Below are 144,179 nucleotides of genomic sequence, written 5' to 3' on the forward strand. Positions count from 1 at the left end.
TAAAAGAAAACAATTTTCTTAACAATTTACATTATTTTGAAAAGAATTATTAAATATAATGAAAAGAATAGGTGAAAGTAAACAAACAGATCTGTTAACCTTCTTAACAGTTATTTACCCAATTTAAATTAAACCATTTAAATCACGTGAATAAAAAAAAAAAAAATTTTTGGATCCATTTTTTTTTTTTTTATGAGCGCTCATCATATATGATATATGGACATATGTACATTCAAACACAAAACACAAATGTGCACACATAATATAATACATACAACACATAACATAATGGTAAAGGCCTTATAACTTTTTACAGGTGAAATCTCCATTGCAATGTTTAAAAACTCTATAGTAAAAAAAAAAATATATAGAACTGATCAGCAAAACATTAACCTAGGTCTATATGAGCTCAAAAAACAAAATAGAATAAAATAGATATTGAAAAAAGCATCCTGGTTCTGTTGCAGATGTAAGGATAGCCAAATTGGAGTTTTGGATATCAGCTGTTATGGATTTGAGCCAAATCATCTTCTTTTTGGTCTGTAGAAATTGCTTTAGTTAATCTCTCTGGAATCCAAATCGGCTGCTGTTCTCCCTGTGGAAACACAAAAACAGGCCCCCGACTCCAGACAATTACTGGGTCAGGACCTTTCCACTGTCCTGTTAGAATATCTTTCCAAAGTACCTTGGGCTTATGTACATTTTTTGGACACATATGCCTTTCTGCAGCACTAAGTCCTGATGAATCCAAATTTAAAAAGTTTAGAGTAAAAAGGGTTATTTTAAGTTTATCTTTGGGGAATATATACCCCTTCCCAATTCCGTCTTTTTGCTTTAATAAGTACATTTTAATAGTTTGATGAGCTCTTTCAACTATGCCTTGTCCCTGTGGATTGTATGGGATTCCTGTTATATGAGTAATGCCAAATGATGAGCAAAATTGTTTAAAAGAAGTAGACGTATAACCAGGGGCATTATCTGTTTTTAACTGTTTTGGAATGCCCACAGTAGCAAAATTTTGTAAGCAATGAGCTATAACATCTTTAGTTTTTTCTCCGGCATGAAGGGAGCCCATCAAAAATCCAGAAGAAGTATCAACTGTAACATGCAAATATTTTAATTTTCCAAATTCTGGCAAGTGTGTGACGTCCATCTGCCAAATATGGTTAGGTATCAATCCTCTAGGATTGACTCCAAGATTAACTTGTGGTAAAAAGGTCACACAATTTTGACATTGTTTTATTATTTGTCTAGCTTGCTCCTTAGTTATTTTAAAACGCTTTTGTAAAGTATTAGCATTGACATGGAACCTTTTATGAAAATTTATAGCTTCTTCTAGTATAGAGAAAATATGTACGTCATGTGTAGTTTTATCTGCTAAATCATTGCCCAAACTAAGGGCTCCAGGCAATCCTGTATGTGCCCTGATATGTCCTATAAAGAATGGATCTTTTCTGTCCCAGATTAAACTTTGTATAGTGGAAAACAAAGAGAAAACAGTAGAAGAAGGCGAAATCCTACCAGCATCTTCAAGGGATACTATAGCATTAACTATATACTGACTATCAGAAAATAAATTAAATACAGAATCTTTAAACATCACAAAAGTTTGTAATACTGCATTAAGCTCTACCTTTTGAGCTGATTGTTTGGGTACTAAAAATGTAAAAGTTCGATCAGGTGTAACTATTGCTGCTGTACCATTATTTGACCCATCAGTGAATATATTTGGAGCATTCATGATAGGTGTTTTTCTTGTCATTTTTGGAAAAATTACAGGATGCAATGACCAAAAAGACAATAAAGGATTAGATGGTAAGTGGTTATCAAATGAAACATTAGATTTGCACATGATTATTGCCCAAGTATTTTACTCATTAGCTAATTCATCAATTTGATTCATAGTATATGGAGTAATAATTTTATTAGGAGAAATTCCAAACACTGCCTTTGCTGTTTTTATTCCTTTGAGTATTAATTGTCCTACAGCCTCAGGATACCTAGTAAGAATAGTGTTAGGAGAATAAGATAAATGTATCCATAATAATGGACCTTCTTGCCAAAATACTCCTGTAGGAATATTTTTTGTTGATAGTACAATAAATAATAAAGGCAAACTTATATCAATTCTATCCAAATGCATATTTTCCATATATGTTTCAATGATTTTTAATGCCTTTCTTGCTTCAGGCGTCAACATTCGGGGTGAATTTGGATCTGATGGACCTTTTAGGATATCAAATAAAGGTCCCAATTCTCCTGTTGGAATACCTAGATAAGGCCTTATCCAATTTATGTCTCCTAATAACTTTTGAAAGTCATTAAGTGATTTGAGTTGATCTACTCGTATTTGAATTTTTGGTGGACGGACCATGGTTGAGGATAATAGAACTCCCAAATAATTAATTGGAAAATTTAATTGTACTTTATCTATTGCTATCTCTAGATTATAATTTTTTAATAAGTTTGTAAGTGTGGCATAACATTCTAGCAATGTGTTTTTAGCTTTGTGTGCTAATAATATGTCATCCATATAGTGAAATATTTGTAGCTCAGGATTTTGATTTCTAAGTGGCTGGATTACTTTGTTAACATAAATTTGACACATAGTTGGGCTGTTAGCCATCCCTTGAGGGAGTACTTTCCATTCATATCTCTGATCAGGACATTCATGATTTAGTGCAGGGATAGTAAATGCAAAACGTGGACTATCCTCAGGATGAATTGGAATTGAAAAAAAACAATCTTTAATATCTATAACTAAAACATACCAAGTTTTTGGCAAAGCAGACAACTGAGGAATCCCCGATTGAGCAGGTCCCATAATGACCATTTCATTATTAATGGCTCTTAAATCTTGCAATAATCTCCATTTACCAGATTTCTTTTTGATGACAAAAATGGGAGTATTATGGGGAGATACAGAAGGTTGTATATGTCCTTCCACTAATTGTTGTTTGACCAGATCATGGGCTACTTGTATCTTTTCTTTAGTCAAGGGCCACTGAGGAACCCATACTGGTCTTTCTGATTTCCAGGTAATTTTTATTGTCTCAGTGGCCCTTTGTGAAAATCCAACCCATGTCTGTCTGTTCCTTGATTTATTTGTATTGGTGCTGCTATACCTTGTTCTTGTTTTTCTAATCTTTTTCCTTTCCTAAAACCTTGTCTAGCCATAATAGTGGGTGCATTTTGATTGATATTATTTGTTAAAGTCAAACCTAATTGATCTAAGACATCTCGTCCCCATAAATTTACAGGAAGATGATCCAATACATATGGTTGTATAGTTCCTTCACATCCTTCAGGATCCTTCCAATCTAATACCATTGCACTTTTATCGGGATTATTCGCCACTCCTAGGCCTCGAAGCGTTTGAGTGGCTTGTTGTAATGGCCAATGTTTTGGCCATTCTTGACGAGAGATAATGCTAAGGTCTGCACCTGTATCCAGTAGCCCATTAAATTCATGTCCTTGAATATTTAGTTTTAGCATGGGGCGAGAATCTAAATTTAAAGAAAGCATAGCCCAATCTACACCTGTGGAGCCTAATCCCTTGGAACCTCTTTCTACAACATGACTGGAAAATTTATCATGTAGGCTTGGTATTATTAGTAATTGTGCTATTCTATCTCCTGGTGAAATTACTGATATACCCTTTGGAGAACTGGCTATAATTTTTATTTCACCTTCATAATCGGGATCAATTACCCCAGGACTTATCAAAAGTCCTTTTAGAGTAGAAGAGCTGCGTCCCAATAATAAGCCTACTGTTCCTTTGGGAAGAGGTCCTTTCACCCCTGTGGGAATGATTTGAACTCCCATCTCTGGAGTTAGTACTGCTCTGGCAGAGGCGCAGATGTCCAACCCTGCGCTCCCTCTGGTTTGTCTGATGAGGGATCTGATGCCCTGGGCACTACCCTGATGGGGTTGCTGGGGTTGCTGGGTTCCTCCAGAGCTCCGTATATTTGTGGTTTGGGGCCCCGGAGCATTGGGGCCCCCTGTCCGTTTTTTGGCAACGGAGCCCGATGCCTTTGTCCACGATATTGTGGATAAAAACCTTGTCCTTGTTCGTTTTTTGATAATGGAGTACCCTCTATGGTGGTTTGAGAACGGCATTCATTAGCCCAATGTCTCCCTCTACGGCATCGTGGGCAAATACCCGGTATTCTATTCCTTTGATACCTAGTATTGTTAAACCCTCCTCCTATGGGGCAATTCCTTTTAAAATGTCCTGCTTGTTGACAATTGTAGCATGTTCTTAGCCCGGCATCTAAAGCCTGTTTTACTGCAGCTGCCACAATTTGCCCTTGTTCATTAATGTCTCTGGCATCTAAAGCCTGTTTTACTGCAGCTGCCACAATTTGCCCTTGTTCATTAATGTCTCTGGCATCTAAAGCCTGTTTTACTGCAGCTGCCATGACTTGCTCTTGTTCATTAATGTCTCTACACAATTTAATATATTTGTTTAAATCTTCCTGTTTCCATGGTCTAATGATATCTCTGCACCAACGATTCGCTTGGTCATAAGCCAGTTGTTTTATTAATGGCATTGCTTGTTCTGTATTCCCAAAAACTCTGGTAGCTGTTTGAATAAGCCTATCTACAAATTCAGCATAAGGTTCATTAGCTCCTTGTATTATCTTAGATAATTGACCTTGTAAACCTCCATGTCCTTGTAAAGTCTTCCATGCCTTAAGTGCATCTATAGCAATTTGTGCGTATACACCAGGATCATATGCAAGTTGTTGCTGCCGATCCTCATAAGGTCCCTTTCCTAACAACATATCTAGATTTCTCTGAGGATAACCAGCTGCTGCATTTCCCATAGCTGTCTCCTTGCAAAATTCCTCATTAGCAACCTTCCATAACAGGTATTGTCCTCCAGTTAGCACAGCTTTACACATATTAGCCCAATCTGCTGGCATCATGTTTAAGTTGGTAATGGATTCGATCAAGCTTACAGTGAAGGGTGCTTGAGGACCATAGGTTGTTACAGCCTCTTTTAGCTCCTTCACTGTTTTGTAAAATAAACCCTGGTGAATTCGCTGCCCTCCTACCTCAAATACAGGGCATACTTGAGATCCTGTCTCAGGATCCCAACTATCAACTGCGGGGGTTGGGAGTCTCTTAGCATATGGAGGTGGTGCTGTTGATTGGACCCTTATGCCCTCTGGTGATAGAATGCTGTTAGTAGCAGTCTCCTGTAGAGGTGGTGCTGTTGGTTGGAGACTTTCGCTCTCTGATAGAAAGGTGTTATTAGCAGTCTCCTGTTGTAACTTTTCCCCTGATGGCTTTTTCTGCTCTAAACTTCCTTCCTCTGTCTCACTAGCTTGAAAGACCTTCTCTTGTACTTGAATCTTTTCCTCATTCTGACTAACTTGAGAGACCTCTTTTACTTGAATCAATATGTCTTCTCCTTCCTCTACCTTTGTCTGATCTGAAGGCTTTGGACTAAGCAAACCAGATACGTTCGCCCACAATGTCAATGTGCCAACTGGCAGAGTCCCTGGGTTGTTGTTTTCTATTCTTTTTAAATCTTCACCATGATGGTTCCATTGTGATATATCTAACAACTCCTCCTTAAAAAGCCATGGGCTGTATTTTTGTATTGTATCAACGTATGCCCTGACTGCTCTTGATTTTACTGGGATGCCTCCTTCGTCTAACAATTTACTTAACACACTTTCGGTTTGTTTTTTACTAATTGCTGATCCCGTATTTCTACTATAATACAACCCAGCAAGATAACACCAAACCAAACCTAGACAGAATCCAATAAAAATGGAACAACAAAATTTCATTATAGCCTTTCTATCCTCCTGACATGTGCATCCGTCCTTTCTCCCTATCTGTTCCTCAGACGTAAATAGTTTTTCCTCAGATGTGAGCGGTTTTTCTTCCGTCTCACTCATCTCCAGGGACTGAAATGTCCATCCTTCCTTTCTCCCTATCTGGTCCTCAAACGCAAATAATTTTTCCTCAAATGTGAGCGGTTTTTCTTCCGTCTCACTCATCTCCAGGGACAGGCAACTTAAAACAAAAATGAAGCAAAACAAAAGAGTAAACTTAGAATGGCTACCCATCCTCTCGCCCTGCCCTCAGGGGCGAGCAGTTTACTTACCCTCAGTCGCTCCCCGTACGGGCCACCAAATGCCGCAGTCTGACTGGGCACAATTCAGGAGCCACTTATCAAAAGAAACAAACTTTATTTTTAAAACTACAAACGCCAAACAAAACAGCTCCTCAGGAAAAACCCTCAGAGCCCAACTGCCACCACCGGCTTCCAGAAGCCTCTCTCCCCACACACCACACCACCTCCCACCATCCTCCTGCTCTTGAGGCCGATTGGCTGGGTCGCGTGGGCGGAGCCAAAGAAGTCCCCCAATGAGCAGTTCCGTAGTCTGAAGGGCAGGGAAACAGCCCAATGAATATCACCGCAGAGGAGCCAATCAGCTAGATGTTGCTGGGGCCGCTGTGAGCCAATCATCAGCTGGCAGTCTGAAGGGCAGGGAAACAGCCCAATGAACATCACCACAGAGGAGCCAATCAGCTAGATGTTGCTGGGGCCACTGTGAGCCAATCATCAGCCGGCAGCTGGGAGTTTGCTGGCAGCTGGAAGTTTTCTGGGGCCCCTTTGGCTGTGGCTCTCAACAAGGCACAGGGGCGACCACTTGTAATTCCAGTGACTCCAGAGGCCGAGTAGGAGGATTGCAAGTTTGAAGTTCGTCTTAGCAATGTAGCAAGAACCTGTCTCAAATTAGAAAATAAAAACAAAAAGGACTGGGGATATGGCTTAGTGTTTAAGGGCCCTTTGGTTCAATACCCAGTACCAAAACAAAACACACAAATAAGTAAAAGTCAAAATCCTTAGGATAGCTGGGCATGGTGGCTTAGGTCTTTTTTTTTTTTTTTTTTTTTTTGGTGGTGGTGCTGGGGATTGAATCCAGGGCCATGTGGTGCATGTGAGGCAAACACTCAACAAACTTAACTATATCCCTACACCTCTGATGGCATAGGTCTTAATCCAACTCCTCCCTGAGGGAGGACAATTATTAGTTTGAGGATACCCTAGACAACTGTGTGAGATCTAGTCTCAGGAAAAAAAATTCTTAAAATGATCTACCAGACTTTATTTGCTTTAGCTAGCTGTTATCTCTCTGACTTCATCTCATTATACTCTTTGCTCACTCCATTCCAGTTTACTCACTGTTCCTACATCATAAGAGGTGATCTTCTACCTCAGGGCCTTTTATACTTGCTGTTCCCTTGCCCTGGTATTCTAGATATTTGCATGGTTCATTTCTTTACTTCTTCCAGGGTTCGTTCGTTCTTTTCTTTCTTTCTTTTCTTTCTTTCCTTTTCTTTCTCTCTTCTCTCTCTCTCTCTCTTTCTTTCTTTCGTACTGGAGACATTTTTTTTTTGAGATAATTTTAATATTTATTTTTTTTTTAGTATTTGGCGGATACAACATCTTTGTCTATATGTGGTGCTGAGGATCAAACCCGGGCCGCACGCATGCCAGGCGAGCGCGCTACCGCTTGAGCCACATCCCCAGCCCTTTTTTTTTTTTTTTTTAAACCCAGGGACATTTAACCACCGTGCCACATCCCCAGCCATTTCTTATTTCTTATTTTGGGATAGGGTCTCACTAAGTTGCTTAGAGCCTTGCTAAGTTGCTGAGACTGGCTTTAATTTTGCAATCCTTCTCTCTCAGCCTCCTGGCCGCTGGGATTATAGGCATGTGACACAGCATCTGGCATCTTTCAGATCTTTATTTAGATGCTACCTTTCCAGTGAGGCCTTGTCACCATTTCTAAATTTCAACCATGAATATTTTCTCTCATTTCCCTTGTTTTTTTTTCCTAGCATTCATCATTTTTTTAAAGAGAGAATTTTTTAATATTTATTTTTCAGTTTTCGGTGGACACAACATCTTTATTTTATTTTATGTGGTGCTGAGGATCGAACCCAGCGTCCTGCGCATGCCAGGCGAGCGCGTTACCGCTTGAGCCTCATTTTTATCTATTAGCTATCTTCCTCTAGAAGAAGAGTTCCTATAATAATATGGATTTTTTTTTTGAGAGAGAGAGAGAGAGAGATATTGAGATTTTAATATTTATATTTTAGTTTTCGGCGGACACAACATCTTTGTTTGTATGTGGTGCTGAGGAGTGAACCTGGGCCGCATGCATGCCAGGTGAGCGTGTTACCGCTTGAGCCACATCCCCAGCCCAGAACATGGATATTTTTAATTTGCTTTATTATGTTGTCATACCCCCAGTGCTGAGAACAGTGACTGGTATAGTAAAGATACTCAATGAGTATTTATTGAATGAATGAGTAAAGTCTATTTGTTCAAAGAGTACCAGTATAGTACACATCTATTCCTTACCTTTATCCTGATTTCCAGGCTCATATTCCCTCTTTTACATCCCTCCAGAAAGTTCTGCCATTATCTTAATCTCAGTGTGAACTCATTATTTCCCTTACCTAAGCAAGGCTCTACTTCAGTTCCAGGTGATTCTTGTTTCTGTTAATAAAGGACCCTCAAAACATCACCTTTTCCCCTTATATTGCACATTTAAAAAAATTTTTTTTCATTGTCAATGGATCTTTATTTTATTTTTCACTTATATGTGGTGCTGAGAACCGAACCCAGTGCCTCATACATACTAGGCAAGTGTTCTGCCACTGAGCTACAACACCAGCCCCTATATTGTATATTTCTAAATCTAGTTGAGTCTATCTCCCAGATTTCCCTCCAGTTTATCAACTAGTCTCCATCACCCACTGCTTCTGATTTAGTTCAGGTGTGAATATTTTACTCAATATAAGTCTACCAATAATCTACTTTATTCCCTGGTATCATTTTAATTCTAATGATGAAAGCAGATAATTCAGAATTGTTGTCCTGTGCTCACTTTGACCCTCCTTTCTGGAATGCTGCATCCAGAGTTAAAGTTGCTCATTCTTACAAATATTATATTCTCTGCTATTTAAGTTCTGGAGAAAAAAATACACTGGAGAAGTAGACATGGGAGTGAACATATGCCTTCTGCACCTGGAGTAGTGATGTAAATCTTTCCCAATTCCTTAGGCAGAAGTAAATTTTTCAAAGCAAAAATGGGGGCTGGGATGAAATTCAGTGGTAAAGAGCTTGTCTAGCATGCACAGGGCCCTGGGTTTGATCCCAGCACCTGTGACACTTTTACTGGATTTAACTATTTATGTTTCTATTTCTCCCTTTGATTAGAAAATTTTGAGAACAAAGATTCATCTTATTCAGATATGAATCCTCCTTGCACCTAATTCTAGCAGACATGCAAAAAAATACAGAAGGCAGTGAAGGCTTGGGATTGGATTATCTGGTTTAAACTCATTGAAAGTCAAAACTAAAGATAGATTTATTCTTTTGTATTTGTGGTACTGGGGATTGAACCCAGGGCTTTGCGCATGTTAAGCAAGTTACTATATCACTGACCTACAGTCTCAGCCCTTGGAGAGAGATTTAGTGGTCATTTTCTAGTTTATTCATTTATAGAGAAAAATGAGGCCCAGAGAGAGTATGACTTGCTGACCCAGAAGAGAAGTTAGACGTTTTGATTTTCAAGTAGGACTCACTGCTACGTCTTTGTGCACCTTTAGCAAGTCAATGTTCTTGGGCTCTCCGCTTTAATAAGTCTTACCCTCTTAGTGACCCCTCTATTTTTCCTTTTCCTTGGGGTCAGCACAGCTCATCCATTCCAATTTCAAAGCTCTAGGTTGCAGGAGTAGCTCAGCTCTAGAAAAAGGGATTAGTTACGTCACCGACGGCTCCTCCCATTGGTCCCGGCGGGTGGAGCGCGGCGACATGACGTCGGACGCCCAAAGGGGAGGAGCGGTGAAGGGGAGGAGGAGGGAAGTAGGACTTCAACATGGCGGCCGAGGTACAGGCGGTGGCTACGGCCTGGCCCGGGGCGGGCAGAGTTGGAAGTGGTGTCTTTCGCTTTCCCTAGGGGCGTCGGAAACTTAGGGGGGACTGAGCCTGGGAGGTCGGCTGGCGCCAGAACCTTTCGGCTTTTGGGACGGCGGCGGCAGCAGCGTTCAGGTGAGGGGGCCTCTCTGGGGGAGGAGGAAAGAGGGGCGGAGTTGGGGGGAGGGGGCCGGTACTGAGCGACCTACCGAAGAGGAAACCTGGGGAAAGACTGGAGGCTCTGCGGGGTGAAAGGAACTGGAGTTAAAGGGTGGGAGGGAGAAGGGGTTAGACCGAGATCCGAGACTTAGGAGGATTCTGGGAGAAGGGTCGGAGTGACGGGACGAGAGTTAAAGGGGAGGAGGGCAGAAGAGATGTGGGAAAATGAGTTCGGATTACGAGCACTAATACTCTACTAGAAAGATGGGCGTATTGGACACGTATCGGGTTAAAGGGAGAACTCGGTGGGAACTAGAAAATGTTGGGGAGAGGGACCCAGGTTTTAGTAAAGAAGCTGAGCGCTGGGGAGTTGCGGGTGAGCTGGAAATGTGTAGATTTAGATATCTGTGAGGCAGTGAGATTAGGGAGAAATGGAGACCAGACCAGGGTTGAGTGTTTTTTGGGTATATCTTTGGCATCGTCTGGTCTTCTCCAGGTATTACCTTTTTTGTTTGTTTCGCTGGTGGAGATTTATCTGAACAGCCCCAAATCTTTCTTGTGACACCAAGTTATAATTCGCTTATTTGATTTATATCTGTGATCTCTGACCTTTGTGTTCTTGCCACATGTAATTGTTTACAGACTAACGTTTTAAAAGTTATGGCTGGGCGTAAAAATAGACTTTCTGTTAAACTGGGTTAACATTTTGAGAGTCTTTAGACACCAAGGAGTGCAGCAAAACCAGATTTGGTAATTTACTTATTAAACATCTTCTGTGCTAACCTTACATTGTAATGCTTTATCTCTTTCCTCAGTTCTCATTATTAGTATCTGAGAATTTGAATAGATGTTATGGATATTTCTCTGCTTAATTTTATTAGATTTGATGGTGGGGGGGGGAAGAAACTTAGTTCTCAGGGACAGATAGCTTTTTCTAGTTAACGTCCCAACCTAGTTAAACTGAAAATTTTTATTTTATCCTATAGGAAAGAATGTGAAATGTCCAAAGTCTAAAACAATTACAGTGTTTTCATCAAAGTAGAATTTTATATTAAAACAAGAATTTTATAAATTAAATTTTGCTTCGGTCTATTTTATTCAGTTTCTTATTTATTGAATGCCTACTGTGTGCTTCATTAATGAGTCATTGTAATTATGGAAGTGGGAAGTTAGAAAATTAATGTTTCTCTAGTGAGCATCTCTTACAGCACAGCAGATAACTTATTAACCACGCTGTGGCTTCTTTGGAGTGGGGGGAGTGTTAGAAATGAAAGCAAAGGAGGAAAATTAAGTATATGTATATACAAATGTCTTGAATGTCTTTTGCTTAGTATTTAAGATTCATTACTACATTATAACATGTTTTATGTTTGTAACACATTATCATTATTTTTGCAGTACCAGGGATTGAACCCAGGAGCATTCTAACTTTTATCTACATCCTCCACCCTTGTTTTTTTAAAATTTTGAAATAGGGTCTTGCTTAATTGACCATACTTTCCTCTTAATTTGTGACCTTCTGCCTCTTGGGTTACTGGGATTACTGGCATGTACCACCATGCCTGGTCTGATATTTCTTTTTACTTTGAAAAAGGTAGTAACAGTACTCTGATAAGATAATACTAGGTCTGTAGACAAGTCTCATCAATGGTTGTTAGTGCACTTTTTTGACTGGCAACTTCACTTTATCTTGTGTGTCTTTTCTTTTGTCCTCTTTACTAAGGTATTTAAAAGGAGAGTCCTGTAAGTTTAATTTAGTGACTAAAATTCTTTTCAAATTTGAATTAGCATAACTCCCCGAGTGTACATACCAGTAATCTTGTTTTTCTTGTTGTAGTGTTGAATGCATTATGACTGTTCAAATGTAGATATTTCAACATAAACTAATATTTTCCCCCATAAACTGATCAGAAAAAAGGATACCATTCATTGGTCATTAGTCAGGTGGTTTTCTTTTTTTTTTTTTTTCTTAAGAGAGAGAGAGAGAGAGAGAGAGAGAGAGAGAGAGAATTTTCAATATTTATTTTTTAGTTCTCGGCGGACACAACAGTATGTGGTGCTGAGGATCGAACCCGGGCTGCACGCATGCCAGGGGAGCGCCCTACCGCTTGAGCCACATCCCCAGCCCCAGGTGGTTTTCTTTAAATAGTCTTTCTCAAGAAATGTATTTCTCATTAGAGACCATTATATTAAGTGAAATAAGTCAAACTCAGAAGATCAAGGGTCATATGTTTTCTTTCTTGTGGAAGCTAGAGAGGACAAAGGAAAAGAAAGGTGTGTGTGTAGGTGTCTCATGAAATTCAAAGGGAGATCAGTAGAGGAAAGGGTTAGGGGATGGGAGATGAGGAGGGAAAGGAGAAAGACTAGGGAGTAATATGGGCCAAATTATATTGTGCATGTATGAATATATAGTAGTAAATCCCATCATGATATATAACTATAATGCACCAATAAAAAAAGAAATGCATTTCTCTAAGAAATGATTGTTTACAACATTAAGTTTTTCTTAGAATCATAGAGTGAAAAGAAAATTAGAAATCACTTTGGTTTTGTTTCCCACACAGCATGGAAATTAAAGATCCATCTTTTTTTTTAAGATATTTTGTAGAAAATGATGGTGGGACGCAGGTGTACTTTACCAGTGAAATACATTGCCAGCCCTTTAAAAAAATTTTTTTTTGAGAGAGTGGCTTTGAACTTGTGGTCCTCCTGCCTCAGCCTTTGGGATTATTGGCCAGTACCACAACTCTAGGCTCTTTTTTTTTTTTTTTTTTTTTTTTTTTTTAATGAGTAGCAGAATAAGAGATTTATTATAAAGGGACAGTACACTAATGGGGAGCAGGCAGTCACACTGAGACAGTGAGTCACTGAGAATTTCTTATAGGAAAAGTACTTTCAGTTAGAAAAAGAACAAAATGTTTTGCTTTTCCAACAGTAGTGTGTAGTGTACAGTTTCCTGTAATAATGGAAATAACTTGAATATAATAATATTTTTGATCTGGACATAGTGGTGTATGCCTGTAATTCTGGTGCCATGGGAAACTGAGGTAGAAGAATCCCAAATTTGAGGCCAGCCTAGGCAATTTAGTGAGACTGCCCCTCAAAAAGGGCTAAGGGTGTAGCTGAGTGGTAGAGTGTCCCTTAGTGAATCCCCAGTACAACCCAAGGTGGGGGAAAGTATTTTTCTTCAGGGAGTAAGGCCTGTGGGATGTAGCTCAATGGAAGAGTGCTTGCTTAGCATGCTTGAGACCTTGGGTTTGATTCCCAGGTGAGGGACAAGAGGGAAGGTGCTAATCCTGGGTATATATTAATTAGCCAGTAACACTGCATAATCTCACTTAATCCTTAACAGTTTGAGGGGAAAGTAGGTTGATTATTATATATATATATATAATTTGAGGAATCTGAGGATCAGAGAAGTGGAGTAACTAAGTTTTTTTTTTTTTTTTGAGAGAGAGAGAGAGAATTTTAATATTTATTTTTTTAGTTTTCGGCAGACACAACATCTTTGTTTGTGTGTGGTGCTGAGGATCGAACCCAGGACGCATGCATGCCGGGCGAGCGTGCTACCTCTTGAACCACATTCCCAGCCCAAGTAACTAAGTTTATAGCTGTAAAATGATAGAATTTGAATTTAGATCTGTCTGATTTGAGTGCTCATGCTGCACATGAGCTATGGAATGGTCACAGGGCCATAAAGTATAAGTAGTGGTTACAAAGTAATGCCTTTTAAAACTACTTGTTTTCACTGAAATACTGTAACTGGAATGAAAATGGCTCATTGAAATTTTAGTACTTCATAATGTCATTAATATTCTGGGAGGAAATAAATACCTGAATATTTTATTCTTCACAAAATAAATTGGGTAAGTTTTTTTTTTTTTTAATGAGCTATGTACAGTGTCATTCTATTACTTTATTTATTTTTCTTTTTGTGGTGCTAAGGATTGAACCCAGAGCTTCATGCATGCTAGATAAGAGCTCTCTATCTACTACTGAGCTACATCTATAAACTCCCCCACCCCCACTTTTTCTCTAAAGGGCTGGGGATGTAGCTTAGTGCTTGAGTGCTTGCCTAGCATGCACATGAACCTGGGTTCATTAATCAAATTGGATTTTACTTTTGTATTGGTGAGTCAGATTGGACTTAGTTCATTAAGGGTCAAAATATGTATTTGGCAGTAATTTCCATGTGTTCTCAAAATGCTAGATTGGTCATTATTAGTTGCTTAATGCTTACCAAACACTTCTAGTGTTTGAGTCACTGAATTGGCTCATGGCAATTGTCCATCTTGTGGTTACTGAGTCAAGCAAGAGCAAGGTGTGTGTGTGGGGTTTTTTTTTTTTTAAGGTTTTACTTCCTCCCCAACATTTGAAATTATGGACTTTTACATATTTTCTTTCTTTTTTTTTTTTTTGTTACCAGGGATGGAACTCAAAAGAACTTTACCACTGAGCTACACCCCGAGCCCTTTTCATTTTTTATTTTCAGACAATGTCTTACTAAATTCCTGAGACTTGCTGTCTTTCTACCTCAGCCTCCCAAGTTGTTGGAATTATGGGTGTGCTTCACTGTGTGTAATGACTTTTACATATTTCTGTCTGGTGGGTTTAAAATGTTGTGGGGTACATGGGTCCATTCCTGTAATGCCAATAACTTGGGAGCCTGAGGCAGGAGGATTGCAAGTTTGAGGTCAGCTTGGGCAACTTAGCAGATCCTGTCTCAAAAAATAAAACAAAAAGGATTGGGATGTAGTTCACTGTTAAAGCATTTGCCTTGCATGTGTGAGGCTATGGTTTCAATCCCTAGTATTAAAAAAAAAAAAAATCTGATGTGTTTTTTGTATTTCCTGAAGCTGAACATAGGTTTTCATAGGTTCATTGGTCATTTGTGCTATTGTGAAGTGTGTATTAAAGTCATTGTCTTTTTTTAATATTTATTTTTTGAGTTGTAGTTGGACATAATACCTTTTTTTCACTTATTTTTATGTGGTGCTGAGGATTTTGATTATGGTGCTATTGAATCTGTAGATTCTTTTGCAGAATGTTAACATATAGTGTTCCAATCTATAAACATGATATGTCGATTTATTTAGGTATTTAACTTCTCTTAGCATTTTTTATAGTTTTCATTTTATACAAAGGTTTTGTATATTATTTTTATGCAGTAAATCCCTAAGCGTTTAATAATTTTTGGTGCTATTATATTATTAAAGAAATGTTAACATTTGATTGTTTATTGTTTTTGTGTGATAAACACACACACACACACACACACATATAGACACATAGGTGTGTATGCAAGTCTGAGAGGAAGCACAGAGTCAGTGTACTTTGTGGTCAGTATACAGTATTTTTGTGGTGCTGGGGCTTGAACCCCAGGCCTTGCTTGTGCTAGGAAAGTACTTTACCACTGAGCTACATCCTTACCCCTTTCATTGCTAATATGTTAAAAAACATTTTTTAAAATAACTTTTATTTATTTATTTAGTTATTTATGCAGTGCTGAGGATCGAACCCAGGGTCTTGCACATGCGAGGCGAGTGCTCTACTGCTGAGCCATAACCCCAACCCCTAAAAAACATTTTTTTAAGAATCTATGTATTGTATATCCTGCAATCTTGTTGAACTCATTTATTAGTTCTAGTATTTTTTTTTTTTTTGTAGATTACACTAGGTTTTCTACAGGCCATGTCATCTGTGAATAAATATAATTTGTTTTGTAATCTGAATATGTTTTGTCTTTTTTTTTTAATCACTGGCTAGCTCCTCCAGTATAATGTTGAAAATAAGTGATGAGAATAAACATCCTTGCCTTATTTGTTTTTTTTTTTTTTTTTTTGAGAATTTTTAATATTTATTTTTTAGTATTTGGTGGACACAACATCTTTGTTGGTATGTGGTGCTGAGGATTGAACCCAGGCCGCACGCATGCCAGGCGAGCGCGCTACCGCTTGAGCCACATCCCCAGCCCCTAAAAGAAATATTAAAAAATAAATAAAAAAATAAATCGTCAGTGGACCTTTATTTTATTAATTAACTTATTTATATGTGGTGCTGAGAATCAAACCCAGTGCCTTATACATACAAGACAAGTGCTTTACCCCTGAACTAGAACCCCAGCTCCACTTTTTAAAATTTTGAAGCAGGCTTTCACTAAGTTGCCCAGGCTGGCCTTGAACTTGGCAGTCCTCCTGACAGCTTCCCAAATAGCTGGAATTACAGGCACGTGCCATTATATGTCTCTCTTTTTTTTCCCCCCAGTGATACTAGGGATTGAACTCAAGGTTTCCTGAATGCTAGGCAAGTGGTCTACCACTGAGCTATATTGCCAGCCCATTTTTGTCTTTTGTATTCTTCATTTCTTGCCCCCCCTTTTCCATCGTTTCTCTGTAATTATGTCAGATGTTTGTTTGAATCAGAATTTGGTACTTACATTAGAATTGTTTTTTGCGTGTATGTTGCTGGAGGTTCTACCACTGTGCTACATTCCAGTTTCTTATAATAAATATTGAATGATCAAGTAGAAGGTACTTATAGTTTATAATTGAAGTAATTTATGTTTTCACAGTTTGGCCAGTTCAGTCAACTTAAGGTAGCTGAGGTGCATTCATTTATCTTAATCAGCTTTTGTTTTAATTTCCTGAATAAGCTGTTATTATGTGGAAAAATTAGGAAAAAATTATCTTTATTTTACCACCCAGAAATGTTCACAATGAACTTCTTTTTGTGTGTGTGGGAGTGGTGATGAACTAGGACTTTCACATGCTAGGCAAGCACTCTACCACTGAACTCTATCCCTAGCCCTGAGAATGAAACAAATGATTCTTCTCCTTATGAGGTAAGATAGGTAGAAAGGAGACTAACAAGGCTGGGGATGTGGCTCAAGTGGTAGCACGCTCGCCTGGCATGTGTGCGGCCCGGGTTCGATCCTCAGCACCACATACAAACAAAGATGTTGTGTCCGCTGAAAACTGAAAAATAAATATTGAAATTCTCTCTCTCTCTCTCTCTCAAAAAAAAAAAAAAACTTATAAAAAAAAAGAAAGGAGACTAACAAGGAAGGGAAAAGAAAATGTAATTTTAAATTTGGGAAGCATTATGAGCATCCTCATCTTTATTCCCCAAGCCTTTTCCTCTGGAGGTAAATTCTTAAAAATCCCTTGAATCTTAGAATACTGTGAGTTTAGTTAATTTATTTATATATCTATTGCCAGCTTACACAATGTATTTTCTTTATACCTAAATAAAACCAAGTGAAAATATTGCTAGAGACTTATCATATGGGTATATTCCAAACATTATCTGTTGACTGGATGACATTAGCTTAGTGATCCTGAAAGAACCAAACCACCATGACCTGCTCTGTGTATTTAAAGAATTGTGTTCACCAGGCTGACATCACCCTTTATGCACTTCTCATATTCTCTATGTGTTAAGTTTCTTTTAAAATGAAGAACCCACATTTCAAAAGTGCATCTTAACTCGGAGAGTACTAATTCTTTCTTCCTTTGGGTGTGTATACTGCTCTGTTATTTGCTTTCCAGAATAAAATTGCTTTTCTAAATAAATGTTTGTGCTGGGTGCAATGATACTCCCTGTAATCATAGCTAATTGGGAAATATAGGCAGGAGGATGACAAGTCTGAGGCCAGCCCTGGGGCATTTAAGAAGATTCTGTTTCAAATTAAAAAGGCTTGGGGATGTAATTCAGTAGAGCACTCCTGGGTTCAATCCCTAATACTGTAAAAGAGGGAAAAACAAAACTCCCCAAACCTTTGTGCTTAGGGCCTTGATAAGTTGCTGAGGCTGGTTTTGAACTTGTGATCCTCAGCCTCCTGAGCTGTTAGCATTACAGGTGCACCCGGCTCTTTTTTGTAAGATTGTAAAAACTATTGAAAGCCATAGTTAGAAAAAAATGAATCTGAACCTTAATTCTGAAAAGGAGGCCAGATTAAAATTTACTCCAGGCTAGCCTACAACCTCTGAGCTCAAGTGATCCTTTTGCCTCAGCGTCCTGTGAACCAAGTAGCTAGGCTTACCAACATGTATCGCACATCTGGCTCCTTGGAAAAAAATTTTCCCTTTCAGAGTTTTAAAAAATATTTTTAGTTGAGATGAACACAATACCTTTATTTTGTTTATTTTTATGTGGTGCTGAGACTTGAACCCAGTGCTTCATATATGCTAATCAAGTGCTCTACAACAGAGTTATGACCCTAGCACATCTTTCAGAGGTTTTAACTGCTTCTAAATCATCCCATATTGATGGAAACCAGGACTAGAACAAAAGTCTCTCTCTTTTTTTTTTTTGAGAGAGAGAGAGAGAAAAAGAGAGAATTTCTTTTAATATTTATTTTTTAGTTTTCGGCATAACATCTTTGTATGTGGTGCTGAGGATCGAACCCTGGCCGCACGCATGCTGGGTGAGTGCGCTATCTCTTGAACCACATCCCAAGCCCAAGAACAAAAGTCTATAACTGTGTAGGATGTCTTGGTTTTTCTTGCTTTTTGGCATAAGTTATGTGATTTTTTGAAAGATTTTGGAAGGAGATGTTATTTTTGAATTAACTTCTTGAATTTTTTTTTTTTTTGGACACAGGTTCTAAGTTGCCCACACTGGCTTCAATATGTGATCCTCCTGTGTTAGCCTCCTGAGTAGCTGGGGTTACAGGCATCGGCCACTATGCCCAGCTGAACAACATTGTCCCCCCACAGTGTTTATTCTGTTAGAAAAGTTAAACTGATAGGATTGTGGTTAGATTTCCACCTGGAATATTGTGCTCTTACTCTCTAAACTCTAAGTCTCATTGAAGAAAGCATGTTAAACTTTGAATTATAATAAATTGGTTAAAATTCTGACTTGAAATTTTGAATTGGCCAATGATTCTATGTCATGACTCCCATTCTCTCTCTCTCTCTCTCTTTTTTTTTGGACTGGGGATTAAACCCAGGGGAGCTTTACCATTGAGCTATGTCCCAGTCATTTTTTGTTGTTGTTGGTAGTTGTAAATGGACAGAATGCCCTTTATTTTATTTGTGTATTTTCATGTGGTGCTGAGGATGAACTCAGTGCCTCACACCTGCTAGGCAAGGGCTCTGCCACTGAGCTACAGCCCCAGCCCAGTCATTTTTAATTTTTATTTTGAGATGGAGTCTCAGTAAATTGCTAAGGGCCTTGCTAATTTGCTGAGTCTGGCCTCCAACTTGTGATCCTTTTGTTTCAGCCTCTTCAGTCACTGGGATTGCAGGTGTGTGCCACTGTGCCCAGCTCCCGTTCTTCTAATTAGCACTTTCCTGTTCATCTGTTCATTAGTCTCACAGGCTTTATAATTTTAGACTGTTTTTTTTTTTTGATAACTACAACGGACTCTTATTATTTTCATTTTAAGGGGATTAGTTGTATTTCTGAATTATTTATTAGCCAGAATTAGTTATTCTAATAGTAGAATTAACAATATGTAATTTCTAAATTATTTTAACTTAGAATTATTAGTTTTAGGATTATTGATTTAAATTTTCAGAAAATTTGAGGAGAGAAATTATTAGGATATGAAAAGCCAGTCCTGCTAAAAAGATTAGACACTGTACTAGGTAAGTGAAGGATTAAGAGGAGTTTCCCAGAGTTAAGGAAAATCTGAGGGATTAGCTAGAATTTTTTTTTTTTCTTTTAAGTTGTTGATGGACAGCATGCCTTTATTTTATTTTCTTATTTTTGTATGCGGTGCTAAGGATTGCCACTGAGTCCCAGCCCCAACCCCAGCCCCAGCCCCAGCCCCAGCTAGAATTCTTCACTGTAGTTTTGTTTTTTTTAGTTGTAGATGGACACAATACCTTTATTTATTTTTTTAAATTTATCTTTATGGTGCTGAGAATTGAACTCAGGGCCTCACACATGCAAGACGAGCATTCTACCACTGAGCCACCACCTCAGCCCCACTGTAGTTTTTAACAAACCTAGATGGGTCAATAATTTACCTTATCTTTGTATGTACGGTTTGTCACTTCTTAAATTTTAGTGAGATGCAATTCAGCTTTAATCAGTTTTTAATGAACTATATGAAATGGTCTTTTTGAGTCACTAGTTGGATTTCTTGGTTTTGGTTGTGCCATGTGTTGTTATCCATTCCTACCTCCCCAGTAGTGAGCATTGAACTCAGTCTGGAGCATACAAAGCAAGCACTCTGCCACTGAATTACATCACCAGCCCTTTTTTAGAATTTTGTTTTGGGACAAGGTCTCACTAAAATTGCCTAGGCTATCCCTGAACTTTCAATCCTCCTGTCTCAGCTTCCCAAGTAGCTGGGATTACATGCATGTGCCATTGTGCCCAGCACTTCTCTTGGTCTCGAGTGTGTCTTATAATTAATAACTTAGGGTATTACAGCATCTTGACTTTTAAAAATAACCTTCATTTTCTGAGTTTTCTATAAGGCATAAGTCTCAGAGAGTTATTTTAGCTTATTAGTTTTCATGTAGTATGAAATAGGATCTGTACATTTGGTTAGTTGCATAATGTTACTAAACTTTAGATCCATCTGGAATTTATTTTGGTATGGAGTGTAAGGTGAGTATCCGATTATACTTTTTCCTAGGTACTTTTTCCTTGTCATCTTTCCTTTTTTGTTACTTGTTTTCTATATAGAGCACCCATCTATACATCTATTAACAGATCAGGACACACAAACATTTTGTTCTATCACTTTAAGATTTTAAATAGCAGCTTTAATTTATGTCAGATTTTCATATTTTAATAATTTCTGAGCTCTTCAACTAAGCTCTAATTTTTACTGGTTTAGAAACCACTGATTTTTTTCTTTGTTCTTTTTTTTTTCCTCTTAATTTCCTTTCTTTTACTGTGGATAGAATTTAGGGGCACTGAACCACTGAGCCACATCCCAGCCCTATTTTGTATTTTATTTAGAGAAAGGGTCTCACTGAGTTGCTTAGAGCTTCGCACTTGCTGAGGCTGCTTTAAATTTGTGATCCTTCTGCCTCAGTCAGAATTCTGAGTCTCTCTGATTATAGGGGTGTACCACCACACCTGCATTGTTTTTTAGTCCTTTTATAGGTACTTGTTTTGTTTAGTTTCTTTGCCCTATTTTACTATTTTTCACTGTCATTACAAACTATGTTTGTGTGTCCTGATCAGTTGATAGATATATAGATGGGTGCTCTATATAGAAAACAAGTAGCAAAAAAGGAAAGATGAGGGGCTGGGGATATGGCTCAAGTGGTACCGTGCTCGCCTGGTATGCGTGCGGCCTGGGTTCGATCCTCAGCACCACATACAAACAAAGATGATGTGTCCGCCGAAAACTACAAAATAAATATTAAAAGAAATTTCTCTCTCTCTGTCTCTAATCTCTCTCTCTCCTTAAAAAAAAAGGAAAGATGACAAGCTCAACTTATAATCCCATCAATATGTTTACATGGGTTGTTTCCATATTCTTATAAACATATTCCCCACTTTTCCAAAATGTCAGGATCTGATCTTGTTTCTGCAGGTTAATGACTCAAATTTTCTTTTGTAGTTCTCCATAAAACAGTGGTACTCAGAAAAGATCTGAATATGCAGTATTCTGCCTGAATTGAAAGAAGAAATTAATGCATAAAAAGACTTTCCTGAGCCAAATGGGTTGGCGTACAGCTGTAAGTTTTAAAGAGTGAGGCAGGAGGATCATAAATGCAAGGTCAACCTGGGCAATTTAGCAAGAACCTTCCACAGGATACATTAAAAAGGGCTGTTGGGCATAGTGGTGCATGCCTTTAATTCTAGGAGTTTGGGAGGCTGAGACAAGAGGATCACAAGTTTGGGGCCAGCCTCAGCAGCTCAGCAAGACCTTGTCTCAAAACAAAAATAAAAAGGGCTGGGGATATAAGCAGGAGTAAAGTATCTCTGGGTTCAATCCCTAATACCAGAAAACAAACAAACAAAAAATACTGGGTGTGTAGCTCAGTGGTATAGTTCTTTCCTAGCATTGTGAGGCCCTGGGTTCAATCCCCAGTATTGGGGGGGGGGGAAAGAAAATGCTTATTGGGGTCATTGAGTATTTCTCAGTATCTCAGTATGAATCAGGACTTTATTTTAATGGCCTTCTACCTTTAGCCAAATATGCAGATGTGCATGGGGCATCCAGTAATAGGGGGCTTACTTTGGCAAAACAGAGTTTGTAGTCTAGACAGTGGTAGATTATGAAATTAGTATCTGATTCTCAGATCAGTGTAAACTGAATGTAAGGTTTTACAAACTCAAGTTTTCACACCACAGTCTTTTAATTCACAGTTCTAATACACTATCAATGGTCAAATAAAAATTTAAGGTTTTTTTTTTTGTATAGGTATACTAGTGTAGTAGTAGCAGTAGTACTTGGTGAATGGTTTACTCTCTTTTAACTTATATTCAGTTCAACTTATGCTGAGCTCTTATTGCATGTCAGGCAGTATGAAAACAGATATTTTCCTTTTTGTTTTGTTTCTAATAATGAGACTTAACAGTTGAGATTATTATTTTACATGTGGTAGGAGAAAATGTTTCCAGGTTCTGGGTTTCAGGGATTAGTAACATTAAGGAAAAAAATGTAGGGATATAACCAATATGATTCTGCAACCTGTACACTCAGAAAAATGAGAAATTATACCCCATTTGATTCAAATGTATGATATATCAAGATCATTGTATTGTCATGTTCAACTAATAAAAAAATATAGGGAGATTAACATGGTTGCCAGTTTTTGCTTTGTCAATAAAGACATTTAAAGGGCTGGGGTGTGGTTCAGTGGTAGCTTGCATGAGGAGCTGGGTTTGATTCTTAGCACCACATTAAGTAAGTAAGTAAATAAAGATTAAAAAAAAAAGACATTTAAAAAATATAACTCTGAGGTGGGTGTGATGGTACATGCCAGTAATCCCAATCACTCCAGTGGCTGAGGCAGTAGTATCGTATCACAAGTTCGAGGCTAGCTTTAGCAATTTAGCGAGGTCTTGAGCAGCTTAGTGAGACCTTGTCTTAAAATAAAAAAAAAATAAAAGGGACTGGGGATGTGACTCAGTGGTTGAGTGCCGTTGAGTTCAATCCATAGAACCAAAAAAAAAAAAAAAAAAGTTACTCTGTGTATAGTAAATGGTTGATCATATCACTTACCTTGAATACTCAGCATTTAATTCGGAAACATGAATGTTTTTTCTTCATTATAGAGATCTCAGAAGGAACAAAAAAGTTCTTTTGCAATGAATGTAATATAGTCTAATATTTATTAATAGTGATTACACATGTAATTTTTGTCCTATGTGTGTTTTTTTTTTTAATTTAAATTGTAGAACTTTTATTTCATCTTTTATAACTTGGGATTGCCTGCTGAAATTTTCTTTTTTTTTTTTTTTTTAGTTTTTGGCGGACACAACATCTTTGCTTGTATGTGGTGCTGAGAATCGAACCCGGGCCGCACGCATGCCAGGCGAGCGCGCTACTGCTTGAGCCACAACCCCAGCCCTGTCCTATGTGTGTTGATTTGAGTTGTAGGGGTGTTATTTGTTTTCAGACTTGAAATGTGATGGTTCTCAAAGCATTTTTCTATAAATTAGAGAATTTCTTTGGCTAATTTGTATCTGGAGAAATTCTAGATTGCAACTATTATTGTAGAAGTGTGCATGATAGCTTACTGATATATTGAATCATCTGTATTGGGAAGTTGTTCATAGAGTGTAATTTCATATTGTAGTTATTTGATGATATGGGAATAGGAAGAAATAGAAAAATGAGAACATTAAGATGATTGCCCTTGGGCTTTCTTTTCTTATGGAAGGGCCTAGGCCTTGCCAAGGTGTTTGTTTTCATTTTCCTGACTCCTCCTTTAATTTTTATTCCCCTGCCCTCTTGACCTTTTCTTTTTTTTTTCTTTTTTCTTTTTGGTAATATGGATTGAACCTAGGAGTTCCTTACTACTAAGCTGCGTCCACAATTCTTTTTTATTTTTTTAAATTTTGAGACAGGGTTTCACCAAGTTGCTTAGGGACATGCTAAATTGCTGAGGCTGGCTCAAACTTGTAATGTGTGCCTTTCCTTTTTCCATTCCTTAACCTAGCTCCAGTTTTTTCACTGTTTCTCTTCCTCTCTCCCTCTTCTTGCATTTCTCTTCTTGTTGCCTATTCCCTAACTTTCTTATTTTTAGATGTCTGTTATCAAACTTCAAATTCAAACTTTAAATTATTACGTTTTGTTCCTGTATTATTTGAACTGAAGTGAGACTGAGCTGCAAAAGATAGAATTATAGGGCTGTGGCTGGGGCTCAGCAGTAGAGCGCTTGCTGTGCACACGTAAGGCACTGGATTCAATCCTCAGCACCACATAAAAATAAGTAAACAAAATACAGATATTGTGTCTATGTATAACTAAAAAATATTAAAAAAAGAGCTATAACTTAATTGCTATCAAGTATAAAAAGTCCCAGCGGCTCCTGAGGTTAAGGCAGGAGGATTATGAGTTCAAAACCAGCCTCAGCAATATATCGAGGCATTAAGCAACTCAGTGAGAACTGGTCTCTAAATGAAATGCAAAATAGGGCTGGAAATGTGGCTCAGTAGTTGAGTGCCCCTGAGTTCAATTCCTAGGACAAAAAAAAAAAAAAAAAAAGTGGGCTGGGGTTATGGCTCAGTGGCAGAGCACTTGCCTGGCACATGTGAGGCACTGGGTTCAATCTCCAGCATCACATAAAAATAAATAAACAAAATAAAGATATTGTGTCCAAAAATAAAAAGATACTTTAAAAAAAGAATATGTATTACTGTTAATTTTGGCTTTATGTTTTCCTTTTTTTAAAAAAAGGATTAGGGGTGTTAGCTTAGTGGTACAACACTTGTCTAGCATACATTAAGCCCTGGGTTAGATTTACTGTGCCACAAAATATGGCTCTAAATTGAGTAAACTGTACAAACTAAAGAATACTTAGGTGTAATAATAATATTGTGTAATTGGCAATTGAATCCAGGGCCTTACACATACTAGGGAAGCACACACAACCATCAAGTTATAATTCTAGACTTTAAAAAAAAATTTTTTTTTGAAACAGAGGCTTGCTAAATTGCTCAGGTTGGCCTGGAGCTTGTGATTCTCTTAACTTGGCCTTCTGAGTAGCTGGGATTATGAATTGCCCAGGTTGGTGTCAAATTTGCAGTCTTCCTATCTCAACATCACGAGTAATTAGGATTATAGTTGTACACTGCCATGCGTGGCTGAGACTTTTTTTTTTTAAAAAAACAGCTGTATTGATATAATTTATATACAGCTCATCATTTAAACGTTCAGTAATGTTTACTACATTCACAGATTTTTAGAACCATCACCACAATCAATTTTAGAATATTTTTATCACCCTAAAAAGAAATTCAGTGCTTGGCTAACTATAGAGGACTGCATTTTGAAAATTGTTTTAGGCTTTTTCTTTCTTTTTGTGGAACTGGGCATTGAATCTCTACCACTTAGCTATATCTCAACCCTTTTTAATTTTTTTGAAAATTTGAGACAGGGTCTCACTATGCTGGCTTGGAATTTCTAATCCTTTTACCTCAATCCCAAATTGCTGGGATTACAGGCATCTGCCACCAGGCCCAGCTAGGATTTATTTATGTCTGCTAAATTCAGCAGGTATTTTAATACTTCTATAGAGTATTAAAATAATGTTATTTCAAATCTGCATTTTTCAACGTGTGTGTGTGTGTGTGTGTGTGTGTGTGTGTGTGTGTGTATGTGTGTGTGTTTGTTTGTATCGGGATTGAACCACTGAGCTACATCCCCAGCCCTTTTTATTTTTTATTTTGAGACACGGTCTCACTGAGTTGCTTAGGGCCTCACCAGGTTGCTAAGGCTGCCCTGGAGTTTGCAGTCCTCTTATCTTAGCCTCCCAAGTTACTGGATTACAGGTATGTGCTACCACACCTGACGGTTTGTAAACTTTTGAGTCTTTTTTTTTTTTTCTTTTTCTGAGGTAATGGGGATTGAACTCAGGGTCTCACCTATGCTAGGCAAGCACTCTATCCTTAGCTACAGCCCTATCCCTCATCTGTCTTCATTTTACTTTCCTGATGTATTTGAGATTCTACACCTTGTGGTGGTGTATTTATCAGTGGTTCTGTGCTTTCTGTTACTAAGTAGTATTTCATCTTATCCATGTATTACTTCAGTTTATCTTTTCACTGGTTAGAAGGACATTTGGCTTATTTACAGTTTTTGGCAAGTACAAATAAATTTGTTGTTAGTATTTGTGTATAGGTTAATTTCACTTAAGTGACTTGAAGTTATAAGAATTTTGTCATTTTTTTAGGAAGTTTTATAGTTTAATTTTTTTTCCATTTAGGTCAGTGATTTCTTTTGGGTTAATTTAAAAAAAGATTGATATAATTAATATACCATAAAATTCATCTACTAAGTCTATTTTAGTGTATTTGCAGAGGTGCAGTCATCCTACACTCACTCTAAAACATTTTCATCATCATCACCAAAAGAAACTTCCACATAAACCATACTCCCTCCATTCCCTAGTTAACTTTTGTTGGTGCAAGATATTTACTCAGGTTTACTTAGTTTTTGCATACAATTTGTTGAAAAGACTATCCCTTTCTTTTATTTTTAATTTAATTTAATTAATTTATTTTTTAAAATATTTATTTCTTTAGGTGTAGATGGACACAACACAATGCCTTTATTTTTATGTGGTGCTGAGGATCCAACCCGGGTCCCGCCCGTGCTAGGCGAGCGCTTCACTGTTGAGCTACAATCTCATCCCCTATTTTTTATTTTTATGTGGTGCTGAGGATCGAATCCAGTGCCTTGCATGTGCTAGGCGAGCGCTCTGTCGCTGAGCCCCAGCCCCTATCCCTTCCTTTTTGAATTGCTATTTCATCTTTGTTGAAAATCAGTTGGCTGTGTCTATGTATATTTATATGGAACTATTTCTGACCTTTGTTCCATTGATTTATATGATATCCTTATGCTATTGCTACATTGTTTTAATTACTGTAGCTTAATAGTATTGAAATTAGTTGGTGAGTTTTCCAACTTTATTCTTTTTAAAAAAATTTTTTTAGTTGTTGATTGACCTTTATTTATTTACTTATATATGGTGCTGAGAATCGAACCCAGTGCCTCACACATGCTAGGTAAGCATTCTACCAACTGAGCCATAACACCAGCCCCCAACTTTTTTCTTTTCTTCTTTTTTTTTTTTTTTTAAAGAGAGAGGAGAGAGAGAGAGAGAGAATTTTAATATTTATTTTTTTAGTTTTCGGTGGACACAATATCTTTGTATGTGGTGCTGAGGAGTGAACCTGGGCCGCATGCATGCCAGTCGAGCGTGCTGCCACTTGAGTCACATCCCCAGCCCCAACTTTATTCTTATCTTAAAACTTTTCATTATTTTCTTTGCCTCTCTGTAAATTTTTTATTATTTTGTTTTCTTTCTTAATGTAAATTTTAGTCATCTTGTCAATTTCTGGAAAAGAAATCCTGTGTGGACTTTAATTTTTTTATTTTTGTGTATATGTGTGTTTTGTTGTTGCTGTTGCTGGGGATTCAATTCTGGTCCTGGAGAATGCTAAGCATACATTCTACCACTGAGTTACACTACCACACTCTTTAATTCTATTTTGAATGACTTTTCACAAGATGGTGCAATGTGCTTTTTGTTTTTTTACTTATAGTAGAAAATAACTTTTTCCGTATGATATCTTATAATGTACTGTGATGCAGGCTAATAGACACCATAACCATAAATTCATGTAATTGTTTAATATTTTTCTTGCTTATGTTTTAGATAAATTAAAGATATAAACATGGGCTGGGTGTCATAGTATGTACCTGTAATTTCGTCTACTCAGGAGGCTGAGACAAGAGGATCATAAGTTCTAGGCCAGCCTCAACAATTTAACGAGAGCCTGTCTTAAAATAAAAAAAGAACTTGGGATGTAGCTCAGTGGTAAAGTGCCCCTGGATTAATTCCCAGTACCATTCTCCCCAAATAAATGAAAGAAAGAAAAGAAAAAGATAGAAACATCATATAAAGGGAGATAAACATTTAGGTTGAAGAGCTCATACTAGTTTGTATGTGCAGGAAAGGACTTTGTGTCTTTTTTAGTTTGTTTGTTTTTGGTACTGGGGATTGAATCTAGGGGTGCTTTACTACTTTTCTACATCCTTAGCCCTTTTTTTAAACTTTGAGACAGGTTCTCTTTGTTTTTTAGGGTCTTGCTAAGTTGCTGAAGTGAGCCTGGAATTTGGAATTCTCCTGCCTTAGCCTCTTGAGTTTCTGGGATTATAGTTGTGTGTCACTGTGCCCAGCTGTGCTTTTTCTTTTTCTTTTTCTTTTTTTGGTACTGGGGATTGAACTCAGGGGCACTTGTCCACTGAGCCACATCCCCAGCCCTATTTTGAATTTTATTTAGAGACAGGCTCTCATTGAATTGCTTAACAAAATTGCTGAGGCTGGCTTTGAACTTGCCATCCTCCTGTCTCAGCCTCCCGAGCCACTAGGATTACAGGTGTGCACCCCTGCACCTGTTTTGTGCTTATTTTTGAAGAGACTGTAAGTACAAAAATAATATTGAACTAAATGTTTGATCTTATGGGGATTTCCCCTTCATTTTTTATTTTTGAATTTTATACAAAGTTGAAATGGTTCATAAGATTATTCCTCATTTTAAAAATTTGTCTAAGTTATAACTAATAATTAGTATTTGCTTAGCTGAATACAGTGAGATCTTTTTCTTAGTATTTACATATTAGTCATTTTTAGCAGGAAGATATGTACCCAGTAATTTTTTCATTTGGTAGTGAGCATATAAATGGTGTACTTTTCCCTAATTTTTTTTAGATGTAGATTTAAGAAATATTTAAGTTTTCTTTGAAAAACTCATTTATTTTTCTCCATTGTGTCCTTATGAGACTTTAGAGCCATTGTCTTTTTGTTTTATACTAGGCATTGAACCCAGGGGTGCTTAGCCACTGAAATCTACATATTTCCAGCCCTTTTTTTGAGACAGGATCTCTCTAAGTTGCTTTGGGCCTTGCTAAGTTGCTGACGCTGGCCTTGAACTTGTGATCCTCCTGCCCCAGCCTCTTGAGTTGCTGGCATTACAGGCATGTGCCATCACTTTGGCCCTTTTATGGGACTTTGGGAATGAGATGTGAGGACCATGTTGGTCCTGAAATTGGTCTTTTGGTTTCTTTTTTGTTGTCTTTATTTTTGTATTTGTTTATAGTCCCCTAAAGCATGTGCCTAAGAAATATTTCCTTATTTTTCAGGTTCTAAATGGCTTCTAAGAAGTTGGGTGCAGATTTTCATGGTAAGTGGACTATTAAATATGGTTTAGGTTATGATTTGATCAGAGAATTTGAAATCACTTAGCATAATTTTCAGTGCTGGCCCTCTTTTTGCCCCTTTAAATGAACAGATTGAGGAAAATAAAGTTGTATAGCATGAAAATATACATACCAGGGTCTTCAGATACCTTTAAAGTATTTCTTCAATTGGATATTTAGATTCTCTGTGGTTTTTGTAGTTGAAACTAATAGAAATGAATAATGGGCTTATTTTTGTTGTTCTTCAGTGTTTTGAGGGAGTTGTCATTCTGATTTCTGTCTCTTGGTCATAGCTCTTCTCATCATCTCCATCTGTGTGTATGAAAAATTTTAACCCTTTATTTAATGTTTGTTTTGGTTTCATTCTCCCATTGGCCACCCCTCTGCCAAAAGGAAATAATTAAGTTACTAGGAATCACTATTATTAGAGTGATATCAATGGTAGTAATTATAGTTTTGTACTTGAAACTAACAGTTTCTATATCATCTTTTCCTAAGATATGTCCTTCCAAATGTAATTCAATATTAATACTTTATTAACTGCATTTGGGATAAATTGAGGTGTCTTAAGAAGTTTAAGTTAGACCATCTTTTCATACAGTAGAATTATACACCAGAAAGATCCAGACAACACAAATTGTTTTAAAGCTGATCTTTCACTCTAAAAATGGTATCATAATATTATAGGAATGATTTACGAGACTATCTAGCAACCTGTATTGGTATGTTTTCTGAGCTAAAAGTGGTTGCTTAATAGTAATCACTCAACTAAGTTAGGGTGATGTAGCAGTCATTGTGTTTTTTTTTTTTTTTTTTTTTTTAATTGTACCAGGTATTGAACCCAGGGGATCTTAACCACTGAGTCACATCACCAGTCCTTTTTCTATTTTATTTATAGACAGGGACTTGCTAAGTTGCTTAGGGCATCACTAAGTTGCTGAGGCTGGCTTTGAACTTGCCATCCTTCTCCCTCAGCCTCCTAAATGGCTGGGATTACAGGTGTGTGTCACTGTGCCCAGCAGTCATTGTGTTTTTAACTTGTTTGTATATTTTATACAACAACTTTAAAAGTTTGAATTGCCATTATTTACATACCACTATACATAACTTACATATATTTTGTTAAATCTTTATGGAGTTAAGTTACTCAGCCTCTGGAATTAGCAGTCTGTAGCAAGTCAGGTACCAGATCTTCCTGGAAAACCATCTCCTGTTATTTAAGGTTCATTGTAAGGCTCTTTCACAGTATTCGAATGATAATAAAGAGGCATATCTGAAGTTGCCTGTGGATCACTTTTTCAAGGGAAAAAGAGGACAGAGCCAAGAACAGAGAAAAGGCCTAGAGAGAAAATTGCACAAATGAAAATTCTAAACTTAAAATCTTATTTCAGGGGGCTGGGGATGTGGCTCAAGTGGTAGCGCGCTCGCCTGGCATGCGTGCGGCCCGGGTTCGATCCTCAGCACCACATACAAACAAAGATGTTGTGTCTGCCAGAAACCAAAAAATAAATTAAAAAAAAAAATTAAAAAAAAAATCTTATTTCAAAAGTAAGCTTTCAGTCTTTGGAAACTCCAAATCAGTTGGATCCCAGGTTATGTGTCCCATCTAAACAATCCAGAGAAAAAATATTATAATTCTGAAGGTATCTGAATAACAACTTTTTTTCAAAAATCATTTTCTCTGTCTCCTTAAATTCCTAACCATAGTTTAAATGAAAACCTTAACTTGAGTAAGAAGAAAGATGATCTTTTGTTTCCTTTCAGGTTTCAATAGGGCTCTGCTTGCTGAGCTCTTGGTTTAATTTCAGTGGCTTTAGTTAGGTTTTTATTTTTCTTTTTTTGATACTGAACCCAGGAGCACTTTACCACTGAGCTACATCCCCAGCCCTTTTCATTTTTATTTTGAGACAGGGTCTCACTAAATTACTTAGGGCCTAGCTAAGTTTCTAAGGCTAGGCTTGAACTTGGGTCCTTCTGCCTCAGCCTCCTAAGTTGCTGCACTTACAGGCATGCGTGACCATTCCTGGCTAGTTGGGTTATTAGAGTAAAGAATTATATTCAAGTAGTTTAAGGAATAGAAATTAAAAGGAATAGATGAATGATTTTTTATAACAATTTTCTAGGCATATGAATACAGGAAAAATCAAGTTCAAAATAGTTTTACAAGACTGAAATTTGAGAGCCAGGAAGCTAAGACTACTTCTTCCTTCTCTTGGGAAACTGTTTAGCTTTTTCACACTGCTTTTCTCTGTGACTGTGCTACATTTTTATTCTTCTATTAATAGACTTGGATTTTTGCTCTACTTGTATAGAATGTACAGGGCAAAAAATGGCCACTGCAGTTAGGGTGCTGCATGTCATTTGATCTTTGTTTAAGTGGCCAATATCACAGAGCAAGAGTGTTTGTATCTTTTGGTCAAGGAAATCTGATGGCCTGGCCTAATTTATGAGTCTATGGCTTTGGTTTTCCTAAAGTTAGATATTATCTGGTTAATCCATTAGGGGTTCGGTTAACGGTTATATAGGTGTTATTTTCTAGGGCACTTGGGGTGTGGATGAGGAATAATGACCGCTTTTATGATTGGATATTAGAATGCCCTTTTTTTTGTTGGGTGTTGTGGTGCACACCTGTAACCCAGATGACTTTGGAGGCTGATGCAGAAAGATAGCAAGTTCAAAGCCAGCCTCAGCAATTTATCAAGGTCCTAAAGCAATTTAGCCTGTCTCAAAATAATGAATAAAAAGGGCTGGGGCTGGAGATGTGGCTCAGTGGTTAAGTACCTCTGGATTCAATCCCTGGTTAACCCTCTCTCCCCTCAAAAAAACCTTTTTAAATTTTCTGTTTAAATATTTGGTCTAGGTCTTGAGCTATGCTATCTATGATTGCCATTTGATTTACCTTCAAGTTTATTCTTTTAAACTAAATTTCTTTTACTATTTGTAACACATATCCCTAAGTGACAAAATAAAGACTACAAAAGTCTTAAAATTCTTTTCTGTTGGTGGTGTAGGGATTGAATCAGGGCCTCCTGTCGCACATTCTAGGCAAGTGCTCTACCACTGAGCCACATACACTCCCAGCCTCTATCAAATAGTTTTAGATACATTGTCCATATATAAATCACAAACTCTTGGCTCAGTTTAGATTAGGATTTTTTGGATGCTGGTGATTTAATTTTTAAATTAAAATAATTTTTTAAGGTGTTGATAGACATTTATTTAATGAATTTCTTTATATGTGGGGCTGAGAATCTAATGCAGTACCCCACTCATGCCATGCAAGTGTTCTGCCACTGAGCCACAACCCCAGGCCCCTAATTTTAAAATTTTTAATTCTTTTGTTCTCTATATAAAAAAAGTTGTCTTCAAAGTGTTTCTTTCTTTCTTTCTTTCTTTCTTTCTCTCTCTCTCTCTCTCTCTCTTTCTCTCTTTTTTCTTTCTTTCTCTCTTTCTCTCTTACTTCTGGGGATTGCACCCAGGGGTGCAATCTATACCCAACCATTTTTGTTTTTTGAAACAAGGTCTCATTCTCACTCAGATTGGCCTTCAACTTGGAATCCTCCTGTTTCAGCTTCCCAAATTGCTGGAATTACAGAGATGCATGCCTGGTGATTTTTAAAGAATTTTTTAAAAAGTTTCAAAAAAACAATTCTTTTTATATCTGAAAAAATATCTTCAGATTCTAATTCAAGAAAAAAATGGGTCTTTGCAATAGGACTTTAATTATAAACTCCCACTCTTTAATCCACTTTATTGGGATATATTGGCATAGGAAAATGTATACATACTTAAGTTTGGGGATAAGTATACATCGACAAAATTTCACTAACATCAAGACAAACATGTCCATCACTTCCTAGAATTTCCTTCCGGTTTATTATTATAGTCATCCCTCTTTACCTATCCATGACTCCTCCTTGATACCGAAATCCACAGATGATCAAGTCTTTTAATGGTGTAGTATTTGCTTGTAACATTTGCCATATTCCTTGAATCATCTGTAGATTCATAATACCTAATAAAATGTGAATGCTGTGTAAATTGCCATTACCAGGAGCACTCTACAACATTTTTTTTGATACTGTATATTGAACCCTGGTGCGTTTAACCAGTGGCTTATATCCATAGCCCACAGGGTCTCACTAAGTTGCTTAGGGCCACACTAAATTGTTGAGGCTGGCCTCAAACTTTTGATCTTCTTTTCTCAGCCTCCCAAGTTGCTGGGATTACAGGTATGTGCCATTGCACCTGACTTCTACCACTTTTAAAAATTAAAATAATTTTTGTTTTTTGAAACAGGACCTCACCAGACTACCCAGGCTAGCTTCAACTCACAATCCTCCTACTTCAGTCCCCTGACGTAGCTGGAATTATTAGGTGTTCACCACCATGCTCAGTTGTTGTAGATTGTTTAAAAAGTGAATCTATAATTGCTTTGTAGTTTAATGTGTAGAAGTTGGCCATCATTTTAATCATCATTCTATTTATGTATCATCCTTCTTACCCACTGTACCTGCTTTCAAGGTTTCCCCTTTATTTTTTGTTTTCAACATTTCCTTGGTTTGAATTTCTACATACTTATTCTGCTTGGGTTTGGCTAATTTCTTAGATCTGCATGGTTGATGTCTTTTTATTATGTTTGGAAAATTCTCAGAAATTATCTCTTCTCATATTTCTTATGCCCCATTTTCTCTTCTTTTGAGACTCACCTATACATTAGGTTATTTGGTATTGTTCCAGATGTGTCTTAGCACTCTGTTTTTTTTTTTCCCCCCCTAACTTTTATGCTCTTTGAGGTTCCCTTTGGTTGCCCTTTTTTGGGGTTGTGGTTATTGGGGATTGAACTCAGGGGCTCAGTCACTGAGCCACATCCCCAACCCCATTTAAAAAAAAAAAAATTTTTTTTAGTTGTAGGTGGACACAATACCTTTATTTATTTATTTTTCCTTGTGGTGCTGAGGATCAAACCCAGTGCCTCACGCATGCTAGGTGAGCACTCTTCCTCTGAGCCACAACCCCAGCTCCCCCCCAGCCCTATTTTGTACTTTATTTAGACACAGAGTCTCACTGAGTTGCTTAGCACCTTGCTTTGAACTCCTGTCTCAGTGGTTGTCCTGTGACCTAACTTCACATTCACTGAGTCTTTCTTCTGCTAGGTCTTGTCTTCTTAAATAGCCTAATTTATGAGCCCATTAACATTTTTCTTCTCTGATATTATATTTTTCACTTTTAGCATTTACATTTATCTCTTTACATTTCCATCTCTGCTGGCATTCTACATCTGCTCATACTTGATCATCTTTTCATTAGATTCTTTAACATACTTATTATAGTTAATTTAAAAGTACTTGTATGAAAATTACAGTACTTGGCTATCTTTGGATTTGGGAGTGATGCCTGTTTCTTCTCTTGATGATGGATCACATTTTCTTGCCTGTTTTTCTTAGAATTTTTAAATAAATGCTAGACAATATGTATTAAAAAGCTGATTTTGTGGGTCATTTGTCTTGTTTTGTATTAGGGTATAACATTTCCTTGTGACTTCACATCTTATAAATATATCTCTGTGTTTATAATTTTGCAAGTTTTACTGGACTTCTGGTTTTAAAATAGTGATGATTAGCCATGAAATTAGTTTTTCACTTAATTTTAGGTTTGATCTGTCCTAGTCTTCTTTCTCAAAAACCTTTATTTGTATCCTCTCATAGTAAAATCTGAATTTAAACATAATCCAGTTGCTCTCCGTAGTAGGATTTTTTCCCACCATTTTCCCACTCCCCCACCCCCCAAAAAAACACATAAGAGAGAGGATCATAACATACTTGTAAATTAGAAAGAAAACAGAACCAGTCTTCCCAGAATTTTTCCTGAGTCATTACACATTTATCCCAGTCTACTCCATCATAGCATAATGCAAAGTTATGTGCAAAAACCTGGCTTCAGGAAATTCCCACAGAAATCAGAGATGCACCTCCCCCCCCCCCTCAATAGAACTTGGGAAAATAGGTTCAGATATTTAAGGAAGAGTTTCAGAAATAGGAACTGAAACTAAAAGGTCTTTGGAGTGAGTCACAAAATTGTTAGCTATGTTGCTTAATTCTGTGAGCCGTGTAGCTATTGAGTTTTTATTGAATTTGTTTTAAAAAAATGTATTTAGAAACAAGAGAAGTTGATAACTTTAAGTATATATCCTCATGTGTTGGATAAAAATGGATAATTCCTAAGACAAAGTAGGTTACATTGGGGAAAAATATTTCTTTGATCCTCACAGCAACATCATTAATAGTATTTATGGTGATCTTCATTATTTAAAAGTTCTTTTTGTTTGTTCCCGTGTCTTTATTCATTCATTCATATATGTATATAAAATGTTGTAGTTGGACACAAATTTATTTCCTTCCTTCCTTCCTTCCTTCTTTCTTTCTTCTTTCCTTACTTAATGTGGTGCTGAGAATCGAATCCAGTGCCTCACACATGGTAGGCAAGTACTCTTATCACTGAGCCACAACCCCAGCCTTTATTCCCATGTCTTTACACAACTTTTTGCCTTTATCCCTACCATTCCCAGTAACCACACAGTTTGTTCATTACCTGTTAACCAAGTTTTTAAAGGACTAAATAAGACCTTGGGTAAGAAATATGCTAAATCACCTTGGCATTGGCTGTGTTAGTGAAAGGAAACTGCTTTTTATTTTTATTTTTTTTGGTACTAGGGATTGAACCCAGGGGTAGTCCACCACTGAACCACATCCCCAGCCACTGTACTACCTGCTTTCAAGATTTTGAAAGGCCTTAAGCAATTCAGTGAGACCCTGTTTCTAAATAAAATACAAAATAGGGATTTTAACAAATATTTTATTTTGAAACAGTGTTCACTAAGTTGCTGAGGCTGGCTTTGAACTTGTGATCTTCCTCTCTCAGCCTCCCTAGTCACTGTGCTGGGCAGAACTCCTTTTTAAAGCAGGTATTTGTAATTGGTGCTAATGAGTGGAAGCAGCAGTTGTTTAAAGGTATTCTATTTTAATCTTGTCTGTACCTAACCCTAGAACTAGTTCCATTTATAGAATATGGGTCTCTCAGTGTATTTCACAGTGTGTAATAGTTTCCTAACTGAAAGGTAGGTGAGGAAATGGAATACCTTTCTTGGAAGGATATTCACATTTGGTTCAGATAATCTTTAGCCCATTACCTTTTTGTAGTTGGCCCCCCCCCCCTTTCTCTAGTCAACTCTTTACACCAAACTGCAGAAGAACTATTTATTTAAGAAAATATAGTTAGTGTTAATGTGATAGTTTTCCTCCCTCCTTCCCTTATTTCACTTTGTGATATAATGGATTGAAGCAATGGGTGATCTACCACCGAGTTCATCCCCTGCTCTTTTTATTGTTTATTTTGAGACAGGGTCTTGCTGAGTTGCTGAGACTGGCCTTGACCTTGTGATTCTCCTTCCTCAGCCTCTTTTTTTTTTTTCTTGGTGGGAGGGAGCGGGGATTGAACTCCAGGGCACTTGACACTGAGCCACACCCCCAGCCCTGTTTTGTATTTTATTTAGATACAGGGTCTCTCTGAATTGCCTAGTGCATTTTTTCGCTGAGGCTGGCTTTGAACTCAAAATCCTCCTGTTGCAGCCTCCTGAGCCACTGGCATTACAGGCATGTGCCACTGTGCCCAGCCTGCCTCAGCCTGTTGACTCTCTGAGACCATAGGCATGCACCAACCCCCTGACTTAATAAACCTACTTTAAGTGAATCTTTTTATTCAGCAAAAGACTTAATATTTAAGGGCTGGGGTTGTAGCTCAGTGGTAGAATGCTTGCCTAGCATAAATAGCATGTGTGAGGCACTAGGTTCGATCCTCAGCATCACTTAAAAGTAAATAAAATAAAGGTGTTATGTCTATCTACAGCTAAAAAAAATTAAAAAGAAACTTAATATTTCAGTTGTTAACTTGGCTGTACATCTCTTCGGTGATTCTTTTTTTTTTTTAATATTTATTTATTTTAGTTCTTGGCAGACACAACATCTTTGTTTTGTATGTGGTGCTGAGGATCGAACCTGGGCCGCACGCATGCCAGGCGAGTGCGCTACCACTTGAGCCACATCCCCAGCCCTCTTCGGTGATTCTTAAGCAATGCTAAAAGTTCTAGCTTGGGTTTCATTTTATCAGGGTACCAACCATAGTAAAATGTGAACATCTATTTTTACAGAAAACTGATAAAAAAGTTTGAAAGTAAGATGAGTTTTGCTTTTCATCTTTTTCATACAAACCATTTTATAAGTGTCAGGGGGTTTACATGTTGTTATGAACAATTTTCTTGGCAGCTGTGAAGGCATCTGACTTTTTTTTTGTCTTTTTTTTTTTTTTTTTTTGATGGTGTTAGAACAAGCACCTGCTGTATTTTTGTCACTTTATCCAGAATGTTAGATATGTATCTAGTGTGAGTACTCTATTAAAAAACAAAAACAAAAACAAAACATTTTTATGACCAGCCTTATCGTTTTGGGTAAATTATTTTAATCAAATGTAAGTCGGGGTAGGGGTTAGAGTTGAATACAAAAGAAATATAAAACCATGTCTTCATTTGTTCTTCATTCTTTGAATAAATTTTATCTGGTAGGTTTTATGGTGAGTTTGGGAGATGCATGCGTGAAACATTTCTACACTGTTAGTTCATTTTCATGCTTAGAGTCTCTAGAAAAAGAATAAGGAAACAAATTTTTATTTCTATTTTTCCTGTGTTTTGGGAATCCAATCCAGTGTCTCATGCATATAGGCAAGCAGTCTACCACTGAGCTACACCCCTAGCTGTAGGAAACAAACTACTAAACGATGCATAGTGGCAAGTCCTGAAATGGTGGTATTAAAACTGTGTATTTTGTGAAAGAGAGTTGTTCTTGAGTTTATTCTTAAAAGCAATATAAATAATTCCCTAGGTAATTTAAAGTAACAATGGGGTAGACATTGCTAGTTTAAAAAAAATGAAACCTATAAAAGAATGGCTATACTTTGAAAATTTCCTAAAGGGTTAATGATTTTGATTATGCCATAGAAAAATTATTAAATGAACACAGTTGTGGATTTAATTTACTAGTTATGTGAAATACAGTTTTTGGCATTACTGGGATTGAATCCAGAGGTGCTCTGCCACTAGCCACACCCTCAGACCCCCAGTCCTTTTTTTGTGGGGGGAAATCGCTGAGTTCTGGAGACTGGCCATGAATTTACAGTTCTCCTGCCTCAGCCTCTTGAGCAGCTGGGATTATAGATGTGCACCACCATGCTTGGCATGTTCAAATGTTTTAATCTGGATTAGAAGTTAGATGGGAGGGGCTGGGGTTGTGGCTCAGTGGTAGAGTGCTTGCCTAGCGTGTGTGACATACTGGGTTTGATTCTCAGCACCACATACAAATAAATAAAAAAATTTGTCAACAACTAATAAAAATATTTAAAAAGAAGAAGAAGAAGAAGAAGAAGAAGAAGTTAGATGGGGGAGAGAGAATTTCCCAAGCAGGAGAACAGGGCTTTCTTCCTCGTAAAAGATATTGGGTATATAAGAAGAATATATACCTCAGGGAATGGGATGATGACATGATATCCAGTATATTCTGGCGTTGATAAATCTTAAGATTCATAGTTCTTAGAATGAATGATATCTTCATGGAAGAGGAGTAATTGTGTTACTCTGTGTTCATCAATACTCAAGAAAATACAGTAGTGTGAGGTCCCACAGATAAGCCTTTTTTAAAAAAAAAACAACTAGGTGCTAATACTGAAAAAGCAAAATTTATTTTATTAGTTATGTTTTATTGTTCATGTTGGTTCTGCCAGTGCATTGGCCTGTCAGAATTTGTTCAGAAAACAAATCATGGCTCAAGTCAGAGTGTATAGAAGCATTCCCTTTTCTTCTGACCCTGTAAATTTATGATCATGTCCTGAGCTTTCTATATTATTCAGCTGTGATAGGCACAGAACCATTAGGGGATTGAAGCAGTTTAGTTGTTTGTGGTATATGCCTCCAGATAATTCTGTTTAGATTCTCATGATCTTCTATGGTCATCTCTTCTTTTTCTTCTTCTTCTTTTTATTGGGGTGGTGGTGGTGGTACTGGGGATTGAAGTTATGTGTGCCTTTGAGCCCTTTTTCTTTTTTTGTTTTGAGACACGATCTTGCTAAGTTGCTGAGGCTGGCTTCAAACTTCAATCTTCCTGCCTTAGCCTCCCGAGTTGCTGGGATTATGGGAATGTGCTTCCATACCCGGCCTTCCTTTTCTTATACGTGCTGTGCTGCTGAAGTATTTCCCCACTGGGGGAGGTTTAGTGATAGATTTGTACTTAGCAAGTGTGAGACCCCTGGGTTTAATTTCCAGTACTACAAACAGACAAACAAAAACAAATGAAAATTAAAATCCACATTATTCTAAAATGTTATAGGTTTTTTTAATATCTAGAGTAACTTTTTGTGTTATTTAAAAAATTATGCTATTTACAGCTATAGTGCACCAATGAAAAATATGAAAAAGAATGTAAAGAACTCCAAATCAAAGAGGTTCTTTTGTGTAGTGTCTGTCATCAGTTCAGCAGTATTTGTTAAATGTGCTAGGCAGTGCTGTAAGTTCGAGGATATATTCTTGGATAAGATAGACTTAAATTAACTTGCCTGAAGGAGCTTACATTGCATTGGGCAAGACAGATGATAATAAAAAGTCAATTATATAATGTTAAAAAGTAATATAAGTGAGCTGGGCTTGTGGCTCAATAGTAAAGCACTTTTCTAGCATGTGTGAGGCACTGGGTTTGATCCTCAGCACCAAATAAAAGTAAAATAAAATAAAAATAAAAAGTCTTTGACAACTAAAAAAAAAAAAGAAGCAGGTTTGTCTTAAAAAGAAAAAAGTAATATAAGTGCTTCAGGGAAAAGTTAGATTGTAATATATGAATGCTGTAATAAAGGTGAGTTAGTAAATTTAAGTAGGGGTCAGGGCAAGCCTCACTGGGAAGATAACATTTGCACAGAGACTTAAAGAAGTGAAGGAGTGAGTCATGTAAATAACTGAGGGAAGAGCATTCCAGATAGAGGGAATATCCAGTATAGGATTTTTTAGCGTCACTGGGGACAGAGCTGGGGATATAGCTCAGTGATAGAGCACTTGCCTAGTATGCATAAGACCCTGGGTGCAATCCCTGGAACTGCAAAGGAAAAAAATCATTGAGAACAGAGAGCTCATGACTTAGTGTAGTGAACTGGAAGTTGACTGCTAGGGATATGAAGGCAGAACAGTTGTGGGCTGTGGGGAGACCTTTTAGGATGCTGTGAGTACTTTGGCTTTTATATTAAGTATAATGGAAAATAAACCTTAATAAGATTAAGTAGTCTGTGATGTTGGATTTTCTTCTCAGATCTAGGTTCAGGAGAAGGTAAGCAGTTGGAGAAGGAACTTTTATAACTTCTAGTCTTAAGATTATAGGAAAACAAATAATAAAGTTCTTTGCTGATATTTTCTACTTTATTTTTGATTATAGGGACTTTCAGTTACCTTGATGATGTCCCATTTAAGATAGGAGACAAATTCAAAACACCAGCTAAAGTTGGTCTACCTATTGGCTTCTCCTTGCCTGATTGTTTGCAGGTTGTCAGAGAAGTACAGGTAAGTGGTGATTTTTAGTTAAAGTTTAGTGTATTTAAAAGTTTAAAGGATAAGAAATTGATGTATAGTGAAATGGAAAAATCCCCTACTCTTAAATCTCTTATTTGTATTTCTCAGAGCATCTGATAATTTCCTGGCTCACATCGTTACACACACACTTCCATTTAGAGATTTTTTTAATTTAGTTAGAGATTTTTGTTAATTTCTTAGATTGTGTATTTTTGGGGCTCTATGCCTTGCACAAAACAAATCCTCATTTACCATTATTCACCTCTTTTTTTTCCTTTATCTCTTAATGTTCACATTATCATCTTAGTCACTGAGATTAGGTAATAATTTTCTTTTGTTGTGTCTTATACTCCATTTCATCCCTACCTTATTTTTCAGCTGTGCTATTGTAGTAGTCTCTTCAAGTGACCTCTCTGCTGGGAGCATTTTGCTTTTATTTTCATGTTGTTTCTAGAATAATATTCTTTTTTCCCCTACATTTTTATTGGTGCATTATAATTGTACATACTGATGGGATTTGTTGATACATTTTCATATATGCATACAATACACAATATGACAATATAATTTGGCGAGTATCACTCCCCAGCACTTCCTCACTCCCTCTCCATCCCCTACCCTAGAATAATATTAAGTTGTAAATTGTCATACCCTTCTTCAAAACTATTAATTTTTAAGTTTTAGTGATTTTAATAGTGTTTAGTGATTCACCAGTCATCATCATCATCATTATTTATTTAATTGTAGATGGATACAATATCTTTATTTATTCATTTTTATATGGTGCTGAGGATTGAACCCAGGGCCTCACACGTGCAAGGCAGGTGCTCTACCACTGAGCTACAGCCCCAGCCCCACCAATCATTATTGAATCAAGTATAGATGTAAAAAGCACTTTAGCTCAACTCTTCAGTGTTCCCTCCAAGCCAGGTTACCAGCAGTTTATTGAATGTGCATTGTATGTTACTCTGCTATTCTACATGAGCTCCTAAATCTATGCAAAATATTCTTCTCTTACTGTACTCAAAGCTATTAAAATCTATTCATTCTTTTACACTGTGCTTAAATGCCATCTCCCCAAAGGCTTCTTTCTCAACCCTCTCATCTTTAAAGCTTAGTTAATATAAAGGTACTGAATTACCTCTTGAAAGCAGCAAATAGCTGCTTGTAATTTCTTTTGTAAACATTTACTCAATGCCTGCTCTTGAGGTGTTATGCTAGTACTGAGGATAGAGATAAATGCCTTTATCACTGTCCTCAAGGTGCTTAGAGCTCAGAGTCATGTAGAAAACAACAGGATAGTATTCAAAACACTTCATACTGTGTTTTGAAAAACACATTTATAAAACACAACTTTTGGAAAAAGATGTTGGATTCCTGAGTCATCATGTTACTTTAGAACACATTCCATTTTCTCCTCCACAGTCTATATGCTATGAGTAGTTATAGTAGGAGAACTAGGACTTAGTTTCTCTTTTTGTACTACTGGGGATTGAACCCAGGGGCAGTGTACCACTCAATTATATCCTCACCTCTTTTTCTATTTTATTTTGAGACAGAGTTTATTAAGTTGCCTAGGCTGGCCTCTTAACTTCTGATTCTTCTGCCTCAGCCAGTATTTGTGATTATAGGTGTATACAACCATGCCTGGCTTTAGTTATTTTATTTTATTTTTATTCTGGGGATTGAACCCAGGGACACTTTACCACTCAGCTACATCCCCAGCCTGTTTTGTTTTTTATTTTGAGATAGTATCTTTCATTAATATGCTGAGGGCCTTGCTGAGTTGTTGAGGCTGTTCTTAACTTGCGATTCTTTTGCTTCAGCTTCTCCCCTGGGATTGTAAACTTGGGTGACACATCTGCTTCAGTTATTTTTTAAAAATAGCTTTGTTCAGACATAATTCACAGACCATGAAATTCACCCTTTTAAATTTTGTAGTTTAATGGGTTTTAGTATATTCAAAGTTGTGTAAGCATCATTGCTATCTAATTCCAGAACATTTTCATTTCACTAAAAAGAAACCCATGCTTGGTGAGGTGGTCTGTGCTTGTAATTTCAGTGACCCAGTAGGCTTATAATCCTCCTGCCTCAGTTTCATTTAACATAGTGTTTTCAGGGTTTATCCATTTGTATGAATGAAATAGTATTAGTTAATTCATTTTTATATGTCAAATCATATTCTCCTTCATTTGTCAGTTGGTGGACATATTGGTACTTTCTACTTTTTTACTATTATGAATAATGCTGTTATGAACATTTGTATACAGGTTATTGTATGGAATATGTTTTCAGTTCTTTGGGGTATATACCTAGGAGTGGTATTGCTGGGTCCTGTGGTAACTCCATGTTTAACATTTGAAGAATTGCCAGACTATTTTCCAAAGGTTTGCTGTGCCATTTAAATCCCCACCAACACTATAGAGGGTTCCAGTTTCTCCATATCCCTATCAACTTTTGTCACTAATTGTCTTTTTTTTTTTCAGTGTTGGGGATTAAACCTAGAACGTTGTATGCATGGTAGGCAAATGCTGTACCACTAAGCTATACCCCCAGCTGTTAAGATTTTTCCCCCCAGTCCTGGGGATAGAACCAGGGGTACTTGATATCACTGAGTAACATCCCCAGCCCTGTTTATTTTTTGGGACAGGTCTTGCTAAATTGCCAAGGCTGCCCTTGAATTTGTGATTCTCCTGCCTCTCAACCTCCTGATTATAGGCATATACTACCATGCTTGGGGTCTTTTTGATTATATACATCTTTGTAAATGTGATGTTATCTCTCATTGTGGTTTTGACTTGCATTTCCCTAAACACTGATGTTTAACCTCTTAATGTAATTTTGATTATGGAATTGATATTCCTTTGTGTATGAAGACTTCATTGGGCCAGAAGAGAGACATCTTATAAAATTTTCCTTGTTCATTTGCCTAATAATTTTTATTGGTAACAATAGAGTCATTAAGTACCTCTCTATGTGTACAATACTATTAGCAGTATGATCTTTAAATATCTCTAGGACTGGGGATGTAGCTCAGTGTTAGAATATGTGTTCTGCAAGCATGAGGCTCTAGTTTTGATCTCTGGTATCACAAGAAAAAAAGAGGGTGTGGGGAGGCAAAGAAAATAAAAGGGTTTTAAAAAAATTATACAACAGGGCTGGGGCAGTAGCTAAGTTGTAGAGCACTTGCCTTGCAGGTGTGAGACCCTGGGTTTGATTCCTCTGTGCCACATAAAAATAAATAAGTAAATAAAGATATTTTAAAAAATTATATAACATACCCAAAGATAAGATGCAGTGATACATGCCTTTAGTCCTGGCTAGTTGGGGTTTTAGGCAGGAGGATTGCTTGAGTCTTAGAATTTTTTTATGTGTGACAGGGTCCCTGGGTTCAATTACCAGTATAAAAATAAAATAAAAATAACTAAAGCCAGGGATTAGGGATTGAATGCAGGGGAACGCTACCATTAAGCTTCATCCCCAGCCCTTATCTATCTATCTAGCCATGCATTTATTTATTCACTCGCTTATTTATTTATTTAGTTTTTAGTTGTAGTTGGGCACAATACTTTTATTTTATTTATTTATTTTTATGTGGTGCTGAGGCTCGAACCCAGGGCCTTGCATGTGCTAGGCGAGTGCTCTACCTCTGAGCCACAAGCCCAGCCCTCCTCTGCCTTTTTAAAAATTTTATTTTGAGTCAGGGTCTTTCTAAGTTGCTAAGGCTAGCCATGAACACCTCTGTCTTGTTTCTCATATTAGTCACTGCTTAATTGATGAATTCAGAACACTTGTTTTGAGCTAGGCACAGTGGCAAATGCCTGTAATCCCAGCAACTAAGGATGCTGAGGCAGGAGGATTGAAAGTTCAAGGCCATCCTCAGCAACTTGGTAAGACCTGTCTCAAAATAAAAATGGACTGGGGATGTGGCTCAGTGGTTAAGTGCTCCTGGGTTCAGTCCCTGGTACCAAAAAACCTGCCAAAAAAACAAACTTGTTTTGAATCACAAATTGTTGCCATTTTAGGTTTTGTAGGGTATTTCTTATTTGAGTAGTGTGAGACACTGATAAATGCATGATATTATGCTCATAACATCCACTTTTAACCAGAGATTGAGGCTTTGGTCCCTATTCCTTGTGGGCAAGTTGAAATTTTTTTGTTTCCTGATTGTACAAAGCATCTTTTAAATTTTGATTGCATGGGATTCTCCTGGGAGATTTGGTTGTGGTACTGGTGTTGGTTCCCTCTCTACGTAGAGAATAGTGAGATCTGGAGCCCTAGCCACATGGCTTGAAGCTTCCTATGACTTTGTCATAGTTGCTCTTGCATTGGAACACAAACTCAAATTTTCAGTTAAATTTCCATTGAGATGAACCAGTAAAACATATTCTTGCATCTAGGATCCAGAAAGCTTCTATTGAATATGTAGTTGCTGCAATAGTAGTGTCAGGGTGGTTCTTTGTGTTACTTTTTTTTTTTTTTTTTTAAAGAGAGAGTGAGAGAGGAGAGAGAGAGAGAGAGAATTTTTAATATTTATTTTTTAGTTCTCGGCGGACACAACATCTTTGTTGGTATGTGGTGCTGAGGATCGAACCCGGGTCGCACGCATGCCAGGCGAGCGCGCTACCGCTTGAGCCACATCCCCAGCCCCAAGAATTAATCCATTTTAAAGTCCCAATCACCTCCTATTAGGTTCCACTTCTTAATTGTTTCAATACTTCAACAGTGACACACTAAGAATCAAGCGTTCAGCACATTAACCCCTGAGGGACAAACTACATTTATACTGTAGCATCCTCCTTAACCTAAGGAGGATATGTTCTAAATCCCCAGTAGATGTGTAAACCTAAGATAATACTAAACTCATATATAAGATACTCTAGTACCACAACAGTGGAGTTGATTACTAAGTGACTAATTGCTGGGTATCAGATACAGTGTGGATATGCTGGACAAAAGGACAATTCATATCCCAGGAGGACGGAGTAGGGTTATGTGCCAGATTTTACTGTGTTACCCAGAGCAGCTTACAATTTGAAATGTATGATTTATTTATTTCTGGAGTTTGCCATTTAATATTTTTGGACTGTGGTATATTAAAGGTAATGAAACTACAAAAAGGTAAACTACAGAAACTGTAATGCATTTATAATGCATTGTCTGTTTCCTAGTACTCCATAAACGCCATAAACGCTAGATGCTATTATTATTTATTATCATACTCTCAAACTATGTTCTTATTTTCTTTTACTTTTGCTTTTTTAAAATTTCCAATATGTTTTCCTCTGTTCCATATATTCTGCATTACTTTGGTAATTAAAAAACAAATTCTCAGGGAAGATTTGCTAGAAAAGGAAAGATATTTCTAGTTATTGCTTCAAGTTATAAGTGTTTATAAGTAGAGGTAAATTGGTTATAGCCACAGTTTTTATTAGAGGAAACTGACTGTAAAATTGGGTTTCCTCCAGATAGATGCAGCAGTCTTTGCCCAGTGCTCTTTTCTTATTGTTCCATAACTGGTAGAAATGAAGCACAGTGATTCCCCCACGTGTCTTTCTGAGGCATAGCAGCTGATTCAGGAATTTAAATTAACCTCTTGACATGTGCATTTCTAGGCTTCTCTTGTGTTATTTGAAGCTGAAAAGGTTGGGGATGGCCAGAGCTCGTCATTAGGTTTCTTCTACTCTAAAATGCTTGTCTTAGCATGCTTCCCTTTGTTCTCCTCCTATTATACTTTTAGTATGTCTCCAACCTTGAATGTACATACAGAGACATTGCTTAACTCTGGTGCTTTAGAGTGAGTGCCAAAGATTTTGTTTTCTTCTGCCCTGTGTGAATTTTGCTTTATATAATAATGTATTTCTTTTAAAATGTACAAATGAAATCTTTTTTTTTTTAGAGAGAGAGAGAATTTTAATATTTATTTTTTGGCGGACACAACATCTTTGTTTGTATGTGGTGCTGAGGATCGAACCCAGGCCACATGCATGCCAGGCGAGCGCACTATACCGCTTGAGCCACATCCCCAGCCCTCAAATGAAATTTTTTACTTTAAGGGCTTGTTAAGGAACCGTGAAGCATATTTCCTTTTCAGTTTGTTCTGTATAGTCTTAATCTGAGTATGTCTAGACCTGCTCCCGCCCTTTTCTTTCCTTTCTTCCTCTCTTCCCTTTTTTTCCCCCCTTAGAGCTTCCTAAATGTATGGTCTACCATTGAGTCTATCCCCCAGGCACTCATCTAGATTACTTATACTTTCTGTGTTTTTGTTTTCTCAGGTGCTAGGAACTGGCCTTGCTCTGCTAGGCAAGTGCTCTACCACTGAGCTATATACCCAGCCCTCTAGATTTCTTAAGAAAATTTCCTGGGCTGGGGATGTGGCTCAAGCGGTAGCGCGCTCGCCTGGCAAGCGTGCGGCCTGGGTTCGATCCTCAGCACCACATACCAACAAAGATGTTGTGTCTGCCGAGAACTAAAAAATAAATATTAAAAATTCTCTCTCTCTCTCCTCTCTCGCTCTCTCTTTAAAAGAAAAAAAGAAAATTTCCTACATTTGGAGTATAACCTGTTCATTCTGATAGATGGTGGTTTAAGAGAACAGAATTGTCACACTGCCTGGATTCCAGTCCATACTTCAATACTTACCAGCTTTATCACCTTAAGCATAGCCCCTTTAAAATAGGTATAACAATAATTAAAGAATTGAGAAAATCTAGAGTTGATACATAAAAAGTGCTTAGAATTATGCATGGCATTATGTTCTTAAATATTAGAAGATATTACTGATTATGGGATCTATTTAGGACATTGTACTAGATAATAGAGACCCAAAGAGGGTCTGTAGTTGGGTTGCTGCCCATAGGAGACTTGTGATATTGTTGGGGTAGTGCTAGGGATTACAGATTAAAGGTAAGTGTAGTCACATGTTCGCCATATCAGATGACTGATAGAGACAAATGCTATAAGATTTTAGAATAAAGATGAGTCACCAGGCAAAGTTTCACAGAGGATGTGACTGAATTCTGCTGGAGCCACAAAAATTTCTAGGGAAATAAATGTCCTGATGGATGAGAGGCAAAGAAAGTGGCAAAAGTCATTTTGCCTAGTATATATGATTAGAGGGTGTTAATTCTTTGTAGTTAATTTCTTGTAATAATTTGGGAGTATAGTTTGGTTAAGTTATATAAAGACATTGGAAATCTTCCTGAGCCGGGATCATTCCACATAAGTAAATACTGCTGGCCTACTTAGTCTTGTGTAGAGTGAAGAAGGAGTAAATTGGTGGGGGAAGGGAAGCCCATGGGTTTACACCTTCTTTCTCTGCTGTATCTTTGCAGTATGACTTCTCCTTGGAAAAGAAAACCATTGAGTGGGCTGAAGATATTAAGAAAATCCAAGAAGCCCAACAGGAAGCAGAACGCAAAGCCGAGGAAGCAGAAGCTAAAGTGAATTCTAAGAGTGGCCCAGAGGGTGATAGCAAAACGAGTTTCTCCAAGACTCACAGTACAGCCACAATGCCACCTCCAATTAACCCTATCCTTGCCAGCTTACAGCACAACAGCATCCTCACTCCAACTCGGGTCAGCAGTAGTGCCACGAAACAGAAAGTTCTCAGCCCACCCCACACAAAGGCAGATTTCAATCCTGCTGATTTCGAGTGTGAAGAAGACCCATTTGATAATCTGGAGTTGAAAACCATTGATGAGAAGGAAGAGCTGAGAAATATTCTGGTAGGGACCACTGGACCCATTATGGCTCAGTTACTGGACAATAACTTGCCCAGAGGAGGCTCTGGATCTGTATTACAGGATGAGGAGGTCTTGGCATCCTTGGAGCGGGCAACCCTAGATTTCAAGCCTCTTCATAAACCCAATGGCTTTATAACCTTACCACAGTTGGGCAACTGTGAAAAGATGTCGCTGTCTTCCAAAGTGTCCCTGCCCCCTATCCCTGCAGTAAGCAATATCAAATCTCTGTCCTTCCCAAAACTTGACTCTGATGACAGCAATCAGAAGACAGTCAAGCTGGCAAGCACTTTCCATAGCACATCCTGCCTCCGCAGTGGCATGTTCCGGAATTCCCTAAAGCCTTCCACCCAAAGCAGTGCCAGTGAGCTCAATGGGGACCATACTCTTGGGCTTTCAGCTTTGAACTTGGACAGTGGCACAGAGGTGCCAACCCTGACATCCTCTCAGATGCCTTCCCTGTCTGTCTTGTCTGTGTGCACAGAAGAATCATCACCTCCAAATACAGGTCCCACAGTAAGTCTTTTAAATATCACTTCACCCCCACTAGGTTACAGTTTCAAAGATTTCTAAATTCTACCTTGCAGTTGCCTTCCTCATATTATTTTCAAGGTTTATGGCAAGATTTGATATGGCATGTTGATTGCTTATATAATTTTATGTAAAATTCTGGTTATTCTTCTGAGGACCAGGATTATGAATTTTAAATCTAGGCTGGTTAAATTCTCCCCTGCCCTGATGCTGGGGCCTTGAGCATTCTAGTGGTTCAGTGCTCTGCTACCACTGAACTCCATTCCCAGCGTGAATTTGGTTAATGTTCACTGGTTCCTCCATGCATCTTTGGGTCTTTTCCTTTGCAAAGGTAGGGTGTGATGTGGATCTTGCAAATGGTATTTCCTGTCTGATCGCTTAGTTTTTGTCTGTGTTGTCATGTCTTGTAAATTTGTTTTTAATGGCTTGTTTTATACTTATTAACTTTTTGGTATTATCCTTTTCTTCCTCCTTCATCTTCCTCCTCTTTCTTGAATGGTTCTTTTTATCGTAGTTTGGCTAATTTGAGGTTACATTTTTTTCATACTGGGTTCCTTAGTAACCAGCAGATAATTTGTTTTGGAAGTTGAAGCACAAGGTGGAAATTTTTGAAAGGTCTTTAAAAAATATGAAGATTTTAATCATGTTATTCTTTTCTTCTATTGGGAATTGTGCAATTTTCTTCAAAGGAAGGGAGGAAGAAGCTTGGGATGGATTGATTAAAAAAATTGCAACTTGTATCATCTTGAAGAAAATCAAATCTGATTTTGCCACACTAAAACATTGTAGATGCAGTGAGGTCCCTTTATTGTCACAAAGTATAGGTTTAGCTCTTGGTATAGTTGTTTCAGCAGCACAGAACAATGCATTATTGCATTCTAGAATAGAAGTTAAAGAAGTTTGCTATATCATCAGCTCATAATTCTTTTTTTAAATGACAGCACCTCAAGAGATTATTTAGAGCCGGGAAGGAGCCTATAATTGTATTGGTGTGATGTCTGTCAAATATCATAACAATCTTGCTATTAGTAAAGAGAAGAAACTTTGGCCTGCTTTACAAGTGCAAGTTTCAAGCAATAGCATTCTTTGTATATAATCATCTGTTCGAGTGCCTTCACTGTCAAGAAATCTCCCTGCCGCTTATAAACTTCTGGACTCTGGCCCAGATGAACTAGATAGAGTGCAGAGCATCAATATTAATCTCTTGGAGTATGCTTCATCCTAATTCTCCCTAGTCATTGTTGGGCTTTGATTAGGACCATATCCCTTTTCATGATATACTGTACACTTTAGATAAATTATAAGCACCCTGGAAAAGATAAGGGATCCTCAGCCAATACTTCCCATTCCCATTTAAAGACAGATTAAACATTTAGAGATCAAAGCCAATGAAAACAACAAAGCTCTTTCTCAAACCAGAACACTTTTTTCATTCTTTGATTAACTTGATTTTTCTGGCCCATTTTTCTCTTGATGGAGGGGGATCTGCTTCCTGTTGACCTGAGAATTTGCTGCTTTGAATGTGCTGATATAAAAAGAGCTCGAGTTCTTTTAAGTCATGACCCTATCCCCAGGGAGCAAAGCTTGATTCTCATCCTGGCCCTCTATCTTAATGTTCGAGTTGGACCCACCAGTGAGAACATTTCCTAGTGACAGAAGGACTAGTGAGAGAATAGTGCCAATGGCAGGGGTGGTAGTGGTCATCTGGGCTGTGTACATTTTTCATATACTAATCCTAGAGAAGTGTTAGTGGAATTAACTGTTTATGATGTAATGTTTCAGTTTCATTTTTCAGATTTTGATTTCATATTTTACTTTTTACATACATTTATCTTAGAAGTTGAGAAACTCATAGGCTAATCTTGAGAAGAACAGGTGCCCCCAGCCCACCAGATACTGGGGATTGAACCCAGGGCTACACACATGCTAGGCAAATATTTTACCACAAATATATCCCCAGCCCCACAAGTATTTTCTTCCAGTTTATCTCTTTTCATTTTGTCTATTTTAAAGTTATTTGTTTTGAGATAGGATCTTGCCCAGCCTGGCTTTAAACTATGATCCTCCTCCTTAAATCTCCAAATGGCTGGGATTACAGGGTGTGTGCCACTGTGCCCAGCTAAGAGGAACAATCTTGAAATGTACTCTTCTAAGTCAAACCTAGAACTGACTGATTTTGATAGTGTCTCTTCCTACTGCCTCTCAGCCCTTCAGAGGCCTTGCTTTGCTTTGCTTTGCTTTGCTTTTTTTTTGGTACTGGGGATTGAACTCAGGGGCCCTCAACCACCAAGCTACATCCCCAGCCCTATTTTGTATTTTATTTAAAGATGGGTTCTCAACTGAATTGCTTAGTGCCTCACTGTTGTTGAGGCTGGCTTTGAACTTGAGATCCTCCTGCCTTAGCCTTCTGAGCCACTGGGATTTCAGGCTTGCACCACTGCACCTGGCTGCTCTGCTTTTGAGTTAGGCTAATTATGCTGTTGGGTTCTGTTTCTCTAGGTATGTATACTTATTGCTTATACTTTCACAGTGAATTCAGGAGAACATTTTGCCTTTCCTTTATATTTCTTAATTCTGAATTTACTAATTGTGGTCATTAAACAGTAGCATTAATTTGCCTTTAAATTTATGTTTAAAATTCTTTTTTGACATATAGAACCCCTTAGCTTTTTTGTTTTAATATATATATTTTTGTAGTTGTAGATGGATACAATACCTTTATTTTATTTATTTATCTTTATGTGATGCTGAGTACACAATCCAGGGCCTCACATGTGCTAGGCAAACACTCTACCACCAAGCTACCACCCCAGCCCCTAGAATCACTTAGCTTTTATGTATTCATATCCCATTCATCATTTGCAATTACTTTAATGTAGAATCCTTTTCTCTTTTAAAAAACATAAATTTATTTTTATTAATGTAATACAAACACAATTTGCAAGATGAAGTAGCTTTTAAAAGGCTCACATTGTTGAGTGTGGTGGCATGCATCTGTAATCTAAGTACTTGGGAATCCAAGACAGGAAGATCACTTCAGCCCATGAGTTCCAGACCAGCCTGGGCAACATTGCAAGACTTCACAATAAAACAAAAGCAAACAAAACCAAACCTAAACCAAAAAGGCTTTTATTGAAAAATAGTACATCTCTATCTCACCTCTCCCTGTTACCAGTTTTGTTTCCCACCGGTGCTTTGAACTCACTGAGGTTTTTCTTTCTCTCTTACCTCCCTCCATCCCTCCCTCTGTTCCTTCTGATGAGATTTCACTATATTGCCCAGGCTGGCCTCATATTCCTGAGTTCAAGTGATCTTCCTCCCTCCATCTCCAGAATAGCTGGAACTATCAGCACACACATACCATTGCATCTATATCTTTGCTGAAGTATTTCTGCTGAGATTTATCTTTGTATTTCTAAATAGAATGTTTATATTTCCATTTTCTAAAGATAGAAGGTCTTATTCTTCCTGTTATAGTAGTTAAGGTCTAGCTCTTATAACGGCCCCTCTCTCACTTCTTCCATTATCTTCCACCATATTTTTATAAGAAATTTGGGTAAATAAATGTTGTTCACATTGTATTTGGATAAATATGTATTACTGAGGGCATTGTGGTTCATGCTGGCAATCTCAGTGACTTGGTAGACTGAGGTGAGAGATTTGTAAGATCAAGACTGGCTTCAGCAACTTAGTAAGACCCTATCAGATAAAAAATAAAAAGGACTGGGGATATAGCTTAGTGGTAAAGTGCCCCAGGGTTCAATCCCCAGCACTAAAAACAAATAAACAATGTATTATTTTTTCCTTTTTGTTTATATGATTGTTTCTCAAACTCCTTATTGAAATTCAGTTTCTTGGGCTGGGATTGTGGCTTAGTGGTAGAGTGGGTTAGGGGCATGCTGCTGATTGTTATAAAGCTTCACTAGAGGTAGAAAGTTGACATTAAGGGGAATGTCCCAAAATGTCAACTTGTGATTCTTTGGAATTACAGTTTTTCCAGAGAATTCTTCCTGAGGGCTAAAGAAGGTGGAGATGGCTGATATAGACTTTTAGTTAATCCTTATTCTGCTCTATATTGTGCATGGAGTCCTTTCTATCTTTTTGTCTCAGGTTCATATTTTCTAAGAAATAAACTTTCTGCCTCCTGTAGAGTGAGGCAGATGGGATGGGGAAGGTTTTTACTGCTCTGATCAAGGACCCTTTGACTTATCCCAGTAGTCCTTGGTGTTGAGTCCTATTAAGAGCGCCTGAGTACTGAGGGACCCCTAGACTGACTCTGCTCTTTCCTACTTGGCTCACTTTATATTTCCTTGCTTCTTCATATTACCCTCTCTTCATGAACTTTCCACATTTTAAGATTTCATTGGAACTTATTGTCCATTGCTTTCCCTTTTTTATCTTTTATCTTAAAGGTAAATGCAATTTTAATACTCTTTTAGTGGGCTTTTGGGGAGAGATGGTAAAGACATTTGGTTGATTTGCTCTGTTACGAGTTCTCCTTTGAAAATCCTAATCAGCTTCCGTTTATTACATAACTGTTGATTAGAGGGCCAGTAAGTGCCAAGCCCAAAGCCAGGCCTTGGGAATTTGGATATGTATGAGACATGGTAACTAACCTCTAGGAATTCATGGTAATGTACTGTGTGCCAGCAATGGGACCAGAATGCTCTAGGAACACAGGCTGGAATGTACCTGCAGTCTGTGGGGTGAAAAGGAGGCATTTGGGAAGACTTGGCAGAAGAACCTTCTTGATTTGAAGGCTGCATAGTTATAAAAAGAACTGCTACCTCTGAAGCCTAGTAGTATGCCCAGACTCTTTAAGAAACATTTCTTTTTTTTTCTTGTTATCCTCTCCCCCTGGCCCCCTCCCATACAAAGGATTGGACCCAGTGGTGTTCAACCACTGATCCACATCCCAAGCCCATTTTATTTTGAGTCAGGGTCTTACTAAGTTGCTTTGGGGCCTTGATGAATTGCTGAGGCTGGCTCCTTTCTCTGCTTCCTGAACCTCTAGGATTATGAGTGTGTGCCACCACTCCTGGCCTTTGAGAAGCTTTGAAACACTAATACTCATATCCTCTTAATAACTTGCTTTCCCTCAAACACTGATGTTTGGAAAGGTATCTAAATTTCAAGTTTTTTTCAAGTTTCTACTTTTTCTTGTTTGTTGTGACATTTTAGTCAGTGAATATGAAAATACCATTTTATATTGGCATTAACCCCTGCCTCCTCCAAGAACTAACCTTTTTCCTAAAAAAAAAATACTTAATGACAAAAGTCTGCTATGAATATAATAATAGTATTTAATAAATCCTATATGGGACTCAGTGGTAGAGTGTGTTGTTTGTTTGGCATGTACAAGACCCTAGCTAGCTTTGATCCCCAGCGAGAGACACACACACACACACAGTTGTATCCATATTATAGGAGTATTATATAAATTTTAAAGTTGTACCCTGGATTAAATAGCTTTGGTGAATGACTCCATAGCCTAAATACTTACTGTGTTATGATTCTAATGAGGGATCCTTTTTTTTAAAAAAAATATTTTTTAGTTGTAGTTGGACACAACACTTTTATTTTATTTATTTATGTGGTGCTGAGGATCAAACCCATTGCCTCACACGTGCTAGGCGAGTGCTCTACTACTCATCCATAACCCCAGCCCCTGTAATGTGTAACTTTTTTAGAAGCCATGAGGCATTCAGGAGACTTTATGAAAAAAAGTTAAGCATTTGAAGAATAGTTCTGAATCCTGACTAGGCTCCTTTTGTGAGAGATGGCATTGTTCTTTGTTGTTTGAAACTGGAAATTAAACCCAAGGTGCTTTGCCACTAAGCTACATCCCCAGTCTTTTAAAAAAATTTTTATTTTGGGGGCTGAGTTGTAGCTCAGTGGTAGAACACTTTCCTAGCATGTGTGAAGCACTGGGTTCTATTCTCAGTGCCACATATAAACAAATGAACAAAATAAAGGTTCATCAACAATTAAAGACGTATTTTAAAAAAGATAAATTTACTTTTGAGACAGGGTTCCGCTAAGATGCTTAGAACCTGAGTTACTGAGGTTGACACTGAACTTGCAATCCTTCAGTGTCAGCCGCCCAATTACAGGCATGTCCCACTGTGTCTGGCTAGATATTGGTATTCTTGAGCCCAAGTAGAGCCTATCCCCAAGAGACAGACACAATTGTAGGGCCAGCAAATTGGCTAGATTGTCATGATACATTGTCTGTGCCCTGCCAATACTCCTGTAACCTATAGATTACCCTGTGATTAGGCTGCTAAGTGTTGTGGGTGAGATGGGTACGTGGAAACAGACTGAGCTCAAGACTGTAGTCTTCCTGGCTTTCCCCAGCAGAGTTTAAGAACATCTGGTTATAGCAATATAATTTTGGACTTACTTCTAGGACAGAGGACTCCCTTTCCTAAAAAAGAAAATAAAATTACAGAACATCTTCTTTCATTCTTGGGAACTGACCCAAACTGTAGAACAGCTTGTGACCTGTTCCCATAGTGGATGGGTTCTTTGACCTGGGAGTGAGCTTTGTGCCTTAGACTTCATTAACAGAGATGATAGGAGGAACTAAACTGAGGAGCTTGTACACCAGTCAGGTGAAGCTTATTAGTAAGGTCAATTAGTAAGGTCTGTCGCCAGCACAGTAGATTGGGACAGGATCTTGGAGTGCACATTCCTGTCCTTGGGGTCCAGACTGGTATGGCTAATACTCCCTCTGTCCTGCTCTGTAGGACAGAAGCTTTAGTGTGAAATGAAGCTCTGAGCTGGCCATGTGTGGGAACAGGACTTGCAGCCTGTGCCCGAACCAGTGAAAAAATAGAGAGGCTGAGGGACAGCGTCAACTCCAGAATGGGAATGTTTGGAGTGAGTGATCCTTCACGACACTGAGTTACAATAGCCCAGGAGAGCCCTGGAGAGAACTCATTGCAGCTAGCTTGGACACCAGTCCTGTGAGTAGTATTAGGGCTTCTTTATCCATCTCAAGCCCAGGTGATTGGGACATAGAAGGGCATATGGCTATTTATGAGCTTTCTCATTCTGTAAGATGGGATGAGAGCAGCCACAGTTGCAGGTGTCTTCCCAGCTTTTCTCTCCCTTGGCTGGTACACCACCCCGTCCCTTTTCATACCTTTTCAGGATGTCTGGTACTTTGTTTCAAGTTGACTGCTCAACCTGGGGCTTGATTACTATCAGAAATGGAAAGCTTCTGGATTAGGCTGCCTCATTGGTAAGTCTTCTGGGGCCCAGATTGTCCTTCTTGATCTTCTTGTTTCTCTATCACCAGGTTACCCCTCCAAATTTCTCAGTGTCACAAGTGCCCAACATGCCCAGCTGTCCCCAGGCCTATTCTGAACTGCAAACACTGTCTCCCAGTGAGCGGCAGTGTGTGGAGACAGTGGTTAACATGGGCTACTCCTATGAGCGTGTCCTGAGAGCCATGAAGAAGAAGGGAGAGAATATCGAGCAGGTGAGTGGCTGGTCTACAGCAGAGTGGGTGGTGAGCCAAGATCATTTGACCCCTAGAACTGGGATAGTACTTCTTATAGAGCCCCTTAGACTTATAGCATCAGCTTCTCTCCTGTGGATTTGTGGGGACTGACAGGGTACTATATGAGGGAAACCAGCAGTTTCAGCAGCAGTACTTCTTTTTTGGGGTCTGCTCTGAGACCTAGGCTGAGGAAAAATCTTGGGAGTAGTGAAGCTATTGGACTGTTATCCAGTTATCCCCTTTAAAGGGGCAAAACTGGATTGTTCTAAATAGGGTACTGGAGTCCTACACCTTTGGAATATTTTGTGACTTGGACTGTTAATAAGAGGACTCTCCTGCTCAGGCTATGGAGTTGACATTCTCGGAGAGGTGTCAGTTTTGGCAGCATCTCCTTTGGCAAATGGCTACTCATATTTAGAAGGGCATGTCTGTTCAGCAAGTAGTCGCTGAGGTGCTGTGTTGGACACAATTCAAGGCACAAATCAAGTTCTGTCCAGAATCTGATGGCTCAGGTGTGGCAAGGAACACACTTCACACTAGCTAGTAAGACTCTTGGGAAACACAGAGGAGCAGCAGTAGGTGCTCAACTCTTTGTTTCTTTCCTTAGATTCTCGACTATCTCTTTGCACATGGACAGCTTTGTGAGAAGGGCTTCGACCCTCTTTTAGTGGAAGAGGCTCTGGAAATGCACCAGTGTTCAGAAGAAAAGGTGGGAACCTTTATGCTTCATGGGAACCTTGAAGGAGGGACAGAATAGTCTGTCCTGGTTTTGTCCCGTGGCTCACAATCCCCTTTCCTTGACTATAGGCAGAAGTAGTGAGGGGCAGAATCTCCCAAGTGTCGAGACAGACTGAGGCCAGTGTTTGGCTTAGATGAAGCACTAGGTTGAAGACTATCTAGAATCCCAGGGAAGAGAAGATTGATTTGGGCTAAAAGCCAACTTTTAGACTTGGCCATTGTTAGTCTGACTTACTCCTTGGAGAGAGCAACTATGGATGGGGGTGGTGAGTGAGACCCAGAGAGAAGTCGGCAAAAATGAGTTGGGACTGGGCATGGCTCCTGAAAGAGTGGGCTATGGCATCAAAAACCTGTCTGCCCTGGCTTCGGCTCATGAAGCAATGGTTAAAGGAGGCAGATGCCTCCCCAACAAGTATTGCTATGTACACACTGAGCTGTTTTGCATGGCTGGACCTTTTTATTTAATTTGTATTTTCTTTTGTCTCTTAGATGATGGAGTTTCTTCAGTTAATGAGCAAATTTAAGGAAATGGGCTTTGAACTGAAAGACATTAAGGAAGTTTTGCTATTACACAACAATGACCAGGACAATGCTTTGGAAGACCTCATGGCTCGGGCTGGAGCCAGCTGAGACCAGGCCCTGCCCAGGCCCTGCCACGGAACCACCACCCCCCAGAGGCCCTGCAGAGCCCACATGTGGGGAAGAAGGGGCACACTTCTGGATTTTCTTTTGGGGATTAGAAGATCAGGTGTGGAGACTGTGCTTGCCAGTCTCTGTGAGCCTAGGCTCTGAGCTGGGGAGAAAATGAGGAAGATTTGGGCATGCCCCAGACTTTTTCTGGCTCCTTCCATATTAAATGTATTTGTATTTGAGAAGTGTCCTTCCCACTTTGACCCTCCAGAGAGACTACTTTGGTCTTTCTGGGGTCTCTACATCCTCAGAAGAAACCTGGTCTAGCTGCCAACAGGAGTGGGGAGAAAAGGGAGGGCTAGACTTAGTGCTGCTTTGGGGTTAGATGCTTCCCCCACTACCTGCACTGGTGGATTGAACTCTAATCCAAGTTGAGTACGAGAAGGTTCTTCCAGGGTTTTGTTCTTTCTCCCTTTTAATGAAGTCTTAGTGTTACACTGGTTCTGTAATGTCTCTGAGGTACAAGGAAAGCGCTTTTCCCCATGGGGCCCAGTTTGCCTCTTCTGCCAGGCAGTCACCATACTTCCCTGTCCAGCCTGTTTCTTTCAGCTTGGTTTGGACCACAATCCTCTGCTGCCCAAGGTCTCAGAGCCCTGCTCTAGGAAACCTGTTGTCAGTTTGAGTAATCATTGGCCCCTTCCCAGCACACTGAGTGGGTTGAGAAAACAGGCCACAACTTGGTGGCCTAGCACTAACCCTCCCCTGTTATCCTTGAACAGCCTCTTCCTCCAGCCCTGCTTTAGGATGACACATGAATAACACCTAGGTTTAGAAATCACTCTCTTTGGTTTCTTTTGTATTATGTTGTACATCATTATAGATCTAAATACAAAGGATATACAGCCTTGATGAATCTAAAATAATTTGCTAACTATTTTGATTCTTCAGAGAGAACTAATAATAAAAGTCTAAAAGGTATCCTGCTGTGTTAACTTCTTTATTGCCAGGAATTGTTTTACTGAAGAGGGTGGGCTGGTGGATGAGTAGTAAGGGGAATTCCTGGGGCTGGAAAAGTACGGAACACATGCTTTCCTGGTAGACTGGGCATTCAGGGAAGTCCCTTAGGAAATAAGTCCTTTTTCCTGTGAGCAACACCAGGCATTTATGTTTTGTGCCACAGGCAGGACTGCATTTTAAGTACTTCCCTAGCTCTCAATGGTGCTCTTGTATCTGATAGAATTCATCCCTAATGTTTCTTGTCTTTATTATTCCTATTAAGTCTCTGGGGATCTTGGCTGGGAGTTAGACTCTGGTTTTTAGTGATAATGTGAGGGGCTTCAGAGCCTTAAACTGGAAACAGGATGCCCTCTGGTGGTCCCATCTAGCCCCATCTGAGGCTGACAAAGGATGGCTACTACAATTTGGCTATTTAGCTTTCCTTTAGCTTTTTAAGTCCTCCTCTTATAACCTCAAAGTTATCCTTTACTTGAGATTGTTCATATGGTAATGGACTTTAAGGCCAAGGCTGTGACGTATGAATCTGTTTTATTCCGTGGGGCCTCTAGAAGTGATGGGCACCTGGAGGCTACTTTGTTTTCCTTGTCTTGAGCTTTTTCCTGATAAAAAGATAACGTAGGGAGCAGAACTCAGATGAAAGGGTGTGTGTGTGTCACTATAGCTCACAGCACTCAATGCCAAGATCTTAAATACAGACCGTTGAATACAAATGGTCAACAAATATGTGAAAAAATGTTCATCTCTAGCAATTAGAGAAATGTGAATTTCCATCTCATTTCAGTCAAAATGGCAATTATCAAGAATACAAATAACAATGTTGGTAAGGATGTGGGGAAAAAGGTAGTCATATGTTGCTGGTGGGTCTGCAAATGGGTGCATCTACTATAGAAGGCAATATGGAGATTCCTCAGAAAACTAGGAATGGAACCACCATTTTACCCAGTTATCCCACTCCTCAATATATACCCAAAGGACTTAAAATCAAACTCTGGTATATATACACAATGGAATATTACTCAGCCACGAAAAAGACTAACTTTTGCCAGTAAATGGATGGATCTGGAGACTATCATGATAAATGAAATAAGGCAATCCCCCAAAAAAAATCAAGGGTTGAATGTAGATCTGATTTGTAGATGCAAACACACAACATGGCAAGGGGGGGCAGGGAGGAGGGAAGAATTTCAGTGGATTAGAAAAAGGGGAATGAAACAAAGGGGGAAGGGATGGGAATCAAAAAGACAATAGAATGAATCATATAATTTTCCTATGTTCATATATAAATACATGACCAGTGAAACTCCATATCATTCATTTTAAGAATGGAATCCTAATTGGAATAAGTTATACTCTGTGTATATATATGTCAAAATAGACTGTACTGTCATGTGTATCTTAAAACAATTTTAAAACAACAACAATAAAAAATAGGCCCTTAAGAGTGGCAAGCCATGCTGTCCTGGAAGATAGTAAGCCTAGGAGATAGACTTGCCCGAGATCCTCTAGCTCTTCAGTTTTCCCAAGAGGAGCAGGAAATCAGTTAGGCAACCAGGAACTGCCATAGAAACAAAAGGACTAGCATAGGGAGGTGCTGATCACCTCAGCAAAAGGTTGAAATGGGGACAGAAAAGTACCCACCCTCTTCTTCTTCGGAACTGGATTGCTGGAAGGAAGGGTAACTATAAACACAAAGCCTGCCCCACATCTGCTATTAAAGACATCATCAAATCAAAGTTTATTCATTTTACATTTTCAAAAGTAAATCTACATTTCCAAATCAATCTCCAAGGGCCAATGGGGCAGAGCTCACCCTACTGCTGCCCTGCTAGCACCTATGTTTTAGGTTTTTTTGTTTTTTCCTTTGAAGACTGAAAGGCACAGAATTTAGCTAATAAACACCCTCCCTGGACTCAGCATATTGTCTTCCTTAGCTTGTGACCTCTGACCTCCAGGTTACCACTGATTACCCAACTCTCTGATACTCAAACTTAGGAACACCTATGTGTTCCCACAATTATGGGTCATTAAGCAAATGCTCTTGGTGCCCCAAAGGAAAGGGAGAAGCATTAAGTTCTTCAGCCCGACTCTGAGGGAACGGGGCCCCATCTAAGGCCATGTGTGGCTGGGTGAGGATAGGACAGGTGGGACCAGCGAGTAGCTTCTGGTATGTGCAGGGAGGACGTGGCAGAGGCCTCCACCAGCCCCTGAAAGCCCAATACTGACTCCTATACTACCTCTACTATCTGGTGTAAGATTTTTCTCTAAGACACTACTGTTCTCTCAGGGGCTACAGCTGGCCTGTGGTAGGTGAGGTACAGCTGCAGCTGGCTCCTCAGACTTTGGATGCACTTGGATTTCAGAGCCATGATTTCATCCAGCTGGGTCACAAAATCTTCGAAATCCTGAGAAAGGGAACATAGGACAAGTGGAGGTTTGTTGGTTCTCTGTAAGATCATCTTTTCTAGTCCCTCTTTCTTCAGGAAAACTCAGAACTCAGATCCTCCTCCAGTTGAAACACCTGCAGGACAGCTGCTATGGCACTGGATAGGGCTCACTTCTCTGCCTTTGAGACACTTTATAGGAAGAGAGGTATGTTGTAGAACAAAAGGATATTGAGGTAGAAGTACCTCGTCTGTATATTGTAGGCAGCAGGCTGGTCACTGTTCAGTCACAGGAGTCCCAAGGCCACTAGGGAGGCAGAATGACTAGGGACAGAGGCTGAAAACTTTTAGTCTTGTCAATGAGCAATGTGGCACCATCTCCCACCTGGGGCCAGACCCTCTTAAGCTATCTCAGAGAAATGACAAGAGGAGGCACAAGGCCTTGATAGTGGTTAGTGCGTGACAGCAGACCCTTACCCACAAGTACCACATCAAACCGGCCACAGGCTAACTTCCCAACAGCCCATGATTGTTTACCAAGGCTACTTACATTAGAAGACAGTTGGCTTATTAGGGTCTCTTCCCTGAAGCCCAGCTTTGCCATTTCATCCAGTTGTTCTTGGTGTGCATGGATGACCACCTGCCTGGAAACACCAGAGAGGAAACTAATACTCCTGGCCTCCCATTTTCTCAGGGCAGCTTTCTCACATTGGTCCTTACTTCCAAGCTGGGAACTGACTCCACCTAAAATTGCCAAGGCTTTGACTAGAACCGGCTCCCCACCCCTTCCATCTCCCCTGTTCTTTTCTCAGGACTAGTCAATATTAAGGAAACCAACAAAATACCAGGAAAGAGATGGGCTTCTTAAGCTGTCCCTGCCTCCCCAGCTATAGTGAAGGAGAGGGCTGGGTGCTGCTTCTCCAAGGAGCTGCCCATTTCCCATGGCTTCCCTGAGAAAGACTCTCAAGGTATGACCACTGCAGATGGCACACTCGGCATAGGGTCTGCTTTCATTTCTACTTCCTATGCAGGGTCCAAGACCAAAGCAGGAGGCTGGAGATAGAAGCTGAGGGATCTGAAGTGTTTTATTAGTTATTGATAGACCTTTATTTATTTATTTGTTTATATGTGGTGCTGAGAATTGAACCCAGTGCCTCACATATGTGAGGCAAGTGCTCTACCACTGAGCCACAACCCTAGCCCAGGATCTGCCTTTTGTCAGACTCTAATGATGGGTAGAGACCACAGAGCAGCAAGATTGTTAAAGCCTCCAGAAATAAACATGGAGAGGCAAGCTCCTCACTGTGCATCTCTGCATGACCTTAGCTTTTTCCATGACAAATTATTACCTGGAGCAGAAGTGGGGATGACAAAGGAGCTCATGTTTTAGGGAGAAAGTCCAACTTACTGTGCTTGTTCCAGGGTGGGCTGATTGAATGTCCCTGTGGTCTCAGGAGGGCAGTTAGGGACCAGAAGAGAATCTGGCGATGCTAAGCACCTTGAGATTGGCTTGTGTTTGAGCCACATAATGTCCTCTTTGTAGAAGGGCAACTTGATGGAGTCTGTAGACAAACCAACCTCCTGCCAACTGAGCCCTGTAGGATGTTTTCTCTCCTGGGTCCAGGGCTGATCAGCCACAGCACTGCTTCCTGTTCGTGTGGTAAGTACAAGTCCAGAATGGGGTACACTAGAATGTATGGTGGAGAAGGGCTTTCCTGGGAAACCCCAGGAACCATCCAGCTCTGTCTCCTCAGCATCAGTATCACACTGCTTGCCACACACATGTTCCTGGGAGAAAAGTGCAGTTTCTCTACTCTGGCAGGCCTCTCCCAGGTTTGCCTCCCTGTTGGGCAGCTTGTCAGATAGGTGCTGGCGGATAGGTGATGGGGACAGAGCTGGAAGACCACTACCAGGCTTATTGTCAGGGGGAGATGAGGACAGCCACAGGTGCCCAGTTGTTGAAGACACTGGCAAGGCTGCCTCTTGATCATTAGATGATACCGTGTGGCCCACAGCTGGTCCCCCTGTGCTCTCTGCCACTAGACTATGCACAGCCCCCTGGGCCAGTTGTTTCAAAGGAGAAGGGCTGTCATTATCTGGGGTCTCTAGGAGGGACACAGTGAGGGGAGCCATTAGTCTTGAAGGATATTCATAGCATGTGCCTAATTGCCCTCCAGAATCTTCTCCTCGTACAGGGATACTATTTTTTACTATTCTGGTCATCTGAGTGGGGTTGTCTTTACTGACTTCTCTCAGTGGGGTGACTGTATCTTTTTGTTCTGGGGATCCAGAAACTGTAATGTGGGATGGCGAGAAAGAGAAACCATCTTCCAGGGATGGCGAGCTGTCTTCAGCCTGCCCAGGAACCTTACTGCTGAAGGTATCCTGTCTTAAGTCAAAGGCTGGGCCTTCACCTTTTTTCCCACTATATACAAAATCTACCCGTGAGCAGGAAGGCTCCTCTGCTGGGTTGTCTCTAGAAGGCCCGATGGAGGTAGAGTTCTCTCTGCTCCAGTCCAAGTGTACCTTACTTGGGCTTTGGCTATGATTGAGTGCTTTTCTTCTGTGGCTTACTGGGTCCTTGGAGTACACCCAGCTTTCAGTTAGATCCTTTTCTTCACCATCTGACCTGGAACTAAAAAACAGGCTCTGCTGCCTTTCTGCTACCAGTTCCTCAGCACCTTGATCTCTCTTCTGATGAAGGAAGAATGAGCCTTCACTTTGCTCCAGGGTATTCCTCTGCTTTGTGGTTCTCTGATTGGAGACATGTGAAAAAGAATCTTCACTGAAATCACTGTCATCTAGGTCCTCAGCTTGGGCTCCATCCTGACTCTCAGAGAAAGAATGGGATGGAGGAGGGGTCTCATTCTGGAACTGACACTCTAGGGGCCTGTACTGGCATAAAAACTTTTCCAATGGTTGGTATTTTAACTTCTGTTGAAGAAGAGGTGGCTGCTGGAACTGCTGGTGATAAAAACGCAAATGTTCCTCCCTCTCTTTCTGATGTGGAGGGATGTTTGTCCAAGCTTCAGAAGTAGGCCTGGAGGGCATGCTCATCTTATTGTCCTGACTGCCCTCCTTGAAGAGGTGGCTATTGCTAAAGGAGAGTTCAACGTGAGACATGAGCTGTTTCTGTACTGGCTGCACTGGCTGTACTTTCTTGCATTTGGCGGGCAGCTTTCCATGCCCTGGGCCTTCTCCTAGGCCTGGTATCCTGCCTCTCCACTCAAGGATGGTCTTGTTGCCAACTTGATTTTTCTCAGAGCACAATGGAATTGACTCTTCTGCCCCCTTTTTGACCAAATGTTCAGACCGCAGGGTTCCTTTGACAGGGCTAGTCTGCATGACCCACTCCTGGGGAGGACTCCCTCTGGAGCCACCCCTTTTACCAGGGACTTTTGGTATAGAAGCAAAAGGGATGTTAGGGGTATGGCTGGCCAAAGGATGGGTCTTCCCCCTTGTGGAACCAGGTGCCACTGTAACTGACTGCTGAAGCCCCAGCTTGACTTTTTTTGGAGAACACTTGTCCCCTGGCAGGGCCATAGGGGAGTTCTGAATTCGTTTTGGAGAGGAGTTTTCAGATGTCTGATTTCGATTGGTAGCTGAAGTGCAACACTTAATGCCTTTCTTTAATTCTTTGACTCTGTGAATAATAACATATTTAATAGTAAATATATGTTCTATAATTCCTTTTCCATATTTTCAAGGAAAACACAAAATAAGAAGAGTATTATAAGGATTGGTAGGTTTTTTGTTTGTTTAAATCTGGGAGAGAATAAGAGGAAAAGGGAACATTCAGTTTTAGCATGAGATATCCCTCTATCCCTCTGAACTTTAATAAAAAAAAAGCAACATCTTCTCCGAGGATATAAGCATGCACCCAACATTCCATGATCAGAAGAGTTTTGGAAATTGACACAGCCCCATATAAAGGACAAGCCAAGGATGCAAGTCTCAGAACTACACTGTTCACACAGAGCCCATCCTGTGTGTCCTGAAGATGGGCCAGATCAGCAGTTCATGTCTACCACTCAGCTGCAGTTCCACAAACAGAGCTCTTTTTTCCTGAAAATTACCCCCTTGCAGGCTCCTCTAGGAAAATGAGTTCCCTCAAACCAACTAGGCATTTCAGAAGTCAAAACCTCAAAAAATAAGCAGGACTGTGCAAATTCCATTAAGGGAAAAATAACTCAAATGTTAGCAGTTGATATTTTGCACTAGGTAATTTTTTTATTTTTTGTATTGGGGATTGAACTCAGGAGTACTCGACCACTGAGCCACATCCCCAGCCCTATTTTGTATTTTATTTAGAGACAGGGTCTCACTGAGTTGCTTAGTCCCTTGCTGTTGCTGAGGCTGGCTTTGAACTCATGATTCTTCTGCCTCAGGCTCCGAAGCTGCTGAGTTTACCACTGTACTTGGCCCAGGTAATTCTTTTTTATAGGGTGCTGCCCTGTGTACTGTAAGATGTTTAGCAGCATCCTTGGTCTCTGGTTTCTACTCACTAGATGCCAGTAGCATTTCTTCCCAGTTATGACAATCAAAAATGTCTCATCCAGCTGTGTGCAGTGGTGCATGCCTATACTCTGGAGGCCGAGACAGGATTGCAGGTTAAACATCAGCCTCGGCAATTTGAGGCCCTATCTCAAAATAAAAAAATAAAAAAGGTTAGGGATGTAACTCAGTAGTAAACACCCCTGGGTTCAAACCTAGAACAAAACTAAAGAAAAAAAAAAAGTTCAACTCACTATAAGAGACGCATGTGACAACAGGCTAAAGAGAGGAGAGATACTAGCAGATACCTAAGTTATTTGAGAAAGAGTCCTGACTTGCCGGGTATGATGGAAAATGCCAGTGATTTAGGAGGCTGAGGCAAGAAAATACAAGTTTAAAAATTTTTTTTGTGTGTGTGAGGGACACTAAGAATTGAACCCAGAGGTGCTTTAACACTGAGCTACATCCTCAGCCTGCCCCCTCTATATTTTAAGACAGAGTCTCACTAAATTGTTTAAGGCCTTGCTAAATTGCTGAGGCTGGCCTCAAACTTGCAATCCTCCTGCCTCAACCTCCTGAGCCTATGGGATTACTGGGCCTGGCAAGAATTGCAAAGTTTGAGGTCAGCCTCTGCAACTTAGTGAGACCCTGTCTCAAAATAAAAATAAAAAGAGGCTGGTGATGTAGCTCAGTACGAGAGAGGTCCTGGGTTCAATCCCCAGCACTCAAAGAAGAAAAAAAAAAAAAAAAAAAAAAAAGAGAGGCCTGACCAGGCATTCAAGAGGTACTAGCTCTGCCACCAACTTCTGATAAACTCTTGGAAAATTCCTGCCCTTCTCTGGGCCTCAGTTTATATATGGGCAGGTTAGTCCATTCTAACAAAGCTCTAAGTGATTCTGCCTTCACAAGTAATGTCTATTTTTGTGTGTGCAAGTGGTACTGGAGATTGAACCCAGGAGTGCTTTACTACTGAGCTACATCCCCAGCCCTTTTAATTTTTTTATTTCAAGACAGGGTATCATTATGTTACCCAGACTGGTCTAAAACTTGTCATCCTCCTGCCTCAATTTCCTGAGTAGCCAGAATTACAGGCATGTGCCACCATGCCTGGAAGTAATATGTATTCTACCTCTTACAATTAGGGCTGAAGTCAGCAGGAAAAAAACTAATTGAAGCAGGAATAATGGCACACACCTGTAATCCTGGCAACTAGGGAGGCTGAGGCAGGAGGATCACAAGTCCAAAGCCAGCTTCAGCAGCATAGCAAGATTCTAAGCAACTTAAGTAAGAACCTGTCTCAAAATAAAAAAATTAAATAAAAGGGCTGGGGATTAAGCTCTATGGTAAAGTGCCCCTGGGTTAATCCCCAATACTAGAAAAAAAAAAATAACAACAACAACAACAAAACTGAGCTGACCAACTCAGATTAATATTTCACTTTCCAGTAGCCACTGAAAAGCCACTTATGGAGTCAACTCCCAAGTAAGGGGATATATCATCTTCCTCTTGTCATAAGTGCAAAAGCAGGGCCTACCAGGTCACATTCTTCAAATCACCAGTTTCTCCAAGAAGGTTGGAGAGCAAAGTGAGATCCCTTATTTGTGTGAGACATGTGCACAAATATCCCCCTCTTTCTCTCTCTGTCTCACACATGCACACACACACACACACACACACACACTCACTCTCTCTCTCTCTTACCTGTCAGCATAGCGTAAAGTATTTAAAGTGTGTTCAGTGGCCACATGGCTTGGTGAGATATTAGCAATCATACAAGTTTTGGCATTGCCGATGAAAGAGTCCTTCAGAACCTGTCCAAACCAGAAGGTGGGTTAGTGAATGAAGTCTACCAACAAAAGCATATTGACTACTTGTGTTCAGGACACTGGGGCAAAAAAGGCAACTCACAAAAGAAGAAATACAAATGATCAAATGCAATAAACAGAAAAAGTACTAATCTCACCCTTAAGAAATACAAAAGAGCCATTTAAAATATTATATACTTTTACCCATAAAATTAAAAAAGACCAATGAATATCCTGCCCTGGTGCAGATCCAGATAAATGGGTACTCTCCTATTCTGCCATATGCCATGTACCATGACCTGGCACAAGCTTTCCAGAGGGCAGTGCAGCAATATGAAATAAAAGGTAAAGAGCATGCACATCAAGGTTTTTATACTGAGGGACTTCTCAGTTGACAAAAAAAGTATACATGGGATATTCATTACAACATTACTTAATAACAATTCTAAAACAACCTGGGAGTTTGTAAGTAGGGAACAAACTAATTACAAATTGAATGCAACAATTACAAATGACTGTGTATATCTGTACTCAGGCACATGAAAAAATAATTAAAATATAAATCCCCTTTTGGGGGGGGTAGAAATCAAAACTATGGCCTCACACATGCTAGACAGGGCTTTTGTCACTGAATCACACACCCAGGTATCTTGAGGCAAAGTCTTGTTAAGTTACCCAGGCTGGCCTAGTTCTTGCAATCCTCCTGCCTCAGCCTCCTAAGTAGTTATAATTAAAGGCATATGCCATCCTAAACTTAAATCTTTGAATAACAAAACATATGATCCCATGCTTATGATTAGATAGACATGCGGAGTTAAGTGCATAGAAATGTTCACTAAAGCTAGGCATGATGGTGCACACCTACAATCCCATTGACTCAGGAGACTGAGGTAGAAGGATCACAAGTTCAAAGCCAGCTTCAACAAAATAGTGAGGCCCTAAGCAACTCGGTGAGACCCTGTCTTGAAATAAAAAATAAAAAGAGCTAGGGATGTGGCTCAGTGGTTAAGCACCCCTGGGTTCAATCCCTGGTATGAATAAAAGGGGGGAAATGTTTTAAATGTCACAGTGTGGGAATCAAATTCAGAGAACACCAATTCTGACTAGCATGGAGTTATATTAAAATAGGTTCTGTCCCACGTCCTATGGTATTACCAAGATCCTCTCCTACTTGTCTGTCCTCTAATGTGCACCATACATAGTGCTGAAAGGAATCAGGGAAGACATAACTATCTTCACAAATGTTTGTACCTAGGCAGATCTGTCCTCATGTAGCTCTTCTGCAGTTATTATGGATGCTGATTTAATATCCAAACATTTCCATGATAGGAAAAAAAACCAAGAAAAAATAATTACCAATATTTCCACCACTTAGAATAAGAATAATCACAATTAATGCTTGTGTTGTTTTGTTTTTATTTTTTCATTGTTTTAAGAATGTACCATTTATTTCATGACACATTGCCTTTGTTTTTACACAATTCTTAGTATTATGCTATAATTTTAATAAAGAACAAATAAATCTCAATCCAATTTTAAAATAAAGATATACATTAAATGTATTTATTAATTTGTTTAATACATTATGTTGTCTTTGAACAATGAACTTAATTTTGGTACACAGCACATTTGTGTTTTGTTATTGAAATGAAGAAAGACATACTGCACCTGAAAATCTGCCCTAAGTGATTAAAACCATGACAGTGACAGATTTCAATCAATTAGCAAAATCAAAATGTTCTAGAGTTTTTCTGATTATTTATAAAAGTGAAACAAGATTAATACTCAACAGGAGAGAATGTTTCTGTTTTTTCAGACAGGGTTTTGCTATGTTGTTATGTTATTCCTGTACTCAACAAATCCTACTGCCTTAGTCTCTTGAGTAGCTGGGATGATAAGCAAATGCTGCCATGCCCAGCTGTCATTTTTTCCTTATTGCCTTTTTTTTTAAAAGTATTTATTTTTTAGTGTAGTTGGACACAAATACCTTTATTTCACTTATTTATTTTTATGAGGTGCTGAGGATGGAACTCAGGGTCTCAGTGTGAGGCAAGTGCTCTACCGCTGAGCCACAACCCCAGCCCCGCCTATTTCTTAAACTATAAAAACAGCAAGCGGTCAAATCATACATACTCTCATAACATGTAAAGTTACAGTTCCATCTTTACCCCCATTGTTATTCTTGAGATAATCCAATGCTGTTTCTTCTGCATTTTTAAAAATATTTTTCCCTGTGTGATTACACATATAGTAGAAAAATGCTTTAAGATGACACAGGCAATCAGATTATTACACTGTTCTACAGCCTGCTTTTTAACATCATAATAGATCTTGGTTATCTTTCTTATCAGTACATGTAGAAAGTCTCAATTTTAAAAACTGTAGCCATTATTTATTTATTTATTTTTATACTAAAAACACTGGCCTAAATCTTATAGCCAAGAAATTACCAACTACAGCTTACACCACTGTCTTTAAGGGCTCAGAGGCTCCATAAATGATGAAGTTTTGGACTGGGGTTGTGGCTCAGTGGTAGAGCACTTGTCTGGCATCAGTGAGGCCCTGAATTGAATCCTGAGCACCACATTAAAATAAATAAGTAAAATAAAAGTATTGTGTCCAACTACAACTAAAAAATAAGTATTTTTTTTTTTAAAAAAGATAAGTCTCACTGTATTGCCTACACTAGTCTAATTCATGAGCTCAAGCAAACTTCCTGCCTCAGCTTCCCAAGTAGCTGAACTATAGGCCCATGTCACCATACCTAGCAATAGTTTCTTTACTGGAAATAAACACAAAGGTGGTAACCAGAGGGCCATAGCTGCCTCCTGGGGCCCCAGCTGCCCTGTGTTGAAGGTATCTCTGCCTGAGTGAGCCCTCACTAGAGGCTTAGTAGGTTTGAATGTTCCTGGAGGGAATGTAGCACTTCTCTTCTCCCCACTATGTCTAACTTATGCCTTGCTGGCAGTGGACACTCTTCTGAATGAACACAGAAATGGAAGAAGGAACAATGAATGAACCAGAAAAAAACTTGAGGTTTACATTTAACTTTACCTGAGTTAATTTGCTCTGCCTGAAGGGAGTATGGGTGTGTTCCTGGTCCAGTGCTCGGATACATTCCTTCAACTGCAAAGTAGAATAATAGCAAGCACATCAAATATCACAAAGTGAGTAACAGATTATTTTTTTATGACGGCGGAATGCATTACAATTCTTTTTTTTTTTAATATTTATTTATTTAATTAGTTAGTTTTCGGAGGGCACAACACCTTTGTTTGTATGCGGTGCTGAGGATCGAACCTGGACCGCATGCACGCCAGGTGAGTGCTCTACCGCTTGAGCCACATCCCCAGCCCCCATTACAATTCTTATTACACACATAGAGCACATTTTTTCATTTCTCTGGTTGTATACACAGTATATTCACACCAATTCGTGTCTTCATACCTGCACTTTGGATAATAATGATCATCACAGTCCACCATCATTAATAACAGATTATTTTTCTTAAATAAAAAAGACTTAGACAAACTGGCCCTAGGGAAGAAACTGTCACTTGTCCCTAGACATGGCCCTTCAGTAAGAAATATTCATTGCACATTATTGGGGTCAGCATAGACCTGGATTGAGCAAAATGCCCATTAGAAACGGTGGGGAGGGGACTGGGGTTGTGGCTCAGTGGTAGAGTGCTCGCACCACATAAATGTAAAATAAAGATACTGTGTCCACCTAAAACTTTTCTTTTTTAATTTTTTTTTAAGAGAGAGAGAGAATTTTTTAATGTTTATATTTTAGTTTTTGGTGGACATAACATGTTTGTTTGTATGTGGTGCTGAGGATCGAACCCGGGCCGCATGCATGCCAGGCGAGCGTGCTACCGCTTGAGCCATATCCCCAGCCCCCACCTAAAACTTAAGAATAAACATTTAAAAAAAGAAAAGAAAAGAAATGGTGGGGAGGGGTGGGCTGGGGTTGTGGCTCAGTGGCATGAGGCACTGGTTTCGATCCTCAGCACCACATAAATGCAAAATAAAGATATTGTGTCCACCTAAAACTTAAAAAAAAAAAAAAAATATATATATATAGAAAGAAATGGTGGGGAGGGGGCTGGGACTGTGGCTCTGTTGTAGAGCAGTTGCCTACTACATATGAAATGCTGGGTTCAATCCTCAGCACTACATACAAAAATTAAATAAATAAATAGATAAAGTTATTATGTCCATCCACAACTAAAAATCGTTTTTTAAAAATTACTTATTTATCTAATTTGTTATATATGATAGCAGAATGCAATTCCATTCATATTACACATATAGAGCACAATTTTTCAAGTCTCTGGTTGTACACAAAGTAGTTTCACACCATTCGTGTCTTCATACATGTGCTTAGGGTAATGATGTCATCTCATCCCACCATCTTTCCTACCCCCATGCCCCCTCCCTTCACCTCCCTCCCCTTTTCCCATGTGTCCTTCTCCATCCTCAGCAGTGGACATTTGGGTGGTTCCCCTGTTGTGGGTGGTGCTGCAGTGACCATTGAAGGCAGAATCCTTTGTACCCGGACATGACCTGCCCTGGATCTGTCTAAAGTTCCTCCATTCCTCCCATGTGCCCCACCCTATCCCCATTATCAGTCAGCATCTCAAATCAAAGAAAAGATTCGGTCTTTGGTTTTTTGGGATTGGCTTACTTCACTTAGCATAATATTCTCCAACTCCATTTACCTGCAAATACTATGATTTTGTTCTCTTTTAATGCTGAGTAATATTCCATTGTGTGTATATCCACAGTTTCCCTATCCATTCATCTACCGAAGGGCATGTGGGTTGGTTCCACAATTTAGCTATTGTGAATTGTGCTGCTATAAACATTGATGTGGCTGTGTCCCTGTAGTATGCTATTTTGAAGTCCCTTTGGTATAAACCAAGGAGTGGAATGTCCATTAGAAATGGTGGGAGGGGGCTGGGACTGTAGCTCTGTGGTAGAGTGCTTGCCTAGTACGTGTGAGGCTCTGGGTTCGATCCTCAGCACCACATACAAAATAAGTTAATTAATTAATTAAAGTTATTATGTCCATCCACAAAAAAAAATATTTTTTTAAAAAAGAAATGGTAGGGAGAGTGGGAGAGCACGATGAAGAAGGAGAGATCTTCTTTTTCTAAGTCAAGCATATAGGCTAAAAGCAATAAATGAGAAAGAGGAAAGAGGAAGAAAGTAATCCCTTGGAAGTATCAGTGAGGGATTCTGCCAAGAGGAGGAAAATTAGCCTCCAGAATTTGCTGTGGCTGTTATTGGCAGCAGTCATAAAGGCCCATCATTGCCTAACCTCTATCCAGGAAGCTGCAGGACATAAAGTATAAGGCAATATCTTTCTGTTTTAAAAATCAATCCAGTATCCCCCAATTTTAGCACTGGATAGATTTTCCTGAAGGAATGAAAAAATAACTAAACCCTGCCTCTTATACCCATCCCTTACATCTTCACATCCAAGTGGTACAATCAATACCTATGAGAGTCCTTGGATCCTTTCTAGCCCTCCTCAATCAGAATGGAATGGTCAACAAAGTTTACTAAACACTAAGGAACCAAAGGAAATGCCCAGGAAAGATATAAGGCTACCTTTGTATACCTTACAAAGCACAATATTTTGATACTACTCTAGAAGGTCCAGGCCCCTTTGCATGCTTGTTCCCCATATGAAATAGACAAAGTCAAGTCACAAAGGGCATATGACTTCATAGCTATTTCTTTCCATGTTTCATAGTTGATTCCTAGACCATTGTTTAAAATATCAGAATCACATATTTTTTGGTTAGAGGTTGTGGTTCCTCAGACAATTCAATCCATCTGAACCTGGGAATCCTAATCTATAAAGTAGGAATAAGAGAATTTGCTTAATTTGCCTTACAGAGTTGTTGGGAAAACTAAACTGACATTTAGCAAATGCTAAAAATATATTGGTTTCTTGGAGAAATGGTTGGTGGCAGGTGAAATTAATGGTACTCACATATTTTATTTAATCACTATATCCAAAATATAACTTTGGCAGGGATACCAAGAATTCAACTCGGGGGCACCCAACCACTGAGCTACATCCCCAGCTCTATTTTGTATTTTATTTAGAGACAGGGTCTCACTAAGTTGCTTAGCGCCTCACTGTTGCTGAGGCTGGCTCTGAACTTGTAATCCTCCTGTCTCAGCCTACTGAGCTGCTGGGATTACAGGCATATTCTATCATGCCCAGCTCAAAATATAATTTTGCATGCAATAAACATGCAAAAATATTAGTGAGATTTTTGCATGCTTTTTTTTGGTAATAAGTCTTCAAAATCCAGACTAGCCACACTGAACAGCACAGATAGAGATTTAACCACATTATAGGAAATACAGAGGGAAGAATAACATATTTTTTTTTTTTAAATAAGGATCTATTTTATTTTTTTTTTAATTTATTTTTTTTAAGAGAGTGAGAGAGGAGAGAGAGAGAGAGAGAGAGAGAGAGAGAGAGAGAGAATTTTTAATATTTATTTTTTAGTTCTCGGCGGACACAACATCTTTGTTGGTATGTGGTGCTGAGGATCGAACCCGGGCCGCACGCATGCCAGGCGAGCACACTACCGCTTGAGCCACATCCCCAGCCCCAAGAATAACATATTAAACATCAGCATAGGGATGCAAGACAAGTGACTGTTTTTTTTTTAAATACATAGATATAGGAAAAAAATAAGAGGGAGGGAGGGAGAAGCAATGTAGGATATTGTTTGCATGTTAATTTGAACAAGTTGACAGTAAAAAGACATTTATGGGAAACCTGCAGAAATTATAATATATACTGAAAAACAGATAACATTAAAGGTATGTTGTTGGTATTATGGTTATATTTTTAAAAGTGTCCTATTTTTGTATATAATGAAATATTTATAGAAGAAATGACTTGATGATGAGGATTTTCTTTAATATAATTTGACAAGGGGAAAGTTGGGATTGTTTACTTTTTCAAATGTTGATAACTGTTGAAGCTGGGTAACAAGTATATGGAAGATCATTATGGTATTTAATCTACTTTGGTAAATTGAGGAATTAATACAATTTTAAAATTTGGAGAAAAGGAAAAGCTTACTAAGCTAGTAACTTGCAGAAATATTTTTATTCCTACTTGGCAGGGATTGGCCAAAAAAGAGAAGGCAGGGAGAGAAAGTTGCCTAGCATTGCTAAGAGCCCAACTTTTCTCCAGTCCAGGAATTCTTCTGCCAGATGAGAACACACCTGTTGCTCTAATTTCACTCCATTCTCACCCATTCTGGTTGCATGTAAGAGGTAACATCTCTCAAGAAGGATTTTCAGATTTTGAACAACTTACAGCCAGAAGACTCTGGTTTATTTCTGCACCTTCCATCTTTGTCTGTCTATCTGAGTCCCTGGCATCTGCTGCTCTTTCACTGCCAGCCAAGTCAATAAAGGAGATCCTAGAGAAAAGACACACCAAAAATGACTTTGAGGTTTTTTTTTTTTTTTTAATTTTTTAAATTTTTTAAAATTTTGATATTAGTTGACATTCTGTAACTTCAGGAAGAAATTAACACTGGCCATCCTCAGGAAAGAAAAAAACATTACTGTCAGCTTTCCAAAAACACGGATCTGTCAGCTGCTATTGGAGCTGTTCACATAAACACTTCTATTGGTTCATTTGTGAGAAAGTATGACTGAAATTGATAAAGTACTCTTCCCATAAGGCTAAGTGACCATACTACAAATCAGTTTGGTTATCATTAGGTAATTAAATAGAAACTTTTGTAGCTGCTTTCCAGCAAAAAAAAAAAAAAAAAAAAAAAAAGAAGAAGAAGAAAAGGAGGGAGGGAGAGAGAGAGAAAAAAAAAAAAGACTCATTATTCAGAGGTGAGACAGGCTCATCTATCAGCATGGCAGAGTGTTTGCTAAGCACCAGAGAAGCAATGAATGTATCCAATTGTCTTATGGCTTTTTCAAGAAGAATGGATTAAGCCCCCCCCACTTCTTTTATGGCCTGCAAGCTTTCTGAGATGCATTCCTTGCTGTTTCTCTGATACTGTGTTTCAAGTCAGAAGCAATCAATGTCCCTTTTAATAATTTAGGATTGACCAACAATAGGTCATTATTTCATGGTCAATCAATTGATGGCATTTTGGTACAATGATTTATTTCAGGGCAAACAACTCTTCTCTTTATCCTCCAAAATGAAGACTTCCATGATGGCATGGTGTCCTGTTGTTGATAACAAATATTTCAAAATCACATTAAGGAAAGGCAGACAATGCAATTCCCTGCATATTTCCAGCTCACCTGCCAAATGTCCTCTTGGCTGAATCTTTGATCTGAATTTGGATGATAGCATGAGAGCGGGAGGAGTCCGCATTAACTCCAGTGGCCCCAGTGCTGCGCTCCTTGCTGCCCTTTAAGATCACCTGAAAATAAAATATATAGAATGACTTCCCCAAGGAGCAAACAAGCCCTCTGGCTCCAAAGAATTGGCAAGTAAGCAGTACAGACCAGACATATAATTTTGTCAGTATGATGCAGTTTTTTCTGTCCAGGTGGAAAGCTGCCCAAACACTAAATCATACAGAGCACGTACCCAATGGCAATGAAAACAATGTGGAATACTGATCTCGTGGGAGAACATTCAATAGCTCAAGAGCTAATTTACTTCTTGATCTCATATGCTCTTTTTAATAGCTTTGATGGATTTAGCCTAACTAAAATCCCTGGGGCATACTTGGCTCCAAAACAAAGTCTCATAATATTCATCTATCTTAGTAACTGAAGGACAGAAATGCATAACAAGGAATGACCAATCATATCTACCTGTTCTATCAGGATGCAGGCATGAAGCATGCCAGGCCTCATATGTAGGAACAGGGAAGTGATGAGTTATTTTGATTATCATGAGCCCATGACTTCCCTTGAGACCAATCCCCCCACCCCCAATTGGGAATAAAGACTAACTGCAATGTGTTTCAAAAAGCCTAACATGTTGAGGTGAATTTTTCTGGCTAAATGCCTATTAGTGTAGGTGTGAAGGAATTTCTGGTTCTAGGTCCAGTTTTTTTCAGTTTCAATAACTGTCTACTATCACCATACCTTTCAGAAACTGTGGAACAGCTGGGTGTGGTGGTACATACCTATAATTCTCACAGCTTGGAAAGCTGAGACAGGAGGATTGCAAGTTCAAAGCCAGTCTCAGCAATTTAGCAAGGCCCCCAAGCAACTTAGCAAGACCCTGTCTCAAAATAAAAATTTTAAAAAGGGCTGTGGATATGGGCTGGGGTTGTGGCTCAGTGGTAGAGTGCTTGCCTAGCATGCATGAGATGCTGGGTTTGATCCTCAGCACCACATAAAAATAAAAAATAAAGATATTGTATCCACCTAAAACTAAAAAATAAATATTAAAAAAAGGGCTGTGGATGTGTCTCAGTGATTAAGCACCCCTGGGTTCAATCCCCAGTACCAGGAAAAAGAAAGAAAGAAACAAACTGTGGAATAAGGAAGCTAAGCTCTGAGGAGTAAAAACGAGGTAGTTTGTGAATATCAAACATCATCAAACTTTTGGAAATTACATACAACTGAAGTGTAGAGGTTAAGTGAAATCTAATAGCAGAGTTCACATGCCAGCTCTACTATTTGTGCAAACCACCTGACTTTTCAGGGCATCAGTTTATTATCTATAAAATGAGAATCTTAAATGTTAAGTTATGAGGACTAAAAAAGATAATATATGTAAAGCATTCATTACTACTACAATTGGCACATGGTAATAATAAATGTTAATTAAAAAATATACTAAAGAACATCTTTGTGTACGTTTCCCTAACTTAAATGGTTTCTTTCTATAAATGTAAAATACAGCTTTATAGATCAATGTGAGATGCCATAAGTTCTCCAGTACAAGCTAAACAAAAAGGAAAGGAAGGAAAAGAGGGAGGGAAAGAAGGAAAAAAAGATAATTTACTTGGGAGAAATAGAAGTCTAGGAATTGAGCAAAATTAACGCAAACACCTTAAAAATCATTAGGCCCACTTTTCCTCTATGTCCTTCTCAAACTCCCCCCTCCCTATCTAAGGTCTACTGGACAAGTTTCAGTATCTAGGTTCTTTAGAATGTTATATGAGTAGTGAAATGGGAACTGCTGCAATAGAAAGTAGAGACAACTACTGAATTCTATGGTGCCGGGAAATATTCAGAGACTTTAGAATAATATATGTGACAAACAGAGCCACTATCATAGTAATTAAGCCCTCTTGTACATTATCTCAATTCCTTCTATCATTCAACCCAATCATCTGTTATCCATGTTTCAAGCTCAGAAAGATAAAGGATATGCTCAAGGATACATGGCACTGGCACCCAGATCCATCTGGTTATAAGGCTTTAATCACTAAGCTTTCCTATGCAAATACCAAAGAAGGGCTATGCCCTTCTGTGTTAACAGAAGCAGTATGAAGACAGGTGCAGTCAGCTGAACTCTAGGGACTTGTGTTGCTTTGGAGGCATAGCCATACTTGTATTTTGCATCTTTATATGTAATCATATTGCCAAAGACAAACTATTTCATCATTTATTGGAAATAATACTTTCCCCCAGACCTATCATAAAGTTTCTGTGATGTATTGTCTTCAAGTTGCAATAGAAACTACTCACTTGCATCAGTTAAAACACACACACACACACACACACAAAAAAAAAAAAAAAAAAAAAAAACCCAAACCCTGCAAATCTCTAAAATTAAAAACATGCTCATTGGGGCTGGGGATGTGGCTCAAGCGGTAAGGCGCTTGCCTGGCATGCGTGGGACTCTGGGTTTGATCCTCAGCGCCACATAAAAATAAAATAAAGATGTTGTGTCCACCGAAAACTAAAAAATAAATATTAAAAAATTCTCTCTCTCTCTGTATCTTTAAAAAAAAATGCTCATTATGGGCTGGGATTGTGGCTCAGTGGTAGAGTGCTCGCCTAGCATACGTGAGGCACTGGGTTCAAACCTCAGCACCACATAAAAATGAAATAAAGATATTATGTCCACCTACAACTAAAAAATAAATATTTTCAAAAATGCCCATTAATTGACAGAAAAAAAAAGATCTTGATCCCAAATTTGGGAACTGTGATGAAGCAGTGAGTCCTCTTTAAAGTCAGGGAAGTCCTGGTCCCTATGTTGGTAAGATTGGGTAATCAAATACACATGAAAGGAGAAATTTTCTAGAGGAAAGATAATCCTATATGAAAAAGAAAGCTGCTGCTGCACAGGCAGGCAACAAGTGGCCATGCCTGAGTGGACCTGAGGCGATCTGAGAGTACCACCTGAAGAAGACACTTCAGCAAACATGTGGGCAATACCTGAGATAGCACAGTGACACCAGAGTCAGCAAGTGTAGTTTCCAGTCAATAAATGTTTATGAGGGTAACTGTGTCAGATATTTATAATTTATGTCAACTTTCCATCTTGATCTTTGCTATTTTCTTGCTAATACAATACCCTAAGTATCACAGACTGATAAAACAATAATTTGTTGACTAACAAACTTTTTTCTGCTTTTCTTAGGAACAATACTTTAGAACAATGTTTTAAACTCTTTCAGGATACAGAGGGTGACTTGAAATACACAGCCCCTTAGCAGCACAATTAAGGCCCACAGACAAGGAAAATGGATTTTCTCATAGTGTTTGTTCCTGTCCCATTTAATTAGTATAATCTCAGGGACAAAGAAAGCACGAGGACCAGATTTACCCAAAACTCCTATCAAATGAAGAATTGGCTGGGGAGAAGTAGGAAGAAACAACACAGGGAATAAGTGTGGGATAAATAATTTTCTTAGGATTCCATAGTTTAGGGAGCTCCAGACAACTTAAGAAAGCTCTCAGTCTCAAGGAATTCCCAACAACATGTCTCATACACTTTTGTTCTGTGCCTTCCTCTGCAATCACAAAAAAGGGTCCTTAAAAACCAACCATAGAGCTGGGGATGTGGCTCAAGCGGTAACTCGCTCGCCTGGCATGCATGCGGCCCGGGTTCGATCCTCAGCACCACATACCAACAAAGATGTTGTGTCCGCCGAGAATTAAAAAATAAATATTAAAAATTCTTTCTCTCTCTCCTCTCTCACTCTCTCTTAAAAAAAAAAAAAACAACCACAATCAGATGCTATCCTCATGTTTTGGATCCTAAGACACAGGAATCTGATAATCACAAAATATGAGGTCTCAGGCCTCATAGGTAAGCAAAACTTACCTATTTGTCCCAGGAAAAAGAAACTTAGAAAAAGAAATATACCAATGGTGGGCCAACCTGTCATTTCACTCACCCAAGTCCCAACTCTTAGCTTTGAAAAACCAGTAATAAAAATTTCCATAAACCCTGTTATTTGAGGTTAAACAGTCCTTTAAATATCCATTTTTTAAGCAAATGATCTCAGTATCCTTTTTCCTACTTTTTCTTTTTTGGGGGGGGGCGGAGGTACCAGTCAGGGGCACTGGATCACTGAACCACATCCCCAGCCCTATTTGTATTTTATTTGAGACAGGGTCTCACTGAGTTGCTTAGAACCTTGCTTTTGCTGAGGCTGGCTTTGAACTCATGATCCTCCTCTGCCTTAGCTTCCTGAGCTGCTGGGATTGCAGGTGTGTGCCACCATGCCCAGCTTTCCTACTTTGTTAAGAAGAAAAATTTATCTCTAATCAATAATCTAATGCCACTATAGGTAGTATAGTATAGTGAAAAGGTCTTTAGAGTATGGAAATGGGCTTTAGACTATGATTAATCTGAGTCAGAATTTGGTTCTGTCAGCCACTAGCTATGTGATAGTTGTCAATTTCATTCTCAGTTTTCTCATCTGTAAGATGTAAATTTTACAATATTTACCTGATTTTGTGATAATTAAAGGGAATAATATTTGCAAAAATCCTTAGCCAAGTTTTCAGTAGATAGTACCCAAAATGTTTGCAACTATTATTAAAACATAGTGAGAAAGAAAGCAGGAAAGATATAATTAGCCAGAGAGGCTTTAATTTTGGTGTTAATTGAAGGCATTTCTACAATACCAAACCTGTCTGCTTTCCCTGGTTCCTTGGGCTTGGTCAAAGCCTCAGATATTTCTCCCTGGAGTGGCATACTTGAAGCTATACTAAATGTAAGTCTTGTCAGGTCCTTCCCATTACTCGAGCCAGGATTGTTGGATGTACTAGAAGAATGACTATGAGGGTGGTACATTATAACCACCTGAGGAGATTCTAAAATAATACCAATCCTCATATATTGCTGGTAGGAGTGCAAAATGGTACAGTTACTATGGAAATCAGTGTGGCAATTCCTCAAAAAAGTATGTCCTAGTAATTCCATTCCTAGGCATACACACAATAAAACTGAAAACATGTCCACACAAAAACTTTTGTACATGAATGTTCATAGCAACGCTATTCATAATGGCTAAAAGTGGAAATAACTCAAATGTCCATCAATTGATGAGTGGATAAATAAAATGTGGCACAGCTATATAATGGGCTATAAATCAGCCATAAAAAGAAATAAAGTCCTAAAAAAAAAAAAAGGAAAGAAAGAAATGAAGTCCTAGATGGGTGCATGCCTATAATCCCATCAGCTTGGGAAGCTGAGGCTGGAGGATCATGAGTTCAAAAGCCAGCCTCAGCAACTGCAAGGTGCTAAGCAACTCAGTGAGACCCTGTCTCAAAATAAAATACAAAATAGGGCTGGGGATATGGCTCAGTGGTTGAGTTCCCCTGAGTTCAATCCCTGGTACCAAAACAAACAAACAAACAAAAAGAAATACATGATATATATATATATATATATATATATATATATATATATACACACATGCTATAGTGCTATAGCATGGGTGAATCTTGAAAATCTTATACTAAGTGAAAGAAGTTGAGACAAATGGTTGTATGTTATGAGATTCTGTTTATATGATATAGCCAAATTAGCAAATCCACATAGATAAAAATTAGTGGATGCTAGGCACTTGGTAGGAGAAATAGGGAATGACTGCTAACAGACACAGGGTTTCTTTTTGAGGTGATAAAAATTTTCTGGAATTAGTGGCAATGATCACACAACTTTATGGATCTACTAAAAAAAATTACTGAATTGCATACTTTAAAAGGGTGGGTATTATGGATCTAAATTATATTTCAATAAGAAAACTATATTTAAAAGCCTACCAAGTTATACAATTAGGTGAATTTTGTGGCATATGGACTATATTTCAGTTTTAAATAATTATCAAACCTGTGCCTGGGCCCCACCACTGAGAAATTCTAATTTTATTAACCTAAGGAAGATTCAAGGAAGCATTAAATTGTGATGAAGGCTGGGGATGTAGCTTAGTGGAAGAGTGCTTGTCTAGTATACACAAGGATGTTGAGAGCCACAGCCAAAGGGGCCCTAGCAAACTTCCAGCTGCCGGCTGATGATTGGCTCACAGCGGCCCCAGCAACATCTAGCTGATTGGCTCCTCTGCGGTGATGTTCATTGGGCTGTTTCCCTGCCCTTCAGACTGCCAGCTGATGATTGGCTCACAGCGGCCCCAGCAACATCTAGCTGATTGGCTCCTCTGCGGTGATGTTCATTGGGCTGTTTCCCTGCCCTTCAGACTACGGAACTGCTCATTGGGGGACTTTTTTGGCTCCGCCCACACGACCCAGCCAATCGGCCTCAAGAGCAGGAGGATTGTGGGAGGTGGTGTGGTTTGTGTGGGGAGAGGCGTGGGGAAGTCGGTGGTGGCAGTTGGGCTCTGAGGGTTTTTCCTGAGGAGCTGTTTTGTTTGGCGTTTGTAGTTTTAAAAATAAAGTTTGTTTCTTTTGACAAGTGGCTCCTGAATTGTGCCCAGCCAGACTGCGGCAGTCCTAGGTTCAATAACTAGAACTATATCACCCTGGCAATAAATAAATAAATAAATAAATAATGATAATGAAACTGGAAGACAGGCCACTGAATTAGACCACATGCTTATGACATAAAATAACTGAAAAAAAGACTCAAATCCAAAATACATAATAGGTAAGGAAAAGACCACCTCAACATGAGCAAGACCCAAATTGGCATCCCCAAAAGAGGAAATTCAAATGATAAATTAAAAATATACAGGACAGGGCTAGAGATGTGGCTCAGTAATAGAATACTTGCCTAGCATGCACAAGCACTAGCTGAATTCAATCCCCAGTATAGTAAGAAAAAAAGAGTAGGGGTTCAGTGGTAGAGTACATGCCTAGCATGTGTGAGGCCCTGGGTTCAATCCTTAGCACTTAAGATATTCAATTTCCTTCTTGATCAAAAAAATAAAAATAAATAAATTAAACAAAGGTATTATATCCATCTACAACCAAAAAAAAAAAGTATTGGTGAGCTGAGCAAGGTGGCATACACCTGGAAGCCCTGTAATTTGGAAGTTTGAGGAAAGAAGATGGCAAATTCAAGACCAGCTTGGGCAACTTAATGAGTTGAGATAAAAAGGCTGGGAATAAGCACAGAAGTAGAGTGCTTGCTTAGCATACACGAGGCTCTGACTTCAATTCCCAATACCAAAAAAAAAAAAAAAAAAGAGGAAAGCGTTGGTGAGGTGAAGAGCAATGGGATTGCTCACATACTGCTTGTGGGAATGCACATTTTTTTGTAAATCAGTTGTCATCATTTAGTGAGGCTGAAGATATGCATGTCCTCGGATATAATCATTTTATAACCAGACAACCAAAATAAATGTTAAAGATAAGGGCATTCCCAGCTGTGCTGTGCAGAATAACCCCCAAACAGAAATAACCCCACTACCCATTAACAGGAAAATGGATAAATAAATTGAATAAATTGTGGTATTTTCCTATGATGGAATACTACACTATAAATCAGATAAGAAAGAACAGAACTACATCTATATGTAAAAATCATAAATGGAATTCAAAAGCATAATTTTGAACAAAAGAAGGAAAACAAAAAAAAGAATATATATAGTGTGGTTCTATTCATACAAATCTCAAAACCAGGTGAAAACTCAAAAAAATGTGAAAACTAAGTTATATAGTTTTAGGAAAGGATACAAAGGTGGTAAAACTATAACAGAACAAGAAAGCAATTAGTGTAAAAGTCAGGACAATTGAGATGTGTGACTAGGAAGTTACACAGGAGGGTTTTTTTAGTACTTTTATTTTTTAGTTGTAATTGAACACAATACCTTTATTTTACTTATTTATTTTTATGTTGTGCTAAGGATCGAACCCAGGTCCTTGCCCGTGCTAGGCAAGTGCTCCACTGCTGAGCTACATCCAAGCCCCCACAGAAGGCTTTTGAGGTACTAAAATGTTCTATTTCTTGATCTCCATGGCTGATTGCTAGGGTGCTTGCTTCTTTACACTGTACACACTTAGGTTTCATGCATTTTTCTGAGTAGTGCTATTTTTTTCCACAATAAAAAAGGTTAAATCATTTTTAAGGTAAGGAAATAACAGTATATAAGTGATCTAATGTAAAGCCAGAGGACCACTGCATTAAAGGAAAGTTCACCAGAAATGTATTTATACATAAGTTAATAAATACCTAGAACAGTGGATATCTCAGGGGGATTGCAAGTCAGTGGTGGGATGGGGTCTAGTTGTATAAAGTAAGTTAAAAGGATCTTTATTTTCTATTTTCTTATGTGTTCCTATAATGTTCAGATTTAATAATAAGCAAGTATTACTTTTGTTATAATAAAAGGATAATTTTTTAATAAAAGGAGATTTTTAAATTCTTAGCTAGGCATGGTGGCATGCAATCCCAGCTACTTGGAAGATTGAGGCCAAAGGATTGCAAATTCAAGGCCAGCCTAGGCAACTTTGTGAGACCCTATCTCACAATGAAAACAAAAAGGGCTGAGGTTGTAGCTTAGTGGAGTAGAGTTCTTTCTCAGTATGTGAAAGACTCTGAAAGAAAAAAAAAATCTGTGGAAGGATTTTAAAAACCTAATAAAATTAGTTAAAACCTAATTAATTAGTCTCAGGAAAAGGAAATTGAAAGGATAAGGCAGAAAAATCCATCCAAGTTTGAGGCTAGCTTCAGCAATTTAAGAGAGGCCCTGTATTTAAAAAAAAAGAGAGAGAGAGAGAGAGAGAAGAAAATCTGGGGATGTAGCTCAGTGGCAGAGTGCCCTTTGGGTTCAATTTCCAGGACCTCCCATCCCCCATTTTTTTTTTTTTTTAAATAAAAATGTTTGTCTCCAGCAGCATTCCCCAGAGTTCACTGTCACAGAAAAACACAAAAGCAGTCTTTGAAACTGGTGCAGGAGCAACTTTGCCAAGAATTAGCTTTTCCCACACGTCCTACCTCCCACTCCATAGCATTGGAACATCAACTCTGTGAAGAAACAAGCCATCCTCTGAGAAGATGACTCACATTTTACAATTTTGAAGTGGTGTGCTTATCATTGTCCTTTGCCTAGATCTGAGAGCTTCTACCTACTAGGTGGCAGAACAAATTCTTTCCTGGACTTAGGCTGCTATAGGGGAGTAATAAAGAAGAATTAATTACCTCTAAGAGGACCTCCACACTATCCACCTGGAGCTCCTGCAGTCCCACTATCTGTACCACATGCTTGCTATCTTCTCTTGCGAAGAGCCTGCAGATGCAAAAATATGGTTGGTATGTTGGCGCTGCTTTAACAGACTTTGTTCTTGTCTCCCCAGAAACAATTCTCCCACTCCCCATTAAGTAGCAGTTTTGCCACTTGGGTGGAATAGAAAACTTCTTCTCCCCAGTCCTACTCTCCTGACCTTAGCCTCAGACTTCCATAATCTGTAATCCCACCCTATAATTCCAGCTACTCCAGAGGCTGAGGCAAGAGGACTGCAAATTTGTGACCAGACTAGGCAACTGAGCAAGACCCTGTCTCAAAATAAAAAATTAAAAGAGACTGGGAGGGCTGGGGATGTGGCTCAAGTGGTAGCATGCTCACCTAGAATGCATGAGGCACTGGGTTTGATTCTCAGCACCACATAATGTAAAATAAAGATATTGTGTCCACCTAAAACTAAAAAATAAGTATTAAAAAAAAAAAGGGACTGGGAATGCAGCTCAGTGGTAGAGCACCCTTAGGTTCAAATCCCTAGTTTAAAAAAAAAAAAAGAAAGAAAGAATAAGCATATAATCCAGACCTATGCCAATCAGTGGATGGTATGGTATATTCTCAGCTATAATGATTGTTGAATGAAAATAAAGTCCTGGTCGGGCATGATGGTGCAAGCCTGTAATCCCAGAGGTTTGGGAGGCTGAGACAGGAGGATTGCGAGTTCAAAGCCAGCCTCAGCAAAAAGCAAAGTGCTAAACAACTCATGGAGACCCTGTCTCTAAATAAGATAGATAGATAGATAGATAGATAGATAGATAGATACATAGATAGACAGACAGATAGATAGATAGAGTCCTGATCTCTTATTAGGTGCCTGGTGGTGAGGTACTCTGCTTCTCTCTCTAAAAGTGAAAGCATATAGTCTTAGGAGCAGTGGCAGACATTTTTTTTCTATAAAGAGAACTAGTTTTAAGATGAAGCAAACACTATAGAAGAGCAGAGAAGCAAACTTGGTCCTTCTAACATCCCCAAGCTGTTGGAGTAAACTAACCCTGAAGTCTACACATCTTCCATGGTAGACAGGAAGAGCTAATGTGAATGCCTCAGACCTGTGAATAAGGTAACAAAAGGTTATGGACTTATGGACTCCATTATCATTAAACCAGATATATCAAGGGCATCAAAGATTCATCAAAGGATATTTTTCCCCTTAATAAGATACCGATTAAGGTGAATAATGGAATTCCACTTTACAGCAAACCCTGTCCCCCATACACCCAAAGAAAGAAAGAAAATGAATGCCTATAATTCCAGCTACTCTGGGGCTGAGGTAGGAGGATCACAAGTCCAATGCCAGTCTTAGCAATTTAGAAAAATCCTGTCTAAAAAATAAAAAGGCTGGGAATGTAGCTCAGTTGGTAGAATGCTTATGAATTCAGTCCTTAGTATCACCAAAATTGCAAACTTTTACAGAAGAATTGGACGAAAACAGTCTTGCCAATGCCCATGATCTCTTGGAAACAAACTACTGAGTAGTCCGCCTTCTGGAATGAAAGAAGGATCTAGTTTTCAGATTCCTCATATATGCTAGACCCAATGTCCTAAGCTAACCCCAGGGAGGTTCTTAGTGGATAATTAAAAATATACTGCTAAATTTTTAAGTCACATAAGCTAGAGTTATATTACTTCACCTTTTATGCAAGGCTCTGAAAACAACATCCTCTACTTTTAGAAATTTGACAATCCTTAATTTTTGTTTTCCAGTTTAAGAATCAGACTTAGCATATAAACCTTGTCAAAGTCCCTGCATTATAAAATATATATATATATATTTTTTTTTTTTAAAAAACAAGATAAAACATAACTATGAAACCAGGAAACAAGACATCAGTAGACCAGAACATTTCCAAAGTCCCATAAGGTAGGAAATAAAAAGATCATATTAAGCCAGACACAGTGGGACACACTGGTAATCCAGCTACTTGGGAGGCTGAAGCAGGAGAATCACAAGTCTAAGGCCAGCCTTGGCAATGTAGGGAGACACTGCCTCATAAAAAGGGCTGGGGATACAGTACCTCTGGGTCTAATCACCAGTACTGAAAAAAAAAAATTATATTGTGGGAGACCAACCTTGCACGTGACTGAGTTACTCCCCGGCTGAGTGTTTTGAGGCATCAGTAGTAGAAAAAGCGGCAGGACTTCCCTGCCCTTCTTGGGTTGGGAGCTTGAGGCAGAGAGCACAAGGAGCCGTCCTGGAGCTTGGTTTAAAGGTAAAATTGTGTGTCTGTGTTTTATTTCTAACTCCCTGAGAATTTCCCTGTGTTTACCGTCTGCGCTGGCCACAGACTAAGTTATATTAGCTAATCAACAGAGATATAAAATCAAACAAACAGGGCTGGGGTTGTGGTTCAGTGGTAGAGCACTTGCCTAGCATGTGTGAGGCACTGGGTTCAATTCTCAGCACCCTATATGAATAAATAAAGGTCCACTGACAACTAAAAAATATTTCAAAAAAAAAAAGGAAAAAAAATAAAACAAACAAAATTACATATAGCTCAAGACATCTGCAGAGTAATAAGTATGATTCTTCCCTAGTAAGCCTCACAGAAGCTTCAAACTTGGGAGTTATTATAATCCCATCCCCCTATCTACAATTAAAGAATGTAAATATACAGGGAAATAATCTGGGCAATTCATTAAAGAATTATTCAGAAAAAGCTAGATATCCTAATTGGCCTTTTGCCCAAAGAAACACATACATACATAAACACGCACGCACACACACACACACACACACAGCACAATAGTGACTTTTATTCTCATGCCAACTCTCTTTAAATAAAATGGGCATTCTGACTAGAAAGGACTTTTAATAGGGGCATTGGGCTTGGAAGAGAAGCCATGATTGAGCTAATACACAGCTTTGACACCAACACAGGTAAAAAAGAAAAGCAACTCTGGCCCAGCGCATCCCCAGAATAGAACCTTTTTATTGGCAGTTGTGTGCCTGGACAGAATTCTAGATACCTACACGTTCTCTCAATTGTGGCATACCCAAAGGCCCCTTTTTTGATGGAGTAGTCCAGAGGACAATAGTCTAAGCCTAATTGCTGGCTTCTTCAGTTGCTCAGTACCCTAGTGGCCCTCTTTGATGAGGGCCTGCCGTATCATGGCCTCCCTATTTGAACAGGAACTGCTTTTCCAGACCTCATTCCACTGCTTGCCTAAAGCACATGAAACTTGAACATCTTTATCGGATACCCTTGCTGGGATTCTAGTCTCATGCTGATTAAGTTTTCCTAGTTTTCCACCATGCTCAGCCTCAACTCACTCCTCCCCACATGCATCAGGTCTGGTTCATTCTGTAATGACAATTCATATCCAGTACCTTTTTCTTCTATTTAGGAGGTCATAAAGCTGTCCACAGTAGATTTCATAAAAGCTGATCCACACAAAGAAATGCCTTCTTGGCTGGGACATTTCTAGTTGCCTGAAGATATCTTTGGCTGCCAGAGCATACAGTCCTGGGTTCTGATGAGTTCCTATCATAGTGTAGGTCTTTCCAGCACCTGTTTGTCCATATGCAAAGCAAGTAGCATTGCCTCTGGGAGAAGAATAATTTGAATCATTTATTCATATTAAAAGAAGTGCTAATTTACATATAGATTTTTAATGACAAGTTAGGTATAAACAGAATCCTATAAACATACAATTCTTTAAGGAAAGAAAGGTTTTATATTATGAAAACATAGCAAAAAATTCTCAAACAAATGTGTTGAGTTTTCTTATAGGAATTTTTTGTGGAAGTGATATAATTATGTAAAACAACTATGGAAGATAAGGAAATGAAGACTTTAAAAAAAATCACTTGATGATGTCAGGCATGGTGTTGCATGCCTATAATCCAGAAAGGAAGAAAAATCAGTGGTTTGGAGGAATAAAAGTTTGAGGCTAACCTTAGCAAGTTAGTGTGGCTCTAAACAACTGAGTGAGGCCTGTCTCAAAATAAAAACACAAAATGGGCTGGGGATGTAGCTTAATGGTAGAGAACTCCTAAGTTCAATCCCTAGTATAGGAAAAAAAAGAAAAAAATCACTTAGTCAACAAGCATTTACTTAGTTCCTACCCCATGGTAGGTGCTTTAGATAATCAAAAGAAGATTTCACCTTATTATTTAGAAAGATGTGGAAAAAGAAGTAATAGAGAATTAAAACAAACATAATAAGTAATAGAAAATCATATAATAAATAGGATAGTAGTGACTACACTCATATGATAATTAAGGAAGTTTGGACAAAGATAAAATCAATGTAAGCAAAGCATCTGAGGAAAGACTCATAGGAGTAGAAAACTGGACTGGACCTTGAAAGCAAGCTGAGAAGGCAGAGAGCCACTACTGTGGAATAGGAACAGTGTGAGCAGACCACAGTAGTAGCATAGATTTGGCATGGCAGACATGTCAAATATTGAAGCAAAAAACTTGGGTTTTGGTCTTTGCCCTGCCGTTAATTAACTACAGGCTTTAGGAAAGGCACTTTACTTCTCTCTGGGTGTGAATTTTCACTTTCACCAGTAAATTTATGGGTTATCTGGTTTCTAAAAATCCCTTCCAGTCCTGATGTCTTTATGATACTAAGTGGGAAAAAAATCGCTATTTTTGCATGTGGGTACCTGTGTGTGCACACATCCTATATGAGAGTGAATAACTATAGAATAAGAGGTAGAAAAGGGAGTTCAGGAGGCCAGATTGCCAATTATAGTATGTTAAAGGAGGAGCTGGAGGCCAAGATTATCTGAGTATTATGGGACCCAGTTATGCAGTGCTAAGTAGTGACTTAACATAATATTGGTATGAAGAGCTATTACAGACTCTTGAACACAAATCATATGGGTTACTGATAAAAGTAGATGCTTGCAAAAGAAATAAAGTCCATGTATTGGGTAAGAATAAGAGGAAGCTAGAGGTGGGCAAAGAGACAAGTTCCCAGAAAGGCACTTGAAGTCAGGTAGAAAATAAAGAATGAAATGAGAAGAGCAAGGAAACCTTGGTGAGAAACAAGAGATGGGAGCTAATCAGATTTAAGCTGTTTCGAACAGAGACCAGTTATTCCTTGTCTTTTGAATCCTGGCTCCCAGAAGCATAGGTAGTTTATTTTTTTATTTATCTTTTTTGGTACTGGGAATTGAACCCAAGGGTGCTTAACTACTGAACCACATCCCCAGTCCTTTTTATTTTTTGAGGCAGGGTCTCACTAAGTTGCTTAGGGCCTTGTTAAGTTGCTGAGGATGGCTTTGAACTCAAGACCCTCCTGCCTCAGCCTCCTGAGTCACTGGGATTACAGGCATGTGCCACCAAGCCTGGCAGCATAGGTAGTTTAAATACACTGGCATGGGACATAGGTACAGTTAGGAAAAGGAATACAGGAAGAAAATCTGAACTTACTCTAGAAGATCCAACAGAATGAGTATCTATCTTCTAAATATTTTAGGGATGATTTTTTTTTAAATAACAAATATGGGTAAGAAAATCTTACTACATTTTACATATTGTATGCACTTAATTTGCAACTATATCTTTTATTACTAAAGTCTTGATGTTCAAATTCAAACTTGTTTTAGAAACTTGCTCTCTCAAAAAGCACTCCCTATCTTTAGTGCATAAGAAATTGAACATGAAAGATATTTGTGCTTTATTAGCCTGCTTAGAAAAAATTTTTTAAATTAAAAACTCTACAAAATAACAATAAAAAGATAACACAAAAAAATGGGCAAATGAAGATATTCAAATGGTCAATATGCACATGAAAAGATGGTCAGTAGTGCTAGGCACTAGAGAAATTCAGATTAGAACCTTGGTAAGATATGATTTCATACCTATAAGATCGACTAAAATAAGAAAGACTGACAATACTGTCATGCAGAAGAAATATCTCCAGAAAGGGTCCCAGGATTTTCTAGAGGAAAGGAGAAATTCAACTCAGGATCAGTGGAGTTATTGGCATTCTTGATGGAAAAGAATTTCAGCAAGAGCCAGACAAAGACATAGACAAAGGATTCTTAGGAGGTAGAGAAACATTCAAGGGAGAATGTGGGCTATCTTGAGAGTAAGATAGTAAAGTAAAGCAGGTCGATGATAACACAAAAACCTGGAGAGAACATTCTGGGTTGATGGAAATGTTCTATGTCTTGTTCAGGTATGAGTATGTATATACAGCAATCAAACCCCATCAAACCTGAATACTATATGTGATTTTTATTGTATGCAAATCATAACTCTACTTTTAAGTTTTTTTTTTTAAATAAGGGCTGGGGATGTAGGCCAGTGATAGAGTGCTTGCATGGCATGAGTAAAAACTTGGGTTTGATTCCCCCAGTCCTGCAAAATAAATACATAAATAAAAATTATAAAATTAAAAGTAAAAATTATCCAGAATTAGTGATTCTATCAGGTTATTTGGCATTTTCCTCTAGTACACACCTACATTTTAAATATATAACAGGCTCCTACTAACTTTTTTTGTCCAATTTAATGCCTGTTCTCCTCCCCGTCATTAATGTTTACTAAGTGTGAATAACAATTTCAAATAAATACATCTATGAGAAGTTGATAAATGATATTTACTTATCTATCCTACTCTGATGAAAAAAATCAACTGAACTGTAGCCAGAATACATAGGTGTTTCTATTATCAAAACACTTAAGTCTTTGAATTATGAAGACTTTGATAAAATTAAGTTGTTTACAGATTGTTAAGAGACAATATCATGGGTGTAAAAGGAAATTCTGCTGCAAATTTCTGAATGCTTGGTAAATCCTATAAATTGAGACAGTGTACTCTTCTAGAATCTGAACTCATTAGATCAAAACACAGAATTCATGTTCCAGTCAAAAGAAGTGAAAAGCATAAATGATATTTGTACAGAAATATGACTTATGGAAAATAGAAAACAAAAAGCAAGAAAAGCAAATAATTTTTCTCACCCATTGAAAATATGCTGAATGAGTGGGTAAGTAGTCTTCATGTATACATCTCCATTGGTACATGCCTCACCAAAGACTTCATCAAAATAAAACACATGCTGAAAAATAAATTTGATTTTTTAAAAAAACAGACATTTTCTGTAATTTCTTATTTATTTTTTAGTTGTTGATGGACCTTTATTTTATCTATTTATACACAGTGCTGAGAATCAAACCCTGTGCCTCACACATGCTAAGCAAGCATTCTACCACTGAGCTACAACTCCAGCCCCTGGAATTTCTTAACTACTATTCTAGTTAACACATAATAAAGGTCTAAATATATTTTTAAATAATAGTAACTGACCATGACAAACTCAAGTAAATAAACAATAACTGTTAAATGACAGTGCTTTTTTTTTAACTTGAGATCTCTGTAGCCATGTTCTAACAATGTAAAAATCTAAGACATACAATTTCTGCTATCACTTAGATAAGTAAATCAATGAATGAAAATGAGTGAGCCAATCAATCGTCTTTAGGTCTGGGAGAGTAATTGAATTCTATAGGGGATTATACTTATAGTCGGTTAAGGCCAGTATATTTGAAAATTTGGGGAAATTCTAGGGAAGATTTCCATTCTGTAGGTTATAAAACTTAAATTTTAGTTCCATAAACATTTATTGTTCAACTGGTAGAATGCATACTGCAGTAGGCAGATGAAGGAACCCAAAGATATAGACCACCTCCTAAAGATGTTCTTTAACACAAACATACAAATGACTATAAGGCAGCAGAAACTTAAAAGAAAGTATGTGTGGAAGTCAATGGAAAAAGACATGGTCTCTCTGACTGGGAAAGATATTATGAAAAAAGACTGTATGAGACTATACCATGCAGGGGAAGAGGAATTTGAGAGGTGGAGATGGAGAGAAATTAGGGGAAGTAGGAGCAAAGATTCAAAGCAGGAAAGTTGAAGAATTAACTGTTAATCAATTTTTTAAAGAACAGCAAGAGGGCTGGGGATGTGGCTCAAGCGGTAGCGCGCTCGCCTGGCATGCGTGCGGCCCGGGTTCGATCCTCAGCACCACATACCAACAAAGATGTTGTGTCTGCCGAGAACTAAAAAATAAATGTTAAAAATTCTCTCTCTCTCTCTCTCTCCTCTCTCACTCTCTCTAAAAAAAAATAAATAAATAAAGAACAGCAAGAATCCAAGGAGTCTGAAAAATAGGACCTTTATAAGGAGGAAAGTAAGACAAGGAAACAGAGTTATGACTATGTCATAGAGGTCTTGGAATACTAGCTTTAAAGGAGTTGACAGAATGCTCATATTCAATTCAGTAAATGGGGGAGACAATAAAAAATGTAACAAAGGAGAACGATAATCTGAGTTATTTCTTTTTTTTTTTTTTAAGAGAGAGTGAGAGAGGGGAGAGAGAGAGAGAGAGAGAATTTTTAATATTCATTTTTTAGTTCTCGGCGGACACAACATCTTTGTTGGTATGTGGTGCTGAGGATCGAACCCGGGCCGCATGCATGCCAGGCGAGCGCGCTACCGCTTGAGCCACATCCCCAGCCCAATCTGAGTTATTTCACTGAAAGATTAATTTGGCTTTACAATATGAATGGACTGGGAAAAGGAACTCTAGTAATAATTCAGTGGTGCCGGTGTGGGGGTATATGCCTGTAATCCCAGTGATTTCAGAAGGCTGAGGCAGGAGGTTTGCAAGTTTGAGGCCAGCCTCAGCAATTAGCAAGGCCCTAAGTAACTTAGTGAGACCCTTCTCAAATAAAAAATAAAAAGGGCTGGGTATATAGCGCTGTGGAAAAGCCTCCCACACCACCCTGAGTTCAGTTCCCAGCACCATAAATAAAACAAATCAAAACAATTCAGTTGTAAGTTAGGAAGGATCTAAATTAGATGATGATAATGGAAATAAGGAGATGAAAACCTGGCAACTGACTGGATATGGGGAGAGAAAGGGTTCTAAGATGTTTTGAGTAAAAAAATCATGGTAATTTGGAAAAGGAAAGATGGGAAGCTCTGTTACATTGAGTCTGGAAAGCATTAATTCAGCAGCTGTAATTATTTGCATAATTTATCAGCTTACCATATTAGCAACCCAACTATATCTGAGTTAGAAATGCTAATAAATTCCAGGCTCACTGTAGTATGAGAGCCCATACACAATGAATGAGTGATAAGGCCCTACCTTCTGCTAACTTTTGATATAGCTCTAAATATCCAGTTAAGAAAAAAATTGTATGGGCAGATCCAGAAAACTGGACTTGGGCTATTTAATGTGGGTCACTCTATCCCATATTCAATTGCTTTGTGTACCATTATATTACATAGAAAGCTTGTTAGATCATTTAAGAAGAAACTGGCACCACAAAATCAAGTTTATCAATTAGAAAATAATTCCAAAAGTCAGGTGGTAAGAGAAAAATGAATCTGTGAAGAATGATAAAAAGATCTGTGAACTTTTAGTCTTTTGAAGGATGTGATGAGATTTTTAAAATGCTAAGCTGTTAACAACTATTAAAGCGGGGTGGTAGGTACACAGGGTTCATTATACTTTTGAATAAGCTTTAAAAGATCAATAATAAATTTAAATATATTTGTAAAATCTGGCTTTAATGAACATTATTTATACCTGACTCAATAAAAATCACAACCAAATGTATGAATACTTTTGTTTCCTTTTATTTCACTGAGAATATGGAAATTCTTCCTCTCCCTCAATAAATGCTCATGAATAACTTTAGCTTTTGATAGAGTACCTAACAAAGTCTTTATTAACAGAATCAATATCTTGCCTTTCATAGGATTTATTTCTCCCCTCCTCTCCCTGCTTTCAAGAGGAGATATGTGTGTGTGTATGATGTGTGCATAAATAGGATTTAAATGTTGGTTTTTCTAATACTTTTGTAAACATTCTTCATGAAAGATGTGTAAATATGAAAGTTCATGAAGAATGTATACTACTGTAGTTAACATAAATATATATATATATATATATATATATACACAATTCATATTGTTTTCTTGTCTACATTTGTGTTGATATTATAAAAGGTAATCATTAAATCAGATAGTACAACTACATGTATATGATCATATTTACTAAGCAACAAGATTTGAAAAGATACCATATTTAATTAGATGCACAAACCTTTTGCTTTAATCCCTGAATAAGTTAAAAAATAAAACAAACAATCTAGAATCAATATTTATTTAGCACTACATTTGTTATAAACCTCCCTTTTCTTCACTCTTTGAGGAAAGAAAAGAGAAAAATAAAGTCCTTCCAATATTTTTATATTACAGCATTGACAGGTAAGAACTTTGACCTATGAAAGCAAAGGTCCAAAGTTCAAACAGCAGAGAAAATGCCATAGAAACTAAGGGTATTCAATAAATATTGATCAATGGCAATGACAAAAAAGTAAGGTTATTGTGTTTGGGGATAATGGAAAAATACTAAGATAAGATGATGCCTCCTTAAGGGAATTACTGTGACTGAAGCATCATTAAGGAAATCTTGGGTAGATGGTGATTGGTTAGAGTTATTACTATGGCTATGAGTAGCTACGGAACTAGATAGCATTACCACAAATTGGTCATTTAGACCATCTTCAAAATAAATACCTCCCACTGAAACCTAATAGACTGTGCATTGATCAGCAATCGATAAGACTGTTAAAGTGATTGGGTTGATTGTACAGTGGCCTAGTAATTTATTGCCCATAGAAAGAATTGGTGGAATAAGCTGAATGTCACTGTAAAACCAATTTTGGTTACCAAAGAAAAAGAAGAACAAAGCAAGTTTGAAAGAAGAAGAGAGTCTTAACAACTTGACTTCAGTGTTAAGATTTTTCCCAGTAGAAATAAGATCTCAGCTGACTAAGGTGAACTGCTAGCACATCAGATAACTCACCACTTTTTTTCCCCTCTCCCAAGTCACTGGGTTTTGAGATAAGAGTGATAAAGGAAGAGAGAATGAAAATAATACAAATGTTTAAGGAGAACTTAACTCTGAATTCCAAAATCTTAACATTTAGCAGATTATCTATTCTCTGTTTTAGATTATTCACAATTGTTTCACAAATTTAAAAGTACCAAAAGTTTGATTTCTTCCATCTATGGAGTTGGTTGATTCCGTATGAGAATGAAGAGTTACTATAAGGATACCTATTAGCTTGGAATAAAGTTCCATTCAATACCAAACTCTCTTCATAATCATTTTGGCAGGGAACATTTTTTTATGTGTCTGAGCTAATAGTGCTTTATTTAAACCCTTATGTTAGATTTGAAAACATATTCCTGGATTATATTTATTCATTGCAATCACCCTACATACAGTAGCCTTCTGAGAGTTCAATTTCCACCAATTAAGTCTAAGTTCAAGACAGTTGGGAACCAAAATAAGAATTTGGTTGGCAATCTAGTGCCTTGTAATTTAAAAAGATACTGCTCATCATTAAACTCACAATCAGGAGAGTAGATTCACACTGCAAGATGTAGGCAAGAGGGGCTGGGATTATAGCTCAGTGACGGAGCACTTGTCTATCATGTGTGAGGCACTGGGTTTGATCCTTAGCACCACATAAAAATGAAATAAACAAAGGCATGCTGCCCAACTACAAAAAAAAAAAAAAAAATGCAGGCAAGAATAGAGATCAACTAAGTGACCATCCCATAATCACCCTGGGGCTTAAATAAGTTCAGTGACTGGTACTATGCACAATCACTCATTTAAATTCTTTTTACCCTCTCCTACCTCCCTTTTTGCTAAATACATATAATAAAAAGCATGTAAAGTATGTTAAAATATGTATGATGTAGCTCCATTGCACAAGAGTAGAAGAATTACATTTTTGTATACCCTGTTACACCATATTTTTAAAAATTGAAGGTCCAAAGTATCAATGATTTAATGAAATTTCACACCAAGAACAAATATCAACACTGAAACAGAACTGGATTTTACAATTTGTATGCATTCCACTCAAACAAAAAGCAGAGAATTGACATACTTGATAATATAAGTTCCAGACACAAAAGGAAAAAAATCATACCTGCAAAATATATTGTGTGAGGTCAAGTGCTTCTTTCTTCTCATGTACAAGCAGAGTTTCTTTGTCTTCTACAATAATAATATTAATTTCTCCACGACGTACTTCTTTTATACTCAGTGGGCGTTTTCGAACACAGACTCTGATTTTTTCCACCTCAGTCCAAGGATTCTCTTTCTCTAAGGTGTTCTGTCTGATACATGGTTTATAAATATATTTTAATTTTTAATAATAGGATAAGGCTGCTTAAGAGGTAAAAACATAAGTACATTTTGTTGTATACTGGGCATAATATATTTTTTAAATTACAAAGTGTCTAAAATAACAAAATTCTTTTATTAACAATCCTCATTATTTTCATCTCTATCCCTATTCCACCTACTTCTTGCTCCACAAAAACAAACCAAATAAAACCCCTCAAAAAAAACCAAAACCCTAAAAATTATTTTAGCTGGTTTTTAGATGTGGTCTCCTAACAGTTTATGCTATTTTTTAAATTAAATTATTTATTTATTCTAATTTGTTATACATGACGGCAGAAGGCAATTCATTTATATTATACATATAGAGCACAATTTTTCAAGTCACAATTAAGATTGTATACCTATGCTCTCTCTTTATGTCCCCACAACTCAGGATGATGAATTCTCAAAATCTAATGCAATATGCTGCCACCAATCCTCCAAGGTTTTTACAAAACCCAAACTTATGTTTCTTGCTTCCTTTTAAGCCAATTATTCTTGTGTGTTTACCATTTTCTCGATCACTAATCTAAATTATTTTTTAACCTTACAAGGGTTTACTAAATTCCTTGAAGTAGGTGGTCGATTTCAATGTACTCTTTCTCTGGTTCCTTGTATATATATTCTGCCCTGCTCTATGTTCCATTTTTTAACTTTGTTCTTTTTGTTCCATCCTGATATGGATTTATTGGTTTGTTAGAATTATATATTTCTTCTTCCCAAGACAATTTTATGATTGGTCCTGTCTACCACTAATTCAAACTTTAATTCAAATGCATTCCTTCACTAGCTTCATACTCAACACTCAATATCTGAAGCAATATTCTATGAGTTAGGAATACAAAATTTATCAGGTTCACTTGCTGAGTCTCATCATGGTGCATATTATCTAAGAATATCCACTTACTTGTATAAAAACTAGGTAACAAGAAAATTGTATGTGTGTTTGCAGGTACTGCGGATTTGAACATGCTAGGTGAGTGTTGTACTACTGAGCTATACCCAAGCCCTTTAAAGAATTTTTTTTTTTTTTTTAAATTTTGAGTCAGGATCTCACTAAGTTGCCCAGGAAGCCTTCCAACTTGTGATCAGGGTTTTTGAAAACAAATGTTTTTACCAGGTTCAATCCCTTTGGTCCATGTACTAAGAATGCCTTAGCAAGACAAATTATTTGTTCCTTTACACTTTAGAATTTTTTGATAGTCCCTAAAACACCTGTCATAATACATTTTACACAAGATACTAATGCTATGTAATTTTTTCATATCAATTCTGATTTTCTGAACCCTCCAATTGGTTAGAATTTTTTTTTTTTTTTGGCCAGGATCTCAACTGGTAAAACAAAATTGTAAATAAAAATTCTAGCATAATTCATAAGACATTACTTTTTAAACTTCTTTTAAAGAATGCTTTTGATTTCCAACCAAGATATAGGAGAATTTTAAAAAGCATTAATTTGTGCTGAGGACATAGCACAGTGGTAGAGGGTTTGTCTAGCATTTGCAAGGCCCTGGGTTCGAGCCCCAGTACTTTTGGGGTAGGATGAGGAGGTGAAGCAACATGATTTTGAGATAAGTATGGGAAATATTTATTTATTTTGGATACCAGGAATTGAAGCCAGGGGCCCTCAACCACTGAGCCACATCCCAAGCCCTTTTATTATTTTTTATTTTGAGACAGGATCTTGCTGAGTTGCTAAGGCTGGCTTTGAACTTGCGATCCTCCTACCTCAGCCTCCAAAGCCACTGGGATTGCAGGCATGTGCCCACTGTGCCTGGCTTCAAGTATGGGAAAATCTTGATAATTATTAAAAACAGATAATAGGCATGTGGGGGATTCATTGTTCTATTCGCTCTTCTTTTGCATATGTTTAATTTTTCACAAGAAAAAATAAAATTTTAACATCATTTTAGCATCATTGAAGATTTTGGGGTCAAAATCTCTAGCTGTTGTTGAGTATTAATAACCTAATCAGATGAAGCTAATCAAAGACTAAAAATGTTTAGCCTTTTTAAAACTGTACAGGAACTCTAGGACAAGTCATGCAGACAAAAGGTCTACGGTTTTAAGTTCAAAGGGCAAAAAGGAATACATTCTTCTCCTAAAAGGCACTGGTTTTAAATTCTGATCTTCCTTAGGGGGAGTAAATGATCTATTTGACATGAAAAGAATTAAGACAGGGGCTGGGGTTATGGCTCAGCAGTAGAGCGCTCACCTAGCACATGTGAGGTGCTGGGTTCCATCCTCATCACCATAAATAAATAAATAAATAAATAAATAAAATGTATTGTGTCCAACTACAACTAAAAAAAATATTTAAGAGTTAAGACAATCGAAGTTAGGTATATTCAAGATCTGGTTTTCTTGTTTCATTTTGTTTTGGTTTTTATACCAGAGATGGAACCCAGGGGCACTTAAACACTGAGACATATACTCAGCCCTTTTTTAAGTTTTTGAGATAGGATCCAGTAAGTTACTTAGGACCTCGATAAGTTGCTAAAGCTGGCTTTGAACTTTCTATCCCCCTGTCTCAGCCTCCCAACTGTTGGAATTAAAGGCATGCACCAGCAGGCTCAGCTCAAGATCTTAAATAAGTCAGTGCAATCGATTTCCTAATTTTTTTAGACTTTCACTAAAATTCCAAGCCAGGCAATTTATTTTGAACTTCTGAAATATCTGAAAAGCAAAAACCTGATTTTTTTTTGGGGGGGGGGGCGGGCGTACCGGGGATTGAACTCAGGGATACTTGACTACTGAGCCACAACCCCAACCCTATTTTGCATTTTATTTAGAGACAGAGTTTCACTGAGTTGATTAGTGCTTTGCAGTTACTGAGGCTGGCTTTGAACTCGAAATTCTCCTGTCTCAGCCTCCCAAGCCACTGGGATTACAGGGATGTACTACCACACCCAGCCAAAAACCTGATTTAGGTAACAAAAGAGAATGCTTTGGATAGAATGACTCCCTATTAGTAAGACTCCCTATTAGTAATAAGGTGGTTTTTCAGTGTGCTAGAATCCTGATTACTATCTAGGGTCTGGGTGAGAAGATAATATTGATGGTTACTGAGGAAATACTTTCTTACCTTCAGTTTTCTAATATAATTCCCATTCACCTTGTCTCCTGAGAATCTTTGAGCCCCTAGATATCCTAATTATATCTAGAGTCAGGCCAAGCAGATAGTACTTATTATTTGTCAAATAAATGTAATGGCAATATTTAAACTAAAATATGCATTCTATCTTTGATTGTATTAACTAATGCAAAGTATTATTCTTATTAACAAATAATTTAAATTTAGATTGTTGTGTATTATTCAATAAAAGACAAGTTGCTGAGGCTGGCCTCAAACTTGCAATCCTCCTGCTTCAGCCTGCCAAGTAGGTGGGATTACAGGCATGTGTCATCACATCTGATACAGCATTTTTTTTTTTTTTTTAAAGAAAACATGCTTAAGAAAGAATTTTGTGGGCTGGGACTGTGGCTCAGTGGTAGCACACTTGCCTGGCATGTGTGAGGCACTCAGTTCGGTTCTCAGCACCATATATAAATAAATAAAATAAAGATCTATCAACAACTAAGAAAAAAATTTTTTTAAAAAAGATAGAATTTTGTGCTGGGTGCGGTGCTGCATGCTTGTAATCCCAGCAGCTTTGGAGGCTGAGGCAGGTGGATTGCAAGATCAAAGCTAGCCCCACCAAGTTAGTGAGGACTTAAAGCAATTTAACGAAAACTTGTCTCTAAATAAAAAATTTATTTTAAAAAGGCTGGGGATGTGGCTCAGTGGTTAAAGGGTCCCTGCATTCAATCCCTGGTACAAAAAAAAAAAAAAAAAAAAAAAAAGAATGAATTTTGTTTTCCTATAATTCAACATATCATTTAAAAAAAAAATTGAACTCAGGGGACTGACCACTAAGCCACATCCTCATCCCTATTTTGTTTTTTATTTAGAGTGAGGGTCTCACTGAGTTACTTAGTGCAGCACTTTTGCTGGGGATGGCTTTGAACTCACGATCTTCCTGCCTCAGCCTCCCAAGCCACTGGGATTATAGGCATGCGCCACCTCACCACATATTATTTTTAAAACAAAACAAGAATATAATTTTTCTAAAGAACACATTTTCTATTATATCATTCTTTTTTAAAAAATTTATTTTAGAGTTGATGGACCTTTATTTTATTCACTTATTTATATATGGTGCTAAGAATTGAACCCAGTGCCTCACACATGTGAGGCAAGCACTCTACCGATGAGCCACAACTCCAGCCCCTATATCATTCTTAATATTAGGGATTTCTCAATATTTCACCTCTTAGGGACCGTATTTTAACTTGAAACATTAGGTGAAAATAACATTATTATCTGGACTTAATAACTAATCTCCCCCAAAAGTGTCTTACTCTTTGTAATCACTAAAATTTTCAGAAATGGACCCACAATAAAAAGCACTCAAAATCAGGATCACAGACTGAGGATGTAGTTCATTGATAAAAGTGCTTCCTAGCATGGTCAAGGCCCTGGGCTCAAGACCCAGCACCACAAAAAAAAAAAAAAAAAAAAAAAAAAAAAAATCAGGATATTTCAATGTGTGCAGATGAACTAACTGCTCCAAAGACCTACTTAATTTTTTGTTCTTTATTTTTAACTAAGCTATAAGTTTCCTGGTTGGTTTAAGTGAATTTGATACCCTAAAAAAATCGTATGAGTTGTATAATGTTTTTCCTATTGAAGAAGGCCAGTTAACTATTTTTACTTTCATAGATGCACTAGACGCATCATGTTATGTTATAATAATGAAAATAGGTCTGCTAGAAGAATAACAACAGATACTGGCACATGAACAATATCTTTCTCCCATCCAGAAAGTTCCAATTCCTCATTAATTTCCTCTCATCCAGATATTTCTATTATTGATGCAAAAGCTGTTCACTTATCACTTTTATGTGACATTCATCTGTTGTAAATAAAAAGTAGTTGCTTTCCTTTGGCCAAGGAGAGACTTTCCCTTGCCTGAGCTACCTTCCCTTAAAAAAAAAAAAAAAAAAAAAAAAAAAAAAGAAAGGAAAAAGCAATTTATTACCTGATACAAGAACGAGGGATTCCATAGTTATACCCTGAAACATGAGAGACTCTTTGAATAATGGGAATATCACAATTTCCCAGTATTGGAGAAAAGAAATTTGATGAAAAGAGTGAAGTGTTAGTTTCTGTTTGCACACAGGAATCAGCAGTTGTGGCATTCAGAGTTCTTGCTTTTGCGTGGTACTGGTAATCATCTGATAGCATGTGATCTAGCACTTTTAGGTAAGTGGACTTCTGTTCATTTCCAGAAGAATCTGACATATTGCACATTTTAAACTCATTGTTGCTGGCAGTTCTGTTTTTGTTGTCAGCAGGAGAATCAAAATGTAGTTGTCTACGAGGGCCAGATCTGAATTCCTGAGACTTGATATACAGGCTGCTTGTCTGAAGAGGATGCTCTGGGCTACTGACTGCTTTATCTTCTTCCTGCATAATCTTAATAATTTTGATAAGCTGGAAAAGACGTTTACGGTCATTCATGTCATGCACTCCCAATTTGGAGTAGTCCTTCATTGTGACCTTGGCTAATTCATCTATTTTCTGAAGGCCAAGGGCAGTAAAATGAGGATAATACTGTGCAAGTTCAGCTTCACAAAGACATTCATATAACCAGGATGCCATTTTTGTGAAGATTTTTAAATTCTAAAGAAAAAGAGAAAAAAAGTCTTTCACTTAAAATAGAATACATGTAGTACAATTATTCCTTTAAAAAATAAAACTTGAAAAAAAACATGAAGAAAAATGTCATATTTTCTCAATTTTATTTATTTATCTACATATTTATTCATTTATTTATTCAGCAGTACTAGGAATTGAACACAAAAGCATTCTACCACTGAGCTACATCCCAGCCCTTTCTATTTTTTGAGATAAAGTATTCTCACTAAATTGCCCAGGTTGTCCCTGAATTTGCAATCCTCCTGCCTCACCCACCTGAGTCACTGGGATTACAGGCATGTACCACTATGCCTGGCTCTTAAGTTTTTCATAGATATATATTTCTTCTGAAATTGATTAAACAGCATAGTATAGAAGTAAAGGTGTTTTTATAACATATGAAGGCTCTGTAGCAATAGATGTAATTTATCCATCTACTTAATAAAAAGAGACCGTCAAATATCCATACACATAACCCAAGTCACTTACTTGTTTCTTGGTAGTTCCTTCTAACCTTGCGATGTCTACTTAACACATGCCACAAACTACTGGAAACCTTGTTCTCAACCACTGATTGTAGCAGAACTAATTTTAGATGCTCTACTTAATGTCAAGGCATGTCGCACAACTGTTTCCCATGATGAATGAACAAAGGCTAAAAACTCTTTCAGAATAGAAGAATTACATAGCAGACCATGGAGGATTACATTAATACAACTTAGAGGCAAGTGCATTTGTATCTATTAAGAACTGGCAAAAGTTATTCAGAAATAAAAACAATATTGATTCGGAATCAACTAATTCAGTATTTCAAATCATTCTAAAAGGTTGTCATCAATGTCTATCTGTACAAAATATGAATCAAATCATTACCTAGGAAATTAATACTACAAGTCAAGATTTTAAATGGTCACACATTAAAATGTTTAAACACTTTAACAACAGATATTTGATTAAATACAAATGATGTGGTAGTAAAATATAATCCTAGTCTACTATTAAAGTCAGGCTCTGAGTAATTTTCTATAGCATTGTTAATCAAATTCAAGTTCATGAGAATATTAAAAAATAAATTTAAAGCGCATATATATATATATATATATTATATTTCTTTTTAGTTATTGATGTACTTTTATTTTTTATTTATTTATATGTGGTGCTGAGGATGGAACCCAGTGCCTCACAAATGCTAGGCAAGAAGGGCTCAGCCACTGAGCCACAACCCCAGCCCCAAGTTAAAAGCACTTTTTAAAAAATGGTATTCAATTCATTAAGTAACTGGTAAGACTTTTGTTTTCATTTGAATTTATATTTTGTCTCCTCGCTAGGAGAAACAGAGTTGAGGGCAGGGTAATAAATATAATCAAAGAAGCTCAAATAACTTTGGAGGAAGTACTACTTAAGCTAAAGAAAAGGCTAAATGGAGGATTGGAGATTTAGCTCAGTGGCAGAACACACGCACTGAGCTCCATCCTGGGCCCGAAAAAAAAAAAAAAAAGGCTAAATGGACTAGGAAAAAAAAAAAAAAATTCCTTCCACCAAGAGTGAGACTATTTGTCCTTTCATTGCATCTAGGCTCGCCAACTTGTTTTGGCCAATAGAATATTATGGAAACAACATTGTGTGACTTCCATGTCCACATATCAAGAGTCCTTGTAGTTTTTACTGCTCTCTTAGAATTTTTCTACTGCTATGTGAAAAAGTCCGGCCAACAGCCATCACCAAAGCTAGATATACAGGAGAAACCATCTTAGATTATCCAGCTCCAGTGGTGCCACTAGATGACTACAGTCACAGTAGAGACCCCAGATGAGATGAGGTGAAGAACTACTTAAACCCAGCCCAAAAAATCTGACTCAAAGAGCTGTGAGCAAATAAAATGGTAATTGTTTTAAGACCCTAAATTTTAGGGTAGGTTGTTACATTGCAGTAGATAATTAACAATACCACTTAGCGTTTTTTTTTTTTTTTTTTTTTTTGGTGGGGGCGTGGGTGATGGGGGTGGGTGGGTGGGGGTGGAGTATCAAGGTCTGAACTCAGGGGTACTTAATCACAGAGCCACATCCCAGCCTTTTTTATTTTTTATTTTAAGGCAGGGTCTCACTTAAGTTGCTTAGAACTTCGATAAATTACTAAGGCTGGTTTTGAACTTGCAATCCTCCTGCTTCAGCCTCCGAGCTGCTGGGATTATAGGAATGTACCATTTAAAAAAATTTTTATTATATTTTACTTACTAGAAAAATTTTAGGTTCACAGCAAAACTGGGTGTAAGATACAGAGATTTCCTAAATATATGCTGCCCCACATGTGTAGCTTAACTACAGTGACACATGATCATCACATGATCACCAAACTCTAATTTTACATTAGCGTTGTATACTCTACGAATTTGATAAATGTATAATGACATGTATCTACTATCTGAGTAAAATACTAAATAGTTTCAGTGCCCTAAAAATCCTGTGTTCTGACTATTCATCCTGAAGGATATGAAAAATAACTTCCCCCAGAAAAGGAAAATGAGAGCCCCCAGGGAGAAAAGGAGGACAGTGTGATCTGGGGAGTGGTGGAAGGAGGAAGGAAGCAAACATTATGCCCTGGGCTATAGGCTTTCATCCTTTCCCAAGGACTGTAGGTCTGGGAGAGAAAAAAAGGTAAACAAATGGGCTCTGGATTTTTATCCCAGGTTAACAATGAGTTTCAAGCTTTTAAAACTGTTTCTCTGAGTCAGAATGAGTTTCCAGCTTTTACAGCTGTTTTCCTGAGTTAGATTTTTAACCTGCACAACTAGTTTCCTGACTGCCCAGCCAGCATGTCCCAAGTCTCTAATGATTAAGTCACACTAAACATTCCGCTATGATTAATTCTCATTAAGACCTATAAAAACAGACCCCTTTTGTAACCAGTCATCATTTTCTCCTCTGAAATGTGCCACGTGCCATTCCACTGCTCCCTAATAAAGACAGCTTGCTGATCAGTGAGGTCTGCTCCTGTTTTTGGTTATTTTTGCTTACACATCCTTCCTGCCTCTCAATCCCCTGGCAACCACTGATCTTTTTAATGCCTCCATAGTGCCTTTTCCAGAATGTCAAATAGTAGGAATGATAAAGTATGTAGCCTATTGGACTGGCTTCTTTCACTTAATAATATTGAAGTGGCACCCCCTTTCATCACAGAAAAATCTTAACTGGGCTTCTCTAGAAATCTTCACCTTGGCTAATTTTGGGACTGTCAGCAAAAGAGTTCAATATAGATAAACTTCCTATTTTTGTGTCTCCCTGTTTTACTTGGCCACTGCCGAGAAGATACCAGCACTCTAGGTGCTGGACACCCCCTTACTAGTTTTTCACAAAATAACCAGTATAGTAGTTTGTAAAAATGTGCAAACAAGACTTCTGGCCTTGAGGTGGGGCTTCCCAGAGATGTCTACATTTTTAAGATAAGTTACTAACTGGGCTCCATGGTAACAACTGGCAGGAGAAGGAAAGAAAGAGAAAAAGCTCTCCCTTTCTCAGGGGTTATCCTTGAAGGGTTAACTTGCCCAAAACAGTGAAAGAAAAAGCTGCTTTTATGTAAACTTCTGCAGACTATGAATTTCTGAGCCCCTCCCCTTACATTCATGCTGGGTATAAAACTCTGAAACTACCTGAACTCGACTGATTGATTGATTACAGCATAAGCTGTGCCCTCTGAACCTGGCTGCAGTTAAATAAAACTGTTTCCTGCTTTCTTCGTTTGTCCCTACAACAATATGAATTTAAGTTTCCTCCAAGTCTTTTCATAGCTTGATAGCTTATTTCTTTTTTACTGCTTAAAAACATTCCACTGTCTGAATGTACTAGTTTTATTTACCCATTCACCTATGGAAGGACACCTTAGATGCTTTCAAGTTCCAGCAATTATGAATAAAGCTTCTATAAACATCTGTATAAGTTTTTGTATAGACATAAATTTCAACTCCTTTGAGTTAATATCAAGGCAAGTGATTGATGGTTCACATGGAAAAAGTATGCTTAGTTTTACAAGAATCACCAAACTGTCTTCCACACGGGCTGTGCAATTTTGCATTCCCACCAATGAGAATTTCTGTTATTTCACGTTGCTGTCAGCATTTGGTGTGGTCAGTGTTCTGAATTTGGATCATTTTGATTAGGTGTAAAGTGGTATTTCATTGTCTTCAAGTGCTTTTTCATTTTATTTTTGTGGTGCTGAGAATAAAACCCAGGGTGCCTCACCCATGTTGGGCAAGTGCTCTACCACTGAGCTACACCCCCAGTCCCTCCAATGTCTTTTAAAATGCTGGTACTTTTGTCTGAAATGTTCCCCACTCTTTCTTTTGCCTACTGAAGTAAGTTATGCCTATCCTTTCAAGATAGCTCAAGAGCTTTCCCCCCAACATGAAGCTTTCTTTCATCTCTAAGCCTCCTCTACTATTTTACTCCCAACACCCTATGCAGTGCTAAACCAGGTCACTAATCCTTTTACTACTATTTTTTCTACCTAGAATACTGGTCTTTTCCAGGTAAAACATTATTCACATACCTGGGGAGGTGGGCCCTAGCAGGGAATAAATTTCAGTAATGATAATAGCAACTAGTATTTATTAAGCATTTAATAAATACCAGGCACAGTTTTAAGCATTTGTATTTGTTAACCTCCAAACAATCCTATAAAGGAGGTTAAGTGTGTGACCTTTCTTGAGTTACCTACTTAGCATTCTCTCTCTCTCTCTTCTTGGTGATACTGGGATTGAATGCAGGGGTACTCTACCACAGAGCTTCCTCCTCAGCCCTTTTTATTTTTTGAAACAGGGTCTTGAACTTGAGGTTGTGAAGGTTGTGAACAACTTCAGCTTTCAGAACAGCTGGTATTATAGGCATGCAACATCATGCCTGTCTTTATTTAATTATCTCTGAAACTCATGTTTCCCACTGTAAAATGGGAATGCAAGAGGCCACACAGTTCTCAAGGTTAGGATTCAAGGAGAAAATACTTGTCAAACCAGCATAAACTACCACTGCTACACATTTAATGGCCAATAAGTTATGGTAGTTTATTCCTACAGCTATTGCTATTTTTGTTTCTATAACCTTCACTACCTAGCATAGACCCAAGAATAGAATAAGCCCTCAATGTTTTCAGTTATTTCTAAGCAGCTGAATTCCCTAAATGGCTCCACCTAACCCACAGGAATAGGTTATGTTACATGGTTTTCTCATTTTCTACAGGTTGTTTTAAGATCCTGTTTTCCACACACTCATTCCCTTGGTGACATATTAAATGTTTCCCAATTTAACTCTGAAAATCATTGCCTCTACTACATCCCTTAATCAGTAGTTCCTACAAGACAAACATGCATTTTTCAATGCCTGGATATCCTAGTATCATAATTTCTGAGTCCTACAGTTAGCTTATGTTCTTAAAATTCAATATGCTAGCCTTGTGCTATGGCACATACCTGTAATCTCAGCTACTTTGGAGGCTGAGGCAGGAGGATCAGCAAGATTGAGGCCCGCCTGGGCAACTCAGTGAGACCCTGTCTCCAAATAAAACAAATCAAAAGGGCTGAGGACGTATTTCAGCTTTAATAAAGCCCCTGTGGGCTTAAACCCCAGTTCAAGATTTAAAAAAGCATTTCTTCATTGTATAAAATATTGTATTTGTAACAATACTGCAATCTACTTTTTAATTTAACATAAGCATTTTCACATACTATTGGTTACAGCCATAAACAACATTTCACACTATCATAAATAATGTTTGCTAAATAGATTAAGTATCCCTGGGAGATGTGACTTCTTTCCAGACTACTACAGCATTTGTTGTAAAACTGATAGGGTATTTTTAAATTTATTGCCAGCTTTGTTCCAGAGGTGATAATAAGGTGGCTGTCTTGGAGTATAGTTTGAACTCTTAAAGACAAAAGCAATATGATCCAACTCAGCCTGGGACAAAACAAGCACAATGATCTACATATAGCATTTTAAAACATTTTTACTGTAAACAATTTAAACAACACAAAAGCAAGTAGAATTGTATTTGAACTCCCATATTCTTTTTTTTTTAAAGAGAGAGAGAGAGAGAGAGAGAGAGAGAGAGAGAGAGAGAATTTTAATATTTATTTTTAGTTTTCGGCGGACACAACATCTTTATTTGTATGTGGTGCTGAGGATCCAACCGGGACCGCACGCATGCCAGGCTAGCGCTACCGCTTGAGCCACATCCCCAGCCCTCCCATATTCTTTATCCTCATTTTCTTCAATTATCTGAATTTGCCACACTTGATTCCTCTATCCTTGCTTTCCTTTGCTGAAATATTTTAAAGTAAATCCCAGATAACATGTCATTTCATCTCTAAATGTATTTTTTAAAATATTTTTTAAGTCATTGATAGACCTTTATTTATTTATTTGTATGTGGTACTGAGAATTGAACCCATGGCCAGACAAGGGCTCTAACACTGAGCCACAACCCCAGCCCCTCTAAATTTTTTAAAATATTTTTTTAGCTATACATGGACACAAGATTTTTATTTTGTTTATTGTTGTTGTTGTTGTTATTATTATTATTATTATTATGTGGTGTGAGGATTGAACTCAGTGCCTCATATGTGAGGGGCAAGCGCTGGGCCACTAAGCCACAACCCCAGCTCTAAATTTGTTTTTTAAAGTACATTTTTCTTATAAAACTCTAATTTAATAAAACCCTAATAAAATTTAAAATAATTCCTTGATATCCTATGTGTAGTCCCTAATCTAATTTACTCAACCATCTCAAGAATCTTTATATTTTAAAATATATTTTTACAAAACACCTTTTGTTCAAATCAGAATCCAAATAGGTACCACGTAGTTGGTTATATTTCTTAAGACTTTTTTTTTAATAAAGCAGTCCCATTGGGCTGGGGTTTTGGCTCAGTGGTAGAGTACTTGCCTAGCATGTGTGAGGCACTGGGTTCGATTCTCAGCACCACATATAAATATATAAAATAAAGGTCCATGGACAACTAAAATAATTAAAAAAAAAAGCAGTCCCACATCTCCCCTCACTATTCTATTGACTTGTTACAGAACCCAAGTATATTCTAAACAGGGGACTATTTATCTTATTTTTTTAAAAGTGAAGAACACATTTTATAGAGAAAGAAATTTAATAAATATAACAAAGTGCTTATAATTTTAAAATATCATGATACTGTCTGGGAAGAACCCCAATCTCATAGATGATGGCAAGGTATAATCTTATTATGATTTCATATGTGCTGAAAGTATATATGATTTAATGGATCAGGACAGGACAGTTTATTACAACACTACATGTGACAGACACATTAGCAAATTGTATTGGTTTTCCTTGTCTCTAAATCCAGCATGGGACATATTTATACTAAAAATATCATTCATTGTTTATCTTAAATTCAAATTTAACTACCCTATTTTGTTTTGGCCAAATGTGGAAATCCTATGTTAGAATCAACTTCTGTATTTCTGGCAAAAATACTTCAAAGGTATTAGTATTAGCGTGTGCTTCATCATACACATCAGATTCATAATATATATGAATGTCAGCAAGTACTGCAGCCTGATCTCTTGGCTGTGAAATTCTCTCAACCAAATTAATACAATGGTTTCATCTATTGATGATCAATGCCTATCTTAATTATTTCATTAGGAGTTGCAAAATGGTGATTTTTCTGATCCTATATATTCTTTATGGAATCCTCCTGTATAGAAAAAATTTTCTGTTAACAATTAGGGCTATTTGACTCCCCGCCCTCCCCGAGTACTGGGAATTAAACCTAGGGATACTTTACCACTGAGCCACATCCCCAGCCCTTTTTTATTTTTAATTTTGAGCCAGGGTTCTCACTAAGTTGCCTGGGCTGGCTTCATAGTCAAGTTCCTCCTGTCCCAGCCTCCCATCTCCTCAGTCACTGGGATTACAGTGTATACCACCATACCTGGCAATGAAGGCTATTTGATTACCCCAAGTATTTTGTACATGAAAGTAGGTATAAATGCTTCCCTCTTCCCTTTTAATTTTCAATTCACAAAGTGTTAGTACCCTAGTTATTTTGAATGGTATCAGTTGAGTTTTACATGTAGCAGTCCATAGACCTAAATTCAGATCAAGGTTATGCATTCCCAATAAATCTTAAGCAGAGAGGACCTGGGCATTAGGGAAAGAATCAGAGCAACAACCACAATGGCTCTGATTTAAAAAATGGGCAATAGATCTAAACATACATTTTTCAAAAGAAGACATACAGAAAAGCTGGATGTAGTAGCATGCAACTGTAGCCCCAGCTACATAGGAGGCTGAGGCAGGAAATCACTTGAGTCTAAGAGTTTGAGGTCAACCTCAGCAACATAGGAAGACTCTATTGAGGAGGAGGAGACAACATACAAATGGCCAATAAGGTATATGAAAAAATGTTCAACATCACTAATTATCAGAGGAAAACCAAAACGACAATGAGATATTACCTTATCCCAGTTAGGATGGTTATTATAAAAAAGAGAAAAGATAAGTTCTGGTGAGTTTATGGAAAACTTACACACCAGTAAGTTTGTATAGCAATAATGGAAAAAGATATAGAAGGTTTTTTTTATTAGAGATAGAACTACCATATGATTCAGCAATCACACTATTGGTTATATTCATATCCAATCAAAATGAAATCAGTATGCTGAAGAAAAATCAGCGTTCCCATGTTTACTTACTGCAGCATTCACAATCATCAAAAACTGGAAACAACAATCAGCTGATTAATGGATAAAGAAAATATATATGGGGGCTGAGGTTGTGGCTCAAGTGGTAGAGCACTTGCCTATCACGCATGAGGCACTGGGTTTGATCCTCAGCACCACATAAAAAATAAAGGTATTGTGTCCACCTAAAACTAAAATAAATAAATAAATATTAAAAAATGAAAATGTAGGTCTGGGGATGTGGCTCAGGCGGTAGCACGCTCGCCTGGCATGCGTGCGGCCCGGGTTCGATCCTCAGCACCGCATACCAACAAAGATGTTGTGTCCGCAGAGAACTAAAAAAATATATATATATATATTAAAAAATTCTCTCTCTCTCTCTCTCTCTCTCTTTAAAAAAATGAAAATGCATATGTACACAACAGAATTCTATTCAGCCTTATAAAGAAAGATATCTGTCATTTGCAACAACATGGATGGAACTGGAAGATGTTAAGTAAATGAAATAAACCAAGAATAGAAAATCAAATACCTCATGATCTCTTATGTGGAATCTAAAAAAGATGATCTCATAGAAGTTAAGGGTAGAATAGTGACGACCACAGGTTGAGGACAGTAGTAAAAATAAGGAAAGATTCATTGTGGTTACTAAGTAACAATTAGATGTAAGTCCTAGTGTTCTGCACAGTAACATCACTACAAATAATGATAATGTACTGTTCATTTCAAACAAGCTAGAAGAAAAATTTTAAATGTTTTAATCACAAAGAAATGATAAATGTTTGAGGAGATAAACATACTTACCCTTATTTGAACATTACACAATGAATACATGTATTGAAACATCACTTGATACCCTATAAATATGTACAGCTTGTGTCAATTTTTAAGAAAGCTTTTTTTTTCATATATTTTATTTTTATATGGTGCTGAGGATTGAACCCAGTGCCTTACGCATGATAGGCGAGCACTCTACCTCTGAGCCACAACCCCAGCCCTTTAAAAAGCTTTTTAAAAAAGAAAATTAGATTCTTGGAAGAAATCAAGTAGGCAGAAATTCAAACTTTCTTATACTAATGGTAGAGAAAATCAACTGGAAGGAAAATATATACAACTTTACAATTATGTAAAAAGTTTTAAAAATTTATTCATGTTCTAGGATGTGAATAAAATCCAACAATCTAACATGCTCTGTTGAGAGCCACAGCCAAAGGGGCCCCAGCAAACTTCCAGCTGCCAGCAAACTTCCAGCTGCCGGCTGATGATTGGCTCACAGTGGCCCCAGCAACATCTAGCTGATTGGCTCCTCTGCGGTGATGTTCATTGGGCTGTTTCCCTGCCCTTCAAGCTGCCAGCTGATGATTGGCTCACAGTGGCCCCAGCAACATCTAGCTGATTGGCTCCTCTGCAGTCATGTTCATTGGGCTGTTTCCCTGCCCTTCAGACTACGGAACTGCTCATTGGGGGACTTCTTTGGCTCCGCCCACGCGACCTAGCCAATCGGCCTCAAGAGCAGGAGGATTGGGGGAGGTGGTGGTTGGTGTGTGGGAGAGGCGTGTGGAAGCCGGTGGTGGCAGTTGGGCTCTGAGGGTTTTTCCTGAGGAGCTGTTTTGTTTGGCGTTTGTAGTTTTAAAAATAAAGTTTGTTTCTTTTGACAAGTGGCTCCTGAATTGTGCCCAGCCAGACTGCGGCATTTGGTGGCTCGCACGGGGAGCGACTGAGGGTAAGTAAACTGCTCGCCCCTGAGGGCAGGGCGAGAGGATGGGTAGCCATTCTAAGTTTACTCTTTTGTTTTGCTTCATTTTTGTTTTAAGTTGCCTGTCCCTGGAGATGAGTGAGACGGAAGAAAAACCGCTCACATCTGAGGAAAAACTATTTGCGTCTGAGGAACAGATAGGGAGAAAGGAAGGATGGACATTTCAGTCCCTGGAGATGAGTGAGACGGAAGAAAAACCGCTCACATTTGAGGAAAAACTATTTACGTCTGAGGAACAGATAGGGAGAAAGGATGGATGCACATGTCAGGAGGATAGAAAGGCTATAATGAAATTTTGTTGTTCCATTTTTATTGGATTCTGTCTCGGTTTGGTTTGGTGTTATCTTGCTGGGTTGTATTATAGTAGAAATACGGGATCAGCAATTAGTAAAAAACAAACAGAAAGAGTGTTAAGTAAATTGTTAGACGAAGGAGGCATCTCAGTAAAATCAAGAATACTCAGGGCATACGTTGATACAATACAAAAATATAGCCCATGGCTTTTTAAGGAGGAGTTGTTAGATATATCACAATGGAACCATCATGGTGAAGATTTAAAAAGAATAGAAAAGTACAACCCAGGGACTCTGCCAGTTGGCACATTGACATTGTGGGCGAACGTATCTGGTTTGCTTAGTCCAAAGCCTTCAGTTCAGACAAAGGTAGAGGAAGGAAGTTTAGAGCAGCAAAAGCCATCAGGGGAAAAGTTACAACAGGAGACTGTTAATAACATCTTTCTATTAGAGAGTGAAAGTCTCCAACCAACAGCACCACCTCCATATGCTAGGAGGCTCCCAACCCCCGCAGTTGATAGTTGGGATCCTGAGACAGGATCTCAAGTATGCCCTGTATTTGAGGTAGGAGGGCAGCGAATTCACCAGGGTTTATTTTACAAAACAGTGAAGGAGCTAAAAGAGGCTGTAACAACCTATGGTCCTCAAGCACCCTTCACTGTAAGCTTGATCGAATCCATTACCAACTTAAACATGACGCCAGCAGATTGGGCTAATATGTGTAAAGCTGTGCTAACTGGAGGACAATACCTGTTATGGAAGGTTGCTAATGAGGAATTTTGCAAGGAGACGGCTATGGGAAATGCAGCAGCTGGTTATCCTCAGAGAAATCTAGATATGTTGTTAGGAAAGGGACCTTATGAGGATCGGCAGCAACAACTTGCATATGATCCTGGTGTATACGCACAAATTGCTGTAGATGCACTTAAGGCATGGAAGACTTTACAAGGACATGGAGGTTTACAAGGTCAATTATCTAAGATAATACAAGGAGCTAATGAACCTTATGCTGAATTTGTAGATAGGCTTATTCAAACAGCTACCAGAGTTTTTGGGAATACAGAACAAGCAATGCCATTAATAAAACAACTGGCTTATGACCAAGCGAATCGTTGGTGCAGAGATATCATTAGACCATGGAAACAGGAAGATTTAAACAAATATATTAAATTGTGTAGAGACATTAATGAACAAGAGCAAGTCATGGCAGCTGCAGTAAAACAGGCTTTAGATGCCAGAGACATTAATGAACAAGGGCAAATTGTGGCAGCTGCAGTAAAACAGGCTTTAGATGCCAGAGACATTAATGAACAAGGGCAAATTGTGGCAGCTGCAGTAAAACAGGCTTTAGATGCCAGAGACATTAATGAACAAGGGCAAATTGTGGCAGCTGCAGTAAAACAGGCTTTAGATGCCGGGCCAAGAACATGCTACAATTGTCAACAAGCAGGACATTTTAAAAGGAATTGCCCCATAGGAGGAGGGTTTAACAATACTAGGTATCAAAGGAATAGAATACCGGGTATTTGCCCACGATGCCGTAGAGGGAGACATTGGGCTAATGAATGCCGTTCTCAAACCACCATAGAGGGTACTCCATTATCAAAAAACGAGCAAGGACAAGGTTTTTATCCACAATATCGTGGACAAAGGCATCGGGCTCCGTTGCCAAAAAACGGACAGGGGGCCCCAATGCTCCGGGGCCCCAAACCACAAATATACGGAGCTCTGGAGGAACCCAGCAACCCCAGCAACCCCATCAGGGTAGTGCCCAGGGCATCAGATCCCTCGTCAGACAGACTAGAGGGAGCACAGGGTTGGACATCTGCGCCTCCGTCAAATCAGTACTAACTCCAGAGATGGGAGTTCAAATCATTCCCACAGGGGTGAAAGGACCTCTTCCCAAAGGAACAGTAGGCTTATTATTGGGACGCAGCTCTTCTACTCTAAAAGGACTTTTGATAAGTCCTGGAGTAATTGATCCCGATTATGAAGGTGAAATAAAAATTATAGCCAGTTCTCCAAAAGGTATATCAGTAATTTCACCAGGAGATAGAATAGCACAGTTACTAATAATACCATGCCTACATGATAAATTTTCCAGTCATGCTGTAGAAAGAGGTTCCAAGGGATTAGGCTCCACAGGTGTAGATTGGGCTATGCTTTCTTTAAATTTAGATTCTCGCCCCATGCTAAAACTAAATATTCAAGGACATGAATTTAATGGGTTACTGGATACAGGTGCAGACCTTAGCATTATCTCTCGTCAAGAATGGCCAAAACATTGGCCATTACAACAAGCCACTCAAACGCTTCGAGGCCTAGGAGTGGCGAATAATCCCGATAAAAGTGCAATGGTATTAGATTGGAAGGATCCTGAAGGATGTGAAGGAACTATACAGCCATATGTATTGGATCATCTTCCTGTAAATTTATGGGGATGAGATGTCTTAGATCAATTAGGTTTAACATTAACAAATAATATCAATCAAAATGCACCCACTATTATGGCTAGACAAGGTTTTAGGAAAGGAAAAAGATTAGAAAAACAAGAACAAGGTATAGCAGCACCAATACAAATAAATCAAGGAACAGACAGACATGGGTTGGATTTTCACAAAGGGCCACTGAGACAATAAAAATTACCTGGAAATCAGAAAGACCAGTATGGGTTCCTCAGTGGCCCTTGACTAAAGAAAAGATACAAGTAGCCCATGATCTGGTCAAACAACAATTAGCTTAAGGACATATACAACCTTCTGTATCTCCCCATAATACTCCCATTTTTGTCATCAAAAAGAAATCTGGTAAATGGAGATTATTGCAAGATTTAAGAGCCATTAATAATGAAATGGTCATTATGGGACCTGCTCAATCGGGGATTCCTCAGTTGTCTGCTTTGCCAAAAACTTGGTATGTTTTAGTTATAGATATTAAAGATTGTTTTTTTTCAATTCCAATTCATCCTGAGGATAGTCCACGTTTTGCATTTACTATCCCTGCACTAAATCATGAATGTCCTGATCAGAGATATGAATGGAAAGTACTCCCTCAAGGGATGGCTAACAGCCCAACTATGTGTCAAATTTATGTTAACAAAGTAATCCAGCCACTTAGAAATCAAAATCCTGAGCTACAAATATTTCACTATATGGATGACATATTATTAGCACACAAAGCTAAAAACACATTGCTAGAATGTTATGCCACACTTACAAACTTATTAAAAAATTATAATCTAGAGATAGCAATAGATAAAGTACAATTAAATTTTCCAATTAATTATTTGGGAGTTCTATTATCCTCAACCATGGTCCGTCCACCAAAAATTCAAATACGAGTAGATCAACTCAAATCACTTAATGACTTTCAAAAGTTAGTAGGAGACATAAATTGGATAAGGCCTTATCTAGGTATTCCAACAGGAGAATTGGGACCTTTATTTGATATTCTAAAAGGTCCATCAGATCCAAATTCACCCCGAATGTTGACGCCTGAAGCAAGAAAGGCATTAAAAATCATTGAAACATATATGGAAAATATGCATTTGGATAGAATTGCTATAAGTTTGCCTTTATTATTTATTGTACTATCAACAAAAAATATTCCTACAGGAGTATTTTGGCAAGAAGGTCCATTATTATGGATACATTTATCTTATTCTCCTAACACTATTCTTACTAGGTATCCTGAGGCTGTAGGACAATTAATACTCAAAGGAATAAAAACAGCAAAGGCAGTGTTTGGAATTTCTCCTAATAAAATTATTACTCCATATACTATGAATCAAATTGATGAATTAGCTAATGAGTTAAATACTTGGGCAATAATCATGTGCAAATCTAATGTTTCATTTGATAACCACTTACCATCTAATCCTTTATTGTCTTTTTGGTCATTGCATCCTGTAATTTTTCCAAAAATGACAAGAAAAACACCTATCATGAATGCTCCAAATATATTCACTGATGGGTCAAATAATGGTACAGCAGCAATAGTTACACCTGATCGAACTTTTACATTTTTAGTACCCAATCAGCTCAAAAGGTAGAGCTTAATGCAGTATTACAAACTTTTGTGATGTTTAAAGATTCTGTATTTAATTTATTTTCTGATAGTCAGTATATAGTTAATGCTATAGTATCCCTTGAAGATGCTGGTAGGATTTCGCCTTCTTCTACTGTTTTCTCTTTGTTTTCCACTATACAAAGTTTAATCTGGGACAGAAAAGATCCATTCTTTATAGGACATATCAGGGCACATACAGGATTGCCTGGAGCCCTTAGTTTGGGCAATGATTTAGCAGATAAAACTACACATGACGTACATATTTTCTCTATACTAGAAGAAGCTATAAATTTTCATAAAAGGTTCCATGTCAACGCTAATACTTTACAAAAGCGTTTTAAAATAACTAAGGAGCAAGCTAGACAAATAATAAAACAATGTCAAAATTGTGTGACCTTTTTACCACAAGTTAATCTTGGAGTCAATCCTAGAGGATTGATACCTAACCATATTTGGCAGATGGACGTCACACACTTGCCAGAATTTGGAAAATTAAAATATTTGCATGTTACAGTTGATACTTCTTCTGGATTTTTGATGGGCTCCCTTCATGCCGGAGAAAAAACTAAAGATGTTATAGCTCATTGCTTACAAAATTTTGCCACTGTGGGCATTCCAAAACAGTTAAAAACAGATAATGCCCCTGGTTATACATCTACTTCTTTTAAACAATTTTGTTCATCATTTGGCATTACTCATATAACAGGAATCCCATACAATCCACAGGGACAAGGCATAGTTGAAAGAGCTCATCAAACTATTAAAATGTACTTATTAAAGCAAAAAGACGGAATTGGGAAGGGGTATATATTCCCCAAAGATAAACTTAAAATAACCCTTTTTACTCTAAACTTTTTAAATTTGGATTCATCAGGACTTAGTGCTGCAGAAAGGCATATGTGTCCAAAAAATGTACATAAGCCCAAGGTACTTTGGAAAGATATTCTAACAGGACAATGGAAAGGTCCTGACCCAGTAATTGTCTGGAGTCGGGGGTCTGTTTGTGTGTTTCCACAGGAAGAACAGCAGCCGATTTGGATTCCAGAGAGATTAACCAAGGTCCTGACCCAGTGATTGTCTGGAGTCGGGGGCCTGTTTGTGTGTTTCCACAGGGAGAACAGCAGCCAATTTGGATTCCAGAGAGATTAACTAAAGCGAATTCTACAGACCAAAAAGAAGATGATTTGGCTCAAATCAATAATAGCTGATATCCAAAACTCCAATTTGGCTATCCTTACATCTGCGACAGAACCAGGATGCTTTTTTCAATATCTGTTTTATTATTGCCCTTTCCCATATCATGAAGTTCTATTTTGTTTTTTGAGCTCATACAGACCTAGGTTAATGTTTTGCTGATCAGTTCTATTTGTTTTCTTTTTTGACTATTGAGTTTTTAAACATTGCAATGGAGATTTCACCTTTAAAAAGTTATAAGGCCTTTACTATTATGTTATGTGTTGTATGTATTATATTATGTGTGCACACTTGTGTTTTGTGTTATATGTTTGAATGTACATATGTCCATATATCATATATGATTGAGCGCTCATAAAAAAAAAATGGATCCAAAAATTTTTTATTCACGTGATTTAAATGATTTAATTTAAATTGGGTAAATAACTGTTAAGAATTATTTCAATATGTAAACAAACAAGAAGGTTAACAGATCTGTTTGTTTACTTTCACCTATTCTTTTCATTATATTTAATAATTCTTTTCAAAATAATGTAAATTGTTAAGAAAATTGTTTTCTTTTAGTGCCTTCTAGAATGTTACACAATTATTAATATTAACCATTATTGCCAAAATTCCTATCTTCATCCCAGTGCCGGTGAAGATAATGTAAATTGTTAAGAAAATTGTTTTCTTTTAGTGCCTTCTGGAATGTTACACAATGTTTTCTTTAGCCATTATTGCCAGAATTTCTATCTTCATCCCAGTGCCAGTGAAGAATTGTTAAGAAAATTGTTTTCTTTTAGTACCTTCTAGAATGTTATATAATTTTTTCTTTAGCCATTATTGCCAGAATTCCTATCTTCATCCCTGTGCCGGTGAAGACAAAGATAAAACTAATCCACAGTTTCTGCAATAGCCATCACTGAACCGCTTACAGAACTTGCCTAAACTATGTGTCACTTGTATGCATTGTAAACTCACTTGTATGCATTGTGAACTATCTGTTGGTGCAGCGACTTGTGGTAGTGTTGGAGTATTGATTTGGTATATCTTCCTCCCTTCTGCTTGTAATGATCGTTCAGCTATTTGGGGGCCAACAGAGGTGAGGCAAAGAACCTCACCCCCCCGCTGGTACCTCTCCACAGGTGTGGCTGTATACTGGACCGGTAGTCAATGACGGGTAAGATCCAATTACAATGGTACCAACCTAAGACAGGAGGCTGACGCCCTGAGGTCAGCTCATCCGAAGACGGGTAAGGACCATATGTAGTATTGGACAACCTAAGGCAGGCACGGTCCCTAAGCCACATGCTTGTTGTTTAAACAGAGAGGGGGAGATGTTGAGAGCCACAGCCAAAGGGGCCCCAGCAAACTTCCAGCTGCCAGCAAACTTCCAGCTGCCGGCTGATGATTGGCTCACAGTGGCCCCAGCAACATCTAGCTGATTGGCTCCTCTGCGGTGATGTTCATTGGGCTGTTTCCCTGCCCTTCAAGCTGCCAGCTGATGATTGGCTCACAGTGGCCCCAGCAACATCTAGCTGATTGGCTCCTCTGCAGTCATGTTCATTGGGCTGTTTCCCTGCCCTTCAGACTACGGAACTGCTCATTGGGGGACTTCTTTAGCTCCGCCCACGCGACCTAGCCAATCGGCCTCAAGAGCAGGAGGATTGGGGGAGGTGGTGGTTGGTGTGTGGGAGAGGCGTGTGGAAGTCGGTGGTGGCAGTTGGGCTCTGAGGGTTTTTCCTGAGGAGCTGTTTTGTTTGGCGTTTGTAGTTTTAAAAATAAAGTTTGTTTCTTTTGACAAGTGGCTCCTGAATTGTGCCCAGCCAGACTGCGGCAATGCTCCTTCAAAGTGTCCACTCATTCACCTAAACGATTTTAAAAGTACTTTTTTCCCCTTCGTTACCATAGTTGATGCAAATGCCTCACAATATGGAGATATTAGAAGATGCTATATCTCAAAAGGCAAAAACAATGCAAACATAAGTTTTTTGTACCTGTGGTCTTAATTTTCTTTTAATCAACTTTATTGAAATATAATTTATGCACAATCAACTATCCATTTTAAGTATATGGCTCTCTGAGTTTTGACCAACATATACCTTTGTAAAAATAAAACAAAAATTTACAACCAGGACAAATCATCTGGTGACAGAAACCTATAGTTCCAGCTACTGAGTCGTGTGAGACAGGAGAATCCCTTCAGTCCAGGACTTTGAGAGTGGCCTGGCCAACATAGTGAGACCCTGGTCTCAAAAAACCAAACAAAACCTTCATCAATCATTCCTTAAATGCCTCTCTTGTTTTCTGTCTTGGCCCAAGGCAATCACTGATCTGCTTTCTGTCACTAGAGATGGGTTTGTATTTTGTAGAATTTCACATAAAATGAAATCACATAGAGTCACTATTCTAAATTTATATAGCATATGAAGACTAAAGGGATTTTCCATTTTGTGGAAAAATTTACTTTGAGTGATTTTTCTTTCTTAGGACTTTGGGAACAAGTTAAAATGATTATACCACTTTTCATAGCTTTTTTTTTCCCCCACTGAACTCAATTACAACTGCTAGTAAAAAATAGGAAATATTTGAGTATTTAAATCAGTGAAAAATTTTCATATCAATCTGCAAAAGGTAGTGAAATAAGTATACATATAGTCAATGACTCAGAAAAAGTATTCTTTTTAAAAAATTGTTTGAAGCAGTCCTTAGGATATTTTTACTAAGTTTAGTCTCTGTCCTTAGTATGAGACAATTTAATAACTAACATGAACCCAGGAGCAGCTATTATAATTTCAAAACCTTAGATATCAGAATCTACTGTTGCCTGCTTATATAACTACCATAAATATTTCTTGTAAAAATCCTTAATTACTATATAGAACTACCTAGTGTGGTGGTGCATGCTTGCAATCCCAGCTACTTCGGTGGCTGAGGCAGAAGGATTACAAGTTCAAGGATGTCCTGGGCAACTTGGTAAGACCCTGTTCTCAAAATAAAATAAAAAGGGATAGGAATGTAGCTCAATGGTAGAGCACTTTTGAAGGAGAAGAGGGAGGAGAGGGAGGAGGAGGAGGAAGAGGAAGAAGAGGAGAGAAGGAGAAGAGGAAAGAAAAGGAAGAGGAAGAAGAATGAAGTGGGAGAAGAAAGGAATGGGAGAAAGGAGATAGGGAGAAGAAAACTAATTCTAAGATCCATATACTATCCCTTTCCAATCAGAAAAAAATAGGGGAAAGTGGTCTAAATTCTAAGGCATTTAAGTTTTTCATGTCTCAGACCCATATAATATCCCAAATATTTCAATTACCAAAACAAAATTAGGAAAAAAAAAGATCAATAAATCCCTCTAGGATTATTAGGACATCATTACATTTTTAACAACTTTATTATGATGTAATTCACATACTATAAAACTCAACCATTTAAAGTAGTTAATTCAATAGTTTTCAGTACAGTTGTGCAACCATCAATCATCACAATCCAATTTAGAACATTTTTACCACTTAAAAAAAAATCTATCATTTGGTCTGGAGATATAGCTCAGTTGGGTAGAGTGTTTGCCTCACATGCACATGAGTTTAATCCCCAGCACCACAAAAAAAAAAAAATCATTAAATTTTATATGCATCTAAAAGGAAAAAAATCTGTTCTCCTAAAACAAACTCTTTAATTATCAAAAACAAAATTAACCCTGAAAAATTTTGAGAAACTTATTGACATTTTCCATAGAAATCTAAGTTGTAGTTAGCATTATCAAGCAAGCACATGCAGAATACATTTTTCGACTCTTCAAGCACAGAATGAAAATCCTAAGAGCTTTAGTTAGATAAATTAGAAGGGCAAAATGAACATATTCTAGGGGGGTACATTGACTATAGGTTTTAAAAACTAATTCAACATAAACTTAATAATGCATAAATCAAAAACTAATGCATTTTATTAAGATGCTATGACCCTCATCCTTATTTTGAATAAAATAAATCTGCCTGTTTAAAAAAAAGAAGGAAAAAAAACTTCACTTGCTTATACATAGATTTTATAGTATTTAATAATATTTGTTATTTTGATAAAGGTTAATTAAAATCCCTCTTTCAAGATGGGAATTTAGCTCAGTAGTAGAGCCTTGCCAAGCATGCCCAAGGCCCTAGGTTTGATCCTCAGTTAAAACACACAATTTTCTTTAAAGGTACATTTCTTTTATTACAACAAATATATGAACAAGTAAAATGTGGCTTTGGATAGCATTTAAAATATCTCTACCTGAAAAGGTTTATGCATCATGCCTCTTTTTTTTTTTTGGTGGGGGGGAGAGAGTTGTTGGAGATTGAACTCACAACCTTATGCATGCTGGGCACACAGTCTACCACTAGCTATCCCTGACCCACCATGAAACTTTAAAATAAATATTTCTTTTTGGAAAAACTTTTAAAAAGGCACTTTCAGCAAATTTCATTTGTAAAAAGTAAAAGCTAATGTCTACTTTTAAATACAATTCTATTATGCTAGAAAAAAATGTTTTTTGCTTTTTTCCAGTTCTGGGGATTAAACCCAGGGGCACTCTACCATTGAACCACATTCTGAGCCCTTTTTTTCTTTTTTCTTTTATATTTTGAGACAGGGTTCTTGCTAAATTGCTGAGGGTGGACTCTAATTTGTGATCCTCCTGCCTTAGACTCCCAAGTTGCTGGGATTATAGGTATGCACCAGTGGACCTGGCAGAAAGAAAAGATTCTTACTGAAATGGCAGAATCATGTGGGACAGTGAAGCAGATTACTTCCATCAAGGAAAAAGAAAAAGTATGGAAAAAGACAATAAATTAGAAAAGACAGATTTATGGAGAACTTTCAGAGTAAAAATCATAATGTTAAATCAGTAACACCGAAAAACTGTTTAACCTTAATAAGTAGTCTTTATATATCATACAACCAAATGATTCTACTTGATAAATAGAAAAACTTTTGCATGAGTACTTCAGGAGGCACACAGAATGTTCATAATAGAACTGTTCATGAGATCCAAAACTGAAAATAACCTAAGTATCCACTGACTAGAGAAGAAATTTGGTTTTATTCATACAATGTATTATTATACAGCAGTTAAAAATAATTATCTACAGCTATATTTAATAACTTATCAAATCTCAAAAACATCACAAGAAAATATTTTCCTTTTCATAAAGCTCAAATGCAAACAAATCCAAATAATGTATATATCAGTATCTAAACACAAAATTTAGGATAGTGGAAACTTCTGAAGGGAGAACAGGGAAAAAGGGAACATGAAGAGAACAGAGGGAGATTGCATGCTAGGTCTTGGGTATTTATTAGTTTTGTATTATGTTTTATAATTCACACATATGTTTTGCCATAATCTTTGGTATATACCACATTATTTTTTTCCATATTATATTTTTGTCACATAAATTTTTAGATAATACTACAGCAACCAGGGCAACAGAAATCATATATCTATAGCTGATTTTTTCCATAATATCTGGTTCATGAGGGAATGTCTTCATATTTTACAGCTTGAGAAGTGTTCAAAACTTTTTAAAATTAGTTTCAATGCTTAAAAATCAGGAGCAAATAAAAATACCCAGCTCCTGCTTTTCTTGAAAATTAAAATGTATAACTAAATTGTGCCTATAATTAGGACAACAATAGATCAAAATTGGGTAGTGATTGTCTCCTTCAAAAAGAACATATAGTCTTATGTACCTAATGGTCCTCACTGCTCCTGGTTCCTTTATATAAATCAACTTTATTCATTTATATTAATTAGTTAGCCTTGTGGACATTAGAGTTTGAGATTCATGATTTAGTCCAATACCATCTACCATCATTTTATGTGGTAATTAGAACTATGAATGGTTTAAGGCACTTACTCAATGTCATACATTTTTGGTAGGTAAATGTGGCTTTTCAAACATTTTACTGTTTTGCACTAACTGTACAATTATATATGTTTTAAATGTATTATATTTGTATTATGTTTTATAATTTTATGTTTTATACCATTCTTGAAAATGAGGGAGACTACATGAGAGGAATTAGAGGTATTAGAGTCAATCCTTCAAATTGGTCCACATAAGAAGTTAATTCCAAAGGTGAAATCAAATTTTAATTTCATTATTGTAGAAGTAGTATGAAAATGTAAGAATTAAAATATCTTCTAATTGTCAAGAAAGTTTTTTTTGAGTTCTATCAAACTGTGTCAATGATCACTTTTAAAAGTATATATAACAATTTTATGTATAATTCACATGCCATACAAATCCTTAAATTCAATGGCTTTTTGTATGTTTATAGAGTTGTAACCATCACCACAATCAATTTTCGATTATGTTCCTCAACCCCCATAGAAACCCATTTCCCCCCAACCCATCTAGCTCTAGACAACCACTAATAATTGTCACTTGTTAATGTAATACAAAGTCAGTGGGTCCATTGTACCATCAGAAAATGATACAATAGCCTGGAGCATGATGGTGCATGGCTGTAATCCCAGCAATTCAGGAGACTAAGGCAAGGTGATCTCAAGTTAGAGAACCACATCAGAATTCAGTGAGGCCCTATACAACTTAGTGAGATCCTGTCTCAAATAAAAAAATAAAAAGGGCTGGGGATGTGGCTCAGTGATAAAATACCCCTGAATTTAATCCCCAGTATGGGGTGGGGCAGGGGTGGGGGAAACTGATACAATATAAACCCAGTACTATCAACTTTCATTAAAATGTTTTGCACCTCATGATATGCATTAGATCCCTAACTAAGAACTAAAAAAATTTAGGATGTAAAGAGTGGCAGATTAAAAGATGAGTAATATAGTATACACTCTTCCCCCATAAGAGAGTTCATTATTTCAAATTCTAGGAATTATTCTGTTTATAGACTACAGATCTCAACAGAAGACAAATGACACTAGACAACTGCTGAGAACAGCTGCAAAGAAATTAGAATATGATACTTAATGGAATTTTTTTTTTCTTGGCAGAACTGGAGATTGAATTCAGAGGTGCCTTCTCATTGAGCTACATCCCCAGGCCTTTTTATTTTGAGACAAGATCTTGCTAAATTGCCAAGATTGGCCTTGAACTTGTGATCCTCAGTCCCCAATAGCTAGGATTATAGGCATGTACCACCACACCCAGGTAATGGAATTTTTAAGGCTAGGTGTGGAGTTTGTAATACCAAACTGTGAGTTATTCCCATTTTTTTAAAGTAGTTTTCAAGAGATTGTTTCTGCTTATAACTGAAAAAAAAGTTTCAAGTTCATTTGTGGTTTAATTGCTAATATCTTGCTATTACTGAAATTCCCTCCAATGGGTTTATTAGAGTTCTTAAGTTTGATGAAAAGCTTGAAAGCAATTACCTAAAAATAAACATAAAAAATTGTTGAACCCAGTTATCTTAAAACAGTCCAAGCATTACTCTAAATATAGAGGTTCCATTCTGAAAGAATTCCCAGTAACAGGTGGTGACCAGTACTGGTGGTTTAAATTCAGTGCTTTATTTTTAAAGTCTTGGTCTAATCCAACCTCAGGAAGCTGTCATTTGCAGATTTTGCTACTCTGCAAATACTTTCAACAAATGCTCTCTCGTGTTTAATTGGAAAAATAATGATCAGGGATTTTTCTTGTTGTTTTGTTTGTTTGTTTAGTGCTGGGGATCAAACCCACCACTTTGCATATGCTAGGCAAACACTATACACTGAGCTACATCCCTATCACTTTTTTTATTTGAGAGAGGGTCTTGCTAAATTGCCCAGCTGGGCTTGAGCTTAGAATCTTCTTGCCTCAATCTCTGGTGTAACTAGAATTAGAGGCATGCGCCATCATGCTCTGCATAGTCTGTTTTTTTAAACATACAGACTCAATCAGAATTTTAACCCTTTGGAAACAGTTGCCACTATGACACCAGGAATTATTTCCAAAGGAATGACATTGAGAAAGCAATAAACAATTTTGAGAACAATAATTCTATTTGTTGTGATCTAAATAATTAATATGTAATTAGTTGTGCTACCCAATTAATTTTCCAAGACTTTTTATGATAAATGGCAATTAAAACTTAACAAGTTAAAAAAATGAGGCATAATTTATTTGAAACAACCATATAAATTTGTTTTAGAAAGTGTATGGATAGGGGGCTGGGGATGTGGCTCAAGCGGTAGCGCGCTCGCCTGGCGTGCATGCGGCTCGGTTCGATCCTCAGCACCATATACCAACAGAGATGTTGTGTCCGCCAAAAACTAAAAAATAAATATTGAAAAATTCCCTCTCTCTTTCTCTCTCTCTCTCTCCTCTCTCACTCTATCTTTAAAAAAAAAAAAAAAGAAAGTGTATGGATAGGGCTGGGATTGGGTTCAATCCTCAACACCAAATAAAAATAAATAAATGGAATAAAGGTATATTGTATCCAACTACAACTAAAAAAATAAATTAAAACAAAAGAAAGTGTATGGATAGCCACAATATTGGCTATATGATTCTATGCCAGTGCTTTTAATTAATTAAATTTCAACATAAACACAACACACTGCTAACTTTAAAAGTCTATAATAGACATAGCACTGCCCCTAATTGCTGGTGAAATCTCAACTAGTATTTTTGGCATGGATATCATGCAATATTAGTGGGATACTTTCCAAAATCCCAGTGTAACTTAAGTTTTCTTCACAGTAAAACAGTCTCATAGAAATATCTTGTTAAAAAAACATGTAGGTGGGCTGGGGATGTGGCTCAAGCGGTAGCGCGCTCGCCTGGCATGCGTGAGGCCCGGGTTCGATCCTCGGCACCACATACAAACAAAGATGTTGTGTCTGCCGAAAACTGAAAAATAAATAAATAAATATTTTTAAAAAACCCAAACATGTAGGTGGCTGTAGCTGTAGCTCAGTGGCACAGCGCTTGCCTAGCATGTATGAGGCACTGGGTTCAAACCTTAGCACCACATAAAAAATAAAGGCATTCTGTCCATCTACAACTACAAAAAAAAAAAAAAAGAAAGAAAGAAAGAAAAAGAATAAAACACATGTAGAATTGTAGGAATCATTAATATCTCATGGGGATGGGAATATACCTTAGTAGTAGAGAGCTTTCCTAGCATTTAGGAGGCCTTGAGTTTGGACCCCTGCACTAAAGAAAACAAAACAAAAAAGTTAAAAGAGTACCAGGATTAAGAATCTGAACTTTGCTGGAGTTATGGCTCAGTGGTAGAGCCTGGCATGTGTGAGGCACTGGGTTCAATCCTCAGCACCACATATAAATAAATAAATAATGAATATCCATCAACAACTAATAAAAAAAATCTGAACTACTTGTGAACTCATTACCTCCTGATAAAACTCTGCTTCTATACCTTTCTCTTTCGGTGATTAGATGATAGCACCATTCATGAGGTCACTCAGAGAAAACTATAAAGCATCCTAGACACCCTCCTCTCCTTTAACCCCAAATCCAATCAATTGATTCATCCAATTTAATCATCTGTCAAATTTCCCCTCTCCTATTCTCATTCCGGCCACCACTGCCTAAGTAATTCAGCCACTACTGTTGTCACCTAGATCATTATGCCTTAACTTCTCTCCTTACTTCCTGTTTTGCCCCTTTTAGGCTACTGAGCCAGATCACTCTTTCAAAAGTACAATATAGTCATGCTGCTCCCTTATTTAAAACTTCTCAGTGACATCTTAACCATTTTATCATCTATATACATGGCAAAATCCAAGCTCTTTGGCATGTCCCACAGTCTTCTATAATCATGCCCCTTCCTCTCTCTCCAGTTTACTCAACCCTTTGAACTGCTTTATTTCTCTATGTAATTGTTCATGGGCTCTTAAATAGCCTTCTTCCACTTTCATCAAGTCTTACTTTACTTCTTAGTGATTAAAATACAAATGAGGTATTTTCTGAATTCCCAGATGTGATCAGATGCCCTTTCTGTGTTTGCATTGGATCTTTTTTTTTCAGGGGGGAGAGTACCATGGATTGAACTCAGAGCACTCAATCAGTGAGCCACATCCCCAGCCCTATTTTGTATTTTATTTAGAGACAGGGTCTAGGGTTTATTTAGAGACTGAGATGCTTAGTACCTTGTTTTTGCTGAGGCGGCTTTGAACTTGTGATCCTTCTGCCTTAGCCTTCTTTTTTTTTTTTTTTTTTTTTTTTAAAGAGAGAGAGGAGAGAGAGAGAGAGAGAGAGAGAATTTTTTTAATATTTATTTTTTAGTTCTCGGCGGACACAACATCTTTGTTGGTATGTGGTGCTGAGGATCGAACCCGGGTCGCACACATGCCAGGCGAGCACGCTACCACTTGAGCCACATCCCCAGCCCCCTGCCTTAGCCTTCTGAGCCACTGGGATTACAGGCAAGCAACACCACACCTGGCTTCACATTATATTTTAATAATCTCCATCATTAGTTACATTTTGTAACAATTATCTATGAACATTTCTATGTGCTCCAATAGAATATGATTTCTTTGTGGTCAAGGAATGTTTTATCCCCAGTATCTAAACTGTACCTAAAAATAATAAACATTCAATAATTGCTTCAAAAGCAAATATTCCTAACAGTATATTTAAAACTCTACAAAAGCATTTGATACTAGTAGTAATCAGGGTGATAAAAACTTGTTTATCAGGTTAATGTGATTACTTAGCAAAACTTTGGCAGAGTTAGTGGTACCCTAACTCACTGCTCCTGCCAACAAAATGAAGTTATTGCTTCAATGAATTATTAGGGACACAGATATGGTCATAGTTCCAACAAGAACTTTTATCCTGTCATTCAAGAAATATGTTTTGAGAAGCTTTTATGAGCTTGGCCCTGTTCTGGACAATGGACAGTGAACAAAACAAAGGAACTGTCACTGCCCTCATGGCACTATTATCTTAGTGTGAGGAGATAACAATCACATAAACGGAGTAATTTCAGAGAGTGATAGGTACAATTAAAAAAAAAAAAAAAGAAAAGAAAGGGCCTAACTTACACTGAATGATCAAAAGGTCTCATTCAGAAGGAACATGGAGGTGAAACCTGAAATAGTATAAATGAGTAAAGATCAGGAGGAAAAGCATTCCAGGAGAGTATGTAAATTCTAGGGTGGAAGTGAGCTCAGCATGATAAAGTAATCAACAGAAGTACATGCTGGTGAGCATAGTAGGTGAGAGATGAAGTCAGAAAGGTTGGGTTCAGATTAGGGACATGTAAAGGTGTCTACATTTTATTTTTAAGGAAAGCAGAAATTCATTGGAAGACTTTAAGCAAGCGAAGAGATAGAATCTGATATATATCTTTAAAAATTACTGGACCAATTCAATGAATGTGCTGCAGGGGGTGGGCAAAAATGGAAGGAAGGAGATTATTTAGGAAGCAAAAAAAAAAAAAAAAAAAAACAAAGAAAATGATGGTGACTTAGATGTTTGCTTCCGAAGATTACAAGGAGGGCTGGGACTATAGCCCAGTAGTAGAGCGCTTGCCTAGCATGTGTGAGGCACTGGGTTCAATTCTCAGCACCACATATAAAGAATATAGGTCCATCAACAACTAAAAATATTTTTTAAAAAGATTACATAGAATAATGCAAATTAAGTGCTACATTCAGTATATGATAAAAACTCAACAATATATGGTATCCATTGTAATTCACTTATAATCAAATGGAAAAGTTGTCTTGTTGAACAGGACACAAACACCAAAACCCCTGAGACAGTAACTCAGAAAGTTTACAGTGACCATGACACCCAAAGTATAACAAGTAAAACTTATATAATTCTTTATTTTTTATTTTTCCCTCAAAAAGGTATGAGATCTTGTTATACTGCATAGGCAGGCCTCAAACTCTTGTGATCCTCTGACCTCAGCCTCCCAAGTAACTGGGACTAAAGGCACATGTCACAGCACATGGCTCTATCACTCATTTAGCAAAACTTCCTGAAGTCTACTCTTCACAAATTATAAATTTCATTAATTTTCAATAACAAATCATTAATTTTCATTAACAACATAAAAGTTTTTTTAATGAAATGCTATCTGGGTGGCATATTTATATGCTATACTAAGAAAAATATATTTATACGAAGCCCTTGTAATTCTCACAAGATAAATGCTCTATAAATGGTAGTGACTACTTTTAGCTGCTAAAAGAAATCAGGATGGTCTTTGGAAGGCCAGGAGTGTGAGAGATAATTGATAGAGTCACATGAGTTCTAATCTAATTCAGCCCTTAGATTTTTCTTTTTTATATATAATACCTTTATATTATTTTTATGTGGTGCTGAGGATCGAACCAAGTGCTTCACAAGTGCGAGGTGAGCACTCTCCCTCTAAGCCACAACCCCAGCCCAACCCTTCGATTTTTCCAGTTAAAAAAAGCAAGGTCTGAAGGGGTAAATGACTTGCAAAGCCATCTACAGTGAATGAGTTAAAGACAGAGCCAAAACCAAGTTCTTAATCCCCAATCCAGTTTCCACTGGATTCCATCTTACAGATCTGCAGTTTAGTTACAGGGTAGTGTTTCAAACTTAGAATTCTAAGAGGGTAGTAAGAACATAGCTACTATAACCTGGCTTTTTCAATCCTTTTATTAAAGTCACCAATGATCTATGAGAATAATGAGCAAGGAAACTGAATACTGAATCAGCAATGAGAATGAATTAGGTTATGAGCTAACAACGAAACAGTCTTGGTAATGCAATTCTATCATGGACACTTCTTGAATGGATAAGATAGGTGCCAAATGCACTGCTACATGCATTGAAGTAGACCACAGAGCCTCTCTATAGAAGAATAAAAACATAAAGGGGAATCCGACCTATATGTGATGAATTAAATTCAACGGAACAAACATTTCCTGAAAATAGCCTTCGTGTAAAACACGTGAAAAAGCTTGCCTTACCTCAAAGATTTCAAAAAATTTATGAGAGGAGGACACTGGGATTAACGAAGTACACAAATAACCTAAAGCCAAATGAACCGAACCAAAGAAGGGTTCCCTCCTGGGTATGGGTTCAAAGGCAGGAGGAATGTGCAACTCAGAAAGACGTCATGAGAGAGGTGGTGTTCAAGATCATTGCTAAAAAAAAAAAAAAAAAAAAAAAAAAGTAGAAATATGGGGATGAAAGGAAGAGTGGGTAAACGTTCAGAAGAACCAGGAGGAACCAACTCCCAGTTCCCTCATAAATGCCAGCGGCCGTCAGGCGCACCCTCTCCACAGGGCAGGCGCCACGGCTCCCGACAAGCCTCTCCTCCCCGATTCCCCAATTCTCTCACCTTGGGGGGCTTCCTGACGCCTGGTCAGTCAGCCCTATCTCAGGACAGGAGAAAAGGATGCCGTCTTGTGAGAACTCCAAGGCTAGCGACCTGAGCGTCTGGTCACCCGCCAACCTCCAGAAGCAGCCAGGCCGCATCCCCATGGCAACGCCGCCAAACGCCAGTTCGAACGCCCGCGCTGACACCGGCTTACCCGCAGGCCCGCACGGCCCACCAATGGGCAGTCAGGGAACCCGTTGTCGCTCACTGCCTTCTCCTCTAAAAAACCAATCGGAAACCTGAGAAAACAGCGGGCCTAATGCCCAATTTCTGTCCTTTGACCAATCAGCCCGCCTGCACATAGATCTCGCGACATTTCCAGTGAGACCCGCCTTAAAGGTGGACCACAGCTCCTTTTACCCAATACTGAAGGGCTACGGAACTACGATGGAGCTGTCTTGATTGGCCGGTGTACTTCCGGCCTCCGTTGAAGACCCACTTCCTGCCTCTCTTTTGCTTCGGGTGAGTAACCCTGAGGGTTTAGTTCTCCATAGTGAAACTGGGTCTTGGAGCGATGGGTATCAGCCTCTGAGTAACCTCATGTCGCTGCCGGGTCAAAAGGATCACGGCCTTCTTCGAGCTGGCGGGCGTAGGGAGGCCAGACCTCAACCGCTCGCAGGGCCTCAGTTTACCTGTTTGCACCGGTGGAAGGGAGGACTAGTTGCCTGTGAGCCTTTTTTGCCAGCATGCAAAAAAGGGGTACATGATCGGAATCTCAAAGACAGGCGAGGTCCGGGTTTTCCTTCCAGTACCAGGACTCAATTTCACTTTGTTGTCATCCGTTAAACCTCCCCTGCTTTCAAATGAGATTTTATATTGTAATTGCTTCGCTTTATGAATGAATAATATCGTGGTCATGTAAAGCAGAAGTGGAGAAAGTCAGTCAAGCCGGAGTAGTGGTGCACGAGTGTAATCCAGCCATTCTGGGCTGAGGTAGTAGGATGTAAGTTCAGGAGCAATTTAGGAGACCCTGACTGAAAATGAAAAAAGAAAAATTGGGAGGTGGCACTGGGGGTGTACCTCAGTGGTAAAGTGTTTGCCTAGCATGAGGGAAGCCCCAGGTTCAATTACAGTACTCCCAAAACAATAAAACAAACAAAAAATAAGAGAGTTCCACTACCTTAAGAAAACAAAAATAACCACGGTGGTGGTGGGGGGCGGGGGGAGTCGTGAACAGCTTAAAATAAGCTGAATGAAATCCAGATATCAATTTTTTTTTCCGAGGTGCTGGGGATTAAACCCAGGGCCTTGTTCATGCAAGGCAAGCACTCCATCAACTGAACTATATCCCCAGCCCTTCAAATATCAATTTAAAAACACTAAAATGGAAGCAGAGGTTAAGAGCTATAATTTTGGGCCGGTCCAGTGACACACACCTATAATCCCAGCTACTAGAAAGACTAAAGCAGAAGGATCACAAGTTCTAAGCCAGCCTCAGCAATTTTAGTGAGACAGTGCCTCAAAATAAAAAGGACCGGGAATATAGCTCAGTGACAGAGTTACCTGCCTAATAAGCACTCAGTCCTGGGTTGGATCTCCAGTACCACACTAAAAAGAAAACACAAGGAAAGTGCAATGATGTTGGGAGTCGGGCCTGCCTGCTTTTGAATGACTACCCAGACACATCTCTGAGCTATAGTTTCTATTTTATCAAAATATTTGGATTTCATTGAAAATGGCAATAAAGCCTCAGTGGGTTGTGGCAAAGATTAAGTGAAATAAAGAAGGTAAAGCATTTGGCACAATGCCTGGCCAGAAGTAACTATTCAAAAAATGGTAGTTGTTATCCTTCCAATAATTACAAAAAAAGATGGGAGCCCAAGTGCACCCATTTTTTTTCAATTTTACTTGAAATATCTCTTCAGTTTATCCTCTTTTTTTCCCTTCCCACAGCTTCTACCTTAACTGGACTGTTGAAGTAGGTTCATAATTGGCTAGTCTCTTTGCCTCCATTTTTTTTCAATTTTACTTGAAATATCTCTTCAGTTTATCCTCTTTTTTTCCCTTCCCACAGCCTCTACCTTAACTGGACTGTTGAAGTAGGTTCATAATTGGCTAGTCTCTTTGCCTCCAGGCTTTCCTTCTAATGTTTTTCACTTTGCTTGCTGTGAGAATATTTTTATAAAGTGTCAATCAGACCAAATTACAGCCCTGCCTAAAACCATTGAAAGACCTCATTGCCTACAGAATATAAGCTAAGCTATCAATGGAATATCTGTGTTTAAGGGTCTTTACACACACTCCTTCCTTTACCTGGAGTGCCCCTTGCCTCCACCTTTATTCTGCTGGTAAACTGGCCATCTTGAAATCCTTATGGGGTATACTTCTTGGACCTAAAGATCCTTCTTTGTTATCTTTTCATCTTATACGTTTATGATGCACAAAACACACTGACATGTCTGTCTGAATGCCTTCTACTTTAGGCTTAAACCTCTAGCAAATCTGGGTTTTGTAGTATTCAGCTTCATATCTACTCTTCAGTCCTGTCACACTGCCTGTGGCATATGACATGTTCAACAGACATTAGATGAGTGAAGGAATCCCTTCAGGCTCTAATACTGTAACTCCCTAAATTTGCTTTCTAGAATTGAACAGCAGATGGCACTAATAGGCCACTTAACAAATCTCTAGAAAAATTTTTGTCCCAACCTTGTCTGACTTTGGCCTCGTCCTAGAAGCCAATATGCTATTACAGGTGAAATCTCCTGTTTCCTCCCTCAGCCAGATAGCAAAGATCGCAAAATGACTCAGCAGTTTATTCTCTGAGAAGAAGGAAGTGGTAGATGTCCAGAAAAAGGTACAGTTGAAGGAATATTTTCTTTGTTTAAATTTATTCATGTAGTTAGGGATTTTTCTTTTTAAGAGAGAACTTTATTGATGGATGGGATATTATTATTGTCCATTCAAAAGGAGAAGAAGGAATCTGGTGAACTACAGAGAAAGCAGTTATGTGGAAAATGAGGAAAAGCTGAATAATCTTATGGGTTGCTTGTAAGCTGGCAGTTGGCCTTCCTCCCCAAAATGAGTGGCCTGGACTAATTTTTCGGATATCAGGGCCCTAAGTTAGATGTTTATATGCTTGTCCGAGGCTAACATGAAGGGTGTTCCCAGTACTTGGTTCTTTTGAATACCAAAGCTATTGGGTATGGCTTTGAACATGTGGTTTTAGGTTCCTACTTCCCAGAAAAGAGCAATAGAGGCATAGAAACCCTTTCCTGACAGGCATTTTTAGGGCTCTTAAGCTACACTTTCCCCTCCAGAGTCTTTTGGGACACCAGGACCTTTGTTTACTGCTTCACCCACCTTCAGCCTGTTTCATGGAAAAGATTACAACTAGGCATCTTAAGCAACCTCCAGATGAATAGAGATTAAAGTTCAGAAATTTTCAAAACTGGAAGTGATTTTTATAATCATTTGTATGTCCTCTGTCAGGGCTTTTTGTGCCCTAAGCCCTATTCTTTCTTGGCAAGCAGAGTATTAAAGGGGATGGGAGAAAAATACAGACTGGAGTTAGATTTATTTGGATTCAGATTTATTTACAGGGCAGCTATTTCCTTGAGCAAGTATTTAACCTTTCTTAATATCTCAGTTTCCTCTTAAAGAGATAATAATGCTTGTCTTGAAGGGTTGTCTTGGGCATTAGAAATGATAATTGTCAAAAACCTTGTACAGTAGGCACGGTGGCACATGCCTTTATGATCCCAGCAACTCGGGATGCTGAGACAGGGGGATAGGGAGTTCAAAGCCAGCTTCAGCAAAAGCAAGGTGCTAAGTGACCCAGTGAGACCCTGTCTCCAAATAAAATACAAAATAGGGTTGGGGATGTGGCTCAGTAGTTGAGTGCCCCTGAGTTCAATCCCTAATACCAAACAAACACCTTGTATAATATAGCTGACACAGTATTGATGCTTAATTGAAACACTATACAAGGGCTTTTAAGACTATGGAAAGCAAATCAGGAGGAGGATTTGGGGAGCTCTTTCTATCTAAAGTCATATTAGTGGGGCTAGAGTGTAGCTCAGTGGTAGAGTGCTTGCCTAGTGTGTACAAGGCCCAGAGTTTGATCCTCAGCACCGCTAAATGAATAAATAAAGGTATACTTCTAAGGGCTTTTGGAGTTGAACTATGCTTACAAGAGCACTCTGATTAATTTGATGGAAACATTGGAACACATCAGCTTAGCCATTTATTTGTAAATTCTTTTTTGGCACCTAGGTTTCAAACCTCCTAGGCTGTGAGTGAATTGCATATATAGATCAAGCCAAGAGCACTTTTCCTTAGCTTCTGGAACCTTCTGATGACATTGAGGGATTTTTTTTTTTTTTTTTCAGATTTTTTTCTAACCACCTCAGGCGTTCTGCCACTTTTCTGAAGTGTGAATTGCCTGCTGTCAGCCTGGAGTTCTCACCTCTGCAATCCGGGCTGCAGGCATATTTGCATATTGGATGCTATGTTCTTTAACCCCCTGAGGTTTGAATGGGCTTGGAGTCTGTGTGTGAAAGCTGGCTCCTTTCAAACCCCTGGACAGTTTCAGTTCTCTGGTCTCCAGAAAAACAGAAAACCCCAACAATAGCGCCATTGACTTTTATGTAAATGGTACTCTTCTGGAAGACACTGGGCTATTTCCCAGGGCCCCAGAACATACTCAAACATTTGTTTGAGTGGGAGGTGGGGAGAAAGTTCTGTTGAGTCACTGAACATCTGTTGAGATCTGCTATGCTGAGTCCCAGTGAAACAGAGCTCAGCCTGTCTCTTCCTTGCCAGAGGAAGATTTGCCAACATAGATTTACCATACTAGGTGTGTATGCTTATGATTGCTTTGTACTGTGTCACTTTAGCTAAATAGGAACTACAGGAGTCCTTTCCTGTTTGGTTCCAGGTCAGTATTGAACACAAAATTTTGTGCAAGATTTGGAAAACTGAGAGGCTGAGGAAGGAGGATCATAATTTGAAGTCTAACCTGTGTAACTTACCAAGACCCTGTCTCAATTAAAAAAAATAAATAAAGGGGCTGGGGATGTGGCTCAGCCGTAGAGTGCTCACCTAGCATGCGCGGGGCCCCGTGTTCAATCCTCAGCACCACATAAAAATAAAAAATAAAGATATTGTGTCCACCTACAACTAAAAAATAAATATTTTTTAAAAATAAACATAAAAAGGACTAGGGATGTAGCTCAGTGGTAGAGCACCCTTGGATTTGATCCTTAGTACTGGAGGTGGGGGTTACATTTAGAATACCATGAGAGAAGGATATTAAAGATGTGGAATAGGGAAAGGTCCCAAATCTGTGAAGATTTGGAAAGCTGAAGTGAAGTAGCAATCAGTACACTAAAGGACATATCTGGGTATCAGGCACAGGGGCTGTGCATACACTTTAACACTGATCTGCGGGTTCACCTTGCTGGCAAAAGACATATCCAAGCCTGCAGCTTTCTCAGCACCTATGGAATGTCCCCCTTCATCTCCTCTGAATCCTGGGTCACATGTACATTCAGCTTTGAAGCAAGGGGGTCCAACTTCTGCAGGTCATCTGTGTCACTGAACTTAGAGACAGTAACAAGTTTCAGTTTGTCTTGATGAATTCCAGTTGTCCTCATGGATCAAAATTTGTTTTCACAAATTCCAGTTTGTCCTTTCTTCTCTACTTAACATCATCTTTCTTCCCAACTGTTGGTATCACCTATAGAGACTTCAGGCCCACAACAGATGCAAGTTAAGTAGTTGCATGGATTTCTCTACCAGTTTCCAAAATTGTTACAAGGAATAATTCTTATAATAAATTCTTAATTTTCCGTTACTCATAGCTCTGCTTCTCTGACTGAACTCTATAGTAAAAGTTTGTCGAGTAATTAGAAACCAGAAGGCTTCACAGGTAAAGGTAACATTTGAGCTGCTTCAGAAGGGGTAAGTAGGAGTTTGTATGTACGGCCTGTGTGGGGATGGAGAAATTCCAGCAAACATCTGACTTGAGCCAAGTAATTGAAAAGGGCAGTGAGGAATTCTCCCTTTGGAAGGATTGTACTCTCTTGTGTGTCCAAAGCATAGATGAAGAGTAAACATCTGATCCAAGGTCTTTGGGTCCCATTTAGATGAACACTTGGCCAGTCTGCTTCTTAGTTGTGATCACCCCTATATACTGGTATCCACCAAGATACATCGTGCTAGGCTGTACCTTGTTGCTACCCTAAGATTCTCCCCTACCTCCACTACTTAGCACATAGGAAAATATTGGCCTGCTTCCACATGGCCACTCACGGCCTATTTATTTTGTCTCCCATGCAGGCATATTTATGTTATGTTATCATATTGTACTGCAGGTGGTAGTGGTATGGAGAAGTATTATGGGGCTTTCTGTCCCAGGCAAGGTACTGCACCCTCTAGTCTTGTTCCCTAAACTTATCTATGGGCTCCAACATTCATTTTGTGGGATTGTACCTAAGGCAACAGTTAGGTATGTTACATATCTCACTTTCTAATACTCTGAGTATCTATAGGAGAGGCATTGGATCAGTCAGCTGTTTCACCCTCATCTATGAACCAGTAATTTGTTTGTTTTTTTTTTTAAGAGTGAGAGAGAGTTAAAAAGAGGGAGAGAGAGAGAGAGAACTTTAATATTTATTTTTCAATATTTGGCGGGCACAGCATCTTTGTCTGTATGTGGTGCTGAGGATCGAACCCGGGCCGCACGCATGCCAGGCGAGCGCGCTACCACTTGAGCCACATCCCCAGCCCCATGAACCAGTAATTTGAAATCTTTTTTCATCTGTTCTGAAGTAACAGTAACTTCCAGCTTCTGGAGAGGGAAAGTTCTCAACATAAATAAGGAGTCCAGAAAAATAGAACACAATGTTTAACAAAAGCCTATTGCCACTTAACATATGAATTTTTAACTCAAAAGATTTCATTATTCATACTATTCTGAATCATACTATTTTTACTTAATATGTCTGAATTTCTTTTCTCATAAGCAGCACATTTGGTTCTAACACATTTTAAGAAATGCCTTCACAATATTCTATCTTATAAATATACTTTATTTCATGATCCCTATATTGGTGTATATTTGTTTCTGCCTTTCTTTTTGATACTGCAGATAAGTTGGGAGTATGTACCCTTCCTTGTCTATACATCTTAAATATGTATTTCTGTGAGAGCACCTAAAAATGGCATTGCTAGGTCTAAGGAAATGTGTATTTTATATATATATATATAAATGTATGTATATGTGTGTATATATAATATTTTTTGTTGTAGATGGACCCAATAACTTTATTTTTTTATGTGGTGCTGAGAAGTGAACCCAGTGCCTCACATGTGTTAGGCAAGTACTCTACCGCTGACCCACAATCTTAGCCCTGTATTTATATTTTGACTGTTATTCTAAAACGACCCTACTAAAGATACATGCCAATTTATTCTTCCTTCAAAAGCATGTGATAATAGCTAGGGGTGGTGGTGCATGCCTGTAATCCCAGGGACTTGGGAGGCTGAGACAGGAGAATCACAAGTTTAAGGCCAACCTCAGCAATTTAGCAAGGCCCTAAGCAACTTAGCAAGACCTTGTCTCAAAATATAGTAAGGAGCTGGGTGTAGTGGTGCATGCCTGTAATCCCAGCAGCTCTGGAGGCTGAGACAGAAGGATCACAAGTTCAAAACCAGCCTCAGCAAAAGTTAGGTGCTAAGCACCTCAGTGAGACCCTGTTCTCTAAATAAAGTACAAAATAGGACTAGGGATGTGGCTCAGTGGTCGAGTACCCTTGAATATAATAAGGGCTGTGGATGTGGTTCCACAATAAAGGGCCCTGGGTTTAATCAACTGGTACAAAAAAAAAAAAAAAAAAAAGCATATGAAAACATAGACGATTTCAAAATCCCCTTTGACTTTTTTTTCCTATCCTTAAAAACCCTTTGGGGAGGGGCAGAGATTTAGCTAAGTGGTCGAACACTTGCCTAGTGTGCCAAAAGACCTGGGTTAAATTCCTGGCACTAAGAGGAGAAAGCTTTGGAAAGGTGTATTGTGGTTCTTTGGTAAGAAACTGATCTTTCCTAAGATAACATTACCATCTATTAGCAATCCTAAGGATTGCCCTAGAACAGGTTTCAGTTTGGATCTGATTTTTAGTATGCCTTTGACAGCCTCTTAATTGAGCACCAAAAAGAGGGCCAAGAATAGCCACTCCTACTCCATAAGCCCTCCCTGAGCACCAGCTCCTTCTCCCACCCTGTTGACATGAAATGAGCCTTATCCATCTTAGGCCACTCTCCCAGACCTTCACTGCATTTGAGACATGTAGCTTTCTTTCAGATCTGCCATCCCACCTTGAGATTTATTCTTGTTGTTCCCTCCCCCTGGAACACACTCTCTCTCCTCTTTCCCTCTGTTGATTTATCTTTGATTCATCCTTTGCTCCTCAAACCTCCCTTTCAGGGAGCCTTCCATGATCTTTCATACAAGGTCAGGTTACCCATTATTCATTATTCCTTTGTAGTATGTACATTATTGGCAGGTTTTTAAAATTAGCTTATTTGATTAAATTCTGCCTCTCCCATGTGATGATTAATTATCTAAGGACAAAGGCAGTTTATAGGTGCCTAGTGTAGTTGAGTCTCAGTATCCAAGGGTTCCATATCCACAGATACAAACAACCACAATCAAAAATATTTTTTTCAAAATTGTGTCTCTTGAACACAGACTCTTTTTCTTGTTGTTATTTATTAAATTTTTTTTAGTTGTTGATTGACCTTTATTTATTTACTTATATGTGGTACTGAGAATCAAACCCAGTGCCTCACACATGCTAGGCAAACACTCTACCACTGAGCTACAACCCCAGCCCTTTCTTGTCATTATTAACTAAACAATTAAATATAACAATAATTTACCTAGCATTTATACTGTATTTGATATTATAAGTAATCTAGAGATGATCTAAAGTATTCGAAGGGACCTGAATGCACTTGCCTAGCATGCTGGAGGCTCTGGATTTAATCCCTAACACCATAAAGTAAAAATTAATTAACTAAATACATTTTAAAAATAAAATATGCAGAGGATATTCACAGGTTATATGCAAATACCAGGCCATTTTATATAAGGAACTTGAACATTTGTGGAGTTTGGTATTCCTGGGGGTCCTGGAACCAACCTCCCTTCAATACCAGGGGATGACTGTACATAGTTGGTGCTCAGTATAGGTTAAGTGAATGAGTAACAAATTTTTTTTTAGCAGGGTCTTATATAAAAGATCTTCAGCTGGGCCCGGTGGCACACGCCTGTAATCCCAGTGGCTTAGGAGGCGGAGGCAGGATGAACGGGAGTTCAAAGCCAACCTTAGCAATAAGTAAAGTGCTAAGCAACTCAGTGAGACTCTGTCTCTAAATAAAATACAAACTAGGACTGGGGTGTGGCTCAGTGATCAAGTGCCCTTGAGTTCAGTCCCTGATACCGACCCTCCAACAACAACAAAAAAAGATCTTCATTATTTTTTGTTATTTTGATTACATGTGTCCTCTCAGATCATGAATTTTCTATTCACTTGTACAGATCTTTTTACTTTTCTCCCTTTCTTTCTTTTTTGTTGTTATTTTTTTACTTTTTTTTTTTTTTTTGGTACTGGGGATTGAACTCAGCAGCTGGGGATATAGCTCAGTTGGTAGAATGCTTGCCTTACATGCGCAAGGCCTTGGGTTCTAATCCCCAGCACCACAAAAAAAAAAAAAAAGAAAGAAAGAAAGAAAAAATAACAAGAAGTTTTTTTCGTACACCAAGCTACCTGTTTTAGGTGACCCCTCTGAGTCATCAGACTATACTTTTGGGGTCCCTGTGTTGCAGGGGCTCAGAATATATGTGAAGGAAATGGGATTGTGGGTTTGATGATACTTGCATCTTTCACATTCCCATTCTCTCTCTTGTTTCAGTGGGTTTACTAAGAATCTTTAGACTCACGAATACACACAAGTCTTATATTTTATAGGGAGACCTAGAAGAGGTCTAGTAGAGGCTACATTGATTTAGGATAGTTGCCAGATCCTGCAGTTAACACACAAAGGTCTGTCCCTAAATTCTGAATTTCCATCATTGGCCCTTGGCATGCTGCCTTCTCTAGGTTATAAGATCACTTGTTAGTGTGTTACTCTCCAGCACCACAGTGCCACCTTCAAGTTTGGATCTTCCTGTTTTGTGTAACTTCCAAATGTCCTATATTTTCTTCATTAAGTTCTTAGATAGACCATGGCCCTGAGAGCATGTGGCTTGATCATCTTCCGAAGACGCCTTATTCCCAAGGTGGACAACGATTCAATTGAATTTCTACTGCTGCAGGCATCAAATGGCATTCATCACTGGACTCCTCCCAAAGGTGTGAAGCCAGAGGGGCTGGCTTTTAGGGAAATGCCAAGTGTTGCTCTTGTTTCCCAGTGACTGTACAGCAGGAACTGGTGGGATAGGCAGAAGGCCTTGATCCTTTCTATGTACAAGGTCTGCAGGCCAAAGCAAAGCTGAAAATAGAATTCTGTGGTTGCATTCCAGGGCAGAAGCAGCATCTGGTGTTTTTGTATCATTCACCAGATCTCCAGCTTCTGTGGTGAATGATGGTGTAGGAGAAAACCATCATCGGACTGGGAATTGTGGGTGTTGGGAGTTGAGTCATGACTGGGCTATGTGCCCACCTCTCTAGGCTTTTGAATTTTTCATCTGTCAAAGAAGGAAGGGGTTGACCAGAAAATCCCAAGTTTTCTTTTAGCCCTGTATTGGATTTCATTTGATCAGGTTCCTTTGACTATTTGTTCAGTGTCCCATTCACTAGGTTTTTCTTTTGAACTAAACATCCAGAGTGTTTTTTAATCTAGCTATGTTTTGAGTTAGAAGCACAGAGAAGGTGGGTTCCCTGATCATGCATTCATCTGCAGTCTCTGACAGAAGTGGAAGAGTAAGGGAAACAGAGAGCCCTTCTTAAAGCAGGAGGTTTTGAAGATCGGAGACCTTGGGATTGCAGTTTGATCAACCACCTATGCCCTGGGTCCATCATTCAGCACCCAGGGTAGAGTAGTCAGTTCTCTAGCAGGCTGAACAGTGAAGACTAGTGGTCTGGGGTCTTCAGCCAAGCCAAGATCTGTTTGTAAGCTGGCTGTATTTCATCCACTAGCATTCCTGATCTCACTTCTAAGAGTAAGAGAGATTTTCTCAGATGATCCCGAAAAATAAGCCATTCTGTGTAAGGAGAAAGAGGGGAAAGAAGCCATTGGAATGGTCCAAGTGGGCAGGAACAGACTTGTTTTGGCCCCTATGGG

At 38.2% G+C, this 144,179-nt stretch overlaps 3 protein-coding genes across 11 annotated transcripts in view; 2 read left to right on the plus strand and 1 right to left on the minus strand.

Moving 5' to 3' along the window:
* The first annotated feature begins 9,910 nt into the window (after nucleotides 1–9,910).
* Ubap1 (ubiquitin associated protein 1) lies at nucleotides 9,911–59,237 on the plus strand. 6 transcript variants are annotated; one of them, XM_077797900.1, is made up of 9 exons: nucleotides 9,911–10,090; nucleotides 21,648–21,765; nucleotides 23,502–23,571; nucleotides 29,409–29,449; nucleotides 40,985–41,109; nucleotides 48,453–49,376; nucleotides 56,695–56,877; nucleotides 57,506–57,607; nucleotides 58,126–59,237. In XM_077797900.1, the coding sequence occupies exons 4-9, from the start codon at nucleotides 29,416–29,418 to the stop codon at nucleotides 58,264–58,266; spliced, it is 1,509 nt and encodes a 502-aa protein (XP_077654026.1). In that variant the 5' UTR covers nucleotides 9,911–10,090; nucleotides 21,648–21,765; nucleotides 23,502–23,571; nucleotides 29,409–29,415; the 3' UTR covers nucleotides 58,267–59,237. The 6 variants fall into 6 exon arrangements, with proteins under 6 accessions (XP_077654026.1, XP_026243689.1, XP_026243688.1 ...); XM_077797901.1 differs by lacking the exon at nucleotides 9,911–10,090 and adding an exon at nucleotides 10,586–10,610; XM_026387904.2 differs by lacking the exon at nucleotides 23,502–23,571.
* Nucleotides 59,238–61,544: 2,307 nt separating this feature from the next.
* On the minus strand, nucleotides 61,545–103,536 carry Kif24 (kinesin family member 24). Its single transcript, XM_026387958.2, has 12 exons — nucleotides 102,914–103,536; nucleotides 97,594–97,783; nucleotides 92,530–92,627; nucleotides 88,936–89,151; nucleotides 85,511–85,598; nucleotides 76,282–76,403; nucleotides 75,323–75,428; nucleotides 71,018–71,089; nucleotides 67,860–67,969; nucleotides 63,073–65,307; nucleotides 62,215–62,308; nucleotides 61,545–61,685 (listed from the first exon to the last, which is right to left on the minus strand). The coding sequence occupies exons 1-12, from the start codon at nucleotides 103,534–103,536 to the stop codon at nucleotides 61,545–61,547; spliced, it is 4,095 nt and encodes a 1,364-aa protein (XP_026243743.2).
* A 29,727-nt stretch (nucleotides 103,537–133,263) lies between these two features.
* Nudt2 (nudix hydrolase 2) overlaps nucleotides 133,264–144,179 on the plus strand; it is a 13,082-nt gene continuing 2,166 nt past the window's right edge. Inside the window, exons 1-3 of one of the 4 annotated variants that reach the window (XM_026387949.2) lie at nucleotides 135,555–135,687; nucleotides 138,695–138,794; nucleotides 143,108–143,248. In XM_026387949.2, coding sequence (XP_026243734.1) covers nucleotides 143,122–143,248 — 127 coding nt within the window. In that variant the 5' untranslated portion in view covers nucleotides 135,555–135,687; nucleotides 138,695–138,794; nucleotides 143,108–143,121. Of the gene's footprint in view, nucleotides 133,353–135,554; nucleotides 135,688–138,694; nucleotides 138,795–140,144; nucleotides 140,212–143,107; nucleotides 143,249–144,179 lie in introns of those variants that run through there. The other 3 variants (XM_026387947.2, XM_026387946.2, XM_077797054.1) reach the window with 3 other exon arrangements.

The sequence above is a fragment of the Urocitellus parryii genome, chromosome 4 (assembly GCF_045843805.1).
Source record: "Urocitellus parryii isolate mUroPar1 chromosome 4, mUroPar1.hap1, whole genome shotgun sequence".
Lineage (NCBI taxonomy): Eukaryota > Metazoa > Chordata > Mammalia > Rodentia > Sciuridae > Urocitellus > Urocitellus parryii.

Bases quoted from the DNA above. Each gene is read 5' to 3' on its own strand.
- Ubap1 (XM_077797900.1), top strand. From the start codon at position 29,416: ATGGCTTCTAAGAAGTTGGGTGCAGATTTTCATG. The intron at 41,110-48,452 runs GTAAGTGGTGAT...GTATCTTTGCAG, and splicing joins AGGTTGTCAGAGAAGTACAG to TATGACTTCTCCTTGGAAAA. The intron at 56,878-57,505 runs GTGAGTGGCTGG...TTCTTTCCTTAG, and splicing joins AGGGAGAGAATATCGAGCAG to ATTCTCGACTATCTCTTTGC.
- Kif24 (XM_026387958.2), bottom strand. From the start codon at position 103,536: ATGGCATCCTGGTTATATGAATGTCTTTGTGAAGCTGAACTTGCACAG. The intron at 97,784-102,913 runs GTAATAAATTGC...ACCATGTATCAG, and splicing joins ATCCCTCGTTCTTGTATCAG to ACAGAACACCTTAGAGAAAG. The intron at 85,599-88,935 runs GTACTGGATATG...TTGCATCTGCAG, and splicing joins CTCCTAAATAGAAGAAAAAG to GCTCTTCGCAAGAGAAGATA.